This window comes from Crocodylus siamensis, chromosome 6 (genome assembly GCF_052110815.1).
Source record: "Crocodylus siamensis isolate JL-2025a chromosome 6, ASM5211081v1, whole genome shotgun sequence".
Classification (NCBI taxonomy): domain Eukaryota; kingdom Metazoa; phylum Chordata; order Crocodylia; family Crocodylidae; genus Crocodylus; species Crocodylus siamensis.
The window spans coordinates 15125782-15245744 of record NC_143400.1 but is presented as its reverse complement, the minus strand read 5'-3'; the positions used below and the strand labels follow the sequence as shown (position 1 = coordinate 15245744).

Sequence of the window (119963 nt, the reverse complement as noted above, 5' to 3'; positions counted from 1 at the left end):
GGCTGGAGTCATTTAGTCAGGGATGCTCCTGCCTTGAGTAGGGGGCTGGACTAGATGTGGCCCTGTGAGGTCCCTTCCAGCCTAACTTTCCTATGATCCTAGGATTTCTCGCAACCCCTTTTCTGTGATGTCAGTTCAAGGTGCTTGGTTAGGGTATGTGGACAGGATTAGGTTCATGCAGGTGCCAATAAGCTTCATTATCTGCTGGAATCAAGATAACAAGCTTGTATTTCTATATTACAAGGCAGTGCACAAATGTGGAGTGAAGGATTTGAGGCACTGTTGCAGGCTCACAAGTGCAAGAGGTCCATAAAGGCTAGGAACGGGCACTGCATTTGTCCCTGAACACGTTTTGCCCATGTTTTTCTTGGGATTGGTGTGTATACATGTCACCTTTCCCACTGGGATTTAGTGAGCAGCTAAATGTACTGCTGCTTTTCTGCCATTGATTCAATTATATAATCCCAGGCCATCTGTTCAGACGCATTTTGCAATGTCTTGGGATAAACTGTTAGTGTTTCTCATCCCATTGACCTTTTTAGGATTTATCCCAGGACAACAGATGTGGATGTTGCACAATTGTGCTTTGTCCCAAGATAAAATGATTTATCCCTGGAAGAACACAATGTCTGTTTGTAGCCAAAGAAAACCCTACTTTCCAGAACAGGCCGGTAGTGTTGCCAGCTCTGCAGGAGTTTCAGGATGTAACGCTAAAGTTCAGAAGAGATGATCTATTGCAGGGGTTTTGCGATGATCTTTGGCATCGTTCTTAAAGTCTACGCTTTGGGAATGTGAAAAACTTAGGTCTTTTTTTTATCTATAATATTTATATATATATATATATATATATATATATATAAAAGAAAGATAGGTTTTTCACATTCCCGAAGCGTAGACTTTAAGAACGATGCCAAAAATCATGAGAGGTGGCAATAGGGGACATGAGGCAAAGTAGAGGAGCAGAGCAGGAGATCAAGCAGGGGAAGAGGATCCAAGTGACAGGGTGTATGACTTACCTTATGGCAGGCCTGCCATTCAGTTGGCCCCACTGGACTAACTGCTACTTCAGACACAGGAGTCTGCCTATCTCTCTCTTCCCATAACAGGCTAAATTTTCCCAGTGAATTACAGAGCCTTTTACTAAACAAATCGAACATTTACCACCAAAATCTAGGCCTAGTCTACACTGGAAAGGACAGGCCTGTATAGCAAACTGTTCTGATCCAGCTGTGGGTTATTGCTGTAAAAGAATACCGCTTGTACCCATTTGTGGGAGGAAATAAGCCATGCTACCAAGGGGATTTTTTTTTTGAGTGCTCTGTGACTGCATTCTCTCTTGATCTTTGACTAGGTGAATGCAGTGTCTTTCTTTTTGCATTCCTGACAGGGCCTGGCAGGCAAAGCTGTTGGGTGTAGATCAGTGGCTCTCTACCTTTTTAGACTCTACCACCCCGCCTTGGGAAATGCCAGCTTTTTGCTCTCACTCATTTTTGACACCAGAAAAATACTAGAGCAATTCTTCTGGTGCAAAAAGCTCAGAGAGCCCACAGCAGGGCAGAGTATTTGTGACATTAATGGATTTCTATTTGAAATCTCTGGGTGTGTGTTGTGTGCAAATGTTTGTACACCTACCAGGGCTAATACTGCATGGCACCCTTAAAAGGATCTCTCAGCACCCCAGAGTACAGTTGAGAATCACTGGTGTCAATGCATGGAGCAAGCTTCAATGCTTTGGACTGTTGATGAAAGCTGTTGATTTGAAGCTTCAGGTATCGAGCCCAGAAGCGTGTCCTTTGTGACTTTGTTATTGATCTGCCATTCTTTTAGTGATGGTTGCGTTTTGTGCCCCTGTATTCTGTGTGAATGAGTTGAAAATGGCCCTTCTTTTAGCCTTACTTCTTTCCTTATTTTTGAGATTCTCTTCTAAACACAAAAGCATCAGCTTGTGTGATAATAATTCCCTTACAGCAGTGATTCTCAGCCACGGTACTCTGACACCCTAAGGTATCTTGAGGTCATTTCAAGGGGGTTCCAGAGTGCCCCTCAATGTTAGCACTGGTCACTGTGCAAAGGTGATTTGTGAGATTAACCCAGAGATTTCAAAGAGGAATCCATAGCGTCACAAAAGTTCTGCCCTGCTTGCTGTGAACTTACTGCCTTGTAAGTCAAAAAGCAAGTGAAAACTAAGAGCTGACATTTTCCAAGGGGGATCTCAAGTCTATTGAGGGCTGCCTTGACTATAAAAAGGTTGAGAGACACTGCCTTATGGTACTGGAAACATAACCGTGACTGTTTCTGGCTATGTGGGAAACCAGAAAATGAAACTTGATTAGAGAGAGAAAGTGAAACTACTTAAGCTGAAATAAAATATAAAGAACCACAATAAATAACATTAAAAAGTAAATAGAATTTTAAAATGTTTTCACAGTCTGAGGTGTCACTGGCAAGAGAGAGTGAGCTGTATGTGTATATACATACAAGCATTTACCTATATCGATCTATTTTTTCCTATGCAATGTCCTGTATGTTTACAGTTCGGCCCATTTGACACACAGTACGTATGTGTGTGTCTTTTATTTATTAATTAATATTTGTTTGTTTATGTGTGTGTGTGTACATATGTGCACACACTTGTATACATGCATGTAGATACATACAACTTACACATTACATCACATATGTTATGTATCAAATAGGTCTACTTCTAGACACAAGACGGCACGTGAAGAAACAGAACCCACAGCAAGTCACTGAGTACATTGAGATTATACCAGTGTAATGTAAGCTGGGCTTCCCTCCGCCTGCCTACCTGTTGGGCTTTCAGTGACCCTGCATGTTCTTTTCCTACCTTGAAGGGTCTCCTGGCAGGTCCCATCCTCTGCTCCAGGGCACAAAGCTGCTGTTAACCCCGGGTGCTAGGAGCGGGGCAGCAGGTCCGTGGCGTCCCTGGGTGCTGGCCGTGCTTGTTGTCCCAGGCAGTTCATGAATACTTCAGGAACACGCCAGCGTTGGGTTTCCAGTGCTTCCAGTAATGAGAGCAAAATGATCTCGCAGATTCAATTCTAGCCAGGGGCTCTGAGAAAATATTTCCACAAGTGTCTTTCCACAGCCGTCAGGTGGTGAGCTGGCTGGGCCAGCTGCCTCTCAAACTTGGATCACCCTACTTTGGACAGCAGGAGGTGCTGATGTGTCGTTTCCTTCCCCTGCCAAGGGCCGGATCCTGCAGAGACAAACACTCTCACCCAATTACTGGGGCATAAGACTGGACTGCTGTATAGCGCTGCATGCCCTCAGCTCCTACCCATCTGAATGAGAGGTGAAAGTACTCAGCATTTGGCAGGACTAAGCCTTTACTTGGGCACAGTTGGAATTACTGCACAATTTTCTTGCTTGAATCAAGGAAGAGAAATGTACTTCAGAGTATTAAGGGTGAAGAACATCTTTGCATAGAGGAATGGTCCAGAGCCTGGTTCACTGGGTTACCTGTATTGCTATGGTGGCATCTTTCTCTTTCGGTTTTGCTTGGAAAATGCTGGCAGCAACCAGGAAAAAAAGGAACAGTAACAGCAATTGCCATGATAAGTAGCAAGGTGACCATGGCAGCAACTTTCCATCCTTATGCTTCAGGGCATCCTTTGGTCACCAGTGGTGGGGTTAGGAAGGAACATCCCTCCTTCCTCACTCCGTGGTGGTAGGATATAGTTTCTTGACAGGAGCTGTAGGAAAGAGGGGTAAGCACTGTCTTTAGAACAAGCCTCCCATTTTCAAGGGAAAAAAGGCCTTAGGGCTAGTTCTAGTTACCATTTAAGTACCTGAGTATAATCCTAGTTTGCCCCATTCATGGCCCCGGAAGCCAGGTCACATGGAAGGTGTGTGGGTGTTTCTCACTGCTGCTTGTGATTTAGTCTCAAGGCAACAGCATGGTACAGAAGTAGACACATCCACGGTTTTTTAGGGACTTGAGCAGGGTGGAATAGAATCGTACCCAGGAGCTGGAATAGGATTGGACCCAGGGTCTCAGCTCTGTTTTGGGAGGAAGACTGGATTTAGGGTCCTCAGCCTCTTCCATGGGGGATTTGGCCTCGTACTAGACCAGGCTTTATCAAGCCAAGGCCTCTGGGGCAGCAAAGTCCTTGGGGGAATCCAGGTCCAGATGATTACACAAATGCTGCCAGATAAATAGATTAGCTTCCGTATAGCTGGATCAGCAAGAGCAAAGGTCAGTGTGTCAAGAGGGACAGGTGCTCCTGGAAAACCCCAGGGAATTGGCACTTGCTTTGCTGGATGTGGTATGCGAGAGGCAGGGGAGCTCAGCACACTGGTAATTGTGCAGGTGGGAATACACAGGGCCCTCCCCTCCAGCCCTCTCTGGGTTCATTTCAAAGCTACATCAAAAACCACTCAAAAGACAAAGCTTTCTTGCTCCAGGTGCTGTACCTACCCCTCAGGGGAGATGCTTCTGGCATTAAAACTGCTGACAGAGTAGCCAGGAAGGGGAACTGAGGCGGGGCTGTTATGCAAATAGCATAAATACCTGCTTGATGTTAGGTAAATAACATGGAAATAGATTTTTGCCTGTTGCTTTTAATCTTGTGTACTTTCTTGAGTTTTGCATTGCCTTGAGAAACTCCATTTTGTATTGCTCTGTAGCGGGAGGTAAGTGCTTGACCTTTTACTCTTTTGTATGCTGTATGGGTGAGAGTGTGTTTGTGGAAAAGGAAAACATCAGCTGGCGACTGGCTGAAGAACGCAGACAGATAAAAGACTGAACAAGAAGAATCCGTCCCAGAACAGCGAGAGAACAACGACAATTGACCTTCAAGAAAGAACATAGTGATAACCCAGCAAAAGCCCAGGGGACTGGGTGAATTGACAAAGCTATAAATGATGGGGTGAGATGTATCAATTTTGGGTCTTGTCCTGCATGTCATCCCAGAGCATCGGTTCGTCTGACAAGAGGCACCAGCAGGCACCTGGCTCCCACTTGTGATCAACTTTGATGACCACTGAGTTGATCTGAGCACCAATAAGACTGATAATGCATACCAGCGCAGAACAGAAATTGGGGTATGAACGTGGTGTGTGGGTATGTGTCTATAAAGCGCTTAATCAATAAACGTGGCATCTTTCCTTATCCTCCCTCATAAGGTCTTGCTCATGATTTGAGCATTTGGCAATTTGTGTAACGGCGGGGGCAGACGCACACACCTGCTAACTGCTAGTAAGAACAGGCAGGGCAGGAACTCACCAGCGTGTTACAAAGAAGAAGCATTGGTGGATGTGCAGGGACTTGAGCAAAATAGCCTTTAGGTGCCTAAGTCCCTTTAGCCTGGGGGTTGGCAGTGCATCTGTGCTTCAGCATCTGGCAGGATGGAAGCTGGAGCTGTTTGAACGGCTCCTCCCAAACAGAACCAGCTCCTAAGGGAGAGCTCGTGGCCACACGCCCACGGGAGCCACCTTCACTTCCACCCCTGGTCTGTTCCTATGACGTGTTTCCGAGAATGATTTGTAGTGTGCTTATCACCAAGGCAACCAATGATTTATTTACCACATTAAAACCACACCAGGGAGGGCACTCCTCTAAGCCCAGGCAGCATCGTGGCAGCAGCTGCCACCAGCCACATTTGAGAGAACCCCGGAGTAACAGAGGAGAGTCAGTGTGCCAGGTGCTTAAGCAGGCACCTACCCCTAGGCCCTGGGGACACACACTGGGGGCAGTTTCCATGAAGAAGCCCTCTGTTTCCAGCTGCCTATGGGCACTGCCTGGGTGCAGCACAGAGGGTGCCCCGGTAGGAGGGATCTCCAGGGAGCCTGAGGCTGATGGAGGTAGCAGTGCCCCAGCCCTAGGGATGATTTGGTCTCAGGTGAGGGGGAAAGGCATGAGCCCAACTGCATGTATGTGCATGCATGTGTGTGTTCACGTGTGTTTACGTGTGCATATATTTGTGTGTGCATTTGTTTGCTTGTGTGCATGTGCTTGTATGCACGTTTGTATGTGTTTGCATGTATTTGTGCATGCATGCGTTTGTGTGTACGCGTGTGCATGTTCGCATGTGTACAAATGTTTGCATGTATCTGTGTGCACACATATACAAGGAGAATTCAGTCCTTGGGAGAAGGCCCGGAGACTCCCGGTAGAAGCAGCATAAACTCACTTCCTTGGGGGTGAAAGGTCAGTCCCGCATTGGGAGAACCACGTGACCCGCCCCCATTGGGGAAAGACTAAATCCCCAGACTAGTTCTTGGGGAGGAGCGGACAGACTGGCGCCTGCCCCTTTAAGACTCTCCAGCCCCTCCCCGCCGACACCACAGCTCACAACAAACCCGCCCTTTAAATGTGCCCCAGCCGAGCACCACGCCCCCTCGGGCAGGCCGAATGGGTGAGGGAGTGGGGGGAGCAACCAACTCTGCCGCTTGGATTAGCCCCACCCCTTTTCCCCCGTCTGCCCAATGGGGGAGGGTTCGGAGGCGGGTAGGCTCGGTTACGGCGCAGCGCCGAGGGTTTTCCTGCGCCGCCATCTTGGCATTTGCCGCGGGTCCGGGCGGGGCGGAGCGGAGCGGGGCGGGGGGGTCATGGCTGCCGCTGCCGCCAACCCCGGTGAGTGCGGCCAGGGGCGGGAGGCCTGGGGGGGCAGCCTTGGGGGCCTGAGGGGGGTTGGGGGCGGGTTTAGGGAGCAAGTTTGAGGGGGCGAGGGAGGGGCAGGTGTAGGGGGTGAGAGGGGGCTGGTGGGGGAGGGGCAGGTTTAGGGGAGCGGTGGGCAAGTTTGGAGGGGTAGGGCCTGTGGGGGAGGGGCAGGTTTAGTAGGGTCTGTGGGGGCAAGTTTGGTGGGGCGGGGGTTGCGGGGCTGTGGAGGTTCTTGGGGCTGGGTTGATGGGCAGCGGCCTGGTGGGGAAGTCCTGGCTGGGGGGTAACGATGGAGGTGGGGAGTTGGGAGGAGAGGGTGGCGAGTCTCGGGGGCCACTGCCTGGCTGTACCCTCGCCAGTGCTCTCTTCCCCTCCCCAGTCTACCCCTAGGAAGATTCCCACTGTTAGGGAAGTAGTTTTGTCTGCCCCTTGGGGTGGCTCCGCAGTGGGTCCCAGCCTGTTTCTGCTCAGGGTGGCTCTGCGTGTTTTGCTCTGAACTAGCCAGAAGCAAACCTTGGTGGGATTTATAGTGGAGCAGCTGCGAGATGCTCAGTGCATCTCTTCAGACAGAGTTAACGGCGCTTCCCAGACCTGCCTCGCTCCGAACGGCCCCTCTCTGCAGCCCTCCTTGTCCCCCCGGCCGAGATCACTGGGTTCAGCGCAAAGTTGACACCTTCTGCTTCTGACTTTGTTCCACCTCTTTGCTTTGTGGTTCGCTTTTAGCCTCCACATCTCATCCAACCCCAGTCTGTGCCAGGGACTGACTTCCAGTACAGTGACTGAGATCGCAATTTGAGCAGCTGTGTGTTCTGGCTTGTGGTTTTTGTGTGCTTCTTGCTTGTGGCTTGAGGCTCCTGGGTTGGGTGAATTGTTCAGGTTTATCTAAAACAGTTGAGTAAAAGGTTTTGTGTTGGGTGGTTTTTTTTTTTTAAGAGCACCATTTTGCAATAACTTGGTGATAGCAACCCTCTGTGGCTTGAAACCTTCGGAGGAGGCGTGTTGGGTCACTGGGGAATCGGGAAAGGATGCAGCGCTGACGTCTGGACGCGCGTGGCTGCGGTTTCCTGTAACTTCAATTCTCCCCCCAACCCAACTTAGCAATCGCTATACTCAAGTTGCCCTTTCCCTCCAGTGAAAATATATCTGCCATTGATCTAGTGTCTCGTCCTGCAGATAGTGGCACAAAAAGCCAAACTTCTTATTCCTGTGAGTGAAAATTAACGAGGCTCTTCCAAGCAGCCAACATTTAACTGTGCATAAGCATTTCATAGCTGTTAGGGGCTGGAAGGGACCTTGCAGATCATCGGAGCCAGCCCCTGGTTTGTGGGATTAGGGTCTTAATTAGGATACCAGTTTATTCTGGCATTCCCAGCCTCTTGGTGGATTTTTATTCCGTTTCTTTTGCAGTGTAATGAACAGAAGGGGTGCAGGATAACAAGAATGACAGCAGCTTTTGTTTGAGCTAGAAAATGCCTGTGGTAAGCTAAGCTTGTGCCGGAACATTTCAGGGAATTAAAAAAAGGCAGAGGGCATCAGGTATTTGTAACTGGTCACACACTACACAACGTCTGTGTGGCTTCATCTGACTCTTTTTTTTAATAGTACTGGTTTCGTGCGTGGAGAGTAGGTTTTTCCATGACAAGCCGATCAGTGTGAGCTTGATTCTCTAAGCAGGAATGAATGCTTACTCTTTGGTCATCATTTGTCATATACGCAAAGGATGCTTGTAATATGATTTGCCTCTCACAGCAATGACAAAGATTTCTTAGGGTAGTGTCTTTTGTTGGGTCCACAGTGTAGCTGGGTAGTGTTAGATGAACTTTCAGATGCAAACTGTTCTCCACCAGGTCTGACCAGAACAGCCAAGCGCAGCAGAATAAAGGACAGGTTGATGGGTTTTTTGTCACAGGTCTTTCTCCAAACCCCATCAGTATTACAAAGCAAGCTGCACAGTTTCTACAAGCATGGAGCTAAGCCCAGAAATACATCCTGAATGTTTCAGTGCCAAACGGGAGCTAAACAAATTTGAGTTGAAGCTTCCTGTCTTGGTGTCATTCTCTCCCGGGTTCTTGACCCTGCCCAGTGGCCCCTACAACCCTCTGATTCCTGTTGAACGGCTCGGGTCTGTCACCTGGATATTACCAAGGATATTCAGTGCGGGCTTTCATATTAGCCTTGTTAGCGAGTGCTTATAATTCAGAAGGAGAAGCCGTGGTGACCTATGGCTGTGTGGGCTATAGGGAAAGCACCTCTGTGTAATTTAAAAAGAAAAATAATTAAAATTTCTTTTTTGTAAAGCAATATTGCTTTATACCCCATAACCACTTCCTAGTTCATTTATAACTGTCTCATGGTTTGAGGTTTCTTTGCCCTTTTTTGCAAGGGGGGAAGAGCTCTTAAGAAGACCGTCTTGTGAAATATTATTAAAGTTCACTGTGATCACACTGGTTTTTATCCACTGAAGACTTTTGATTGGAGTAGGGAAATAATGTCTTGTGAACAAAAGGAAACACTGAGGGCAAGATAACTGAATTGCAGAGGGAAGACTACAGTAAGATCTGCTTTGCTGAAATTAAGTTAACAAGCTTAATATTTATGTGGATTAAAGGGGCTCTGTTAAGGTTGGCAGGACAAATATTTGACCTACCAGACTTGTTTGAGTCTCCATTCCCTCTTGTGCAAGTCTGCTTTTTAATGTTGGTGATTAAATGAAAGATGCAGTATGTGTGTGCATGCACATGCGTTTATATGCATTATATTATATAGAACAATACATAATACAATGTGCATATATTGTAGTCATATAGTATGAATACACTTACACGATATATTAAAATACGTTGGAGGTGTGTGTGTGTGTATATTTACACTTGGGGGGTGGGGGTGTTGTATATAAAAAAGGTGCACATAAAAACGTGTGTGTGTGTCTGTATATTGGGGGTCATCACTGACCACAAGATGAGCATGAGCCTGCAGTGCGATGCTGCGGCTTCTAAAGTGACCAAAACGCTGGCTTGCATCCATAGATGCTTCTCAAGCAAATCCCTGGATGTCATTCTCCCCTTGTCCTCGGCCTTGGTGAAGCCGCAGCTGGAGTACTGCATCCAGTTTTGGGCTCCACGTTCAAAAAGGATGTGGAGAAGCTTGAGAGAGCCCAGAGAAGAGCCACGCACATGATCAGAGGTCAGGAAAACAGAGCTTATGATGACAGGCTGAGAGCCATGGGGCTCTTAGGCTGAAAAAGCGCAGGCTCAGGGGTGATCTGATGGCCACCTATAAGTTTATCGGAGTGACCACCAGGATCTGGGGGAATGTTTGTTCACCAGAGGGCCCCAAGGGATGACAAGGTTGAACAGTCATAAACTACTACAAGACCATTTCAGGCTGGACATAAGGAAGAATTTCTTTACTGTCCGAGCCCCCAAGGTCTGGAACAGTCTGCCAGCGGAGGTGGTTCAAGCACCTACATTGAACACCTTCAAGAGTAAATTGGATGCTTATCTTGCTGGGATCCTGTGACCCCAGCTGACTTCCTGCCCTTTGGGCGGGGAGCTGGACTCAATGATCTTCCGAGGTCCCTTCCAGCTTAATGTCTATGAAAATAAATATATATATATTTATATATAATATAAAATTTTAATTAGTGTGGGTATGCTTATAATAGTGTATTTTATATATATTTTGTGGTGTGTGTGTGTGTGTGTGTGTGTGTACAGATATATATATAACTCTTTTGCTGTTGATTCCTTGTCATCTTTCTTCCTACAAGCCTTGTAATAGGGTCATGTAGGCTGTGATATATTTATACCAGGGCAGTTCTGGTTGCTTCTGCAGTCTGATGTAAATGACTGTGTTCCTGAGATGTGCAGCTCCTTGTGGTGGGTGTTGAAAGTCCCTTGCCACTAGGTGTCAGGGGAGCATGTAAATAGCCTGTTCTAGCAAAGAGTTACCCCAGGATGGAAGTGAATAGACAATACCTGTCATGGTGTAACTTAACAGAGTGAGTTTTCATAGGGTAATGCTCTTGCATTTGGAGGCCATTGCCCTGGTACTGGGTTTTTGTTGTGTGTCTACTCTTCGTTTGCACTGGTAGAAAGGCAAACTTTCCTGTGTAAACATGTGTGTCCAAGTCCGTTGGGATGGAAACCTGTTTTGTATGGGAAGGCTGTAATGAACCATTTTGTTCTTAAATACCCAAGATGCTTAAGTTGATTGATTTGTGGATCATCAATTCTTAACCACTTACATTCATCAGAATGTGCCCCCCCATACCTGACTGACCTGGAGGTCACCTCAATAGGAGTTTCATGAAATGAAGCACTGATGCAGTTCCATGAAGCTTTTTCTTTTCAGGTTGACACAGGCGTGCATGCCATCTGAAATAAATGCTTGCATGCAAGTAAAACCAAAGGAGGCTGTGAACGAATTCTTCATCCACTAATTAGGTTTGCCTGCTTTCTGGTTGTATGGCATTAAGGTATTTTGTAGTCAGTCCATTGCTGATGAGAAGTTCAAAGTTTTTCTATTTTTGTTGTTCCTGATGTTTAGGGGTTTTTTTTTCTTTTGTGATCTCACTTCTGGGATGTGAATTGGTTTTAAATGTATGTTGAGAATAAGCAGGAAGTGCTTCCAGAAGGCTGGAAAGATTTAGGGTGAGGGCTTAAATTATTATTCTTGTTATGTGGCCTTTTAATGCTGTCTTTTAATTCATAGGGGGATTTAAATTTTTTTGTGGGGTGGAGAAACTTTTTTGAAGAAATGCGAGTACCATATTTTCTTAAACTCGTGCACTTTTTGTTCCCAAAATCAGCTCTTGGAACTCAGCATGCACATGTTGTGTGAGAAATAGGGTGGGAGCAGGTTTTGCCACTTTTGGGGTAAAAGGAAAATCTGCAACCATCCCCAGGGAGCAAGGAGCAGGCTCTATGCCCTTGCTATTTGCCGCAAGACAAGATTTTTTTTTTCCCCCCACCTTCATTTCAAAAACAAGGTGTATATTATATTCTGGGGCATGTAGTGTGCTAAAAAATATGGTATTTCCCGTCACTACTCAAAACTTGGCGATACTGAGTTTGTCTTAAGAAAACAATGTTTTTTTACTGCTGCAGTCCATTTATTCAGTCCAATAAATAGTTAAAGGCATTCAAACAAAATGGTTGTTGCTGTTTCAGTGGCCTGACTCAGACCTGTGAGAGCAGACATTTGGCAATATCTGGGCATCTTTGTGCAATATTGACCTGCAGCTTTTGCACTTACGACCATTTAGGAGAAATGGGTTGGCAAAATGAGCACTGAAAAAGATGACCGTGACCAGCTTTTGGTGGGCTTTCCTCTCTCCTTTTTTAGAGGACAGTAAATCACTTCCCTTTCTGGTCAGAGTTGATGCTATCCAGCAATGTCCTCTCCAAAGCTTCCAGGAACTTTACCCGCCCTCCTTCCCCTCTGAGGTTTTAGCTGCCTCTATGACCTTAATATTTAATAAGTGCAAGAACAGTTCTTCATCACTTCCCTTTTAATTTCAGGGTCATATTTCTGTTTGGTTTCAATAATGCTGGGAAGACCCTACACCAGTGGTTCTCAGCCTCCGTAGACTCCAGGCCCTCCTTGGAAAATGCCAGCTCTCACCTTTCATTTAATTTTTGGCTGTGGACAAATAATAAAGCAATTCTTCTGTTGCAAAGAGCTTGGAAAGCCCACAACTGGGCAGAATGCTTGGGATGCTGTCCATCCCTATTGGAAATCTGTGGGTTTAATTGTGAATTGTTTAGGTGTTTACACACCTAATAGGACTAATATTGTGCCCGTATGAGGATCTCGTGGCACCCCAGGGTGCTAGAACACGCAGGTTGAGAATCACTGCCCTAGAGTCTTAGCATTCAAAGTGGAGGGTAATAGTGATAGAAATATGTCAGCAATAAGACTAAAAACACGGGGCCCATCTTGGGAATTAGGGCAAATGGATTTCCCCCACCTTTTTGCCATCACCCCGTTACCACTTAAATCTAGAGGACTTGCCCTTCTGTAGTACTTTCTACTAAGGATCTCAAGCCAGCCCTGGAGGCTTTAGCTCCTTTGGCTTCCGAGTAGTGTTTCTGCTTGTCCGGATGGGGAAACTGAGGCATGGAGTGAATTGGTTGCCCCCAGGTGTCTCTCTGAAAGCCCTGATCTTCCAGCTCTCAGTCCTGGCAGTGGTCCCTAAGCTGTGCCATAGACAGGCCAAAGGAAGTATCTCAAAAACTTAAAACTCAGTTTTCCCAAAAAACCCCTCTTAAAAATGCCAAATCATTTCCTTCCTCTGCTTTTAACAGGAAATAAACTTAATCAGTTGACATGCATTGTCAGCTGTGAGGCCCCAGAAATGTAAATACTATGGTTTATACAGGATAGCTAAGTCACACATACAAGTCTAGACAAACCCAAACCCATCCTGGAAGACTTTTCTCTTGTGGGCTCCCCTCAAACAAAAGACTTGGGTCTACTGAAGAAATGAAGCAGTGTTAACTCTGGATAACCAGTTGCCCCGGTTTAGATCCCAAGGTATAATAGGAAAAGTTTTGAGATCTTAAAGGCTGAGAATTAAGTTATCTCCATTCTGCAAACCCAAACTTTTAAGCTGCCAAAGGATTTGAGGTTGCCTGTGGCAGAGGTACATAAATGATCTGTGCTGGGCGACAGCCGAGATGTTCTGGATGCTAAACCTAGATGTTGTTAAAAGTCTGTTAGGCCTGAAGGGCAGCCTATATAGGAGCCCACCGGCTTTCTGTGCCTCTGGAAATCTTTTTCATATTAAATTCCTCTGCAGAATGTGCTTTTCATGCTGTCTCAATGTCTCCAAGGCTTTCCACTGCCATTATTTAAAGGCAAAGTACCCCGGTGTCTTCAGTCACCAAGTTGGAGCTGGCTGCAATGAAAATTCCCACGCTATTGGCAGGGCTGAGAATAACAGCTCCATTAATTGTCAGGCGCCAGGCTGAACGATTCTTCCACTGAGCTGGCGTCCTCGGGGAATACTCCAAACTGGCAGGGAGGATTGTTTTTGGCAGCATCACGGGCCAATGTCGGCTGCGGGGGGGATGCAACACAGACAGCAGCATGTGCTAGCAAAGGGTTTGGGAAGAAATGCCTCGCAAACAGGAATGCAGAAATGGAGGCAGCCATTAACATCTGCAATTCCTGCTTTTTAAAAAGGGGAAATGAGCTCTTTACAAAATGACTTGGAAAAAACCCAGCAAACTACTTGGTTTCTGTCACTCACCTCTTGCTTTGAAGCTAGATGTGGCATAACTGATTGTTATCTTAGCAAGATGATTTATGGCAGCGTGCCATCCAAACGGGTGTTTTTTATTCTCTGTTCCATGACGAGCTGTCTTGGTTACTCCACATCTGGCTAGTTAGCTAATGGAATTACTGTAATGAGCTGCAGCAGTATGAAGAAAACTTCTATAGCATATTGCATGCTGTGTCGTGCATACGCAATGGGAGAAGGGAAAACATACTACGTGGGAGTAATGCGAGCTGCCATATTCCTGCTCGGTCGCCCTTGCTGAGAGGAGGTGGTTAGGCCCTCTGCTAACTTGTAAGAAAAGCTGCTTGCTAAAGACAGTGGGAGGGGGGAAATGGAGCTGTGCAGTGACGTGGAAGAGCTGGACATAGATCCTGGGGTGAAATCGGAGCTAGGTTATCACCCTAGCCTGGAGGCCTAAGCCAGACCTTATCTAAGTGATTCTCAGCCAAGGCACTGGGAGATCCTGTTAACAGTGCTGTGGGGTGCAAACTTGTACACAACTCATAAGATAAATCCAGAGACTTCTGAAATTCATGCTGTGGGCTTGCTGAGTTCTTTGCAACAGAAGAATTCCTTTTACTATTTTTCTGTAGTCAAGAAATGAGTAAAAGCAGAGAACTGGCATTTTCCACCCTGGGGCGGTGGGCTAGAGTCTGAAAAGACCAAGAAACTCAAGTAGACCAGGCAGACTACATTGCGTCTTCTTGCCTGCTCCCAGGGGTCTGATAAGGCAAAAGCCTGGAGGGAATATAACTTAAGGTGCACTGCAAGGTTTGTAGCTGGGGGCAGCTGGGAGTCTCTGGACAGTGTAACTTTAATGGTTGCTGACTAATGGATTAGTAGTAGTTGAATGCCCTCCTTTTGTGGGGTTAGTGATCATCATTCATTGCAGAAAACAGGAAGGATGAAGTCTCATGTTAACTTGCGCTGTATTAAATGGTGCTCTGGTTAGTAGGCTGTTTGCATAGCTTCGTTGTAAGCCAGCTTTGGCCTTGCTATAAACAGCATTGCAAAGCGTATTCTAGATTCTGCACCAAATGGGAATATGGAGATGTCCCTTTTAAGGGCCATGGAAGTAGCACTCTACCTCCCTGGGAAATCCTGCATCCAAACCTGTCCTAAGCTTGAGAGGATCTGAACCCTTGGCTCTTATGGCTTCCACGCTAACTGGGAGCTCTTAATGTTTAACAGGCTTGTGCCTAGGACTTGAAAGCATGGGCTTTAATGTTCCTGGCTCAAGAACATTTCTTTCTTTGAGGAAAGACATGTTTTACTTGTGTCATAAATGAATATTCAATTGTGGTGCCTCTGGGGTATAGAAGTTCCCTTCTGTCCTGTTGAGGACCACAGTCTATAGAGACCGCAACCATTTTTTCCATCGCATTTGTCTGCTGTCTTCCAACTGGGGTTGCCTGCTGTGTTCTAACCCAGAGGACCTGCTTTCAGTTTTGATAACATTCAGGAGGGATAGCTTATGCCTTGATTAGCACAATAATTGTTTCTAATTGGGGCTGGAATCATTTGCATCTTCCCTTAAAGATTTTTAGTATTTCATTGCTTTGCTTTATTTTATTTTATTTTTTTAAACACAGTATACAAAACCAGGAGCACTTTTCCATGTTAAATCTCCATCCAGTAAGTACTTAGAAGTACTGAGAAGGGCAACAGGCTGTCTTTGTTCTTTGTAATTGTCGCAATGATTTAAATACTCTTTTTTTAAGTCTCATTGCTGTAAAGTTCCTGCTTTCTCAAAACTGCAAAAGTTTTGATATAACGTTTTTTTTCTTCCCTTCCTCCCCCAAGCTTATTGAAGCCTTATACTTCAGGGATAGCTCAGATGCCATCTCTGTGGTATAAGCGGCATCTTTAATGTGTTAATTTTGGGATGCACCAAATTTCAATTGCAACCGAGCCATGAATGGGTTATTACAGGGTGGGTTGTGTATTGGCGGGGCAGAAACCAACTCATTAAATTTAATGAGCTTCTCAACTCCACAAAATGTGATTGTGCCATTAACTTGGAATACTAACCAGCATCTTTAATCCTGGCTTTTTCCTTTAAGCTTCCACACTGCTCCTGTTTTTTAGCACTTCTAATTCAAGCTGGAGGCTCGCAGCAGAAGCTTACAGCCATGGTTTCTCCCTCATGGAAAGAATTTGCTTATTCCATGTATTTCTCTAGGCTTGACTAGCTTTGTTGCTGACATTGGGATAATCAGTGGTATCCCCTGATGAGATGCTTAAAGTCAGTGAAGGCGTGCAGTTAATATGTTTGGGTTCAGATGGAGTCAGTGTTGCTTGGCTTTGTGCTCTATGAGAAGTTACGTTGGCTTCTCTGAAGCAGGAGGTGCTGTCTTGCTTGTTAACAGATGCAGTCCCTTGATCTGCTCATCAGGTTGTATCTGGTTTATGTTGCTGAGTGGCAGCACCTTTGGTCATTGTGTTGGGTGGCTTGTTCTGGAAGGAAGTAGTTGACAAGAGCTGTGGGCAGTTGTATCGGAGAGTGTCCCAGACTGAATGGACCGAATATGAGATGGAGCCTTTCCCAAGCATGTATATCATCTCTGCTGATTCTCAGATCCCTTCTTGCCTCTCCCTTCTGCATACCAGAGAGGCCCGCTAGCTTCTGAGAGCCAGCCTCTAGTCGAGACTATGCCAAGCTCCTCCTCCGGGTAGAAGGAGCACTCTCTTTTAGCTGAAGCAGTGAAATGCCTGAATTCATGAATACAGCACATGCTTAGAGCTGGAAATGAGCTGTGTGGTGTGCTGGGGATAAGAGCTGTCCATTCAAACAGCAAACATAACTACATGGTGACTGGGTATAACCGGGCCTATTGGAAGGGTAGTACATTGTCGATTCAGAACCTGGGCTGTAGCAGGGCTTGGTGTAACTGAATTTTCTTGCCTAGAAATGACATCAGACGTTCCGTCCTTGAGTGCAGCTGTTGCTTCTGGGAATCCTGGACCGGGCACGCAGGCTGGAGGAACCATTGTTCAGAGACCAAGCAAGAGACACCCAGGGTAAGTCCTAATGAACTCCTTTGCATCATGGTGTTCCAGACATTGCCTATTCCCCCTTACCTGCCTCGGTGGAGAACAATCCATCCTGTAATGAGGAAGCTTGATTGCTGTTGGCTTTGGGTGGCTTTGACTTCTGGTTGCAGGCTGGTAATGAAAGAGGTTAGGAGCTGCAGGATGAAGGAGCAGGACTGGGAATGTCAGCAGGGCAGAGGACAGAAACTGCAGAGCCATTGGGGGACAAGCTCCTGCACCAGTGGTGTTGTCCATGGATGGGATGGCAAGTCCCATCTGTCTGTGGTGTGGTAGCATTGCTGTAGCTGTCTCCTTGACTGCTTTGGTTCTCCCATAGGAGGCTTTGCTGAAAGGTAAAAGCCAACCTTACGTTGCATGCAGCAAGCAGTTGGAAAGAAAGCTCCTCTTTGCAGATTAGCTGAAGGCCTTCCCACAGGCTTGCCTCTGTGACTGGTTCCATGTCTATTATTTAGTGACACACATTGCTGGACTGGGTCAGTATGCCAGCTTCCCCTCTGACATGGCGCACACGCGCAACATGCTAGATATAAGAAGCTTTATCTAACGCAATGTTGCTGGCTAAAAATTAAACAGAATGGACACTTATTTCACTACTTTTTTCTGAACTCCACAGAATTTTTAAAGTTGTAAAAACCAGCCCCTCCACTTGGAGGATATTGCTCATACCAGATCAAGGTGGCACATCCAGCAGTCATTGCATCACTTGCTGTGCTGAGGAATTTCCCTTATGCTTGGAAACAAAGGCGGATAAATAGTAGGCACTGGGGCAAAGGCTGGCTGGGTTCCATGTCAAGGCACACTCAGCTTCAGAGCAGCACAAAAAGAATCATAGAATCATATAGTATATAGAATCATAGATTCATAGAAAATTAGGATTGGAAGAGACCTCGGGAAGTCATCTAGTTCAACCCCCTGCTCACAGCAGTACCACTTCCAACTAGATCATCCTAGCCAAGGCTTTGTCTAGCCTGATCTTAAAAACCTCCAAGGATGGAGAGTTCACAGCCTGTCTGGGTAACCTGTCCCAGTGCTTCACAACTTACTTCTAAAATCCCTGCTACTTCTCAGCATTGGTTGACCCTCAATTCTTAGTTAATCTAGATGCTGAGAGAAATACAGCTATATCTCAAAAACATAAGGCAGAACATAAGGGAAGCTTGAGAGGGGAAAACTGCTTGCTTAACTGTTGCTTTTTGCTTGTGTTTTTCCAGGCTTGATTTTGATGATGATGGAGAAGGGAACAGTAAATTCCTCAGGTGAGTAGGATCTTTCTTTGCACAGACTATGGTGAGAAGGCATGTCCAGCCATTCTTAACTGAGGGAGACTTGCTCTGGACCAAGGTGTATTGGACTGAGTGTGGGCGGTGAAGCTTGAGGTTAGGCTAGCCAAAGCCAGAAGACTCATAAATTATTTCTGTGCATTGAGCACTCCCTTCTCTGCTGGTCTGAGACATTAGAAGCCTTAGAGCAATATCTGCCATGTATATCCCTTATATAGTATAACAATTAAACCAGGGACATGCAAAGCTAACGAAATGAGCTACAGTAACGCATGCACCCATAGGTGAGTGGCACACATGTCCTGGTCAGAATTACAGACTACAGTGCATTAATTAAGTGATAGAGATGAGATGCCCGTGTTGCATTGTTCAGGATGGCAAGAAAGACAGCCCAGTGCATACAGCTCAAACACAACCACAACAGAGACCTTTTCAATGGGTGATTTTTAAACTAGAGAGCCCCTTACAACTTGGGACCTGCAGTCTGAGTCTCACTGATCTGAACTGTGAGGTGTATGAGTCAATGGAGATGACTTCAGCTCTGCTTTGAAATTTGAATTGTGCCCATTCAAACCCTGGGGTGGTATCTAGGTAACTTCCATGCATGACAGACCCAGTATCATTCCATTAAACTGCAGCCCTGTGTTGCAGTGGTTCTGCGTAGTTTAATGTAAACCCTGTGTGGGCCAAACACCCTGGTACTTTTTGGATTGATTGTTGGCTGTTCAGTGCTACAGATGGAGCTGCAGAAGGATGGGAGTAGACAGATATAAGTTAATACCAGAAAATGCTGAGCTACTCTACTATTCATATTCCTTTAAGAGTCCAGGTCTGTCCAAACAGTGTGACAGATCCTCATGCTAACAAGCAAAGTCCCCATTGTTGCTTTAGAAACATACAGATGCTCTAGGCCAGCTGCCAGCAACAGCTTATGACATCGGAGTCTGAGTGGCTACAAACATCCCCATAGATCATTCTTATGGAAGACTGGAAAGTCCTGACCATCTTATGACATAGGTAATAGTCTAGTGCAGCATTTCTCAACCCGTGGGTCATGACCCAAAAGTGGTCACAAACAAACTTTAAAAATGGCTCAACAGACTTTAAAAGTGGGTTCTTTTTAAAGGAGAAAAATGTGGGAGATCATGGCTTTTCCCTTGCAGGCTGACTTGGGGCCCCACTGCCCCATAAACTGGGAGGCTGGGGGCAGGGGGCAGTGAGTCGGGAGTGAGAGGCACTGGGTCGGGACTGGCCATCAATGTTTACAAATGGGTCCTGGTATAAAAAAGGTTGAGAATCACTGGTATAGCGACATGAAGTGTTTCTCTGAGTCAGATCTAATGACATCCAAGGTATTGGTGTGAAATGGTCCTGTTGCAGCTAATCTGTATTTTGGTAGACTGCTGAGAGCTGCTCAGACTGAGATGTCTGTTAAGTTGCTACCTTGGTTTTTATTATTTAATGGAATGTAGATTTATGTGCAGAACCCAAATGTAGGTTTATGTGCATTTGAAAGGATGGATGGCGAGTGCAGGAATAATTGTGTCTTTAAAACATATAATAAACAATCATATTGCTCGAGTTACAAGTACCTGGGTTGGTCTTGGAATAACAGTTTCCTTATTCATTACGCGGGAAAAATGCAGTTAGGCTTTAGGCGCTTAGCCATAGACAAGCTGTGACCTCACTCTGTCAAGGTTCCACAGGGATTTTATGCAAATCTTGTTTGTTTTTTTTCTTTTCCCCAGCAACTGACTCTGTCTTGCAGGCTTTGATAAACCTTATCACTTTACCTTGAAGAAGAATAAACATAAATACTTTTAAACCAATTATTTTCCTCTTCCCCCTTCCCCCCCCCCCAGATGTGATGAAGACCAGATCCCAAATGACAAAGAGAGATTTGCCAGGTAAGAATTGACAGTACTGTGCCTCTTAATCTACAGTCAAACTGCTTATAGATAGGGAGTCTCCCCATACTTGCATACCCTAAAAAGTATCTCTCTTCTGACTTAATGTTCAGATTTTGGGTGGGTTTTCCCCTTGAATGTAAAGTAAGTCTGCAGTTTGCACTGGGAGTGCTAGAAATTTTTGCTCACTTGGTCTGGAGCAGTTCAACACATTAAAGGTAATGAGATCATTCAATGTCACTCTTTAGCAGTGCTTATCTCAGCTTCCAGCTAGGATTCCTCCAGATCTTACTGGAATGCAAGTGTGTGGCACATTTGGCAGGCATGCTAGCCTGTGGCTTCCCAGGGGGATGTTATCAGTACATGGTATGTCTTCTATGGGCTGCCTGTTTGTATTCTGTAAGGGGCTTTTTTTGCAAAAGTGGAGGCCCCAGCAAAGATTAGACCAGACAGCCATGGAAGGCAATCATCCTCAACTACGAGGGATTGTCAAAGAATTTTTTTGCAAAAGCTTTATGGGGAAATGCAGATTTCTTGGAGATGGGAGTGTGCAGTAGGATTACTGTAGAATACTGCTTAATCTCCCTCAGTCTGCTATTGCTGGTCCTGTAGGGTTCTTTCCTGCAGGGTGCCAAGTGTGCCCACCTACATTGAAGTCTGTGAGAGCTGGTGTTACACAGCTTCTTGCAGAAATGATGCTCTTAGCATGTTTACAGTTGGGCATTGACACTGCTTTCCCCAGCTCCCTTGGGCATTGATAAGGGCCTGGCCAGCCTGCCAGGAAGCTCATCAGCTTTTGATCTGAAATGTTTCATGGTTTGTGTGTGTCACGCTAATGTTGCTGAATCTTCAAGTTCTCTGTGTTTGTTCTAGATGCTGTTATTTTCAGTCTGTGTCACCAGTCTGAGGGCGCATTTTGTCTTCTGCTTTTTCTTGCTAAGGGCTTAGCAAAAGTAAGCCACCCTGGAGCACTGGCAGTTGTCCAAAACAAGGCTCTGTGTGTACAACTAAATATTTCAGCCATGTCTGGACTTGGTCTGGCCTTTGGATTCTGTCTCAATGGCCTAAAGGTGGGGTGGATGTTCTGGGTAGCCTCCACTCCTCATACTTGTGCCTAGGCGTGTATGTTGAAGGTCCTAGTGACACCCCCACATGCACACACTGATCCAGACTACTACCATTTAATCAGAAATGGCTCTGATTTGAGTTGGGTGTTAGGATACAACCTCAAGACTTGGGCTCATCTTGGCACATAGCCTTGCTACTGTACTACAGTGCTGAGAGGTCTCTGAATGCTAGCATTGCTCTGGGGACAGCAAGGGAGGTACTTGAATAAAAACTTTCACCCACTACCTTCACTGGCTCAGGGCAATACATTGTGTGGTCAAGTATCTGGGGTAGGGTGGGGTGGGGCTAACAAGGCAACATCTCATGCCTGTTTCTAGATTTTTTATTTTTTTCCCCTTCTCTGCATACCACGGAGGTGTCACCTGGAGCCCGATGCCCAGTTTTAGGCTCCACACTTCAAAAAAGGTGTGGGCAGATGGAAAGAATCTGATGCAGCACAACCAAAGGGATTAGAAGCCTGGAAAATGTAACTGATAAGGAAAGGCTGAAAGAACAACGATTATTTAGTCTGGAGAAGAGAAGACTGGGAGCGGGGTTGATAACAGTCTTCAAATGTCTGAGAAGCAGTTACAGAGGCTGGAGATGGGCTTTTCTTTGTGGACACGGGAATCAGGACTATGAGCAACAGCCTCAAGCTGCAGCAGAGGAAATTGAGGATGGAGATTAAGAGCTTTCTGGTTGCAAGCAGCAGAACAGGCTACTTGGAGAGAGGTAGAATCTCCCTCCTTGGATATGTGTAAGAGCAGGTTGGAGAGACCTTTGACTGTGGCTTGTTTAGTCAGGACTTCAGCTGCCTGTTCAAGGCAGGATTGACTAGACATGACATCTGGAAAACCCTGCCTGCTCTGCTTTCCTGTAAAACTGGCGTGGAGTGACCCTTCCACTGGGAGCTGCTGTAGCTCTAAACCAGAGAACATGGGCCCCTTGAAGGGGGCAAGATCCCAGTGATGGTGGTGGAGTTGGGCGTTAGCAAAACTCCTTTCAGATTGTTTTGATGCACGAAAGTTTCCATGCTGAAATCCTGTGCTGCGGCAGTTTCACAGCTGTGAAGAGTTTTTCAAGGTTTTCAGCCTAATCCCTTGTTTCTATCCCCTTCAGCCACCTGAGCTGCAAGGTCTTGGAAGGCTCCGAGTCCTGTGCATGTATACAGTGTCTTCCCTAGAATTTCTAATCTCAGTGTGATTCTCTTTATTTCTCACTGCAGTCTTGATGTCCATGGCTTCAGCTTAGAACTGAAATACCCTGACTTCTGTTGCACTTGATACCTACTGATGCCTCATGCGGCACCTGTTATTTATAGCATTGTGCATATTATGCCCTAGGAGTGCTTGAACTGGATACACAAATTCAGTCCCTGACTCTTCAGGAGTTATGAGTCCATTAATACATCTGGTTATTCAGTGCTGCATGGGGGTTGGGATGGAAATGCTTTTTCACCCTTTCTAGCTGACCAGCTTATTCAAGCCTAAGATCAGGTTCTCCTGGTTTTGACATGCAGAACTATAAATGTTAGGCAGGAATCTATTATTAGCCAGGATCAAATAAAAAGACTACAGCGTTTGACCTCTACTGTGATGGCAAAACAGGGCACCAAAACACCCAAATCATTGAGGTTTAACAGCAGTTGGTATACATGGTCACTCTGTTCACTAATGGGATTCTTCTGCGTAACACTTATAGCATGCATTCATTTTGGACTTTTACATGCACTCTCCCTTGTGCTTGCTGACCAAAGTGTAATGCACAGGGTGATGGGTTACTTGAAAAGTAGAATAGGTCCCCTAACACCTGGGTGTAACTATCAGGAAGCATATGTGGGAGAAATCTGCCATTGGAAACCTTTTTGGTAACAGTGGAAGGTAGGTGAGAAGAAGGCTTAGCTTATACAAAACTTGGGGAGAACATGCCACACAAAGGATTTCATCCTATGGGTATCATTGCTGCATTCATGGAATTAAAAAACACTTATTTTGCATTTCCTCAATTTCAGTTAACCCATTAATCTTTCTTTCAGGCCTCCATGTATCATCCCAAGTCTCTGATTAGCTTTCACGTAGCCCCGTTTTCCGAAAAAGAACTTTCTTCCCTCCTCTCTGTCTTTACTAAAAGCAGTGCCTGGTAGTGAAACATTAGATATTTGGCATAGTTCTTAAGATGTTTTACGCATATCGCAATCAGGTAGTGATAGCAACACATTTTGCTCTGTGAATCCTGGTTGTGTTTTGGATAGAAGAGCTCTTTTTATGGCTAGGAAGTGAGGATGATTGACATGGAGAAAACTCTGATCTGCAGTGGTAAAGGTGGCTTTTGAATTGCGCTAGCTAAGATGACCTGATCAAAGAATACAGACAAATGGAAAACATATCAGTTACCTTTGAGAAGCAAATGGAGTTGGGAAAACAAAGTGTTATGTGCCTCCATGTTGCTATGAAAGATTTTTGTAGGTACTTTTTGAGATGACTTGCAGAATACTTTTGTATGCTCACATGCCCACACATGAATCATGTAGATGCCTCAGATGTGTACGTGCTCCATCTCGTTACACAGCATTTGTGTATGTTTTAGAGTGCGCTTGTATTTCTACCTGTGACTCTCTTGACATTTGTGGATAGCTGTTGGTCTTCTGTCTAGTTCTTTTGTGTGTTAATGCTGGAAGATAGCATGTGTATTGAGCCTGAAAAAATATCATCTAGCCAGGAAAGCATAGTCTGTGACTAGAAAAAAGATTCCCACCTCTGCTATTATCCCTTTGACCCGAGGCAAAACCCTCCCACAAAAGCCACTTAGTTTCTGTGTCTCGGTTTAATCAGCTGTAAAATTAGCCTTATTTGCCTACCTTTTTGCATCAGTAAAAGTTTTGAAGTGCTCTGAAAACATTTTGGAGACATCGGTGTGTGTGATTCTGCAAAATTTTACCCCCTCTGTAATATTGCCCCTTTATAAAGCTGATGTCTGTTGGCTTGTTTTTCTAGTACATCTACCCTTTTTTTTTATATATATATATTTCTTTTTTAAAATTTTTTTTCTGTTGTAGCTTAGTTCACTGATTTTATTTTTAGGTCTGATGATGAACAGAGTTCAGCGGATAAGGAAAGACTTGCCAGGTAGGAGAAACGGAGATTTTAAGCATGACAAAGCAAGTTTTCCCTCTCCTCCATGTTCTTCCAGGCATCTCCCTTTTTATTTTCTGACCTGCTGCAGTAGAAGCTTTGAAACTAGACAGACTTCGGTGCAAACTGAATTCACAGGGCACCCAGGGGAATGCCTTCAGTGAAATTTTGTTTTACATTCAAGCTCAGACAGCAAGAAGACAGGCCACAGCGCAGCCAGTTCATCACTTGTTATAACTTTGCTAGCCTGCCCTGTGGAAAGTAAAAACACTCTCGTGTCAGACAGAAGTTAGAAGCCAAATATCACCTACTTGTAAGTCCCTGTTATGGTTTTTGCCATGGTGCCTTCACCCACTGCATGAATAGACCTAACAAAAATATTGGCTGGTCTCTTTGCAAACACAGTACAAGGACTGCATGATGCTGCCTTGGTCCGTGGCAAAACTGAATAGGCGCTATGCCGTTTTCTTGAAGTCGTTCCTCTTAAGCAAGATCATACTGGCTTGGGTGTTGGTACCCTGTGATCTTTTTGGTTGGCTTATTACTATGGTCTGTTTGGTTCTTTTTGTGTGGGGTTTTTTTTTTTCTTTTAGAAGGCAGGCATACCTTCTGAAGGGCAGACTTGCATAGCTGAGATACCTGAGGAGATAAGGATGGGGTTTGGTGGGTTTAAAGGAAAACCAGTGAGTGTATCTGTGGTGGGAGAAGAGGGGGTTTTCTACAGAGTAGACAGTAATGTTTTTGAAGAGCTTTCCTTCCTCTGACATTAAACAGTGACCCACCTCCCTTCATCTCTGTTTAATGCCCTCTTGCAAAATCCAGCTTATTGTCAAGAATAGCTTGCAAGAGAGCAGGTAAAGCCCTATTGCTCACTTCCCTATTCCCCTGACTCTATACCCGTATCTGTAACTTGGCAGAGCTGAAGGGGAGGTGAGTGGGGTGCTCCAAGCACTGTTCAGAAGGCCCTTTTCCTCTGCAGCGTGAGATGAAGCCACCACCGCAGAAGCCTAAAAGGTGACAGGCTTCCCACTGGTTTTCCTCTCCTTACCAGTTCTCTCCCAGTATTATTTTCTACCATTCTCCCCCTGCTCTATCATCCATCCACTTTTCATTTTTTCCTTCATGTGCTTCTTTGCATCTGATCCAGCTTTCTTAAAGGAAACTTGGCGTTTTAACCTGGCGACAGATCTACCTTCATCACTCAACTAACATCAATCCAAGTAATAACAGCTACATTGCACTCGGGCCATAAGTAGGATTCCAGTTCTTTCTGCTCCGGCCTGGGGGAGGTGTCATTCGGCTGTTTTCCCCCCCCCATCCCAGAGAAGATGTTTTGTGAGCTGTGTTAAGCCTAGTATCACGAAGAAATCAGGAGCACTCATTCAAATGCATCTCTAGAACTCTTCCTTTGCTGTGGCAGAAATCTGTGCAGATATTTTGTACAGGCTGGTAAGGGAGATGGCTTCATAAAAGCAGTGGGCAAAAACTCCCGTGTGCCTCCTTCGTCTTCAGAACAGAATCCTGGAAACTGCAGGGCCTTACTCTCCTTTACGTGAAGCCCTTTTGAACAGAAGCTGCCATATTTTTCTCTCACATGATGTTCCCTGGAATATAATCTGCACCTTGTTTTTGAAAGGCAGAATGAAAGAAGAAAAGATCTTTCCTTGTAGTAATAGACCTGTGTGAAGTGGCAAGTAATCGCTTTGGATTTGGATTCAGCTGATTTGGAGGACAGTGATTCGATTTAGAGATTCGAATCACTGTCCCGATTCGATTTGGCCAAATTAAATCTCAAAGATTTGGCACCGCTTCGGAGATTCGGCCATAGACTAAACAGAGAACTGACACAGCTGCTTCCAGCTGGTAAATCTGTTGAGGTTGGAGGAGGGAAGGATTTGGGCTGGGACTGCAACAAGCTGCCCAGCGTGTGCAGGATGCAAGCACAACAGTGCTTGGAGCAGGGGCTTTGCCCTGCTGCCACTTGCCCAGCCAGGGTGGGCAGAGGACACAGGCACAGCTTGCTTCAGATGGAAGGGGGCAAGCAGCAGCAGAGCATAGCCCCTGCTCTCAACACTGCTGAACCTGCCCCACTCCATGCTGGCTGGGCATGCAGCAATAGGGCATTGCACCCGCATCCCATACCCCCTGCCCCTCCTGCAACCCCAGCAGACTTACCAGTTGGAGGCAGCTGTGTCAGCTGCCTGTTTTAGTCTTTGGCTGAATCAATTCAGATGCTTCAAATGGATTCAGAGGTTTTAATTGGTCTCCTGATTTGATTCAGATTCAGAGATTCAGTCCCCCGAATTGGGCCAAATCTCTGAATCTAATTGGCTACTGAAGCTTCTCACAGCCCTAATAAGTAACTAGGTAGCTCAGCCTGCTTGTTCTGTTCCACGTGTATTGCTGCAGTATTTACTTCCCATTTCAGCCCCTAAGCAGCAGGGTCTGCTCTTACCCTATTTATCGCATATAATATACACTCCAATTTCCAGCAGGATTTTTTTTTGGGGGGGGGGAGTGTTGTATGTTGAGAAAATAAGGTTTTATCATGTTTCCGTCTCTTCATGCTACCAAAATGGCATAGCTGGCCTGTAGTTTACCAGCACAGAGACCCACCACAGTCACTGTACAAGGCCTGCTGTGGTGGGGCCAACTGCTTGCTGCAGTAGTGCCTTCATACTGTGGTAGGAAGCTTCCTGTACTAAAGTAGCTCACTGTCTTCAGAAAAGCTTGAGGATAGATGTACCTTATAGCAAGAGCCTGTCATACAGGGCAGCCAGTCTCTGACGTGAGCTCCTCTTCCTCAAACTTGTTCCTGTGTCCTCTCCTGCATGCCCAGTATGCCAGGCTATTGCTGCCTTGCTACCTTCTGAAGAACCCAGCACCTTCTTTTCGGTTTTGCCCTCCACAGAGAACCCAGGGAGAGCCACTGTGGCCAAAGAACTGAGCCACTCATTGCCTCTCTGATCTCTTTCCACTCTCCACCCCCAGGGAGAATCACAGTGAGATAGAGCGGCGACGGCGCAACAAAATGACTGCCTACATCACAGAGTTGTCGGACATGGTGCCCACCTGCAGTGCTCTGGCCCGCAAACCGGACAAGCTGACCATCCTGCGTATGGCCGTGTCGCACATGAAATCCCTGCGGGGCACCGGCAACACCTCCACCGATGGCACTTACAAGCCCTCCTTCCTTACGGATCAGGTCTCTGCTTGCTTGCATTGCTAGGAAGCCCAGAGGGGCTTTTGCTGGTTGCCTCTGCCCTGTGTCAGGGTGCTGTTGAGCCTCCCTCAAAGGCATTGGGTGGTGGCTAGAGCCCAGGATGGGGATGAACACTGGAACATCCCAGTCTCCCTGCTGGGACCAACGCTTGGAGGGTCCTGGCAAGAGGCTCTTGTCATTCCGTTCAGTGTCAGACCAATGCCATATTTGGGCTCTGGAAGGACTTGTACCCCCGGCCCGACTGGTATGGGTTTGCTGAGCCGTTGCCTTCCTCTGTAGTGGGTACAGCCTCTGCCTGGGATCTCTTGAGTATATATTAACAACCTTTTATAGAAGCAAGGTGTTGGCCGCTGTGGCCCCCCTGCTTTCCCTGTGGTAGGTTCGGGTGTGATGTCTTGTACCAGGGTTGACAGTAGTTTTACAAAGAGGTTAGATGCTGAATGTGTTTGGGATGGTTTGGACAGGGCTGATTGCATGCAGTGTGACCTCTGGAGGTTCCTTCAGTCTCACTTCTCTGATTTTCTATGTCCAGCTTGCAAAAGTGTGTCTGGGGTGGGGGTGGGAAGAGAGCCCAGGGTCTGGAGGTGGTTGACAGGCAATGAGTGCCATAGTTGCTGGATTAAGAACATCTTTCTGTCCTGTGCATAGGAACTCAAACACTTGATTCTAGAGGCAGCCGATGGCTTTCTATTCATAGTGTCCTGTGAGACGGGAAGGGTGGTCTACGTCTCGGACTCGGTGACTCCTGTCCTAAACCAGCCCCAGTCTGAGTGGTTTGGCAGCACCCTGTACAACCAGGTGCACCCAGACGACGTGGGCAAACTGCGGGAGCAGCTCTCGACATCTGAGAATGCGCTGACGGGTAAGCCAGCCTATGGCGCGAACCCCTGTGCCCGTCTGCCTGCCACGCGCATGCCCTTGCCAGGCCAGGCCTGAATCAGTGGCCTTCTAGACAAAGCAGACCATAGGTAAATTGGGCTGGAAGGGACCTCACAAGGTCCCATCTAGCCCAGCCCCCTGCTCAAGGTAGGATCATCCCTGTCTAAACCATCCCAGCCCAGTGTCTATCCAACCTGCTCTTGAAAACTTCCAAGAGTTTTCAGATGGTGTTGAACAGACTGAGATAAGCCATGATCCCAGTGGGCTGATGTTCCCCCATCCTGGTTAATGGTGCTAAACCTGTTTCCAGAAGGGTTGCTCTATTTACATGCTCCAGCAGTTGTGAATCCCTTTACCCTCCAATGCACAGATCATTCCCCAACCCTGGAGGTCCTCCTCGATGGGAGAAGCCCGGCTAGGCAGATGCTACCTGTGTAACTGAATGCTGGAGGCACCCCTTCGCAATCTCTCTAAATATTCTAGTTAGTTCTGGCATTTGATTTCTTTTCACCTCCTCCCTCTTTGTGCTTACTCTTGATTTTTGGAGACAATATGAGCATCATGCTGTCAGCTACTGGAGTAGGGAACTAGCTTCTGGGAGATACTGTAAACAAGGCATGGCCCATCTGCAGGATGTGTGCTTCAAACTTGTGTGTGGCACAAGACAAATTGGGAAGGGAGCAGAAAGCAGAGCAGCAGCTCAAACGGGGTGTGTGGAGCAGAGCAACGTCTGTCAGGGGATGGAATCAGAGCTGCGCTCAGGTAGGGGATGGGGCTAATTTGTGGCATGGTTGCCCCTGAATTCTCTGGTACCTTTCAGTTCCAGGAAGGGATGGGTCGCAGCTACATCCTATTCTCAAGCTGGTAATATGGAATTTGGCTCTTAAGAAAACAGGGTTGCCCAGTGTATGGGCTGAGGCATCCCAGTGCCATAGTGAAAGCGTCCATAGTTGTCCTGTAGACCATCAGCACATTGCCTTTTCTCTGCATAGGTCGCATCCTTGATCTGAAGACGGGGACAGTTAAGAAGGAAGGCCAGCAGTCCATGAGGATGTCCATGGGCTCCCGTCGGTCCTTCATCTGTCGAATGAGGTACTAGGAAAAGCACAGCCACAACTGTGGCATGTCAAGTCCTCAGCCAAACCCCACTGCCTGCCTGTCTTGTTAGCATTAAAGCGGTGAAGCCTTTGCTTTGCCCTTCCATGCTAGATAAGATCCGAGTCATCTGATTCCCTGCAGGGAATTCCACTCTCAAATGAGCCCATAGTTTTTTTCAGCCCTGTGCTAATAGCCTTCAGGGATGTTTGCCGCAGGTAATTTTATAATGCCGGCGCTGCATTCCCGCCTTCCTCTGCGCTTGCTCTGAGTCGGGGCGTGACTTTTCACATTCTGTGCCCATAAAAGGGGCTATTTATATTTTTAAAGCAGGGGGAGGGAGTGTAAAGGCAGAATTTGTGTTGGTAGTGCTTCATCTTCCAATTCAAGGCTTTGCAGGCTGTATCAATGAGGATTAAAGCTTTCCCTCTTGACCACAACAGGTGCGGCAGCAGCTCGGTGGATACTGTCTCTGTCAACAGGCTTAGTTTCATGAGGAACCGATGCAGGTAAATACATGGGGGGCGCCTGTTGCACTGTGCTGGGAAACTGGATGGTTCCAACATTATGTTGGCGGGCAGTGAGGAAAGGTGCTGTGGTGAAAGCGTGTATACAAGGAGATGTAGCACAGGCTATTTAAGACTCCTGCTGTGTCAGAGGAAAGAGGCCAGGCCTTTTCAGTTTAGAAAAGAGACGCTTGGGGGGATGGGAGAAGGGTTTACAGAATACTAAATGACAAAGTAAATGGGGATCCCTTGTCTCTTCTCTTTCTACAAGAACTAGGGGTCACAAAAATGAAACTACTAGGTTGTAAGACTGTAACACAAGGAAGTTCCTTTTTATACTGTGTGTAATTAAAACATGGGATTCTTTGCCCCCAAGATGTGGTAGAAGCTGCCAGTTTAGCCACATTCCCAAAGGGGTTGGACACATTCTTGGAGGAAAGGGACACCAGCAGCTATTGAGTATGGGAGTGAGGGATACAGCCTCTGAATCAGAGCTTCCTGGACCTTAGATGAGTGAGAGAGGAACAGGGGAAAATACCCTGGTCAGACCCAGTTCACTCCCTTTCAGCATCTGCTCCGTTGCCCCTGTGCGACACCGAAGACTGGGCAACATGGACCCATGGTCTCACCCAGGAAATGGCACTTTTGTACCCTCATCTCTACCTTAACAAGACACCTTTCCACAGGTGCTCTGAATATGCCAATCCTCTTTTTTGCAGCATATAGTTTAAATGTCTAATTAACCTTAATCCAGGCTGAGATTCTGCTGCTCTTTGTTCTTGAAAGTCTCACAGGGGTCTTACCAAGTAGAAAATAAAGCAAGCTCCACTCTCTTGTGTCCCTTGAAATTGCAGCACTTAGAATCGTTCACTGCGCACGCCCTGGACTTTTCAAATAGGTGTAGCTCAATATGTCGTATCTGGAGCGGCATTCCTTGCTTGCAGGGGTTTGGTTGTGCAACAAATTGGAAACAAGTTGGCCCATAAGACATATGGACTAATCTCTCAGTAATTTTTTCTCTGCCCTAGGAATGGATTGGGTGCAGTGAAAGATGGTGAGCCTCATTACGTGGTGGTACACTGCACAGGGTATATCAAAGCCTGGCCTCCAGCAGGTGAGAAATAACGGCATTTATCAGTTGTTCAAGTCAGCAGCAAGTTGGCATCCTAAAGTCAGACTTTAGGATGAAAAGGAATCCCACTTTCTTAAATGCTGGGTCTGGATTCTTGCAGGTTGTGGGCGTTACAGTAGGCATTCCAATACTTGTGCACAGTTAATTGGAGTGTAACCAGACATGGGTTGCATTATCCAATCCTGTGAACTCTGGATTAGAGGTTGAACTGGGAGAGGGTGGGGTGCTTTTAGTTTGAGGTCCTAGGAGAAAGAACTCGGGAACAAATCAGCAAGGAGTTCAATACTTCTAGTCTTGCTTCCCCGTGGTGGAATTAGCGGCCTCTCCTACAGACGCTGCCAGGATTCTTTCAAACATTCCTTTTCCTTTTGGTCCCAGGCATCTCGTTACCAGATGATGACCCAGATGCTGGCCAGGGAAGCAAATTTTGCCTTGTGGCCATTGGCAGATTACAGGTGGGTACAAACTCTTGTGATTCAGCAGATCTTGCAGAACATGGCAGTTGTGAGAATTAAAGCCCCATTCTACATGACGGGGGTTATTTTATTAGCCAACCAATTCTGCTTTTCCTGAAAGATCTTATGCCAGCATATTCTCCATGTGTGATCCTCCTTGTTTCCTTTCAGCAGCAACGTCTTCTCTGGCTCAGGATAAAGCAAATACCATGTCTGCTGTCTGAAAGCTTCCAAAGCTCTGGCTTGCAAAATGTACAAGGAACTGTTTCCCGCAAGCACCAGTCTCCCAGACCAGTGTTATATGGAGCTCTGGCAGCTGTCAGAGAGGCCTTCTGGGAACTGTTGCGCCAGTAGATGTATCAAATGCCCTACTTGGTTTCATGATTCCTCCTCTGTGTCATTCTCACTAAATAGGGATGACAGGAACATGACAGGCCTTTGGAAATGTGTGGAGGGTTGTTTAAATGCTAGTAAATAATTTCACTAGCCTTAGAATTGGTTACATGTTTGCCTGGGCTCAGATGAAGCAGTATCTCACCCCTCTGACATCCCTTGTCAAATTGAGGTTTTATTACCTGCTGCTTGTTCAGGTAGTACATGATACCAGCTCCTGGGCACGGGGCAAGAATGCTATGGTTCTGATCTAGGTCAACGAGTGAGTGAGTGAGAGAAGCAGAGTCAGTTAACATGGGGTCTGTTTCTCCCCAGGTCACTAGCTCACCCAACTGCACAGACATGAGCACTGTTTGTCAGCCAACAGAATTCATCTCCCGACACAACACTGAAGGCATCTTCACCTTCATAGATCACCGCTGCATGGCGACAGTTGGCTACCAACCACAGGTGAGACACTTTCCAAGAGAGTGCAGGGTCAGCTGGTCTTTTCTCCCCACACCTTGTGGCTTTGCTTATCTAAATAAAACTGAGCTGAAACAAAACAGTGAGGGTAGAACCAGACATGGCATTCTCCACTGCCTTGCTTAGAAAAATAGGCAAAAACTTGCTTTGATCTGTACAGGGTAGTGGCTCTGGATTATGTCTAGATCTAATCGAGAGAGTCTTTATCTCCGCATCTGAATTGATTATTCAAAGGGTGAATTTGTACTGCAGTGATTTTCAGCCAAGGGGCCACAAGATCTTTTTACGAGTGTTATGTGATATTAGCATTGGGAGGTTTGCAAACAGCCACGTGGTTTACAAGATGAACCTAGATATTTCCAATAGGTACCCAGACGGTTATAACCCTTCTGTCCTGCTGAGTTCTTTGAATGGAAGAATTGCTGTAGCATTGTGCTGTAGTCAAAAAATAAAAATAAAAACGGCAAGTGAAAGTGAAAAGCTGGCATTTTCCAACGGGGGACCGTAAGTCTACTAAGGCTGAAAACCTCTATTCCATTGTGCTGTTGCTGAAATAAGTTCTTATCTTTGGGCGTAGTGTGGGGAAGAGAAGCATCTCTAGCTGTACTCCACTGCCCAGGGTAGGTAGGAGCCCAGGGAATCATCTTGCCAAATAAAGACTTATTTGAATTCATTTTCTCTCCTCTTTTGAACTAGGAACTTCTGGGGAAGGACATCGTAGATTTCTGCCACCCGGAAGATCAGCAGCTCTTGCGGGACAGTTTCCAGCAGGTTTTTAGCTTTTGCTCCTCTCCTCTGCTTGTGGGTTTGTGGCAAGCCTGCAGCGTGGATGGCTATTTCTGTTAGCCATCAGCCTTGCAATGGTGGGAGGGTAGGGAAGGCAGCTCTGATTCTTATCAGCACAAGAAGTGAATGGAGTTTAACTTTTATATCACTCCATTAATGAGTGGCAAGTGGTCAAATAGATGACTGTTCTTCAAATTTATGGAGAGGCAAGCAAGTCCACTCCTTCCCTCTCAATCACCATGAGAAGTAGTAGCTCCTTGTTCATTTGAACATAGCTAATTGAGTGAGTGCTTTGAGAGTAGCTAACATTTTAATGCATCCCATCATCGCAAAGACATATCACTGAGGGTGTAAAGGAAGTGGTATGTCTGCTCCTATAGCATCCTAAGCCTCATTAGAGGAACAGATGAATGGAGTAGCTAGAATATATCTGGAAGGTGTAATGCAGTAGCATGGCCTAAAGTCATAGGGCACCCCGGCCAGCTGCTGATGGGGTTGGATGCCTTTATGCTTATACTTGAGGTCACTCCATATGTCCATTATCTGGTGCTAGCAATAGCCTTGCTTTTTCTAGGTGGTGAAGTTAAAAGGCCAGGTGCTGTCAGTCATGTTCCGCTTCCGGTCCAAAAACCGCGAGTGGCTCTGGATGCGAACCAGCTCCTTCACCTTCCAGAACCCCTACTCAGATGAGATTGAGTACATCATCTGCACCAACACCAACGTGAAGTACGTACACACAGCTCGCAAGCACTTTGAGTTGTACCACAGGCATCATGTTGGATTCTGCATCTCCCAGGCAGAGAACCTGAGCTCTCAGGGTCCTCGCTAGTCTTCTGCTCAGTTTAGACCCCAGTGAAGTCACTAATTACATAGTTCACTCTGTTCCCTTGACCAGATTTTGCCCAGATATTCTCAAACGGCTATTTTAAAATGCATCAGCTGTTGCTATAAAGTAAATATTGCCATCTCCCTGCAGCAGCATGCCCCAGAACTTGGAGACCTCTCCCCCATTGTGATGTTGCAGTAAGATTGCTTGTCTGCCCCACCTTGCCTGTTCCCTTTGTGCTATCGTAACTGATTCTCCTTGGGAGCAGTCAAGGATACTGTTCTCCTTGGGAGCAGCTCAGGGCGTCATTAGAGGTGCCACATTTGTGCTGTGGAAGGGAAATGCTGCTGAGCAAATGCATCTCATAGTTACATGGCTAATACTAGCCATGAAGGATGCCTGCCCATCCAGACTGTAAACAGAATCAAGGCTGGATGTCCAATTCCCTTCTAGGTCTTTCTCAGTTGCAGAGTACAGGCAGCAACTCGCCCTACCCACTTGCTATCAGGAGGTGCAGGAGCAATATTGCCCTGATTCCTGCTGCTGTGGCTTCCCTTTGTTTCCCTAGAGCAGTGGTTTTCAACCTTTTTTCATTTGCGGACCCCAGAAAATTTTTGAATGGAAATGCGGACCCCTCAGAATTGTAAGTATAGGTATCCACATTCTTTTGATTGATCATAGTCATCTTTTAATGGACCCCTTAGACATAGTCTGCCTAACCCTCAAGGGTCCTTGGACCACAGGTTGAAAACCACTGTCCTAGGAACATGGTCAACATCCAGGAGTCTTGTCTTTATATTATCTCTGTCCTGGCATTAGAAGCATCTCTTTGAACTCCTTCATTCCCCTTAGTCCAGACGCATCGATTCCCATTTCCATGTTTTGACCTAAAAGTATGTCATGCTGTTCCAGCCAAGATGTCATCTGGCTGGAGGGGCTACACTTTTACAGCCTGTGAACTGTAGCTAAATGTGTCTTATTTCTCTGAGACTGAGAACTATCTGTGGCGCAAAAGGAGTTGCATTTAAAAGCCTTGGTGAGGGAACATGGGGAAGGGTTTCTTGCTATGTGGAGAGAAACTGATTAATTTGAGGTACTGGCCATTATACTGTCTTCAGCTCATCAGAAGCAGAACCCAGAGGTGCTTACCAGGGATTTAATGTGAACATCTCTCTGCAGTTAGAAGTCCCTAGCGCTTGTCATATATCTGCTGAGTTGAATGGAGAATCTCAGACCTTGTTTTAGGTATCAGCATGGAGGTGCTTGTGGTTTTGAGAGCTGTATTAGCCTGGCAAGGCTTCTAGCTTGCCCTGCTGAAGAACACCTCTGATGGGTACTGTGCAGAGGCTGTAGTCGTCTTTGGCTCATGGGTCTTATTGTGTTCAACATCTGACCCAAAGGACTTTGAAATAGGAGGGATCTTTCCATTGACTCTGGGCTTGCCACTACAATACATCCTGCTGCGAGTGAAACCCAGCCAGCTTCTCCATGCAGCGACCAGCTCTGAACTCTGCTTGTATCCTTCTTTCCTCAAAGGAACTCAAGCCAGGAGTCACGGCCTGCCCTGTCCAATGCCGTGCCAAGGCCACAGCTGGGGCAGAGTGCCAGCCTTCCCCTGGAGATGGGTGCAGCGCAGCTGGCCTCAAGGTCAGAGGAGAATGCAGTGCTCTTTTAGTCTTCTCTTATGTGGGTTATCTCCTCTTCTCCTGGCCTCCTTGTTTGTATAAACTCTGTCAGGTGTCCTTACATTCGCTGTCCCCAGAGCTGTAATCAATCCTTCCTAGCTAATGCCTTATTAAACACACAAACCTTGTGTCTGCTGCCTTGGTAGTCTGCTGGTCTGTTTAAGCAGCAGGGCTAATTCTGCAACTGGCAATTAAATTTTAACTGAGCGGAAGCAAGGGAGTATCTGCCCAGTTGTAGTTCAGGCAGCTGCACAAGTTTGTAAGGGTGTTGGCTGGCAGACAAGGAGAGCTGTCAACTGCTCTTGTCACTAGGAGCTCCCTTTTGGGGTCTGCCTGTGCCATTTGCAAGGCACTGGTGAGTAGCCTTTGGCTATTTTTGTATTGACCATAGCACTGTCTCTGGGAACACAGGTCTGGGTCCTGCTATAGCAAGAGTGACCAAGATCCAGCCCCAGAGCCTTGTCATGCAGCTCACGCAGCTTTCTGTGGCTTCAGAAATTTGGTGGAAACCTTGTTTCAATTCCCAGAGCCCCAGCACCAAATTTCCAGACCTGTGGGGAACTCTGAGGGGTCGTGTCCTCTGACCCACAGGCTTGCCAGGCACTGCTATGCTACAGCATTCAGAGAGGCTTCTCTTGACATCCACTGGGTCCAGGCCCAGCACTGTGGTTGCATTTAGCCAGACGCTGTTGTCTTCTCACAGTTGTTTCTATTTTAGACAGCAGCAGCCGCCACAGCAGCAGGCAGAGCTGGAAGCAGTTCCAGGGAGAGAGAGCCTGTCTGGGTACGAGCACTCGCAGGTAATTTGGCAGGGAGCGGGAAGGCTTCCAGCAGTGTGTTTGTTGTCCTGGGTGGCATGATTGATCCTAGCCCAAAAACTGGCCCTCATGGGAGTGACCTAGAATGCTCCTGCATGGAAGGCACTGCCTGGGTGGGTACACATGAGGGTCCAGGCTTTGAGCCTCTCAGCTCTTTTTCTTGTTGATCAGGGGTGCTTAACCCCCAGCCCATGGGCCAGATCCAGCCCATGGCTCCATGTTATCCAGTCCACAGAGGTCCCCATGGGTCCAACATTTAGCAGCTGGAGGGCATTGGTACCATCTCTTTCCCCCACTCCCACCATTGCTAAATTGTGCTGGATCAGGCAGCAGTCGGTGCTGGACAGAGGCTGGGCAGAAGCAGCACCATTAGGATGCCATGGCTCAATCCCAGTGCACTGGGGGCTGGGAGGTGGCAGTGTTGGGACCAAATCCCAGCACATAGAGGTGGTGCCAAGCCTGTGGGGACCAATCCTGTGGGGGACAGGGTGATTCCAGGACCTGATCTAGTCATGGACCAGCCCTATGCCAGTCCTGTGGCCCGTTAGGCCAAAGGGTTGAGCTCTGCTGCCATAGATGATATGCTGTTAGCGGGCTTGCTTCGTGTCCTTGGGGAGGTATCCCTGCCTCTGCCTGCTAGTTACCCATGTTTGTGTCTCCAGGTCTCTGTTCAGCCAGTCACGGCAGCCGGCCCGGAACACAGCAAGCCCCTGGAGAAAGCAGAGACCCTGTTTCCGCAGGAGCGCGACCCGAGGTTCAGTGAAATCTACCCTGGCATCAGTACAGGTAGGGGGAGCTGCATACAGCGATGGGGTGGGGATGACTGAGCTCAAATCAATATTGCCATTTGTCCTATTCATTAGGGACATTCTCTAATGGGCACCTGCACACTTGTTTATCCACCCATAACCTTTTGCCCCAGACTGTTGCCCTGACCATGACCCCCCAGTGCCTTCCTGTCTGCAGCCGGGATCCTGGTCATGCTTCTTTGGCTGGGGAGGGGTGGACAACAACTGTTTGCCCTACACCCAGAACCAAGTGCCCCAGGTCTGGAACCTCCAGTGTCACCCCCCGCCCACTTTTGCCTCTTCACAGCTGAGCGCTTTTCTGTTTTCCTATACTCTGAGATCAGATCTCAGCAAACCTCCTACGCTCAAAGGATATTATGCAAAGTTTGATTAGACAATTGAGAGGAAATCGAATTAAACAAGCTGTTACAAAACCATCTGGCGCCTGGATAATAGCATGGCTAAGTGACAAATGAGCTTGTTGTAGCAAGCCAGGGCAGATCATCAGATTGAATGGGAAGTGCTCAGAGGTTCTTGCTCCCTCCCATGGGCATCATTGTCTTCCAGGCCCTAACCTGAATTTGCTTCTTTCTCAGATCAGAGCAAAGCCATTCCTGCCAACACCGTGCCTACCAATCAGCCGCTCTTCCCTCAGGGAAATACTTTCACCCCTACCCGGCCTGCGGAGAACTTCAGGTGAAGCTAGGGCACTGGCTGGGGAGTGGGATAGCTGTGAATTGTACCTCTGTTTGCACTTTGACTGTGGACTCTCCAAAAAAGGAAAGCGCCAAAGGTGTGACTGTGGGGGTATTAACTGATCTAAAGCGATTGAACTGTAATCACCATCCAGGAAGCACCAGCTCTGAACAGCTGGTATGGGAAACAGGCCACTGAAGTGCGCCAGTTCTGACTCAGCTTGTCTCTGGGCAGCCCAACAGAGGAGAGCATCTGTGGCCTATGCATGCAGGTTTTGGAACATACCCATGTGGGGGAGTTATGTACACCATAAGACGCTTGGTCTTCCAAGACCAGCATCACTTTTCATTTGCTTTACTTCAGCATCACTTTTCATTTGCTTTACTACAGCTGTATCTAGGTACTAGCCCAAAAATGAATGCAGCGATGCGGGGTACAAGTGTGGGGGTGTAAACCATTGCTGCAGTTGAGCAGGGCTGATAACCCAAGAAACAGGATTTTTTACTGACAATCTGCAAACTTTTTACTGACAGCCAAAATATTTTTTTACTATGGGTGGTGTTTAACTTTGAACCCCACCCCTGTCAGTGGCTTGGCCAAAGGGTTATAGTTACATTATGTAAAATAAGCGTCAGTACAAAAAAGTTTGGCTGTCAGTAAAAAGTTTGTAGATGGTCAGTAAAAAAAATTAATCTTGGTAAATCTGTTTCTGTGATGCGCTGTTTAATTACTGCTTAACACTTGCTGTCCTCCACTCTAGGGGCAGTAGCATGGTACCACCTGTAAATATTATCCAACATCAGTCTGCCTCCACCGGCCGAATCTTAGCCCAGATTTCTCGTCACTCCAACCCCACTCAGGTCAGCGGAACCAACTGGCCGGCTGGGTCACGGCCCTCGTTCTCAGCACAGGTAATAGCTCCTAGATGTCTGCCATGGGTCTTCTGCCAGTGGCAGGGACTCATGCACATGCACACCATGTAAGCGGCTTTTTTGGGAAATGTTCTTAATCTAGTCGTTCCTTTGAAATAACCAAGAGGGTGGGAGGAATTCCTTAGGGATCATGTGGCTGAGGCAGGTCCAACAGCACCGATGAACCTGGCCTGAAATGAGGTTGTCAAGCCCTGAGCATTGAAGCCCCAAAAGCTGTGGGGGTGAGATGTGGGGAGACAGGGTGTTAATCTTCCATGCTGAATACTGCTGTCACCACCTTAGTCTTGGTCTGCAGGTGAGTGAATCCCGGACTTGAGTGCTCCCATCTCCTGTGTAACTTCTTGCTCTGTCAGTCAGAATGAGGCCCCTCTGTTACATTTTTCCCTAAAGAGCTCTCATCCCCTGAGGGCCTTCTAGGTGCAGCAAAGGGCAGACCAGCAGTGGTAGGGCAGCTTGCCCTGCTTATACTCCATCTCCTTGGTTGATGAAGGATCTCTGTCTCCAGTGCTGGACCACATGATGATGAGGAGCAGAACGTAACCGTGTTCCCTTCCATGTCCCTGCAGCAAGTGGCATCCCAGGCCGCGAAGACCCGTTCCCCCTCATTTGGGATGGGCACCTTCCAAGGCACCCCCTCCTCCTTCAGTCCCATGTCCACATCGGGCTCCACTGTCTCGCCTGGCGGCGCTGCATATCCCAACATCGCCAGGCGTGGCACGGGCTTCAGTAAGTGCTAGTTCTTTTCTGTGAGGACCTGGGAAACAGGGTCTTGAACCAGGAGCCCTAAAGAGTCTCAGCCCAGGGTGGGTGGGGGGTGAAAGGCACCTCTGGAATCCCACAACACTTGCTATCATGATGACTTCTCCAGAAACCCGTTCTGGGTAGTCTTGTCTCCAGCAACAAACCCTTACTACATGGGGCTGTTAATTCTACGCTCTAATTGCCCTCATGGTTAAGTGGCTGACGATGGGAGGCCGTCCTCCACCCCCAGTTACTTCAGTTCCTTGCATACTACACTCACCTTTCCTCTCCCAAAGTTCAGTCCTCCAAAGTTGATAGGGAAGCTAATCTTTATGGCTGGAACAGAAGCATGGAGGCACTGTGCTATAATGGCTTCTGCTTGTCTCTGGGCTGGCAAGCAACTAGGGAAGAATCCAGGTTTTCAGCCCTCTTACAGCCTCTGCCAAGTAGCTTTTGGCTGAGTAGCCTAATTTGGCAGCAGCTGAGAGGGTTAATTCCAGAGCTTTTGCCCTGAAGCAACCAATGAGGTGGCTGAGGGTGAGCCGGTTACTGCCTGCAATTGGCTTTTGGCTGTGACTAGATTCTGCTTTCCAGAAATGAGGTGCATGTCTTACTGTGGGGGGTTGTGGTATGCAGGCAATTACGGTACTGGTCTAGTTGGCTGGGAGCATAAAGTGGTAACATCCAGCTTCCAAATCTTGCCTTTGCCAACCCCTTGATGGCCCTTGGGACCAGCAGCTGTCACTCCCGGTGGTCAGAGAATCTCACATGTATAACTTACTCACCTGTTCCTTGTCAAACAGCCACTGAGACTGGGCAGACGCCAGCCCCGTTTCAGGCACGGACGACAGAAGAAGTAGGCATGTGGCCTCAGTGGCAGGGACAGCACCACGGGCCGGCATCAGGAGAGCAACACGTGCAGCAACCACCCACCCAGTCGGAGGTTTTCCCGGTAAGAGGGCGCCTGTGGCAAGCAGGGCCATGAGTTCAGGCGGGTGAGCAAGCTTTGGGGCCATGGCAGATTTTGCATTTAAGGTGTGATTTGCTGGTTCATCACTTAAGGAGTGACCTGACCCCACATTCAATCGATGAATGGGAAAACTAGGAATAAATCGCAAAGCTGTTGCATGCAATATGCATAATAAGTTACGGCTGGTTCTTACCACACATGGGATGCATGGCCAGTGCTCCCAGTTCCTTCCAGATGCCTGTGTGCTCCAGAGTCTGGGAGCACACGTCAGCTGATGGGGTACTTTGTGCTCCTCTGACTGAGAGCTCTAGGTAGCTGATAATAGCTCCTAGCTACAGAAATGCAGGAAGCCAAACTTGCTGATCCTGGACTCCTCCTGCACCAGGTGCATCATGGCACGATGGGATCTGTGGTAGGGTTTTGTTTTGTTTTGGTTTTTTTTTTAAATAAACAGAAAAGCTCTACTCGGCTCCATCTCCCCTCTGCCCGTTAGAGACTGCCCGGGCTACGGCTTCCTGCCACCTGCTCTGATGAGTGATATGACCCATTAACTGTTAACCCTCCTTCCAGACTGCTCTGTAAGCCTTATCAACTTGCACCCAGCAGGGCATTTGCTGCTGGATAGGGCTGTGCAAAATTTTGGCAGCCATCTTGTTTCAGAAGTGTCTTAGGCCATTTTGGCGCCTGAAACACCAAGTCGAGATTGAAACAGAAGGCTCAGAAACATCTCTGAAATGAAACGAGGCGTCCAAAATGTTTCGGAACACTTTGGAGTTTCGCAGCTGGGCTTACAGGAAAACAGCTATATGTTGCTGCCCTGCCATGCAACTTGGCTCCACAGGGAGCAGAGATCTGTTGCTGGGGTCTCCTCACCCCTGCTGTCCACCCTGCACTGCCCTGGCAGTCCAGAGCTGCATGGGGTGGGCAGCGGCAGCGAGGAGACCCCCAGCACAGATCTCTGGTCCCTGCAGAGCCAAGTCATGTGGCAGAGCAGTGCTGGTCCTTGCTGTGTTACCTGGCCTGGGCTGCACTGGGCAGGCAGCGGCAGGGAAGAGACCCCAGTATGGAACTTCCCTGGCGTGCAACCTGGCGTGATGGGGATCAAATCTGCATGGGGGGTCTCCTCGCCTGCATGGAGGGCAGTAGCCCTCCCCCAGATGAGCCACCCAAGGGCCCGATCCTGCTCCCTGCTGGGGCCTTGCAGTCCCTGGCCCCAGGCACTATCCAGCTGGGTAGAGCTGTGCAAAACTTCCCTTGCAGCCCATTTGAAACAGATTCGGCTGCAGTGAAACAGGACAGTGATCCAAAACAAATTGCTGTCCTCTGAAACAGCTGTTTCGCACAGCCCTACTGCTGGACTTCTTTTGCCTGTCTGTAGCAACCTCTTCCTGCTGTAGCATGGGGGACACAACTCTGTCAATTGTGGGGTGCATTTGGAAGCGTCTGTAGCAGTCTCTTCTTGCTGTGGTGTTTTTACAGATACCCTCTTCCACACAACTAAAGAAAGAGGTTCCTCACCTCTGCCTTAGATTCCAAGATGCAGCAGCTGCCCAGATCCAAAACTAACCACGTCTTTTGTCTTTCCAGGACATGCTGTCCATGTTGGGAGACCAGGGAAGCAACTACAACAATGAAGAATTCCCCGAGTTAAACATGTTTCCCTCCTTCTCGGAATAAAACTCTTGTAAGTAAGGACAGCAGCCACCATCCAGTTCTCGCGTATCTCCGTATAAAGGAAAAGCACCTACAGCTTTCTTCCAAGACTGCTAGACTTTGGAAACACTTCCTTCCTCCCGGTGGCTGGGAACATGCCCCCGAGAGCCCCAAATGGATGATTCGCTCTGGAGGAGGCACCCATGCCTCTGGGGTGCCATAAGCACCGATGGTACTGGTCACCAGAAGATTTCAGGACTGGAGTGCCCCCCTGTGGGGAAGTTCTGGTAACGCTTCCAGCTTGGGCAGCAGGGTGCCCTCAGCACAGAGCTTACACATCTTTTCTTCAGTCCTTTTTAAGCTGTGTATCAGAGCTGTTTTTAGACTTCAGCGGAAGGATTCCCCCGCCACACATACCCTGCCCTGATTGACACCAGGAGGGTAGGAATCCTCCTCATCTTCTCCAGCCCGTCGTGTGGGGTCTGCACATTGCCCAATCAAGGAACTCCTTCTTTGCCATCTCTCCAGGAAGTCAGGAGCAAGCTTGTTACAAGCTCCCCAGCTCGTGAGAGTGGTGCTCCGTTAGACCTCCATGCACACGGCAGCATGGCTGCTTTTCAACCCAACCTCGTCCATAATCTGTGCACTTTGTGTGAGTCTCTTAGCACAACCTATAAATGTGTGGGGGACTTTCATTCATGTACACATGGGATAATGATGAGCCATAACGTAGCTTTTGTGGGGCAGGAGTGAGTGAGTCAGGCCACAGCTGAAGGTGTCAGCACTGCCCTAAACCAGTGTTTAAACAAGTTCTCTGGAAGTCCATCAAGGGGGAAAAATATCCCCATGTCTTTCCATGCAGGTTCAGCTGTCTGCATCTCCTTCCCTCCCTTCTCTTTGGTAAACCAAATCTCAAGCGTATGGATCAAGGATCCAGGTAAAAATAGCCAGGGGCTGGTGCTCACATCCCCGAGGTGTTTCATTCTTGCCTTCAAGGGATCCCGTTAAAGAAGTCCTTCCTGCCTTACCACGATCTCATCCTTGGCCTATGAGATGGAGGATAACAAGAGCGAGAGCATTTGCTGGAATAGTTTTAAGCCTTGTGTTCCCAGTTTGTTGGCATCTTCCCTGAGGGGGGATAAAAACAAGAAGCGTCGGGCCCTTTCTCAGTGGCTCCTGTAGACTCTTGGGCAGGCACCTCCTGGGTCTGGAAGCAGCAGAGCCAGGCGCTCAGGTTTTTCATGTGGGTTTCTGGGTATTTCCAGAGCACTGATGACTCTCTAGCATCAGGATTTTAAGGTCTGCCTTCTCATGCTTTTTTCACTCAGACGGTTCAGAAACTAACAGCACAGGGCAATGCTTTGCAAAGGCCTGAGAAATTGAAGATGGGGGCGGATCCTGGAGACGGAGGTTGGAGATTAACAGGAGATTCTGGCTATGAGGGTGGTCAAGCATTGGAATGGGTGCCTAAAGAGGTGTTGGAGTCTCCTTCCTTGGAAGCTCTCGAGCAGGTTCAACAGATGCTTGGCTGGGATGGTTGAGTCGAGGTTAGTCCTGCATTGAGCAGGGCCTGGACTAGAAGTGACCTTGTGAAGTCCCTTCCAGCCTCACCCCCCCACCCCCCCATCATCCTCAGTGCTGTTTTCAGAAGATTGCTTCAACATTGAGGAGCTTTGCAAAACATCCCCCCCATCTGCATCTGCTCCGTGCTGGGTTGATTATCAGGGTTGCCAACAGCAATAATGATACATGGCTCTTCTCTCCAGCTGGCTTTCCAAATACCTTCTCCAAAGGTCTTGGGCCTGCTGGGCCAGTGCTTTCTCAGGCTGAGAGCAAGTCCCCTATGCATCAAGTGTCCTACAGATCTGGATCCTAGGCACATGTGAACCAGCTGGCAGGGAGTGTTCAACAGCCCAGCAGCTGCATCTGTGTCTTCACTTTACCAAACAAAGTCAAGGGAGACTAGCCTGGGAAGCATGGACTGGCAGCCAGTGCTCTTCCTCTCCACAGCCATTAGGAATGGACCAGCGTTGCTCCCCCAGCCAACATGTACTGTGTGTGCATCTTGTAACAAGGGGCTAAAGTAGAACTTGGCCTCTTTAGTATATGGTGAGCATCAGGCTGAGGCTGTGGCTTCATCGCTCCTCCCAGGGGCAGGAGGCTCGCTTGGTACTGAGCAGGTACTAGCAGCTCAGTGGAGCTATAAGGAAGAACCCTGGGTCTTGCCATGGGGAGCTGCTCTCTCAACTCAGGCTCCAGAGCCCCCAAAACAGACAGCTCCTGCCAAAGAGCCCCATCACTAGCCATTAGCTGGTGGTGGTGGAATCGCTGGGTGCCCAGCAGCAATCTCAAACCCCCAGTGAAAGTACCTGGCCAGGCTCATTAAGCAGCACTAATGCACCTAGGCCTCTTTAAGCTTGTGCACATCCAGGTGCCATGTTAGGAAGCACCAAGATGGGGTTTTGATCCTGTATTTCACACTGCCTGATGGATGCAGGATGAGGCCAGGAGGGTGCTAGCAGCTGGGGAGAACGGAGCTCAGGTCCTTGGTGCTGTTAGGATGTGATAGGCCCTTCAAGATCTGCATATCCAGTCCCTAGGCTCACAGCCTTGGCTGGCAGGTCTCTGGGGAGGGCCCATCTGGTCCAGCCGCCTGCTGGGGCCGGGATCGCCCTGTCTGAACCAGCCCGGACAAGGGTTTATCTGTGTCTGGCAAGTGAAATGCCAGCCAGCAGCAGTAAGAACCCAGCACGAAGCCTTTGTGCAAGAAGAGCCCTGTTCAAACGCAGAGCGCAGGCGAGCCCTATGGGCACATCCACCTGGGCTAGGGAAAGGCTGGGTGGCCCCCTCGGCCTCCTGGTTTTGATAATCTTATTTTTTAAATGTGAGCAGGAATATTTTATTGTACAGTTCGCTTAGGGGGGAGGGGGGAGCTTTAGCTACAGCTCTTTTGGAAGTCTTGTGCCCTGGCAGGGGCTGTGGGGTTGTATGTAGCAGAGATTTTACACCAAGATATTTTTTTTTCCAAGTGGTGTGGCTGTCTGTCATTTGGGAGGGCGGTGGTCTTGCTCACCTCCTGCTGGCCCCAGCCCACAGGGCCCTGAGGCTGCTGTGAAACCCTGAAAATAGTGGATCTCTAGGGGTAGCACCCCCAGGCTAAGGAGAGCCCAGGCAGACCGTGGTTCTCCGTCTGCTTCCACCCCACCCTGTCACCCCCAATCCACAGGCCCTGGTGGCACAGATGGGGCAGGCAGCTGGATACACTATGGGTCTGGTTCTCGGAGGGGCTTTCCCCCATCTGCTGGGAAGCCCAGGGGCCTGGCCTGGGGGAGGCCTTGACATGTGGCTAGAGGGTCTTGGTCTCATGAGCTCTTGCCTGTGCCGTAGCAGCCAGGATGTGCTGCCAGAGGGGCCTTGCCTTGGGCACCCTCAGAGCAGACAGACCATAGGGGCAGGAGCAACCACCACCACCTTATGGACAGGTGAGCAGGGGCTTGCCTGGCCCTGGCTGGCAGGTCTCCTAGGGTGCCCTCTGGACTATTCTTGGCCCTTGGCTTTGCCTGGCTGGGGCTGGTGGTTGCTCCCAAGTCTTTCCATGTCCTGAGCAGCGAGCCTGGCTTCCACCCTGACCCTCCTCCCCGCCCGGCTCCAAGCTGCCCTCTCCCGGCCCCGAGTGCTAATGCAGCCGGTCCGGAAGGCAGCATGTGTTACCGGCCCCTTTCCAGCCTGGGCTTGGGGCGCTTGTCCCTGAGTGTTTGCAGTGGGAAGTCAAAGGGCTGGGACAGGTGGGGGACTCTGCAGAGGCTCTGTGAACTGAACTGTAGCCCAGCCTTGAAACATGCAGAAGTCAGGGCCACAGAGGGTTTGGAAGGGGGAGAAGGATGTGCCCAGCTGGTGGGGGAATCTTGTACTGCTGGAGTTATCCCCACTGGGGGGCTGCTAGCAGCAAGCACCTCCAGGAGTCTCCCATTTCGATCCCTGTGTGTGATACTTGGCCCATTCTCTCTGGCTGTGTAGGCCTGGGGAGGCATGGGGGGTGTCGTCTGGTTGTGTGGGTCCAGCTGGGGCCTGGGGCTGTGTCAGAAGGGCCTCAGAGCTCAGGCTGGCTGTGGAGATTTGATGGGAGGGAAAAGAGGGGGTCGGGGAGGGGAATGCAGCAGTGGGAACGTAACTTGGCACCTCATTCCCCCTGTGAGATGGGGAGAGCAGCGCAAGAAACAGGTGCCCCAGAGGGTGTTGGATGTGGCATCCAGGGATGATAGGGGCAGGCCCGGTAGCTGGGCCTCTTCCGGTTGGTGCTCCAGGGTGCTGTCCTAGTTGCATCCCCTGAGCTGGGTCTTTTGTGGGAGAGCCCAAGCCTGAGGCTGTGCTGGTGCTACCCCCCATCCCCATCGCATTGCTGCTCATGAGCTGGCCAGCAGCAAGGCTCCATTGTGGTCCATCGGCTTTGGCCATGTCACTGGTTCCCCACCACCTCCGCCTGTAGCTTGGGGTAGCTGCTCAAGGAGCAGACACCCACATGGGCACCTGGATCCTGCCCTGGAGTAGACCTACCCGGAGGAAGAAGCAGGCACACGAGCTTTGTGGGTCCAGGCGCTGTGACAGCAGGCTGAGGGCCCTGCCTGAAGCCCCCCCTTCCCCCAGGGTCTGGCTCAGCTGGTAAACACCTCCTGGAGTCAGGGCCCCGTGACTTGCTCATGCGCTCCCCTGGCTCTACCCCACAGGTCCTTCCCCTTGGCTCCAGCTCTGGTAGGGATGAGTCCCAGCCCCGGGGCTGAGTCAGCCTGGCTTCTTACAGGCCACTGCATGTGCCTGCCTCACGCTCAGGAGCAAACAGCCCTGTCCTGCTTGGGGGGGTCCAAGGGGAGAGGTGGAGATTAGGGGTGCCAGGTGCTGCACAGAGCTGGGCGCAGAAATCAGGTCCCCAAATGCTAGGGGATGCACAAAGCTAGAGGCAGGGCAGAGATTGGGTGCTTGTGGCACCAGGGAGCCTGGCCTGCCATGAGCCTGTGCCTGATTGCACCACTCTGGGGGCCCTGGGCAAGGGCCTGGCCTTGAGCTGCTTCCTGGTAGCAAGACCCCTCGCTGCCATGCTGCTCTCTTTCCAGGGCTTTCCGTGCACACGTTGGAGCAGCTGTCAACCAGAGCAGGACCCCCGGGGTAGCACCACCATGATACTGGGTGGGGTGGGGGCATTAGGAGCCCGGCATCTCCTGGTGCTCTACAGGGCAGTGGTCTGGAAGGGTGTTGTTTCCCCCACCCGCCAGGCTGCTGTGCCCTGTGGGCGCCCCGCTGCTGTTCCCAGCTCTGGGTGCATGCGTCAGCGGGAAGCCCCTGTCCCCAGACGAGGAGTCAGACTATCCATCCCGGTCACCCTTTGCGTGCTGGGCAGCAGGGCCCCGGGCCGTGTCGGTGGTGCCCACACCGGGTAACCTTCATTCTGCCCGCACGCAGCAGCCCGTGGGTTGGGCTCAGTCGCCAGTGCCTGGGCAGCTCTGGCTCTGCCCAGGAGCACGGCATAGGCTTTGTTCCCACTGATGAACCCTGGGAAGAGGAGGGGAAGCTGGGGCCAAGGCAGCGTTCTCCCCTAGCTCACCAGCCTGGGGGCTCAGGCTGCAGCCAAGAACCCTGCCATGCTCTGGGAGCCATGGGCCTGCATAGGACAGGGGGGCTCAGGCTGCTGGCAGACACAGACCCTCCCTGCCCCAGGTTCTCCCCTGGGCCAGGACAGCCACCCAGGGCCAGGATCAGACCTGCTCCCTGCGGCAGTGACTCAGGCTGCCATGGATCATGTGAGCCCCAGAGCCGGGGCCAAGCCCCCCCTACACCTCCCCCTCCAGCCACGTGTGAATGTGAGCCACCACCCATGCAGGCGCCAGCCCAGATTTTCCAGCAACTGTCAACTTCCTCTATCCTGGAGACATAAAAGGCTGTGGCCGTGGCTGCTGGAGGAACCACCTCTGCTCTGCATCGACCCAGGACTGACAACAGGTGAGCACAGCCCGGACCCCCTGGTCCTAGCGGGGCGCCAGGCTGCCCCCAGCACCTCTGCCCTGTGCGGGGGGGCTCTGCCCACAGCTGCATCCTAGGGTGCAAGGAAAGGTTGCAGCATCACGGTTTCTGCGGCCTTTTCCTGGCTGACAGGCCATGGGGGACATTGATCCTTCCCCTGCACTAGTCGAAGCAGCACGGGGGCAGCTGGGATCCCGCAGATCCTGGGACCCAGGCTCGCCAGAGCCTGACAGCAGCCCCTGGGGCCTTCTGGGGTCGAAGGGAGGGTTGGCACTTGCCTGGAGGAGCCTAGAAGGGCAGAGGGGAAACTGAGGCACAGACCAAAGGTGCGTCTCATCCAGGGTGACTGTGAGCACCTTGCTGAGCGGAGAGCTCAGGCATCTGGCGCCTTGGAGCTGGCTGAGACCAGCAGGGGTCCCTCTGGCTGGGGTGGGGGGAAGGATGGAGGGGCACTGGCTTTGCCTCTCCCCAATACCATGGGGTGGGGGGCAGCACAGTGCAGGGGCCTGAGGCCTGATTCCTTGGTGCCTTGCTGCATGACCCTGCCCGCTCCATGCCTCAGTTTCTCAATTGTCAGCAGAGGCCCCGGCCAACACAGAGCACCCGCAACCGTGACTCCCAGCTGCCTTGGGTACAGCTCAGGCCCTTCTCCAAAAACCCCAGCCCACATGCACGCAAGGCCTAATGCAAACCAGCTGCTGCATGCACGTGACACCGGCTTCCTCCCCCACCGGCACAGGGCCAGGGCGGGGAGGGCTGGCCCCGGAGGGGCAGGAAGGGGGGTCTGTCACCGCCGGCTCTTCGCCAGAGCTTCAAAGATTCGTAGCTGCCTCTTGGCCTGGCCTGCCTGAGGCCCCACATAGGCAAACTGGGATCACCGGGTTGAGCAAGAAGCAAGAGTCGTGGCCCCTTCATCCCCCATCTCAGACCTGGCAAATGTTGCATTAGTGACCTGCTCCTTCAGCCGGGGGTAATTTAGCCCCTCAGCCTCTGTCTGCAGCCCAGACCTTAGCAGGCAGCAGTCGGAGGCTCTTATCCACTCCTCACCCCAGCCTCTAGCAGCAGCTCGTGGCCCACCCAAGGGTCCTGCAGGCCCAATGCCTGGTGGTAGCTAGAGGATCTCATTGCTCCCCCCACACCTGGCAGGATGTGGTGCATCGGCCTCTTCACTCTGCTGCTCCCAGCCATGGCTGCCCTGCTGCACCCGGACCCGGCACTGGACTCCCAGTGGGAGCTGTGGAAGAAAACCCACAGGAAGCAATATAACAGCAAGGTACCGGGGGCAAGGGGGACAGAGATGGGAGTGCAGGTCCCAGCTGGGGGCTCTGTGGTGGAGCCCCATGGAGAGCAGTGAGGTGGATGCCAGGACAGGCTGCAGGGCCTAGGGCTGGTCGGTCTGGAGGGAAAAGCCCTGGTAGGGGGGCGGTCAAAAGGGACAGATGGGGTTAGGTATCAAGCCAGCTTTTGTGCCATAGGTGCCAAGGGAGTTTGGGTCACCTCCAGTGCCAGGCTGGGCTGGGTGAGCCAGGCTGAGGATGCCAGGATCTCAGTGCAGGGGGGATTTAGGATCCTTCCCAGCCCTGCCTCTCCTGTTGGGGACTGTGGTGGGGGCTCCCAGCCCAGACGGTGACCCTGGGTGCCTGGGCCTGAGCCCTCCTTGCCACCCCACTGCAGCCAGATGAGCTCTCGCGGCGACTGGTGTGGGAGAAGAACCTGCACTACATCGGCACCCACAACCTGGAGGTCTCACTGGGGCTGCACACCTACGAGCTGGCCATGAACCACCTGGGCGACATGGTAGGTGTCCCCCCGACTCGCACCCTTCTGACCCCCGGGACTCAGGGCTGTTTGGGCTGACGTCTGTGCATGTGTCCGTCTGTCCTTCCCCCTCCCCAGACCAGCGAGGAGGTGGTGCAGAAGATGACAGGGCTCAAGGTAGCACCGTCCCGGCCCCGTAGCAACGACACGCTGTACGAGCCCGACTGGACGGAGCGGGTGCCAGACGCCGTGGACTGGCGGAAGAAGGGCTACGTGACGCCCGTGAAGAACCAGGTAGGAGGGCTGCGGGAAGGGGCAGTGTCCAACCAGGATTGACACCCGTTCAAGTCCGGCTCGAGGCCCACCCCCATCTCCGCCCCTTCCCTGGCCCCCGCCTCTGACCCCAGGCTCTGGACAGGGTCAGTGCGGGTCGTGCTGGGCCTTCAGCTCGGTGGGGGCCCTGGAGGGGCAGCTGAAGCGGCGGATGGGGAAGCTGCTGTCGCTGAGCCCCCAGAACCTGGTGGACTGCGTGACCAACAACGACGGCTGTGGTGGTGGCTACATGACCAACGCCTTCGAGTACGTGCGCACGAACCGCGGCATCGACTCCGAGGATGCCTACCCCTACGTGGGCCAGGTGGGTCCTGGGCTCCAGCCACGGGGGATTGCGCCAGGCCCAACCGTGCCCCCCGGCCCAGGGGAGACTCTGGGGCCTGGCAGCTCCTGGCCCCAGGCCCTGACCCTGTAGTGTCCTGGGACCTGCAGGACTCCAGGCCAATCACAGCGCATGGCGTGGCTGGCGGGAGGGGGAGTGGCTAGTGCTGGCTAGTCAGGACACAATTGGTTTCCTCCCAAACTTTCCAGTTCCCAGCAGGTGGTGGAAGGAGGCAAAGCTAGCATTGGCCAATCAGGAGGCAGCTGATGGGAGGGGGTGGAGCCTGCATTGGCCAATCAACATGTAGCTGGCCCCCTCCCAAACTTTTCCCCAAATTCTTTTTTCCCTTGGCGGCTAAAAATTGGGTTTTTCCCTATCAGAACCCCCCCCTCCCCCCCCCCCCCCCCCCCAAAAAAGCCATGAAATGCCCTGAGACTCCCCTCCTTACCAGTGCCGCTGTCGCCCCCGCAGGACGAGAGCTGCATGTACAACCCGACTGGGAAGGCAGCCAAGTGCCGGGGCTACCGGGAGATCCCAGAGGGGAACGAGAATGCACTGAAGCGAGCCGTGGCCCGGGTGGGGCCCGTGTCGGTGGGCATCGACGCCAGCCTGCCCTCCTTCCAGTTCTACAGCAGAGGTAGGGGCCGGGGGATGAAGGGCCCAGCTCCTCCCCCTCCGGGGTTTGCTTAGGGGCAGGAAGGGCCCCAGGGTCATCACTGCTGTCACTCTCTGTGCCCGGCCCTCGCGCCATCTGGCTCGTGGGACCTACAGCATCATCACATCTCTAGGCGCCTTCCCTGTCGCATCGCTCCCACAATGGAGAAACCAAGGCATAGTGGGGGAAGGGGGAACACAGCTGTATCCTGCTCAACCTTGCTGCATCTGTGGTGGCACAGATGTGTCTTAGCCACCTGGTGGGCACTTGCTGGGGCAGGTCATCCCAGCTCTGCCCCTGCTCTGTTTCCTACCCCTTGAAGCCCAGGGCAGTGCCAAGACCCTGGTCTGTGTGGGTCAGGGTTGGACAGAGAGCTGCTGTGCACGAGGCCAAGCAAGTGACGCCCCCATCTTCCCCCTCCTCCCCAGGCGTGTACTATGACGAAAGCTGCAATCCCGAGAACGTCAACCATGCAGTGCTGGCCGTGGGCTACGGGGCGCAGAAGGGCGCCAAGTACTGGATCATCAAGAACAGGTCAGGAGGACAGGGAGGCTGGAGGGGAGGCTGGGGTGAGCCAGGCACCTGGCAAGGGCAGGGTATTACCCCATCATTGCCCTTTTGAACCCTGGAAGCAAACTGGACCCCTGCCCCCGCCACCTTGGGGAAGCTGCGAGCTCACCCCTGCCTTCCCTGTCCCACAGCTGGAGCGAGGAGTGGGGTAACAAGGGCTATGTCCTGATGGCCCGAAACATGGACAACGCCTGCGGCATTGCCAACCTAGCCAGCTTCCCCAAGATGTGAGTGCTGTGCTGGCCACGGCCCCGGCCCCGGGCTCATGTCGCCGGCTTCTGCTCTGCTTCATCCCCATCCTCACCGTACGCTCTGCGCCTCCAGCAACATGAGACTGTGCCTCCCCTCTGGCCCGGGAAGCTGCGCTCTCTGCTCCCCGAGAGGTAGGGTGAAAGGACCGGTGTCTGCAGGGCCAGGAGGTGTGGGCAGACTGAGCATTTCTCCAGGAGCAGGGATTCGGGCCCTGGAGGGATTCGATCCCCTGCCCCTTCTTTGAACCTGCCCTGTGGAGCCAGCACCCTTCATCCCATGCATGCAGCCCGCCGCAGCCACCAGCTGTGCCCATTTCTGAGACCCGTGTGGAGCCGGAGGGCTGGACCCAGGTTCTGAGGCCTCCCCAGGGCCCGGCAGTCAGTGGGAAGAGGTTGCAGGGCACCTGCACCCCGGAGAGCTTCTGTGGGTGGCTTTCTGTTGCCTTGTCCTGTGGGACCTGGGGTGCAGCAGAGCTAGTCTCCTGTGGTCCCGGGCACCCTCTGTATCCCTCCCTCCGCGATGTGGCGGGTTCGGGTGAGACCAACACGACTGTATTGTGAATAAACGCAGTGGGGAGAAGTTGGCATCTGTCCATGTTGTCTCCATGTCCCGTCCTGACTTGCCAAGTGGTGTCATCACAGATTTATCAGCCTTTAGTTTAGAAGGGACCTCAAGAGACCAGCAAGTTCCTCCACGGGGGAAGGAGAGTCCAGACCACCCTAGCCAGCTGGCCCGGGGCTTAGCTAGCCCCTCAGTTGGAAGGTTTTCCCCACATCCAACCAAAATTGTTTCTACCGATTCAGCTGATTTCTTGGGCTCTTCCTCACAGCTGTGGAGGAAAACCTACCAGCACCCTCTTTGCACCAAAACATCTCGGTATGGGGGAGACAGATCTAGTGTCATCCCCCCTTCCCCAGACTCTGCCTTTCCAAACAAAACAAACCCTGTCTTCATCAGCCTCGGCTCCTAAACCCCCTCCTCCTGTCATTCTCCTCTGCAAGGGCTGGAAGGGACCTCGGGAGATCATCGTCACACTAACATGGCTGCCACCTCTCCATTAACATCCAGTGCCTGCCCAGCACTGGACCCAGTGCCCCGGTGCACCACTTGGGGTTGTCTACAAGTCCAGACCTCGCGGCAGGGTGTGGGGTTGGCTGGGACAAGGAGGTACTCGACCCAGCTTGGCCACCAACTGAAATGGTTTCCCCCCACACCAAAAAAGTGTCCAATTTTCATGGAAAACATCGAATTTGGGACATTTAAAAACACAGATTCCTGGAACCTGAAGGTCCATCCTGGCAGGCTGCATCTGGGAGTCCCATCTCCTTTGCTGGTGGGGCTCTCACCTGGACTTTGTTTCCCATGATGCACCACAGCCCAGAAACCATGGTGGATCATGGGACATATAAACCAAGCAGGGGGCAGCCCCATAGAGGCAAGGAGAGGCTGGGGGCTGGGACATGCTGCCCTTCCAGTCTGAGCGGTCCTGAGTAGTTCTCCCCTCTGAAGTATCAGCATTACCAGCATTGGTACTGGGGAAGTCAAAAATTACATACCAGTTTTATATGCACCTAAATCCCCAGGTCCTGGAGTCATGTGCTCCCCAGAGGAGATGCAGCGTAGGCCAAAGTGGGGGTGCTTCCTGCAGGCGCGATTAGCTCTGGATGCATAAGCCACGGCTGCAAGAGCCTTGTGTGGGCAAGGACATTTGAAGGTGCAAACAATTTGTCCTTTAGTCTGAGCTGCAGGGTTGTGCCCACACATTGACCTGGCAGTCTCAGCAATTCATCCTGCAGGGCTAGAGGGCATGTGCTGCCCCACTACCGCCCATCCAACTTCTATCTGCACCGATCCCGGCCCTAAGAGCTCATAGGGCAGCACCAGGCGTGAGGGCCCCAGCTCCAGCCAGCAGCTTTACACTGACTCTGGGGATGCGACTGGTGTGACCATGATGGCACAATGCAGAGATTGGGGTGGGGTATCAGAGAAGGGCATCCAGCTCCTTGCCCCGTGGCCCCTCTTCTCACCTGGTTCTTGGACTTGGGCTGGTGGAAGGAGGAAGGGAAGGAGGAGGCCCTTCCCTTTTTTGGCATCCCAGACCCCTTCCCCCTGCCCCAGCTGAGCCCTGCCTTGTTCCTCTTTCGGGTGGTGGGAACAGCTGGGTCTGGAGAGAAATGGGGATGAAGAATGAGGCTGTGGGAAGGGGGAGATAGGAGAGATTGTGTCCAAAAGCAGAAGTGGATGCCCCCAGCTGCAACCCCAGAAGCCACTGGCGCTGTTCTAGCTGACGGCTGCTTTCCTGGTACAGCTCAGCTGAGCTCAGCTCAGCCTCTGGGTGAAAACACTTAATGGTGAGGTCTACTACAGGTCACCTGACCAAGGGGAAGAGCTAGACCAGGAAATCTTAAGTCAGCTCACGGAGGCAGTTAGGTTTCATAGATTTCATAGACATCAGGGCTGGAAGGGACCTCGGGAGATCATCGAGTCCAGCCCCCTGCCCAAAGGGCAGGAAGTCAGCTGGGGTCATAGGATCCCAGCAAGATAAGCATCCAATTTACTCTTGAAGGTGTTCAATGCAGGTGCTTGAACCACCTCCGCTGGCAGGCTGTTCCAGACCTTCGGGGCTCGGACAGTAAAGAAATTCTTCCTTATGTCCAGCCTGAAACGGGCTTGCAGGAGTTTGTGACCGTTCGACCTCGTCATCCCTTGGGGCGCTCTGGTGAACAGGCGTTCCCCCAGATCCTGGTGTTCACCCCTGATAAACTTATAGGTGGCCATCAGATCACCCCTGAGCCTGCGCCTTTCCAGGCTAAAGAGTCCCGTGGCTCTCAGCCTGTCATCGTAAGATCTGTTTTCCTGACCTCTGATCATGCGCGTGGCTCTCCTCTGGACTCTCTCAAGCTTCTCCACATCCTTTTTGAATTGTGGAGCCCAAAACTGGACACAGTACTCCAGCTGCGGCCTCACCAAGGCCGAGTACAAGGGGAGAATGACATCCCGGGATTTGCTCGAGAAGCATCTACGGATGCACGCCACCATTTTGGTCGCTTTACTAGCCGCAGCATCGCATTGCAGGCTCACGTTCATTTTGTGGTCAATGATGACCCCCAAGTCTCTTTCTTCTGTAGTGCTAACCAACGTAGCACTGCCGAGCCTATAAGGGTGCTGCAGGTTTTTCCTCCCAAGGTGGAGAACCTTGCATTTTTTGGTGTTAAACACCATGAGGTTCTCGTCTGCCCATTTGCTGAGCTTGTCCAGGTCAGCCTGGATCACCCGCCTATCTTCTGGCATGGATGCTTTGCCCCAAAGTTTGGTGTCATCGGCGAACTTGGCCAGTCCACTCCTGACTCCAATGTCCACATCGTTAATGAAGATGTTGAACAGTACGGGTCCCAGGACAGAGCCTTGAGGGACCCCATTGGTCACAGGGCACCATGATGAGTGACTGCCATCAATCACAACCCTCTGGGTCCGATCACGAAGCCAATTTCCCAGCCAGCGGATCGTGGTGGAGCCAAGGCCACAACTGGGCAGTTTGGCCAAGAGGTGATCATGGGATACCTTCAAAAGCTTTTTTGAAGTCAAGATATATGACATCAATCTCTTCTCCCTTGTCCAGGTGATAGGTCACGTGGTCATAGAAGGAAATGAGATTGGTCAAACAAGACCTACCCGCAACAAACCCGTGCTGGCTGTCCCTTAGGATGTTAGCCTGGGCCAGTCCCTCAAGGATGGCCTCCTTAATAAACTTTTCTAGGATCTTCCCCAGGATAGAAGTCAGGCTAATGGGCCTGTAGTTAGCCAGATCCACTCTCCTCCCTTTCTTGAAGATCGGCACCACATTGGCCTTCTTCCAGTCTTCCGGCACTACACCAAAGCGCAAAGGATGTGGTCATCATGGGTGACCTGAACTTCCCGGACATCTGCTGGGAAGAGCAGTCAGCCAGGTCTGATCGCTCACGTAGGTTTCTAGCCAAAATGCAGGACCTCCTTCAAACCCAGAAGGTGCACAGCCCCACCAGGGGAGACACCTTGTTGGACCTAGTGCTGGCCATGGGCGACGACCTGGTGCGGGGGCTGTGGGTACTCGACCACCTGGGTGACAGCGATCATCGCCTGCTGGGATTCACCATCCAGCACAAGGTGGCAAAGGCCTGCAGCAAGGCAGCAGCCCTAGATTTCAAGAGGACAGACTTCAATGAACTAAGGAGAATAGCTGGGGAAGCGCTGAGGTCCCGGAGGGCAGGGGAGCCAGGTGTCCAAGAAGAGTGGTTGCTCCTTAAGGAGACGATCCTCCAAGCCCAAAGGGAGGTAATCCCAACACGGATCAAAGGGGGCAGGAGGGCGCAAAAGCCCCCATGGCTCACCAAAAGCATCCGGGAACGTCTCCTAGCTAAAAGGGAGGTGCACGCCCAATGGCAGGGAGGGGCCATCACCACGGAGGACTATACCTCGGTTGCTCAGGCCTGCAGAGGGCCTGTCAGGAAGGCCAAGGCAGAGATGGGACTGGGACTACCTTCCCGGATCAAGGGCAACAAGAAGTCCTTTTTTAAATACATAGGGGGCAAAAAGAAGGTACCGGGTAACGTGGGGCCCCTGCAAGACATACTAGGAAATTTGGTCGTCACACTAGATGACAAAGATAACCTGTTTAACAACTTCTTTGCCTCCATTTTCCTAAGCAGGGACCAGATCAGCCCCCACTGGGCTCCCCCCAGGCCCCAGGGGAGGCGCACCTAGGCCAGGGGCCAGGGAGGATCTAGTCAGGGAACTTCTGGAGGGACTGGACGTATTTAAATCAACTGGTCCAGGCAATCTCCACCCAGAGTGCTGAGGGAATAGCTGAGGTCATTGCGGGACCCCTGGCATGGCTGTACGAGCACTCGTGGTGCTCTGGTGTGGGGCCAGAGGACTGGAAGAGGGCCAACATGGTTCCCATCTTCACAAAGGGGAGGAAGGAGGACCCAGGAAACTATAGGCCAGTTAGTCTTACCTCAATCCTGGGTAAGCTTTTTGAGAGAGTTATCCTGGTGCATGTCCATGAGGGGCCAGCAGGGAGATCATGCTTAGGGAAACCAACACGGGTTCATTAGAAGCAGGTCCTGTCAGACCAACCTGGTGGCCTTCTACGACCAGCTCACAAAATCCTTAGACGTAGGGGTAGCAGTGGACGTAGTCTTTCTGGACTTTTGGAAGGCCTTTGACACTGTCTCTCACCCCGTTCTCATTAAGAAACTGGGGGGCTGTGGTGTCGACACCCACACAGTCAATTGGGTCGCCAACCGGCTGGAGGGCCGCACCCAGAGAGTGGTGGTGGACGGGTCATTTTTGACCTGGAGGGACGTGGGCAGCGGGGTCCCCCAGGGCTCGGTCCTCGGGCCCGCGCTGTTCAACATCTTCATCAGTGACTTGGACGAGGGGGTAAAAAGCACCCTGTTCAAATTTGCTGATGACACTAAGATGTGGGGGGATGTGGACACGCTAGAAGGGAGGAATAGGCTACAATCGGACCTAGACAGGTTACAGGGGTGGGCGGATGAGAACAGGATGGGATTCAACACCGACAAGTGCAAGGTGCTGCACCTGGGGAGGAAGAACCAGCCCCATACCTACAGGCTGGGGAGCTCCCGTCTCATCAGTGCAGAGGCAAAAAAGGATCCTGGAGTCATCACTGATGCCAAGATGAACATGGGCCGGCAGTGTGGGGACACAGTCAGGAAGGCCAACCGCACCCTGAGATGCATCTTGAGCAGGTCCAAGGAGGTGATCCTCCCCCTCTATGCGGCACTGGTCAGGCCGCAGCTGGAGTACTGTGTCCAGGTCTGGGTGCCGCGCTTCAGGAGGGATGTGGACAACATGGAGAGGGTCCAGAGGAGGCCACACACATGATCAGGGGGCAGCAGGGCAGGCCCTACGAGGAGAGGCTACGGGACCTGAACCTGTTCAGCCTCCATAAGAGAAGGCTGAGGGGGGATCTAGTGACCTGTTACAAACTAGTTAGAGGGGCCAGCAGGCACTGGGGGAGTCACTGTTCCCCTGAGCACCGCCAGGAGTGACTAGAAATAACGGCCATAAGTTGCTAGAAAGCAGGTTCAGACTAGACATGAGGAGGCGCTACTTCACTGTCAGGGCGGCTAGGAGCTGGAACCAACTTCCAAGAGAAGTGGTGCTGGCTCCTACCCTGGGGGTCTTCAAGACAAGGCTAGACAAACACCTTGCTGGGGTCATTTGACCCCAGTACTCTTTCCTGCCATGGCAGGGGGACGTACTCGATGATCTGCTCAGGTCCCTTCTGACCTGACCAACTATGAAACATCCACTCTCTGCCCCAGTGAGAGCCAGGCCTGTTATGCATTGGCAGTGGGGCTGAGGCCTACCAGGAATGACAATGGTTGGAGGGAGGCCAGACAGACCCTTGGGCCATCCCTTCCAGCCTGGGTGGTCCCTGAGCCCGAACACCAGCTGGGCTGAAGGCCCTGCCAGGCTGTGTCGTGCCTGCAGACCCTTCACACTGAGACACTTCATTCCTATCTCGGGGCTGCTGAAGTTGGGCACAGCAAGAGCCACTGTCTGCACTCGGAGAGGAGCAAGATGGATCCTCTTGCCAAGAGGTTGGGGTCCCACTCCCTGCAAACTGGCCAAGGAGCAGGTCTGCAGAAGCGGGGGGCTTGGTTCTACCTCAGCAGATCTGCCCCCTCACCTTGATTGCCGACAGGCCCATGCCAAAGGGATGGTTGTGCCAGGTTGGTCAATGCCAGGAACTCAACTAATGGCCCCAACTAGCTTAGGAACAGGTTTGTGTGATGTGGCTGCCTGCAAGAGCTGGGGTCTGGTGTCATCCACCCTGGAGGCCCCTTCCAGTCTGGGATGCCATGTCCAGAGCTCAAAGCGAGGGGCTTTGCTTTTTGCCCCAGAGAGCCAAGCTCCAAGCTGTCAGTATTGTGTCCTCCGCAGGTTGACTGCTATGTGGGATGTGAGTTTTACTGAATTGACTTTTAACTTAAACACTGGTTCTAAGAGCAATGCCTGGACCAAGCCGCTTTCCCACCAAGCCCATCATACCAGGCTCCTCTGCCCACTTAGAGAGAGCAGGCTCCTCAACTCTCCGATGCTCCACATAAACTCTTACGGGTTGTGTAGCAAAACCTCTGCTGGACTCAATGCACCAAGTGTTATTGGTCCAGTGAGGCTGAGCAGGCCTAGTCCTGGTCAGTGCCTGGAGGGGAGACCACCTTGAAATCCCATGCCCAAGCCAGGGAGCTGAGGCTGGACAGGCATCTGGCTGGGGTCATCTGAGCCCAGCAGTCTTTCCTGCCCAGGGCAGGGGGCTGGACTCGATGATCTGTTGAGGTCCCTTCTGACCTCAGCAATTGTCAGCCAGGATGCTGCACCCTGGGTGCTGTGAGTCCCCTGAAAGGCTGCCATGTGGGTGTTGCACTTCCACATGATTTAGGAGATAAACCCAGAGATTTCCAATAGGAATCTAGAGTCTGGCACATGTTCTTCCCTCTCACGGGCTTGCTGAGTTCTTTGCCACAGAAGAATTGCTGCAGTATTTTTCCATAGTCGAAGAATGAGTGAAAGCCATGGGCTGGCATTTCCCAAGGGAGGGCTGACAGAGAATAAGGTTCAGAATGACTGCCGTCCTGGACGTGAGCCTTCAGAAGCCATCGCGGGGCGCTTGTACACAATTGTTTGGATACACGTTACAAAACAGCACGAAAAATCAGTGAATTGCTCTGTTGTTGCCAGGGAGCTGATGGACAGGAACTATCAAAAATATAGGTGGATGGAAGCCATCCACCTCTCACCCCTTCGCAGGCTACTGGGAGAAGACTCAGCCAGCATTTCCCTGTGGGTGAAGCGACTATTTGCTCCTCAGCCATCTGGAAGGCTGGATCCTGGGAGAAGAGTTGCTTGTGGCGAGTAGATGCAATCCTGACCAGTTCAACTCCTCTGAAAAGTAGCATGTCAGCGGATGTATGCAATATCTGAGGCCTAGCATAAACTCCCCGCTCAGTCATTTAAGAATGACTGCTGATGAATGATCAGCAGCTCGTGCTTCAGTATCTCTGTAATATAGAAACTGAAGTGTGTACCAATCCCGGAAGTGAGGGCCTCTGGGATTTGCCCAGCATCTCAGAGTGGGGCAAGACTGTTGTAAAATTTGCCCTCCAAATATGCATGGTGGGTGGGGAGAGGTTGAAAGTATCACTGAATCATGGAAAATGAAGGTTGGAAGAGGCCCCAGAAGGTCACATGTAGTCCAACTCCCTGCTCAAAGCTCGACCAGTCCCAGCTACATCATCCCACCCAAAGTTTTGTCAAGCCTCGGTCTTAAAAACCTTCAAGGACTGACACTCCACCACCTCTCTGGCTAACCTGGTCCAGTGCTTTACTTCCGTCCGAGTGATACAATTCTTCCTAATATTTAACCTAAACTTCCCTTGCTGCAACTGGAAACGGTTGCTCCTTCTTCAGTATAAATGGATTTGGGTATACTCACATGGGGAGAGGATCAGGAGTGGGTAGAGGCTTTTGGAGGAAAACCTGTTTCAAAAGCACCTGGCTTGGGATTTGGGGGAGAAGGTGCTTTGGTTTTTCTTCCTGAAACAATGGTTTAGAACTTGTTTTTCCCCCCCAAGGGTAAAAAAAAAAAGAGGGTTTTATGTTTTTTTTAAACTGGAAACAAAAGGAAACTTTCTGTTCTGGTGCTTTGTGCGTTCTAGGGCAGCTGGCAAAGCAGTGTTCTTCCGATAGATAGATAGATACCCATGATTATTGAAACCTTTTGAACTTCCAGAGAGACCTATTATCCTATAACACATGCCAAGGCTGATGTTCACCTTGTGGACATTTTTAGTAGGGCTGTGTGAGGCTTTGGACAGAGCTTCGGATCCGGAGAAGCTTCAGACCCTTCGGTGTTTGAAGCAGCATGTCCAGATTGAAGCGCTCGCCTCATCAGGCTTTCTGAAGCGCTTCGGAAAAGCTTCAGAGCCACTTCAGAGATCTGGCCATAGGGTATAATGGGGAATAAATGAAATATTTATAACTTTGTTGTTTTTTTTTTCTCTGATTTGGATGAAATTTGCAAGGCTGGTAGCTTCTGAAGAGGACATGTAACCTACCAAGTTTCAAGAAGATTGGTGCATGGGTTCAGTCAGACCTGCACCCCAAATTCCTGAAAACAAAACTCATATCACGTGTACGTGTTACACCACAGGGGGGTGAAAACTGCAGGAGCGGTAGCCCCTGGTGAGGCCACAAAGCCCGCCAAGTTCCAAGAAGATTGATGCAGGGGTCTGCAGGGGGGAACTGCGTGTAACAGGGCGGGGTCCTAGGGGTGGCCCTAGTGCCCCCTACTGTGCCAAGTCAGTGTCAAAGTGCCCTCACCATCTCGCCCATCATGTCTTTGATGTTAATAATGTTTAAGGGAGGCTGCCCCTAGTCCTCTTTGACACGGTGCCCTGATGTATCCCAGTCTGTATCCCATCTTGGGTGACTCGGTGCACCCCAGCCTTATGGGCTATGCGTGGCTCCAGCCCCGCCTGTACCACGCCCCAAGCCTCGCAGATGTACCGGACTTTGTTGGGTCAGTTTCCCTTTCTGCGCCCCACCGGCGCTCTCTGGCTTGTCTCGCAGCCTGCGCCTTCCACCGGCGCTCTCTGGCTTGTCCCCCCTTTTGGGGCTCCTCACAACTGCCCGCTCTGGAGCTGGGGTCAATACACCCCTGAATGCTGTGCCCTCTCTGGCACCAGGGCCCCCACGCTGCCGTGGAGCCCCTATGTGGCCTCCTCCAGCCCCTATTAGCCTCACCCGGTCTTCCGGTACAACAACAACAACAAACAGTAACACAAGCCCCCGGGCTCTAACATAAAGCTAAACCATCCGGTCAGAACAACATTCAGTCCCTACCGGGAAATACTCCAGCCCATGGCGGCTACCAGGGGATGCTCATGCAGTCAGGCTTCTCCTCTCCCTGCACTGACCAAGCTCCCCCCTCCTCAGCCACCAGAGGGGAACTGCCCTCCTGGCCTCATGCCTGGGCTTAAGAAGGGACCAAGCCCTGCCCCTTCCTGTCAGCTGGTTTCACTGGTTGCCCTAGCAACCAGCACCTGTGCTGCCCAGGTGACTGGCAGCTGAACCTCCCCCTTCTCCCCACTAGGGGTCTCTCCCGAGCCGTTCCTGCTTTCAGGTGCAGGGCATCTGAGTGCTCTGCAACACTGCCCCTCAAGCTGCGGACAAGCAAAACTCATGACATGGGTGACGCTGCATGTGTTAAGGGTGACAGCTGCAGGAGTGGTGGCCCGTGCTGCAGCCACGAAGTCTGCCAGCTATACAGAGATTGGTGCAGGGCTTCTGGGGCCCTGCACTTCTGGCTGCTGACAGGCAAAACTCAAGACATGGGTGCTTGCGCAACTGACTGTGTCTGTCTTGGGGCAGTTGATTGTCTGTATTGATTATTTCCTCTCCTTAGTTTGTGGTTTTGTAGGTGTTAACGAGTTAACTAGCAATGATTAACACCTACAACATCACAAACTAAGGAGAGGAAATAATCAATACAGACAATCAACTGCCCCAAGACAGGGAAGGTTTGGAGTCATGTATACGCCCTTGGCCTCAAGGCAATTAAATGGGCAGCCTCACACCTTGTTAACAATTTCCAATTGGTTTCATCAAAGGCATGGCAGATGAGCCAGGTGGGCAGTTAGCCCAAGACAAGTGGGCAGGCCAACAACTAGACAGGCCCTGGGATACCCACTTGTTACAGGCTTCCTCAGGGTGGATCCGTGACAGGCTCTGATTGCAGGAGGAGGAAGGGGCCCGGCGCAACCTGGGAGCAGAACCTGCGGCTCGTGACGCTGCACAATTTGGAGCACTCGCTGGGAATGCACTCCTATGAGCTGGGCATGAACCACCTGGGGGACATGGTAAGTGCCACGTTCAAGCCATGGCGGGTGCATGGAGTAACCCCATCCTCTGGGGGCCAGTCAGCACAGAGTGTGACTGAGTCAGGGGTGGTGGCATGGACAGGGAACTCTAGTAGGGGCTGGTCCTGATTTGAGCAGGGGGTTGGACTAGATGTGACCTCCTGAGGTCCCTTCCAACCTGCATTTTCTCTGATTCTGTGCTTCTATCTCCACCTCTGTGTCCTGATGGCTCCTGGATTCTGATGTGTCAAAGGCCGTGTTTTCATAGCTAATAAAAATGCAGCTAAAGAAAAGAATGGTTGCACTGTTTCCGAGATCCCATGACTCTGGCAGCTGGGGCTGGGAAGGAGCTGGACCCACAAGGGCAGGTGCCCCTATATGGGTGTGAGGACTCACCCAGGGTCCAGCCTCACTGGGTTTGTACCCACATTCTCCCAATATCCGGTGCCAGTCTGTGCAACAAAGGGCCTGTCAATCTGTAAGGCGGGGTATACATGTGCATGTGTACACATGTGGAAAGGGTGTTCTTGTGTCTATAGGTGTACAAGTCTGTGTCTGTGTTTCTGTGTCCATGTATATGTGGGCATTCACATATATCTGTGTGTGTATGTGGGGGCATCTTCCTGTGCATGTATGTGTGTATGCACATGCATGGAGGGGGTGATCACAAAGGTGTGTTCATGTTGCTGGGTATATTCCCACGTGTGTTCTCTCCCCCAGACCAGCGAGGAGGTGGCTGCTTTGTTGACAGGAGCCAGAGCTCCTCGCCAGCCACACAGGAACTCCACCTACTGCCTGGCACCAGGCAGCCACATGCCAGATGCTGTGGACTGGCAGGATTAAGGCTGCATCACAGATGTGAAGAACCAGGTAAGCGGATCCCGTGTTTCTCTCCTGATGGGGGTTTCAGGTGGCAGAGTCCAGGCCATGGATGATGCTCACAGTGCAGCACTCACACCTGAAACCACACAGCTTGTGCAAAAGCTCCAGTCAGAGGCAGTGGTTGCCCCCCAGTTCTGACTGTTGCACTTGGAGTGCTCCAACCTGAGCACATCTCTTGGGCTGTTCCAGGGGGCCTGCAGCTGCTGCTGGGCCTTCAGTGCTGTTGGGGCCCTGGAAGCCCAAGTGAAGCTGAAGACTGGGAAGCTGGTGACCCTGAGAGCTGAGAGCCTAGTTGACTGCTCCACCATGTATGGGAATTATGGCTGCAGTGGCAGCTACAAAACTAAGGCCTTCCAGTACATTATTGACAACCACAACATAGATTCGGACAGTGCCTACCCTTACACTGCTCAGGTGGGGCCCAGCCCCGTGCCGGCATGGGTGAAGCAGAGACTCGGGACAGAAGTTTCATGGCAGGATGGGACCCCTGCAAACCTCTCCTTGGATCCCCTGCAGGGCAGGGCATGAAGCCCCTCCTAGAAAGGCCGAGGTCCCTTGATCCTTTAATTCCATCAGCACGTGGGGCAAGGGACAAAGTAGCCAGGCAGCATCTCAAATGGTTAGAGCAGAGGAAACCATCGGTCAGGACTCCTGGGTGAATAGGCCTCCCTGCAACTGAGGCTCATGCCCCAAGTCTGCTGTACCCATGGGCCATGGCCTGGATGGCTCCCAGAACGGCTGGTGATAAAGTGGGAGGGGGCAGGAGCAGGGTCCAGCCTGTGCAGAGGGAAGCCCCCAACCCCACATAGGTGCATCCTCCAACAGGCAACACCGCCCCCCAACTGATGATTGTACAGGAGTTAAGAGCCATCGGGGAAAAAAAGCAGGTGCCGGATGTGCTCTGCAATCTCTTGTAGTGGGAGAGGCCCCTGCTCCCTGGTTCCTCTTTCTGGTCACAGCAAGTGACTGGACTGCTCATACAGTCATCCCATGGGACCACCGGTCCCTGCCGTTTTCATCTGTTTCCTCCCTCCCCGCTTTTGTCCGTAGTGCGTTACATTCAATCACTTACATGCCAGAAGATTGAGACCCTAGGCTGTAACTTCTTTGAGAGGCGATGTCTTCTTATGTGTTCGTACAACATCTAGTCCAGGGGACAGTGCTCTTGGCTGAAGCTGTGGGGAGCTGCTGTACTATAAATAAAGAAATAATGTGTCATCTGGAGGTGCATCAGCAGCTCGTGATTCAGTCCCTCGGGAATATAGAAATTGAAGTGTGTGCCAATAGAGCATCCAGTAGAGGTGAGCGGTGAGGGCCTCTGGGATCTGCCCGGAGTCTCAGAGTGGGACAAAACTTTTGGGATGGGAAGTCGTAAATTTGCCCTCCAGATATGCATAAGCGGGGCGGGGCAGGATGGGGGGGAGGGTGAAAGTATCATTGAATCTTAGAAAATGAAGGTTGGAAGAGGCCCCAGGTCACATCTAGTCCAACTCCCTGCTCAAAGCAGGACCGGCCCCAGCTACATCATCCCAGCCAAGGCTTTGTCAAGCTGTGTCTTGAAAACCTTCAAGGTTTGACGCTCCACCACCTCTCTGGCTAACCTGGTCCAGTGCTTTACTTCCCTCCTAGTGATAAAATTATTCCTCGTATTTAATCTAAACTTCCCTTGCTGCAACTGGAGACCATTGCTTCTTATTCAGTATAAATGGATTTGGGTGAGCTCATGTGGGGGAGAATTGGGAGCGGGTAGAGGCTTTTGGAGGAAAACCTGTCTCAAAAGCACCTGGCTTGGGATTTGGGGGAGAAAGTGTTTTGATTTCTCTTCCTGAAACAGTGGTTTAGGACTTGTTTTTTTTCCAAGGGTAAAAAAAAGGGGATTTTTAAAACTGGAAAGAAGAGGAAATATTTAGTTCTGGGGCTGCGTGTTTTCTAGGGCAGCTGGCAAAATAATGTTCTTTCAAGAGAGAAAGAGGGACAGAGAGATCAACTGATATATCTAAATAAAAACACCCATTATTATTGAATACCTCTTGAGCTCCTAGACAGGCCTACTACCCTACAACATATGCTAATGATGATGTTCACCTCCGGGACATTTCTAGCATCTCCCTGTGAGGTCCCACCAAACCTGTGCGTTGGGGAGGGAAGCAAATCATAGAAAGTGAGGGTGGGAAGGGACCTCAGGAGGTCATATCTAATCCAACCCCCTACTCAAAGCAGGACCATCCCTGACTGGATCATCCCAGCCAAGGCTTTGTCTAGCCCAGTCTTGAAACCCTCCAAGGATGGAGACTCCAGCACCTCTCTGAGTAACCTGTTCCACTGTTTTACCACCCTACTCATGAGAAAATTCATCCAAATATCTAACCTCAGCTTCCCTTGCTGCAACTTGAGACTGTTGCTCCTCGTTCTGTGCCCCCACTGAGAACAAGCCAGTTCCATCCTCTTTCGAACCCTCATTCAGGTAGCTGGAGGCTGCTACTAAATCCCCTCTCAGTCTCCCCCTGTCTAGACTAAATAAGCCCAGTTCCCTCAGCCTCTCCTCACAAGTCCTGTCCCCCACCCCACAAACCATTTTTGTCGCCCTCCACAGGACTCTCTAATTTGTCCACATCCCTTCTGTAGTGGGGGGCCCATAACTGGACACAGGACTCCAGATGTGGCCTCCCCAGCGCTGAATAAAGGGGAAGAATCACTTCCTTTGACCTACTGGCAACATTCCTACCAGCACAGCCCAGGATGCCATTGGCCTTCTTGGCAGCAAGGGCACACTGCTGCCTCATATTCAGCTGATTGTCCAATGTCACCCCAGGTCCTTCTCTGCAGACCTGGTGCCCAGCCAGTCAGCCCCCAGCCTGCACTGGTGCATGGGCTTGTTCTGTCCTAAGTGCAGGACTCTGCCCTTGTCCTTGTTGGACCGCATGAGTTTTCTTTTGGCCCAATCCTCCAATTTGTCTAGGTCACTCTGAATCCTAGCCCTACCCTCCAGATGCCAGCAAAGAAAATGTCCTGGGTGCCTCATTTGTACTTCAGCAGCAGTACCGGGGCACTGGTGGTCGGGGCACCTTCGTTTTTCCCTGCCAGCCACTGACTTGCTCTGTCACTTTTGTCTCTCAGCGCCTTTGTTCCCTGCGCTGCGTGCCTCGTTTCTGCAGCTAGGCAGTCTGCATGGCCCACATATAGCACCTTGCGCAGTCAGGCCCAGATTTCAGCTGAGGCTTCTAGGTGTTACCCTCAGCGTGGTGAAAACCCCACACCCAGAGATGGGTGGGGGGAGCACCAGGGACTGTGTTGCACCCATCCCTTCTTTGAACAATATCCTGTCTTTAAATCTCTGGCTGCTTTTAGGCCACAAGAGAGAAAAACCATTTGGGTTTCTAAGCTGGCTGGGCTGTGGGAGCCAGATTGCAGTTGTAATCAAGGCCCCAGATGAGCACAGTCAGAGTGAAAGCAAAATGAAGGCTGTTGTTTCCTCTTTTCTTGTCCCATGTGACTGCCCGGAGCCTTTATCAGAGTACAGCACCGGGCACTGGAGAGGCCATCACACGGTGGGAGACGGCCGTGGGGCATCTGGCTGTGACTTCTGCTCCTGAAGACTCTGCCGTTCCCTGCTAGGACCAGCCCCGGTGCTTGCCCTCAGGTAGGCTGCACCTCTCCTGGCTCTTCACCTCTGTTTGGAAACGTCTCTGTCTCTGGGCTCCCGGGAGCAGGAGGGACAAGGAAGTAGAAGCCTGTCGTGATTTGTCTTATCACCAGCCATGGCCCTGCCTGCTGCCTAGCTGAACCCATCTGGCCTTGCCTGCTCCAGCGATGGGGGAATTTTTTGGCTTGAATAGGGATTTCTGCCAGGATATATGTTGATTTGGTCAGAAGAGAAATTGCTGTGAGCAGGGCAGGCCAGGGCTGGGCTCTCCAGACCAGGAGGGGAGTTCTGGCTGGAGGGAGACACACAAGTGTGCCCTGACTAGCCGGTCGCCCTGGGGTAGGGGCTCCCCCGGGGGTTTGGGGACACAAGTTTGAGTGCTGCTTTGTGTGTTGGTGTCCTCCCGGGGGCCGCCTGGTTGCTCCGTGGCCGGGGGCCGCACCTCTCCTGTTCCACTTGGATGAATAGCTGGAGCAGGCACCAGGTTCCCGTGCCCTGTGGGTACCCCATCCCACAGGTTACCATGGGCAGTGTGCCACTGATGATACCCGCTTTGCAGCACTGTGCCAGGCAACCCTAGGGCACAGGCAAGTTCTCTGTCTTCCGGAGGTCCTGGCTCAGCTAAGGAGAGAACGGGGGCAGGGAGAAGGGGACTAGAGTCACATTCCAGTGTTTTACCACCCTACTCATGAGAAAATTCATCCAAATATCTAACCTCAGCTTCCCTTGCTGCAACTTGAGACTGTTGCTCCTCGTTCTGTGCCCCCACTGAGAACAAGCCAGTTCCATCCTCTTTCGAACCCTCATTCAGGTAGCTGGAGGCTGCTACTAAATCCCCTCTCAGTCTCCCCCTGTCTAGACTAAATAAGCCCAGTTCCCTCAGCCTCTCCTCACAAGTCCTGTCCCCCACCCCACAAACCATTTTTGTCGCCCTCCACAGGACTCTCTAATTTGTCCACATCCCTTCTGTAGTGGGGGGCCCATAACTGGACACAGGACTCCAGATGTGGCCTCCCCAGCGCTGAATAAAGGGGAAGAATCACTTCCTTTGACCTACTGGCAACATTCCTACCAGCACAGCCCAGGATGCCATTGGCCTTCTTGGCAGCAAGGGCACACTGCTGCCTCATATTCAGCTGATTGTCCAATGTCACCCCAGGTCCTTCTCTGCAGACCTGGTGCCCAGCCAGTCAGCCCCCAGCCTGCACTGGTGCATGGGCTTGTTCTGTCCTAAGTGCAGGACTCTGCCCTTGTCCTTGTTGGACCGCATGAGTTTTCTTTTGGCCCAATCCTCCAATTTGTCTAGGTCACTCTGAATCCTAGCCCTACCCTCCAGATGCCAGCAAAGAAAATGTCCTGGGTGCCTCATTTGTACTTCAGCAGCAGTACCGGGGCACTGGTGGTCGGGGCACCTTCGTTTTTCCCTGCCAGCCACTGACTTGCTCTGTCACTTTTGTCTCTCAGCGCCTTTGTTCCCTGCGCTGCGTGCCTCGTTTCTGCAGCTAGGCAGTCTGCATGGCCCACATATAGCACCTTGCGCAGTCAGGCCCAGATTTCAGCTGAGGCTTCTAGGTGTTACCCTCAGCGTGGTGAAAACCCCACACCCAGAGATGGGTGGGGGGAGCACCAGGGACTGTGTTGCACCCATCCCTTCTTTGAACAATATCCTGTCTTTAAATCTCTGGCTGCTTTTAGGCCACAAGAGAGAAAAATCATTTGGGTTTCTAAGCTGGCTGGGCTGTGGGAGCCAGATTGCAGTTGTAATCAAGGCCCCAGATGAGCACAGTCAGAGTGAAAGCAAAATGAAGGCTGTTGTTTCCTCTTTTCTTGTCCCATGTGACTGCCCGGAGCCTTTATCAGAGTACAGCACCGGGCACTGGAGAGGCCATCACACGGTGGGAGACGGCCGTGGGGCATCTGGCTGTGACTTCTGCTCCTGAAGACTCTGCCGTTCCCTGCTAGGACCAGCCCCGGTGCTTGCCCTCAGGTAGGCTGCACCTCTCCTGGCTCTTCACCTCTGTTTGGAAACGTCTCTGTCTCTGGGCTCCCGGGAGCAGGAGGGACAAGGAAGTAGAAGCCTGTCGTGATTTGTCTTATCACCAGCCATGGCCCTGCCTGCTGCCTAGCTGAACCCATCTGGCCTTGCCTGCTCCAGCGATGGGGGAATTTTTTGGCTTGAATAGGGATTTCTGCCAGGATATATGTTGATTTGGTCAGAAGAGAAATTGCTGTGAGCAGGGCAGGCCAGGGCTGGGCTCTCCAGACCAGGAGGGGAGTTCTGGCTGGAGGGAGACACACAAGTGTGCCCTGACTAGCCGGTCGCCCTGGGGTAGGGGCTCCCCCGGGGGTTTGGGGACACAAGTTTGAGTGCTGCTTTGTGTGTTGGTGTCCTCCCGGGGGCCGCCTGGTTGCTCCGTGGCCGGGGGCCGCACCTCTCCTGTTCCACTTGGATGAATAGCTGGAGCAGGCACCAGGTTCCCGTGCCCTGTGGGTACCCCATCCCACAGGTTACCATGGGCAGTGTGCCACTGATGATACCCGCTTTGCAGCACTGTGCCAGGCAACCCTAGGGCACAGGCAAGTTCTCTGTCTTCCGGAGGTCCTGGCTCAGCTAAGGAGAGAACAGGGACAGGGAGAAGGGAGAGATTTTGCAGTTCTCCAATTACCTATTGAGGAAAACCCCTCCTTCCTTTGCCTCCAATTCATCTGGGCAGCAGCATTTTAGACTACAAAGAGGGTTTAGGCATGGAGTGAGAGTGGCTCGACATTGTTTTGGGGCTGGTCCTATGGGTTTATACCCAGCTCAACTCTGAGCTGACCAATTTCATGCTGCTGGCATCACCCCCTACCCCAGCTGTCGACGCTCCTGGCTGTCTCCCTCCTGATCTATAACCTTTGTGTTGCGCATCAGAGCCTTGTGCCCAGGACAATGGAGAAGGGGAACTAGAGCCACACCATAACCTCAACCCCTCTGTTTCCAGTTCCCCTTTGCGACTGGGGTTGGCCTTGCAGATCCCAATCCCTGCTCTTGCCCAGAGGAGCTTGCTGGCTCAGCTTGGCTTGTGCAAGCCACATTTCACAATAGGAGTGAGGAATCTTGGCCGATAAGTGCTGGTTGGGGTGGGAATGGGGTGCAGGTGGGAGCTAGGCAGGCCACTCTCACCTGCACCCTCCTCTGTCCCATGAGTAGGATGCTGCTGCTGCCTTGCCTCTTCCTGGCCTCCATTGTGGTGGCTCAGGGGCACCCGGACCCAACACTGGATGTGCACTGGGAGCTGTGGAAGAAGGCGTACGGCAAGCGGTACCGGCATCAGGTAGGGTGGGGGGACACAGTGTGGCAGATACCGTCTTGCCCCAGGTTGGGGATGGGCACGGGCTGACCCTAAGATGTGACTCTGCTCCCCCCCGCCACACACACACACACACTCTTGCAGCATGTTGGCTTCAGCTGGGTCCTGCCAGAGTTGCTTTGTGGCCTTTAGTGTAATCATACCTCAGCCCCACTGTCCCACAGACCCAGGAACCAGGATTGCCTGTGCTGTGCTGGTTCTCATTAGTGCCACCATCCAGCTGGCCAATTAGCATGGCTAATTAGGGCTCATTCATCCAGCCACAGCAGCCATGGTCCTCCCAGGGAACACGGCTGCCTCCAGAATGGATTCAGCATGCTGAGGGGACCCAGGACTGTCAAGGGCAGTAGCTTTGGGAATATCCCAGTACTCCATGAGTACTGCTTTGGCACAGATCTGCCCTAGAGCTACTAGTTCCTCTCATGTCCCAGGCAGATCAACGCTGGTAACTCCATTCTGTCTCCTGGGAGTTACCCTGTATCAGGGGCTGGTGCACAAAGGGCTCCAAGGCGTTGCCACGTGCTGTTCCACACCTGCAACACACCTTCCGAAGTGCCTGAATTTCAAAGGTGGTGCCTGTATTTCAAGGGTGGTGACAGGCCCTTTGTTAAGGCAGCAATTGATTTCCCGGGAAAACTGGCTTGAGTGAGGCCTGTGAGAGCCAGGCCTCCCAGCTCCTTTTGGGGAGTATTGTTGCCACTGCAGAGCGTGGTTACGGACAGGGCTTCCTCTGGGCGGATGCGTGATGGGCTCTGATTGCAGGAGGAGGAAGTGGCCCGACGCGCAACCTGGGAGCAGAACCTGCGGCTCGTCACACTGCACAATTTGGAGCACTCGCTGGGAATGCACTCCTATGAGCTGGGCATGAACCACCTAGGGGACATGGTAGGTGCCATGTCCAAGCCCCAGGCCTGCAAGGAATAGCCCCCACCCTGTGGGGTCCAGTTGGCCTAGAGTGTGACTGCGTCAGGTAGTGGGTCTCTTGGGTCCAGGCATGGAGAGGGATCTCCACCTCTGTGCCCTGATGGCTCCTGGATTTTGATGGCCAAAGGCCGTATTTTCACGACCAATAAAAATGCATCCAATGGAAGGAATGGCTCCAGTGTTTCTGAGATCCCATGACTCAGGGAGCTGGGACTGGGAGGGAGCTAGACCCACAAGGGCAGGTGCCCCCATAAGGGGGTAAGAACTCATGCTGGGGTCCAGCCTCACTGGGTTTGTACCCAAATTGCTCCAATGTCCAATGCCACTCTGTGCAGCAAAGGGTCTGTCCTTCTGAAGGGTAGGCTATACGTGTGTTCCCAAGTCTGTGTGTGCATGTACATGTGTGCATTTGTGCACGTATGTGGGGTGTTCTTGTATGTACACCTACATGGGTGTACATGTCTGTGTGTGTTTCTGTGTCCACATGTATGCATATATGGGTGGCACTCACATTTATCTGTGTGTGTATGTGGGAGTGTCTTAGTGTGCATGTATGTGGGAGTGTCTATCTATGTATGCACATGCATGGAGGAGGTGATCACATAGGAGTGTTCATGTGGCTGGGTGTATTCCCACATGTGTTCTCTCCCCCAGACCAGCGAGGAGGTGGCTGCTTTGTTGACAGGAGTCAGAATTCCTCGCCAGCTGCACCGGAACTCCACCTACCGCCTGGCACCAGGCAGCCACGTGCCAGATGCCGTGGACTGGCGAGACAAAGGCTGTGTCACAGATGTGAAGAACCAGGTACGCGGCTCCCATGGTTCCCTCCTGATGTTGGCCTGTCATGACCCACAGCTGGAACCACATGGCTTGTACAGAGATGATCCCAGCAGGGCATGTGGCCGCAAAGCAGCCTGCATGGAGACCCCCTTCGTCCCATGGCATGCTTACACTGGGTCGTGAAAGCCCGGCATACCAGATGCAGTGGAATGGGTGGTGGGCAGAACTTCTGGCCAGAATAAGCTAACAACCGTCCAACCAGCCGGGTGCGCTAAACAGCAACTGTGGCTTCCCAAACTGGCTTAGTGGGGCCCACCCAAGGTGTGGGGCCCAGGGGACTTGCCCTGATTCATACCCCACAAGGACAGCCTTGGGTACAAAGGCTCCAGCCAGGGGCAATGGTTGCCCCTTGGTTCTGTCACACTGCAAATGCTCCGGCCTAAGCGCATCTCTCGGGGTTTCCCAGGGGGCCTGTGGTGCCTGCTGGGCCTTCAGTGCTCTTGGGGCCCTGGAAGCCCAAGTGAAGCTGAAGACTGGGAAGCTGGAATCCCTGAGTGCTCAGAACCTGGTCGACTGCTCCACCATGTACGGGAATCATGGCTGCAATGGTGGGCTCATGACTGAGGCCTTCCAGTACATCATCGATAACCACGGCATCGATTCGGACAGCGCCTACCCCTACACTGCTCAGGTGGGGCCTGGCGCGTGCCAGTCAAGCAGAGGCCAGAGCGGAGGTTTCAAGGCAGATGGGACCCCTGCAATCTTCCCCTCTGATCCCCTGAATAACGCAAGGCATGCAGCCCCTCCTAGAAAGACTGATGTCTCTTAGTCCTGTTTATTCCATCAGCATGTAGGGCAAGGGATGAAGTAGCCAGGCAGTGTCTCAAATGGTTAGAGCAGAGGAAACCATCGGTCAGGACTCCTGGGTTCTCACTGCAGCTCTGGGATGGGCGTGTTAAAGCATAAGATCTGGGTTTTAATCACAGCACAGAGCGGAGTGTGGATGGTAGTGGTTGGAGCCACAGGACTGGGAGTCAGGCCTCCTGGGTTCTCATGCCAGCTCTGAGCACTGATTGGACATCAATGATTAGGGCAGAGACTGAGGACTCGGGCACTGCAGAGGAAGAGGCTGGTGAGTAGGGTGGGTGGTTTGGGAGCTCCAAGGTGCCCTCCTTGCATCTGTTCCTTGCTGCTTCAGAATGGGACGTGCCACTATGACCCAGCCAAGAGTGTCACCACCTGCTCCAGATACTATGAGCTCCCATATGGCGATGAAGCAGCCCTGAAGGACGCCGTTGCCAACATTGGACCCATCTCGGTCGCCATAGATGCAACTCTGCTTTCGTTCTTCCTTTACAAATCAGGTGCATTCCCTACCCAAGGCCACAGCATTAAACATTTGGTTTTCTGTGGATTGTGTCCTTTAAACGTAAAGAGGCAGCAGTTGCCATTTCATGCCCAGAGAGGCTAAAGCATGTTGTCAAGGTTGCCCACCCCTTTGCTCTTGCTAGAGAGACATTTCTTCTTTTCTGATCTGTTTTCTGTTTTGGTCTCTGTGAATAACCACAGAGCAAAAACCCTGAGAGTCAGAAAGGGGCAGTTTGCTCTTCCCCAAGGGAAACAATACATGGCCCCTTAGTTTGATGGATACAACCTACTACTGCTGAGAGGTGAAGATGGCTCTGGGAGTCATTTTGGAAGAGATGGCAGCAGATGGCAGCAGATGGCAGCTTACAGCTGGGGTGGGGTGGATCTTACCCAGTTCCATGCCAAGGGAATTTTTTCCCTGAACAGATTATGAGGCTTTTAATTCAGCCACGTGAGCAGCGCACAGCAGAGAGGGGATCCATGCCCCATATTACAGGAGTCAGGATGTTGCAGTGGTACTGGGAGGATGGTGGAGCCTTTTGCTGCTGAGTCTCAGGCTCAGCTTTACTGTTAGGATGTCATTTCTCTCCAACAGCACTTGGGTGGATCAGAAAAAATGAACTGGGTGAGTTTTCTCTGGTGTCCATCCCACCAGCCAAGCTGGCAGCCCCAGCAAGGGCGGCAGGAACTGTCCTGGGGGTTAGACTTGCCTCCGAGACAGCTAGGGACTAGGGCAGAGAATGGTGTTTCCAGTCAGACTGGGTGGGCTGGGTAAGGGAGAAACTACTACTGATTTTTTTCTTCCATAAATTCCCTAACTCCTTATTTGCAGGTGTCTATGATGATCCAAAGTGCACCCAGCATGTGAATCATGGGGTCCTTGTGGTCGGCTATGGCACACTCAATGGACAGGACTACTGGCTCGTGAAGAACAGGTAATGAGAGTCTGTCACTGAACATTTTTTTCCTAATCTCATTAATAATCCATCTCTGGCTCTGGCTGTTCATAAGAGCAGGAGAAGTGCCATACTGGGCAGACCAGTGGTCCATCTACTGTGAAGCCTATTTCTTCAACAGTGATTGCAATGGATGCTATAGGCAACCACCATTTATTGGGTGAGAAGAAACATCTCCAACCATTTTGTTCAACACTCATTGACAAATCTATCATCCAGGAGTTTATCCTGTCCATTGCTGAACCTGGCTGTGCTCTCTGCCTCCACCCCATCCAATGGCAATTAATTCCATTAGTTAACTACACTTTTTATCATAAAGTCAGTTTTGAACCTGTCAACTACTAATTTCAGCAGGTGCCCTCTAGTTTTCTTATTTTTAGGAGGCAACGGTGTCTTTTGGTCCGTGTGGATTATTCATGTCTGTCTTCCAGCATTATCCTCCCACTGTAAAACACATTTGGTGCAGTGGCTGAAAAATAACTGAAAGAGGCCATGGGGGGAACATATTATTGAGAGACAGATCTAGGAATCAGGATGAATCCAGCTTGAACGGATCAGTTGATTTCAGGGTATCTGTGGCTGAAGGACGTTTTCCATGCCGATGAAGAGGAGTGGTGTGTGTGACTGCACCAATGGATGTTCATTCAGCCTCTGTGAAGCACATAAGGAAACGTGTGTTTGGGGAACCATGTTTATAACAAACGGGGTTTATTTTGCTTGTGTCTGATCCTGCTGTTTCTCTTTCCAAAAGCTGGGGTGTCTACTTCGGTGACAAAGGCTACATTCGCATGTCAAGGAACCACGGAAACCACTGTGGCATTGCCAGCTATGGCGTCTATCCCCAGATATAGAAGCGCTGTCTGCTTGGAGATGAACTCTTCAGACTGAACTTGTTTAAATTACACACCTTTAGCTGGAATCTTTAATCTGCTTGCTATAGTGAAGGGCAGTGCTGCTGACTTGAAAGACAAGACTCTCCTGTCACCTCTGCCTGCTGGATCTGGTCTGCACAGGGGAGATAAAGAATAAGTATGTCTGGGTTGGGTTGACTTTGGCAAGATTTAGGCACTTATTGCTTGCTCCCCTCTACAGCTCCAGGGGTTTGGAGGTAGAATTTGTCTGTGTTTGTACTTAGCTTTGAGCCTAGGATGGGCTCGGGACAGAAGCTATTTCAGCCCCATCATGGAACAGGCAGGAGCCACCTCTGACATGGCTGTGCCAGGGAGGGGGCTCTGTGGATGTCCAGCCACTGCTGATCTGCAGTAAAGCTGCCAGTGCAGACACTGGGTCCTTCATCCCAGGTGATCTTTGGATCCAAGTTGTGGGCAGCAGGAATCAGGGTTGAGGTCAGATGATCCCGCTCTGAGAAAACCAGGACCCAAAGGGACCCCCCACCCCAACCAGTGCATCCACCCCCCTGCAGTCATGTCCTCTCCTCCTGCTGGGAGGCTCACGGCCTGCTTTTGCCCCTTTGTTCTTGTGCCAGCCTTGTCCTTGGGTCAACCCAGTATCCCCGCTATGCCTTCAGCAGACACCAATAGGACCCTTTGTACTGTGACCCCTTTGCATGGGAAGAGCAGCATGTACAGGCCTCCTGATCACTGAAACTTGGGCCCCAAGGGTGTTGTACCCACAGGCCATGGCCTGGATGGCTCCCAGAATGGCTGGTGACAGAGTGGGAGGGGGCTGGAGCAGGGCCCAGCCCCACATAGGTGTGTCCCCCTGAGAAGCAACCCCCTCTCCCAGCTGATGACTGTACAGGAGTTAAGAGCCATCTGGGAAGAAAAACAGCTGCTAGATGTGTTCTGCAGTCTCTGGCACCAGTAGAGGCCCCTGCTCTCTGCTTTCTACTTTGTGTTTAGAGGACGTGACTGGTCTGCTCATACAGTGAGCTTGCAGAACCACTGGTCCTTGCTGTTTTCACTTTTTTCCTCCCTCTCCCTTTTGTCCATAGTGCATTATATTCAATCACTTGCATGCAACAAGATTGAGACCCTAGGCTTAGGCTGTAACTTCTAGTCCAGGGGACAATGCTCTTGTGTTGTGGGGAACTGCTAGAATAGAAATAACTAACTAACCTGGAGCTGTGTATTGTATTATGATTCACAATGCAATTTTTCAAATATAAGCCATGCTGTACTTGTTGGATATGGTATAGAAAGAAGTATGCCATGCAGGCTCATCCAAAACAGGTAGAGATCATTTTCTTTAATGAAAATATATTTTCTAAATATTCCTAAATATAGCAACTCAAACAAACTCTTTTTTGCTTATTGTTTCTCTTTGGCAGCTGGAGTAACTAGCTGGGCTGGAGGCAAGAGACAGGCGATCATTGTGGGATAGGGTCAGATCCAGTTATCTCCCAATGCAACAGGTGGACTCTCTCCTGAAAAAAGACAGAAGCGTTAAACTTGATATCTCAGACCCTACTTTCCTCTTCATTTTTCTTGGAAATTAATGTCTCAGTATATAACTCCCAAAGAGCTGTATTGCAGAATGGTTTCCCCAGTTTATTTTTTCAAACATATTGTCACACAGTCCTAAAAGAAATACTTTCTTAAAACTTATTTAAAGGCCTGATTGCCAGACTTTCCACATAAGTCCTAGCTTGTATTGATCAATGTCTAAATAATGTCTACCTAATAAGAGGCTCATGTATTAATGAGAATTAAGTTGATTGCAAGTTATAAGCTGATGCTTTGTCGACATTTTTAAGCTAAATTTAAAAAAAATCAGTAATGATCTTTTGCTAGTCTGTAAATGTTGTAAAATAAATATATTTTGCAATCCAGTTTAGCATAGAAATATGAAAAAGGAATTGGAACACAGCGCTCTCTAGATGCTTTCCAGCTTACGTGACCACTTACATTACGGCAGTGTAAGAGTGACGTTATAGCTGTGATTGTCCAGAAACTATGCAAGAGGCAAGGATTTTTTAGGGCAGTATCTTTTTAGTAGACCAACATTATCCCAAATACACAGTTCAATAAAAGATATCACCTTAAGAAATCCTTGCCTCTTCCATTATGGTATAGTTGTCTCTCTGGGCTCCTGCCAAGTTTCTCCATGCCATTCCCCTCTAAGGCAGTGGTCTCCAAACTTTTTTGACCCCATCAGTAAAAAAATGTTAAGTACACCCCCCCAATATATGTACATTTATTTATTTATAAATTATATACATGTACTACTATACTAATATATTATGTATATTATAAAACATACACAAAAAATAGAAATTAAATCATTGTTTTTACCTTGTAATGGGGCTGATGAAGAGCTCGTACTAGGAGTAGGAGAAGAGTCAGCTCTGCCATCTTCTTGTTGTTCGCTTGTGTTTGCATTATTAGTATTATCTTCAATCCGCGGTTTCTTTGCAGGAATCTTTTTAAGCCACTTGTCCATTTTGTGAGGGTTAGTTTAGTTAAAACTAGATAATATAATCTGTAAATCCACTTAACCGGGCACATGTAAACTGCAATACATCACAATATGCTGAAAGCAAACGAACCCTTCTTCCCTCAGGATACCTCACGTACTGTATGTCCTGAGTGAGGGCGCCAGTGTCAATCTGTATATTAAATATTAGTGAAGCTTAATTTTTCTTATTTTTTTAGATAAAAAATAAATAAAAATGCAAGTTCTAATATTTTCTTCGCGGACCCCCTGGGATCGTCTTGAGCACCCCCTGGGGTGCACGCACCCCACTTTGGAGACCACTGCTCTAAGGGATGAAATACCTGACTTGATCAAATGTTTGATCATCCTCCTATGGTCTACAGCTAGTACAGGGCACAAGCCCTAAAAATATGGGTATGGCGATGGCTCTACATGCTGCACTTGCCCCTGATGTGTGAGGGCTAACGCTTAAAGAGGCAAGTGAAAACTTTTATTTGGCTTGGGAAGCAGTGCTATAATGCTTGAGAGGACAGAAGAAAATCTTTGCACATGGCCCTGGATGAGAGGAGAGGCAATGGGATGAAGCGGGGGAAGTCTGAAGAGCCCAAAGGAGGTATTAGTCGGAGGTAAGGCTGCCAACCCTCCAGATTTGCTCTGGAGTCTCCAGGAATGAGATATACATCTCCAGGTGGCTGCTGGGAGTCACCCCAGAGAGAAATTTAGGGGTGGTGTGTGTGTGGGTGGGGTGTGTGTTGGGGAGCAGGGGCTGCAGGTTGTCATATACACTCAGAAATGACAACCCCTCATGTCAGCCACTGAGCTTACGCTCACGGCTGAATGGGGGGAATTGTCAGAAAAACAATATAACCCGTGACAAGCAGATGACCCCTTGCTGAACAGATGATCTGATACTGAACTTAAAGATAGCCTTTTGCTGACAGTAAGCAAACTTGTTCTGTGTATTTTGTAACTCTGTAACAGCAAGCAAAAAAACAAAACCCCAAAGCTAGTGAAAATTCCCCAAAGATGCACACGCATACATATGCCTTATGCCTATGTATACCTATATTTGCATATGTATGACTTGTTAGTGTAAAAAGTGCTACCAAACTCAGATCCGGGGAACTCTTGGTCTACGAGGCCCTGAGTAACCCCTCTGCAAAGAAATAAATCAACTTGCCGATACCCCCTCGTTCTCTGCCTAATTGGACGGGAGGTGGCCAGTGCTCCTCAGTGTATGAGCACACCCTTCGGTGCATGGGTGCTACACAGTAGCTGGCTAATTTCCTCAGGAATTAGGAAATTAGGTCAGAAATGCAGAGCACTGGCAGCACTGGGAGGCAGGGGGCTGTGGGTCAGGAGGGAGGCAGGGGCTGAGTAGGGAGTAAGGGGTACCACCAGGGGGGCTGTGGATCAGTGAGGGGCACTGGCAGAGTCAGTGGGTCCAGAGCGAGTGGCAGCAGCAAGGCCGGGTGGGAGGTGGCTTGTCAGTGAGGGGCAATAGGGGCAGGGGCAGGGTACCAGCATGTCACTGCCCCACCCCCCATCTAACCCTCCTGCCCCCCACCTCCAGGTGTCCTCTTTTTTGGACCTGGAAATATGGTAACTCTAGCTAGCAATAGGGCATTCATTAAAATAAATATTAAATGTTGAATCCAGTTCGTAACAGTTGCCCAGTGCATTTTTTAAATGCAATAGTCATGTGCATTCACCTTCCCCATGTGAAGCCTGCACGCACAACTCATGTACGCAGGTACGCTGGCTAGCTCCGCAAATAGATTCACACAGAGTTGGCAACCCTAGTCTGGGGGGAGGGGGAAAGCATGAAGGTGCTTTGTCTATGACCCCAGGGAGGAAGGTAGGCAACACCATGGAGGTGCAAGTGGCGCCTGACATCCCGGGGGGCGACAGTGCAAAAAGGGTGTGTGAAATGCCTTGGCAAGTGAGAGAAAATAATGGTGGGATCGGAGAAAATCGCCCAAAAAATCCCCCGTGCCAGCTAAGCTGGGGTGGGAGCTGTCTGCACACGACCCCTCACTGGGGCTCAACAATCAGCGCCCGAGCCTTTGCGCACGACCCCTCTGGGCAGCGTGAGATCAAAAGGCGGGAAAAAGCTCCCGGCTGTAGGCGGCTGGGGGGAGGGATCGCTTTGCGCACTGCCCTGGTGGGCGGGGCCGCAGAAGCTGCCCTGAGGCGACTGGATCCCGTCAGCCTTCCTTTTTCCGCCCAGCGCCGTATTTCCTCCAGACCCTTCAGTCTTCACGTGCCCCTCAGACCCCATTTCTTTGTTCCCTCAAGACACTGACCCCCCCCACAGCATCACACCAACACACTAACGTGTAATGTAGTCCTGTCTCTACCCTCCCCGCCCCCGGGCCCTCATTGAATCTCACTTGGGAAGATGTAAAAGCTTCCTCATTCCACATCGCAGAGAAGGGGCTTGTGCCTGACACAACCAAAGCAAAGGGGAAGCTGTGAGAAAGGTGTTTTGCAGGATCAAAACAGACATAGGCAAATTTATGCACCCAAAAAAGGGATGCAGTTGGTAGGAAAACACATTTGTATAGGTTTTGGTTGGTTGCTTTTTTTAATTCCTCCTTCAAAATCTTTAAAAACAATAGACAACCTGATGGTGCTGCATTACTTCAGCGAGTGGCTCGGTTGGAGACACGCTGAAAGGAGTCTGCTGTTTAGCAGAGCTGGACATTTACTACTTAATACACTCCACTTGATGCATCCCAACCAGTGTTTTTTTTAGGCTGGTTCCTTCTGACCATTTTTTTATAGGCAAAAATATATTTCATAAAGCATTTTAATTTTTTTTTGTGTGTGTCCCAAATGAGGTCCCTCCATAGGCAGGCATGAGGGAGGTGATGGTCCAAATGGGGAGCGATAGAGAACAGCTGTCCCGGTCTCGCATGTGTATCTGCCTCCTGAGTTTTGGCCGCTCTGGAAAAAACCTCCCACAGTTTAATATATTAGCCCTGGAACAAGCTTGTATGTGAGCAGTCCTTGGGCAGCTAATGGCATGGAGATCAATGGGTTTATTTACATTAATAAAGAGTAGTCACATTTACATGGATTAAGGATTACGTACTGTGTTGTCAAAAGTGAATGGATAGGCTCTATATATGGGGCATCAAAGTGCAGTAGGATGTGAACTGACATCAATATTTTATTAACAGATAGAGGTCTGTCAATATGGCAACTGCACAGATGCAGAGAAGCTCTATGGTATGCTATACTTCCATTTATCTGAATGTGTTTTTAAAAGAGTTTCATAGTCGTTAGGGGCTGAAAGGGACCTTACAGATCAAGTCAACCCCACCCTGCATGTGGGCAGGAAAGATGTAGATTATTACTGTTACAAGACCCACATTATTAATTTTACTCCTATTTCATTGTCCCCAAAATGTACCTTTAAACTCTCTACTTGTGAGCAGTTGAGAGTCAAATAATTTATTCTTGTATAAAGAAATACGTTATTCAGGTGTAAAATTTATTTTTAGTCACCTGACATATATTTATCAAGGATCAGATAAACACTAGAAAGAAAGAAACACTGGAGTCAATGAAACTTAGTCAAAATGTACAAAATCAACATCATATTGTAGAACTGTATTGGATCAGGGCCTTTGACATGCTATAAAATAGAGATTATGTTCAAGGAAGTAAGCAGGAGAAGAATGAAGAGTATTCTTTTATGCTTCCTGTTAGTTTCTTTCATGTTTAAAAAAAGTTGGTCAGGGATTATTTGACTAATGAAAGAAAACACATTTGATTGGCTTTCACCATTATGTCTGAAAAGCAAATGAAAAAAAAAAACCAACCCTATATATTAGAAATTAATTCCTGTCTTTCTCTCTAAATTTTAGAATGCAGTAGTATTTCCTAATAAAATATCCACTGAACAGCAGTCTTTGGTATTAGTAAAAAGGCTTTTGGCAGTGGCAGTGTCATGTATCACTTACCTAAGAGGAATCTTTCCCGAATGTGCCTACGGAACAAGATATCTAGATGGTAATACACTGTTTCTAAGAAAGCTGTATTTCACAAGGTCACTGGGGAGTCTTAATGAATTCTTATAAAGTGCTTTCACATCCTTGAATGAAAGTTGCTAGTGGATGTCAGTGTGTATGGAAGGTATTAGTGAGTGCTGCTGGGTGGGTGTACAGTAAGCCCTGGTTAATTCATGTATATAGGATAATTTGGCCTCATCAGCCGTTTTCCTACAGGCAGATAAGACAATCATGGAAGATAATCACCCTCCGCTGCCAGGGATTGCAGAAGGGAAGGAGGAATTTGCCCCCATGTTTTTAATTCAACATTTTTTCCAATTCTCTGCAGTGCCACCCTCCAATTTACTAACTGCTGATTACTGGTCTCTACCAGATAATTCATCATTATTTGCATTCCTCTTGAAGTACACACACACAGTATATGAAAATAAAATAACACTGCACTTCATTTATACACATATGAGATGCATTGACTTAATTGCATCACATGATGCTGGTCCCAATTTTTTGCCTATTAACAAACATCATCTGCATATCGGTTAATTGCATAAACCCCTTAAGTGCATAAGAGCTCTTGCTCCCACTGCCTACTTTGTAATGTAACTGTATCCCATTTAATTGCATAATTGATTAAACTGTCTAGGAGTCATCCATTTCTCAAGGCTTCTAAAAAGTAACCCTGAAATCACTAGGTCTTGTGGATTTCAAGGCCCAAGGTGCTCTGACAGAAAGCAAAGAGCCTTAATGAGGTGAAAAGAGGAAGCTTTTCCTATTATTAAAAAATTTTGTTTTCACAGGGCATGGGTATTTGCATACTTATCAGCTTCATCTCTACAACAGCAGTAATACACATGCCCCACACAGTATACTGTATTTAAACTACAGCTTCAGGATTGAAAAAATATTACGCACTTAAACAGAGCATACTGCTTGTGTCTGTATTTATATAGTGTTGCTTCTGTAGATGAAGCTAATTCAGGTGTTTAACAGCTAAAAATGTCAGTAATGCAAATTCTATTATCTGTGTTTATAACAAAGAATTGAAAGAGCTTATTCTAGCTAACCTGGTTGTTCTGTAGTGTAACAGCATTTTTTCTGAATAAAACATCATTTTTCTTTATTTGAGATCTCTGTGTCAAAATTTTGAGGGAAGACAAAACCTGCCCTGGATCTAGTCAGTTGGTGAAATGGTATGTCCATTACAACATGTATTATATAAGAAAGTTATCACATGTAAAGTCTGAAAGTTGGCTCTCTAGTTTTCTCTGGTTATTAAAAATAGTTTACTAGTAATGAATAATGACTGCTCAGAAAGTGTTTGTAATACTTTGTATTTATTGTTTCCTCATGGACAAATCAGGATTTGTCCATTTCAGTCCCATATAATAGTCTTACCTTGTGTATATCCATTTATGGAAAGGTTTACAGTCTGAGTACAAATTCAGTATGTCTGCAACTAAACATGTGAGTAGTTCCCAGTCAGTGGGCCAACTCACATATTTAAAGTTATGCCAGACCTTAAGCATCCTTTTAAAGCCAGCAAAGACAAGTTCATGCAAACTGACTCTGGTATCAGGTATGTATCTGAACAATCGTTATTGACTTTTCTCATTAATCCTTGAGCGGCCTGCTTCTGTTTTCTTCCACCTTGCCTATTAATTTCTGCAGTACAGGAAAATTGCTGTCCAGGAAGAACGGGGAGTGATGTACATGCACTTTCCCCTGGTGTAAATAACTGCCCAAGGTGCTTGTGAATGGAAAATCCAGCCCTTATTCTTTACTGGTTGTGGCTGAGATATGGTATTTGTATAAACTTTCCATAACTAAACATGTATGTGCACATAATGCAACAAGACTGATTATTACTTTTTTTCCCCTAAAGTGCCATTGGGATATGGCAAATACCAGATACATTGTGGCTCATTGTATATTTTGGTATCTCTTTTTTTTGCCTATTTTCATCACGATGTAAAATACATTTTCAACTTTTAAATAACGAGCTAAAACAATAGTTTTCTTGATTTTTGTCATTAAAAAATGTGGAGACTTAAATGAAATAGACAGTTACACTTATTAAATTACTTATGAACATAAATGTTAGAAAGTGTTGGAAAATTGTAGATGCACAATTTAATTATATTTTTATTCATCCTTTGAAAAGTCTGGCATGTTTGGGGTGTTACAAACATATAATTAATTGTATCTATTACGAGTAATAAGAGGACAAAAATAATGGAATAAACCTTGTTTATTACTTCTGTAATTTAATATTAAAAAGCATTAAATGCAAGAATTTCATCTTGAAGGAATATTTTATTTAATCAGAAGCAAACAAATGATAATTAATAGCAGATAGAAAATATTATTTGATTTTTGCAGGATGTTGGGATGCTATGATGCTTTGCAGAAAAAATATGTAAGTCTTCCCGAATAATTTTGTTATATTTTAATAAACTGAAATATTGCTGATTTGTATAATTCCGATAGCTGACACTGTGGGTATGGGGCTTACTAGTTACAATATAGCAACAATTTAATAAGGTATAACAAATAATGGTGATTTATAATGCTCAGCATCTCACAGGAAATGGCCCATAATTCTTGATGCTAGAGATTTGTGTCCAGTTTATATTAGCTGAGGATCTGGCACCAGAAGATTGGGAAAAAAATTCTGAAATCCTAATGTAGAAAAAGTACTTGAAATCAATTGTACTCACACACGTGCTTAACATTAAGCATATGCATAAATAATTTACTAATTAGAAATGGAAGTAAATACATATTTAAGTGTTTAGCTGAATCAGGGCCCTAAATCCCACCTGTTGTTTTATTTCAGCCTATGATCTACAACAGTTTGTAGATTAAAAAAAAAAAAAAGGTTTTTAAGCAAGATTATCTTGGAGGATATATTTAATTGATTGTTCCTTTCTTAATTATATCTTAAACAGCTACGAATGATTGTCCTAGCAGTAAGTACCTTTATAGTATTTACCCTACCTTTCAAAATAAATGTATTTATATGTATTAATTTGTTGTCTCATATTTATATGATTTATTTTTAAAATCCAGGTTTATACCCATCCAGAAGATCCTCAGGTAAACTTAATATGATATTGATGTTTGACTGATGCTAGTACATTTACAATAAAATGTATGTATAGAAACGTCACAATACTTAACATCTGGTGCATGTTGATGCTGCTATTTGTATAAAGAAACATGGTAATATAGGAATTGTCAGACCTCATCAGAACAGTTAGACCAGTATCTTGCATCCAACAGATGTTGGAGAGGAAGGTGCAAACCCCATAGTGAACGCTTAGGGAGTATGCTGTTGTAAGGGAAATTTCTTCCTAATTGTACAGCAAATTCCATGTATTTTTCCCAGTCAAATGTAATCTTACTTATCTGGCCACTGGGTGTCACCAGAGCTCTGTTTTGATGTGGATGAGCTAGCACTGATACTAGCTAAGGAGGTTATAAAATAAGGAATGCAAAAATCTAGAACTCTTGGTTCAGAGATGATACCTTTTTATTAGACCAACTCAGAAATCTCAAAAAAAAATCTTTTTCTGCAAGCTTTTGGACACACACGCCCTTCATCAGGCCCAGGGAAAACTAAAGATGGTAAGAAGTCCCCATAGGTAGGAAATAAACTTTATTTCTGCACGTATAATGAGTCCTTTTTGTGGGTTTTTTTGTAAAGAAAAACCTTCCACTTCATTTTTGTCATAATGTTTAATAGTCACTTATGTAGAGCTTTGGCTAAAAACATGCACCTAGTCAGACAATAAAATTACAATTTACAGAGTTTGTTAAAATGGTACAATAAAAGTATACAGTCTATTTAATTTTCTTTCTCATCCTTTCTGCAACAATGCAAATACACCTGGTGAATATAGGATAAAAGGTAGGGTAGAAATGCACCTTTTATAGATTAACTAAATAAAACAGAGAATGAACACAAACTTTCATGAACAAGTTCAGTTTATTAGATGCAGTGAAAGGACCTACAGAAAGCAAGAGTGTAAGGAGAGAGGTATTAAAATACAAAAGACAAGAAGGTGGGAGAGAGAGATAGTGGGGAGGGGGCCAGTGCTTGAAGAGGAAAGCAAAGGAGCAGGAAACCCATAGGAACTTCCAAAGGGGTCATGAAAACTACTCCAGGTCATGAGATAAGAATCCCAGTTGATCCTTGTTTCTTATATAGGGCAAGCTGTGACTCATTAGAGAGAAGCCAAACTGTTTTTTCTTAATTGAAACAGAAAGATCCATTCTCCTCTTTCTCTCATAAAAATAAACAATACCATAAATAATAGTTAAATCATATATTTGATTCTTATCTGAATATGGAGTCTGACACCATCTACTCATAACGACTGCAAACCTCATTAAAGTGGAGGACAGTCTAGTATTGGCCTCCTGTTGTTTATCATTTCCTAGAGAAGACAAGTAGATTTCTAAATTACACTTTACTAATCTCAAATAAGAAGTCTGAGAAAATCTTACTGTTACATATCTGTATGCTGGCATCTTTAAATATGAAATTAATAATGTCAGATTGTAAGAAAAGACTATTGACATTGCTTTTGATGGTTAAAAAAGTATATAATAAATTGGGCAGAAAAATATCATAACAGGGTATTATGAAATTAGAAAATTGTAGTCCCTGGAGATCACATTATAATGATGTATCATGACTGTTGTTTGACATGGACATTTCATTTAAAAGGCATGAAAGGTTGGTATACTCCAGACACAGGGAACCAGGAACAATCCTGTAATTTCATGTAGCAATTGGTACTTTATCTCCTGCTTACATAATCATGGTGTTTTATGTTTAGACAGTTACAGAATGTTATCAATTCAAATTCAAGTACACCAACAGTGGGCCAGTCATGGATTTCAGCAGGTACTGTTCTTCTTATTGTTTTGCAGTTTCCAGCGTATTTTTTTAGGAAACTGAGTGAAAAACTTTAGTGCCCTCTGTTATCTGCTGTCTGATTTCTGGAAGCTGAATATTAAGATTTAAGTTTAATAAGGGAACATACTCTCCATACCAGAGAGTTGCAGAACTGTTGAGTGAAGTGAATACCAGTTTTTGCAGTGAGGCAGTTAGCCTTGTTAGTCTGAAGTTAGGTAAAAGGCAAAGTAGAGATGCACCTTATAGATTAACTGAATCAGAAATGCATAAGCTTTCTTGAGCAAAAGCTTATGTCAGCATCTGATGAAGTGAGCTCTTGCTCATGAAACAGTATGCATCTCCAATTTAATTAGTTTATAAGGTGCCTCTCAAACCCTAATTTTTTGCAGCATGTGAGGGTAAGCTCAGGTGCATGTCTCTGCATGTTTGGAAACTTGAAATGTACCAATTTCTCCTTGGGTATTTGGAAGGTAAGGTTTTTCAAGCAGCACGTATATTGCAAAGTACAGGAGTGGGTTTTTTTACTGTCTGAACAATGACAGTATCCTAGTGTTGCTTGTTTCAAGTGTGATCCCAACTTGTTTTGAGAACACTCAATTGTCTTAGAACATACACGTACTCACAGCTTCTTGAAGTCAGACCTGTATAATGATAATGTGATATTTGCTTCCTTGACTTATTTAGAGAAACTTAAATTAACTTTATTAGTGTAACATTAGAAACAATGCAGTCTCCATAGAAGATCTGAATCCTTTGCTCATTCTTAGTAAAAATAGAGGAAATGACTCCAACATCACGTGTGCAGACACCAAGAAAGCAAGCATCCTCCTCATTCGCAAGATTTACGTTCTGATGCAGAACCTGGGGCCATTACCTAGTGATGTCTGCTTGACAATGAAGCTCTTTTATTATGATGAAGGTACTGTGTCTACATAATTTTTGTTTATTTTCTGTATAAACAGTCATTTTCGATGATTGTAATGCTATTGTTTCCATATATCGTTACCAATGTTAAGGCTAAACAGCTGTGAAGGTTTTTTTTCCCCATGTGTCTTTTTGCTTGTGCAGTCTTGAATTTTTTTAAGTTCTAGTGAAAAAATATTGACCGTTTTGAAGTCAAAGGAAGTTTTGCTATTGATTTCAGTGAAACCAGGATTTCACATTTTTATTTATTTTGATGTGCTGCATACATGTCATAACTTAAACACAGCTTGTGATTCAGCTTGGCACATGCAAACGTACTAATCATGCTCAGGAGGGCAGCATTTGGCAGCCAAATAGAATTGCCCAGGTACACGGATGAATCCTGAAAAGTGTTGTCAGGTGGGAGGGAGTAGGATGTCCTTGCCATCTTTTAACCCAATAGTCTGGTGGTTAGAGGACCTCTAGCCTAGACTGAATTGATCTGCTGTTTCCTAGAACATTCTAATATAACAAAAGACTTTGTCTGTCTGTCTGTAATGCTTTATTTGCACTCTGCTTGGTTGTCTTGGTAGCCAATCACAATGCTGACTGAAACGACCAGAGTGCTCCAAGCGTATTCCGGACAAGAGGCAGCAGCATGGCGGATCACCGCCATGATGGTGGGGATGGAGCGGATGGAGTAGGGGGGCGCCAAGGCCAGTGCTGCTGGCCTGGCTCCCACTCTGGCCCTGCTCTCCAGAGGTGTCGGCAGGACGGGGTGCTGGCCAAGGGGGATGGCGGGGCAGGCTTCCCCCCACCTCCTCCTGCTCCTGGGAGGTAGTGTCAGCAGCACAGGGTGGTGGGTGGTGACGCTTCGTCCCTGCCCACCCCCCACCTCATTCCTGATGGGCAATTGGCTAGTTTCCATATAACAGCATATCACATCCATTCTTTTCTACAGTTACACCACCTGATTACCAACCTCCAGGTTTTAAAGAAGGTGATTGTGAAGGAATGATTTTTGAGGGGGAACCCATGTACCTAAATGTGGGTGAGGTGCCAACTCCATTTCACATGCTGAAAGTTAAAGTGACAACTGAGAGGGAACGAATGGAAAATATTGATAAAACCATATTAAAGCAAGGAGACACTAAGGTGCCTCTTCAGGCAATAAGACGGGACAAAGATGGTCCAGGGGAACGGAACAGGCACACAAATGTAAGGGCTCAAACACTAAGTGCAATTGGTAATTAAAATGGTTTAACATCTGAAGCCTATAGAAAAGGGTCACTGATCAGTTATATTGTCCACTGAGTTTTATTTAAAGCATTATGTTGCCAAATGTATCCAGACAAGATTATTTCTATTTATTTACATTTTTTTCTTAACTTTACTGCTCAAACTGGAGGTATCTGTTTTTAAAATACATGAAGCTGTGCGTCAGGATAATGCAGGTGATCTTTGGTATAAAATGCCATGGGACATTTCACAAGACAGAAGGGTAGGGAACAGGTAGTTGTTATGATGTCCTGGATACATTCCAACTTCATTACATTCCAACTTCATTACATTATATCTACCTAAATCTTCCCATTCATTTGAAGTGAATAAATTATTTTTCATTTTATGCCCTAAACTAACACAGTATTTCTAGCACATACACATTTTGTGCTGCTGTGTCCATGTATCCATTTTCTTCTATCCATGATCTTGATTTTTGCCAGCACTCATGCATGAGTCCTGGAACTAGCCACATCAGTAAAATTATCCATATGCATAAGAATTTGTAAGATTGGTGTCTAAATGTTGAGAGATTGTTAGTTCTAATTTTGAACCCAGTCTGAACTACTTATGGTGGAGCAATAATGATGCCACAGTTAAAAATTGTGCCAGAAATTGTATTTGACAGTGACCTTAACAAAAACCCGGACAGATGAACTCCCCAGAGGCATGACGTGTGACAGTCACACACTGCTACCAACAGCTAGATGAGTTTAAGGTTATGATTCTCAACTAGGGTGCCGTGGCACCCTGGAGAGCCTTGAAATCTTTTCAGGTGTTCCGTGGGATGCCACAAAATGTTAGCACTGCTAGGTTTGCAAGCGTGATTCATAAGAATAAATCCAGAGATTTCAAATAAATCCATTTGTGGTCTTCCTCAGTTATACCAGAAAATCTTCTCTCTAGCCCTGTTTCAATTATTTCAATATTTTGGGTGGTTGGGATGTCTCCTGATTACTAAATGAAGTTCCTTCTTATGTTAATAATTACAGTGTCAGAATAAAAGACAAGATTCTTACTCCTAGCAAGGCCAAATCTCATTAGTTAAGTTTAAGATTTTTATTCCACTGAGAATCAATGTACAATTTACAGACTATCTGTTTTCTTTCTCTCTCTTTCTTTCTTTTTTTTTCCTTAGGAAGATTTTGTCACAGACAATAAAGTGGAAGATCAGAAAAAAGCAAATAGATATTTAGAAGTTGAAGGTAATATACATATACCTCAAGTCAGATCATCAGCTCTGGCCTCCCTGTTCCTATTTTATTGAACAAAGAACAAAAGTCTGCAATATATTGCACTACTATCAATATAATATTGCACTGCCTTCTAATGTATAATCTGTGCCTTTATTTTATACTAGCAAATTGCCCTTCAAAAATGATGGGCAGGGTGGGTGGCGGGGACAGAGCCCAGCGTTCGGTCCCGTGCTCCTGTTTTTCCCCCCCATTCTGCTGTGCTAATCCAGCCCTGCGCCCTTCAGGCCCAATCCTGTCTCCCTCCCCCACCCACCCCCAGCAATTTGGGTTTGCAGCCAGGGCCCCTCCCACTCCTTCCCCACCTTCTGCCCTAGGACTGACCCTGGTGCCACCCCCACCACAGCGGCCCTGCCCTTGCTTTAGGACTGGGTCCACTCCCGCCACTGCTTTGGCGGTTTCCCCTCCTCGCCGCTTTGGGCCTGTTCTGTTCCCCCCTCCAGCAGCAGTGGTGGCAAACCCAGGTGCAGGCCTGGCAGCAGCCACAGACACAGATCTGGCAGGGTAGACGCAGGCCCGATGTGGCAGCTGCGGGCCTAGGGTGGCAGCCACAGTGCCATGGCTACCAGCAACCTCCCCCTCCCTTCCCTGCTACCTCTTCTTGGGGCAGGAAGGCGGGGGTGCTCTGGCCCCTGGCTCCAAGGAGCAGATCAGGGGGACAAGGCCAGTGCTGCTGACCTCACCCCTTGGCTCTGTCCCCTCTGTTATGGTGGGGCTCCAGTCCCCGTCAGAGTGGCAATCGGAGGCAGCCAATCAGAGTGCGAATAAAGTGTTATGGACAGACAGACGGACAGACAGACTAAGGCTTTTATAATATGTTTTGTTAAGTTTTGCTTCCTGTTGTTAAATGCACTTTTTCTTTGTCTCCATTCTATGCTATGTTCCATTCATGAGTATTTCAGTGCACTTAAAACTCAATTGAAATAGGTTAAATATTTATAATACAAGATCACTATATATCACTTGAGTTTTATCTAAACACTCCTTCTATCCCCTGAAACAGTACAGAAGAAAAACAAAAGACTACAGTACTTAATACTGTTACCAGAACTCTTAGTCTCTGTCCTCACTCTGACGTAACACTATTTCTCACAGTAACAACTGCTCACATGGAAAAAGGCTTGATCCTGCACACTATCAAGTCTAAGGAAATGAATGTACAATTATTTAATATAAATATGATTTTTCAGGTGTTTCTGTTCTAAGGGATAGCTTGATTCTCGTTTCTACTAAGCCCCTTTACATCAGTCTGTCATTATCATGGGGCTACATCAGGGTAAGCAAACCCTGGCATGGGTACCACAGTGTGGCACGCAAAGGCATTTTGTATGGCATGCATGCCTCAGGGCAAATAGAGAGGAAGGGGTGGGGCTGTGCTGTCACAACAAGGATCGGATCCCTCATGGCTCCCCTGCTGCCTGTCCCAGCAAACCAACATCGGATGAGTGGAGGTTGTGAGTGATTTTGGCACTCTGCCCAGAAACGTTTCCAACCCCTGGGCTACAGCCTAAATAAAAATTGGGCCCAATGTGGTGAAGACCTAAGGCACTGTAATTCCTATTAATAGAGTTGCTTTTGCACAGATGGAAGAATAGAGGCTTTTTAAAGTATCTGTTTCTTGATTTATTTCTCACCTGAACAAAATATACATCACTCATATCTAAGAACCAAAATGTAAAAATGTTTTTAATTCAATGTATAATTTATTTTATTATTCAACAAACCTTTCACAGAACTTAGTTTAACTTGTGAAGAAGATGAAAACATGAAGGCTGGAGAAAGCCAGAGTCCATCCGTTTCCAATTCTCAGGTATTCTCTTCCAATCTCATTTTTTAATATTTTCCCAAAGTTCTGTGCTCTTTTGTTTTCACACTAACATTTTCAGTTTTAAGGCACCTTGAACAATTAATAGGCAATCTCTGCAGAAATGCTTCTTTTTATGTTTCAAGCCATAATCATTAACAATAAAAAAGAAATGCAAAACTCTAGAACTCTTGATTCAGATATGATATCTTTTATTAAACCAGCTAAGACATTGCAAAAAAATTATTTTTTTGCAAGCTTTCAGGCTCACATGCCATTTATCAGGCTCAGGGAAAATTAAAGGTGGTAAAAAGTCCCCACAGGGAGGAAATACATGCATTTATATTCTATCCTTACACTGCATATTTTATAATAAAATATGTCTGATATTTAAAGTTGTAAAAGCACTCAAAGGCATTTCTATAATGGTGCTAAATATTGCAATAGAGCATGTAATATGATTAAAAATAGAAATAGATTTTTTTCACGGTTGCAAAGCATCATCACTGAAGGCTCTCCCTCCTTTTAAAGAAAATACTTATACGTCTTTCTAAAGAAAATATATTGAATCCATTTGCAAGTAAAGAATTTCAGTGGTCAGATCTTTAAATGTATTTATGATTGATTCCAAGTCTGACTTTCTAAGCAAATGCTACAGCTCGGAATCATTCCAAAGATGATAACAAGATTAATTATAAAACCTAAAAACAAATCTGCTGTCGATAGAACATCTTCTAATTTCTTCTAAGAAGATACTGACTTGTATATAAAGGAACATCCAGACAGCAGACTCCCCTCTACAACTACTTGGAACAAACTGACAACATTTGTTTTATTTGGTTCTAATAAAACAATGCAATATTTGTAATATATGGATATTATGTAGGCATTTACAGTGGAAATCGAGGGGGGGGGTTGTTGATGAAACCCTAAGACTGTTACAAAATAATAAAAATACCCAGTGTACTCCCTGAAAACAGCACAGTGCTGTAAAAGTGTAGAAGAGTACTACGTCTAACACACATTGACCCTATGGTAACTGTCAGTGATTGAATGTATAAATATAATTAAAAGTAACTCAGGGGCTAATTAAGCAAATCCTGCACATGCCTGACTTTCAGCATAGCAGTCCCTTTGATTTTGACAGAAGTACTTGTACGTCAAGTTAGGCATGTGTTTTAGTCCTGTTGTAGACTGAGCCAGAGCACTTGATGTCATGCAGGCCCTCTGTCTTGATTTAGTCTTGTAGTTTTAAAGCATATTTTTGATTGCAGTAACATTTTCTTGTCTGGTTTTAGGTTGATCACTTAGTAAATAAGACATCAGAATTAAACATGACTGAGGGCAAAACAAGAAGTGGAAAAATATTTCACAGCAGCACAGTTAGTAGTTTATTTTTAATTCAAAATTCTTTGCATTTACAATGAAAATATGTTCTTCAATACAATTTACAGTATAAGGCTGAAATCCGGTCCCATTGAAGTAATCAGAAAAACGTCCACAGACTGAAGTGGGCAAGGATTTTGCTGCAGATTCTTTTTTGGCTCCTGTTAAGGAATATGAACAACACAGTTCGCATTTGTATTCCTAATGTCAATGCTTATTCCTAAAAATTACATCAGTGTTCAGTCCTAACTGTCCAGCCGAGGGAATTGTTTGTATTTTCGTAGAATAAACTTGGCCAAAGTCTCTGTTGGCCTAATTCCATCAGCTACAACAGTGCTATGCCAGTAGAAAATTTAGCTAGTGCATTGCTTTACGTGTCGTGTAAATGATTTTATTTATAAAGCATTGAGCCAGGACTCTTGTGCACAGAAGCTTGATTTATACAAAATCCTGAAAAGTCTATATTGCTTTCTTATTCCAGGTTCAGTGTGGCCCCAGAATTTTTTAAACTCACTCCACCTACAGAAAATGTATTTGGGCTCCATACAGCTGGGACCAGTGGTGCCTGGGGGAAGGGACTTGACTCAGGCTGCAGAGCTCCTGTGTCACCCAAGTCTGCCCCTCACCCTTCAGTGGCTATTACTCCAGTCTGCGATAACCTAGAATTGTATTCTGCACCTCTATGCATCAGTTTGTTAGGCTCATGATCTACCTAAACACCAGTTCTATGGCCCCACTGCAGATTTCTGCTATGTGGGGCTGGTACAGAAACGCTTTCCACACTGCATCAAGGGGAGCAAAATTATACCCATGTGGCTACTTCGTCCATGATTCTTCCTGCACAACAACCCTTATTTGGGAATGTTAAGCACTACAGGTGCTTTTCCCTCAGAAAGAGTTATGGGCAAAATGCTACTACTCTCAGTAAATAAAGAACACTCTTCATCATTTATAGTTGAGAGAGGAAATTACATGTCATGGCAAAGGAAAATCATACCCTCCCTGTCGCCACTGAAAAGCTCTTCATTAATTTTTAACACAAGTTAGGGAACAGCAGTAGCTTAAGGATCCACAGTGGGTTCCTAAATAGCTGTCTGCAGTCATCTTCTAAAACTAATAGTTACTTTGTTTCTCCAAAGGTTGGTGAAAATCAAGCCAGGGAACATTACAAAACCCATTCTGCAGCAGCTAAGTGTAAAAAAGAAATCCAGAAGAGAAATCCGTCTGAGTCAGAAAAACTTGTAAGTTTGTTTGTTTGTTTGTTTGTTTAAAGCTGTATTAAGAAAGCAAAGGAGGCTTTTTGTATGTTGTGCATATATGCTGACAAGAACTTCACATTTGTGTATGGAAAATAAAATGCAGAATGTAAAGCAAGATGAGGGGATTCTGCAAAATGCTAAGTTTCACCTTAGCCATCTACAATGAACATGGTCTCATGCTGTGCAAACTAAATGAAAAATTAAGATATTTCACATATTTTCATAGACAAAGGCAGAGGCAAAAACTAAAGCTTTCATTATTGCTATGTCAGACTACAGATAAACAAGTCTTAGTACTTCATACAGGCCTGAGCATAAAAGATTGACAAATAAATTTTGTTTTTATTTAAATCTCTGTAAATCAAAAGCACCTTCATTAAGGTCAATGCAGTTAAACTGATGTAAAACCAAGTGTTCTGACAGTGTGCATCACCTAGTTAACATTAGATATTAAAGCTGGACTCCTAAGAAACATCACTTTCTCTTGATGCCGTGGCACAAAGGAGCCTTAACTCTGAGTTTATAAATAACTTTTAACTCCCTTTCAGTATGTGCATGAGAGTCTTTGTGTTTGTATTTATGTTCGAGTAATGTCACTGGAGGCCTGGATATGCTGAGCATAGCTCCTTGTATAGCATGCAGTTGATTCCTATTATGAGATTCTTTTCTATCTTCGTACCTTTTTTCACACCTAACACGAGTGAGAGCGCCATGGTTTATTCAGTGCATGACCTGTAATGCAATCTGTATTTTCTCTTGGCAGGTTCATCAGTTTGAACTCTCATCTAGCCAAGATGCGCTGCCAAAAAGGAGAAAATTTAGTGAGCCAAAGGAGCAGTTTTAGATATCCATCTTTCTGCTCTTCATTTGTAGAATTCTTCTTAATATGCTTATCCTTTTGTGTGTAATATGAATATTGTTAATGTTTCAAATCATTTAGTTTTTTATTTTAAATTTTATTTGCGTAGATAATGCAGAGTGTACTTTATAGCCAAGAAAAGCCTCCATCAAGAGAGGCTTCAATTTTACATATTGTTTGTAATTTTTAAAGAAGGTTGTGTTCCAGTCTGGAGAGAGAGGAGATGTAACCATTAATCAGATCTGAGGAAAAAAAAGCTTCCTTTACAAAGATTTCTAGGAAAGTTTTCTACGAATGTCCTTCCTAAGAATTTTGCTGAAATCCCATTGATGGTATATGCTGTTCACCCTTGGAACTGAAACAGTGAGCTGCTACCCCTCATCCTTTCTTGGGCTATTTTTAAAAATATTAATTTTATTTTTTTTATCCAAGATATACCCAACATAAAAACTAAAATCACCTCTGGTATTTGGGGTTTATAGCAGGAAATCAGGCTAAGAGAGCTGGTGTGGCCATTCTGCAACAAGACTATAGCTTCCCCTTTTTATTACACCGAAACAGCAGTAGCCTGAAACTTTATGGGACCTAATCAATTTCCCCAATAGTACCATACCCAAAGTAAAAAACAAACAAACAGGATTCATCTCTTTTTAGTTTCTAATCTTACAGTGAAATGCAGGAATTCATGCGCTACGCTGTTGAGCTGTATATAAAGTTAAGTATTAATCATTATTATATGTGGCATGCAGCCATGCAGAGTACAGTATTACAGACTATAATAATGAACTACAGCCAAACCAGAAAAGCAGACCACTCGGCTTTTACATATGCAAAGTGATGAGTTGCAGCTATTAGATAGTGTCATTTAACTGTTTTTACAAAATTTAATTTTGTTTGCTTTTCATAAACTTTGTGTTCACTGAAATAATGCTCCTTATAAACAACAGGTAGCAACTACTGCTATAGTTCAACTACATGCACGTAGCTCAGTATTTCTGCCCTTGGTTTTAATTTTTACACTAAGAATATCTTGTTATACTTCCTAATTAGGACTGTGTTATTTACTAATTTGTTAGTATGCAATTCTTGAAATATGAGTCATAAAGTTTGACTTAAAGATGCTATTGATTTTAATGAAATGTCTTGGGACTTGATTTCAATGTGCTTTGCTTATTTTAAAGTGCCATTTTACAGTTTTGTTCCATTTTAGATGAAAAATAAAACTATAGAATCTGAATGTTTGGGATTAATTGACTGGATAACATATCCATTCAAACACTGCTTGAAGAGTGCACAATATTACAGGATGATGCAGTATGATGTAGTCTGAAAGAAACAGGAAAAAGCCAGGGGCATCCCAGCCTCCTCCCTTAAATTAGATCAGCAGGTTCTAGCTTTTCCTGTTTCACCTGGGGTCGGTGCTCCAGTATTAGAGCCCCTGTCTTCCCATGTCTGATTTGTACCGTGCTGTCCAACTCAGACCTCTGCTTTAGGATTAAAGGAGTTTACATGTTAATACTTGTATCTTTCAGCCAGAACTTTTATACTTTAGACTTTTAAACACAGATGAACGCAGCACACTCAGAATATTCAGAGGGTATCAGGAGGTGAAGCATAGCTATTTAGGGCTGCCATCAAGTTCATTAACACAAAATGGCATTTGGGGTGGGGGGCATAAGGAAGTGCCTGACTGGGGGAGGTGGAAGCATGAATGACTTGTGCCCCAGTGGCTGGGGGAGCATGGCTGTGGCAGTGGTGCGAGCGTGGCAGCAGTAAACAGGGAGGTCCCACAGACGCTGCCAATGTTGTTGGCAATGTGGGGGGTGGTGGTGAGCGCCAGCCAAGGGTCGGCGACCACTCGCTGCCGCCACTGGCAGCAGCCATCAAGGATTGCGGACTGCCTGCAGATGCCACTGGCCGCAGGTGGTAAGCAGTGACCACCTGCAGTTGCTACTGAAACCTTTTTGTTGGGGGTGGACTGCCACACTCAGGGGGTGCACATGCACCTGTGTGCACCCCCTATGCATCGCCCCTGGATGGAAGTGATAGGCACTGTGCCTGTGAAGACCTGGACCTCCTTTCTAGCTGCTGCTGGACAGATATGTACTGATTTCTCCTCTAATTCTCAGTGCTTCCATTGTGCAACAGGCACAGGTCTAGATATCCTGCCAGACACAGGCCTTCTGGACCATTTGGTGCTGCTGGTTCAAAACTAGTCCCTGTGACGAAGTAACAGACACAGAGGTACAGAAGTGCTCTGTATCATCTACCATCCTGGGGCAGCCACCCTGGAGCAGTCCAAATCTGGCTCTCTCATTGGGAGCTCAGTCTTCACGAGCCTACTTCAGGGGGAACAGGAACTGCTTTGTCTAATACTTCAACATCCTCAGCTTGAATCCTCAGGAGGAACAAAGACTCTTTTATGAAGGTTGTAGTGCTGACCAAGGATACAGAGTTCAAACTTCACAAGTATCAAATTAATCCCCCTGCCACATACAAAACCAATTAAGCAAAGTAACACTGAACAAGGGAATAACTTAACTGGAAAATCTGACTGTAATTTTTCCTAAGGCACAGCGGAACCACCGTTAGAATTGTTTAATACAAAAATATATCGGCAGGAAGGAAACCTACGGTATCATTCAATTTGTTTAATTCTGAAATGTTGCAGGGATCTGAATAGATCTGCTCAGTTCTGTTTCCAATGGAGACAATGACCTGACCTGCTGAATTTGGAACCTGCTTTGCTTCCCAGTGCAGCTGGACATGTTCCTTCAGGCAGACATTATACAGCTGGCATTACAACAGCACCTGTGCATCGCAACCAAGGGTAGGATCTTGCTCTGCCCAACATTGGGCAAGCGCAGAACCCGAGGCAAACAATTTACAATCCAAACAGACAAGGCAGACCTAAAATTGGGGAATGGGGGTTCTGTAGTGCAGGGGGAGTGAACAATGTCATGTTCCAAATATAATTTTTTGGTTAGCTTTTCATTTTGGGGGGTGGGAATTGTTGTTAAAGGTGCTTATGGGGGGAGAGGAGGAGGACAGGGAGTGAGGAAATGGCAAGATGGAGGAGGTAGATGAAAGTAGTGGCACAGGCTGTAAAGGGGAATAGAAGCCTGTTCAGTCTCCTGCACCTGGGCTGCAGCAGCTGCTCTCTGCTCTTACCTATCTGGCTTCTTTTTATATCCAAGCTCACGTGCTTGGGGTGGCCTGAAGAGTACATCCCTGGTGCCCCCAGAAGGGTGCTCCTTTGCAGAGTCCTGTACCCTGGGGCAGAGGAGTAAAGTCAGATTTCAGTCCCACCCTGTCCCCTGCAGCACACCGGGGTTAACAGACCTAGTATCACAACTGTTGTATATTCAGGCATGAAAAGACCCAAAGCCAAGGCAGTGCATATTCACTCTTAATTCCCTCTCTCATACTGTTGCAGCTCATCACACACGTGCTACCTCTCCACTTCCCTCTATATAATCGTACCATTGCAACCACTCCTGGAAAAAGACCGTTAACAGAAACCAGAACACTAAGGACATTTCCTGCTGCCATCACCGTGTCGTCCCAGGGCCTTCCACCCCAAACCCACAGCAATGCAAAGCTTTCAACTTTTGTTTTCCCCCTAAAAATTCCCAGAGAGGATGCTTTTCTTTCTTGCCACCTCATTAAGCTATTGAACAAAGGAGGACACACATTTTCAAAACATTCATGCTTTTGTGAAGAAAACTCATACCTAGAAAAACATCTAGTTTTCCTATACAAAAGAAAACATAGTTTCACAGGAAGTGTTCAGGAGCATGTTGCTATTTCATAGTTAGGTTCAACTTGAATATGAACTATACCAATATTTGTCCCCATTACAATGGCTATTGATTGGGTCCGAAAGTGAAGGTTGGAAGGGACTCAGGTGCCACAGACTGTGCGTTCAAGTGTTCTCCATGCTTCAAGGTAGCAGCGTGCCGGAGGGGTGGCAGGGTTGATCCTAGGAGATCCTGGGCTCAAACAGTGCAAAAAAAAAGCAGGGTGGTGCATGCAGAGGCAGTGTGCACCACCCAAAACTGGAGCCTGGCCAGCTGGAGCCACACTCCGGCTGCCAGCCAGGTTCCACATGATTGTTGTGGTTGTAGCCCTGGTAAGCTTCCCTCCACCCCCGCCAAGTAAGGCTGGTAATGTGCTGTGTGCCAGAGGGCACATGGCCCAGGCGTTCCTTGGAGACAAGCAGCAGTGGCACAAGGTGTGCCACTGCTTCTTGTCCCTAGGGAAACAAACATCCATGCTTGTGTGAACAAGGCCATCTAGTCCAGCCCCCTGCTGAAAGCAGGACCAGCCCCAGCCACATCATCAAACCAAGGCTTTGTCAGCCGGGTCTTAAATACCTCCCAGGATGGAGGCTTCACCACGTCTCTGGGGAACCTGTTCCAGTGCTTTACTGCCCTCCTAGTGAGAAAGTTTTCCCTAATATCCCTGTCTGAAACTGGAGCCCATTGCTCCTTGTCCTCGCATCTGCCACCACTGAGAACAGCCCAGCTCCATCCTACGGTCGCTGAACCTGCAATAAACTGGAAGAGCTCAGAGGAGCAGGGTGGTCTGGTAGGACACTGCATGACTGCTTACCCGTTGGCATCAGACTGTGGACTACTGGGTAGCTTTGCAACACGCGGGACGATATACAACACTGCCTGGCTGCAGGCTCCACGCCTGTGGCATGACACCATACCACCCATGCGCCACAACAATGCTTTATTTATTGCATGACAGTGTGAGATACATATATGGGGGGGGGTGGCCTTGCATAAGGCCACCCCCACAATATATGCAAGGCTACACACACAAACCCCCAGTATATGTTAACACCAACCCCCCGTATATGCAAACCCAAACACACCCCAATATATGCAAGGAAAGGCCACACACATACACAAATAACCCCCCAAGATATGTAAGGCCACTCCCCATATTATGTAAAGCCACACACACACGACCCCCGCTCAGTATATAACGCCCCCCCCCACAACCCCCCATACATGCAACCTGGCTGGGGAAGATGTGCCTAGACCTCACTGCCGCGCAGCACAACTAAAGCCCTGTGATAACTGCCTGGCTGACTACACGCCCCAAGAAGCTGCAGAGCTGCTCGGCCTCAGATCCAGCACTGCACCACCGCGTACCCCCCTCCCGCCAGCGCAGGTGCAAAAAAAAAAAGCACGCAACCTTCCCCGCAAAGTAAAGCGCCCTCCACCCCGCCACTTCCCCAAGGCTCCCACAGGCCACTGAGCTCCATGGCGCGACACCAACCCCCTCTGCTCCAGCTGCTTTCTTCGTCAGTTAACAAGAAGTAATTGCACTTTTTTTTTTTTTTTGCAGGAAAAAGAGGATCCCACCCCTCTGCAGGTCTATTGGAGGAGCCCTGCCAGCCCAGCCTCTGATTTGTCCATTATCAAGCACCAGGATTGGTTACTCGGGGATACCAGGAAGCTGATGTGGTTCCCTTCTTCCTTCTCCAGCTCAACCAGGAAGTAAAGTTTCTCGTTCGGTCTGGCTCCAAGTTTAGCACCGGGCAGAGCAGGAGAGAGGCTTGCACAGGGAGCCTGGAGCAGAGGAGAAGTCTCAGGTACTGTGGGGCTGGGGCTGGGGGAATCTCCCTCCAGGCTGGATTTCTTTAGCATTAATCATTAACATAAGTAGGAACAGCTGGGCAAGTTTCCCATGTCCTCTGGGGTGGTGGGCTTCCATTCTACCCAGGAGAGTACACAATTCATCAGCAGCCTCTCTCTCTGCCTGAGGAAGGGTGCTTGTACCTGAATGCTTACAGAGAACATTTTTTCCAACTACTTAGTTGGTCTAATAAAAGATATTGCATCTACCCAAGAACCTGGGTACATGCACAGTTCCTCTGGAGGGGTGGATTTTTGCTTCTTCACTCTTCTTCCTTTCCCCCTGCTGGGATCTGTGGTAGGAAATGAAGGATTAGATATGTCCCCAGCAGGGCACAGAGACGACTTGCAGGAAGTAGCTTTTGTCCCTTTTGTCTCTGTTCTGTGCTTGCAGCTACTTTGCTTCTTCTAGCTTCATTCCTAGCCTCTGGTGTGGCACAGCCTGTGCTGGGTGACCCTCACCTCTTCTCTAAGCTGGAGGGGAAGTTAAATTCCCTTCCATACATGGAAAGAAAGCAAGAGGAATATTGCTTTCCTGGCTTTAGGAGTTGCAAAGCTGAGGGCTAGGGTTTGGGAGGGACTGCAGGTTAGGAAGGATTTGGCTATTCCCCCCCACCCATGGCTCTTGAAATGCATTCCCTTTCCTAAGGTGTAGGATTGTCCACCAGCTAAGCCACAAGGCACAGACCCGTGAGGCCAGGAAGGATGGAAAAGACCTATGGGTCCCCTGTGGGTTTGTCCTACTGGGTGCATTCCAAGCTTTGTGCAGGTGCCAGGACATCAGTGGGTGGAGAAATCTGAGCCGGGCCTCTTCCCTGACTGGGTGAGGTAAGACTTACTTGTCCCCTCAATGCAACGAGGTAGCAGTAACCTAGCTCACAGAGTTTCTGCTTCTGTCTCAGACATCACCTGGCTGAGCTGGTCTTCTGAACTCCCAGCGTGGGGGTCCTACAGCTCTTCCAGAGCTGTGTATGCTGCTTACTTACTGTGTTAAGGAGGTGGGGGGCGCTGCCTTGATCCTGCCAGGCTTCTTGCCTGCAATTCCCTGGAGCTTAGGCTTTCAACCCTGAAATCTTGTGATCTGTGTCTCCAGCAGTCCTGTGAAAACTTGTGCTCCTAGCTGAAGGAAGATGACGACATTAACTCACAGGGGCCGGCGGGCTGACGCAGGCAAAAATGCTGACAAGCGGCCTGATGGTGAGGAAGACTCATCTAAAGACTTGGGTGAGGAGGACTCTGACGACTCCAAAGACATCCGCCTCACCCTCATGGAGGAGGTGCTGCTCCTGGGGCTGAAGGATAAGGAGGTAACGTGTCCTGTTGTTAGAAGCACTGCTGTTACCTTTGCTCTTCTGGATGTGAGCCCCCGTGGAGGCTTCTACCTAACACCTCTGGTTCAGTAACTTGGGGAAGCAAATCCTGCTGGTTTCTTTGCAGAGCTGAAGGGTTCATCTTGCCGTGGATCTGTGCATGCCTCTGGGCAAAGGGAGCATGGGAGCACAAGGCTGAGCTGTGCCTGAAGGAGAAAAGAGCAGGATGCTTGGGTCACCCCATTACCTTTCCTCCTTGCTCAGATGCTGGCTGCATTGCCCTCCTCTGGGCAGCTCCACAGGTGTTGTGCTTGCTTTGTAATGGGAGGATCTTGTAGCATTTGGGGGGTGGGGAGGGGTCTGGCTTAGACTCCAGGAGTCTCTTACCTTCTCCCTATCTTAACTCTACTGGGGCCTGATGGTAGACCAGCCCTTGGTTAAAAAGCAGAGCTACAGGTCAGATGTTGATATCCTCCCTGGACAAAGCCTCTTATTCTGGAATCCTACAGAGGTCCTAGCCCATTGTCTCGCTCTAAATGCCCATGAAGTACTGAGAGAACACTTTTTCTTGGGGCTAGTTCAAGTTAATTGCCATTTGAGCTGCCAGTGTAAACCATTGTTTTCCCACCCACCCCCCTTTCTCCACCTGTAGCCTGAGTGGATCAGACCTGGGATAAACCCAATTTCTGTTTTTACCTGAAATACAGCATAAAATAAGGCCTTATAAAAGGGCTTTTGGCTAAGACCCCTGCCTGGCCTTTGGAAGAGGCATGCCCCTGCTCCCATCTGGGGCCTGACCTTTCCTTGTAGAGAAGGGAGGAGATGCCATTTACCTCTTGTTCATTTAGTAGCCAAGGGTTACCTCTGTCCTGAATTGCTCCTTGATGGGGCAGGCTATAGATCCAGTAGCCACACCCCACCCTTTGCTTGGGGCTGTTGTAAAAGAAGGACTGGGCTATTTTGGGGCTAGACAGGTTTATACTAGGGCTGTTCAGTGCCTTTGGGAGCACAAAAAGAAACCCAAGGCACCCAGAAATTTTTGCTTCTTGGTGGCTTAGCTCATCTACTTGATCAGTGCTTATAATTTCTCTCTTGCACTTCAAAATAGTATCAGGACTCCATCACCTGGATACCAATAGGATAGCAACAGCTGTTTAAAACCCCAGAATATTTGTAAAGAACTGACGCAACCATCAATTGCAAAAAATAAAATCCAGTTGAGTCAGTGCTGTGGGCGAATGCCCCTCTGCACAAGGTTATCTGGAAGTTTTCTTGAGCTTGGAGGGGAACATTATCATTTGGCACCCAAGTCATCTTAAATACATGAGAGAGAAATGGAGCAGAGTCCTATCTTGGTGGAAGAAAGTCTGCAAGATCCTAAATCCAGATTAAAAGATGTATCTGTGAGAAATAGATCTATTCCCATTGGGTGATTGAAAGCCATCTCCAGGCTGGAGCACATCACCTGTCCAGCTGCACGCAGCTGCCCCCCTTCTCCCATTAGGATAAAAAGTTCAGATTGAATTTCTAGGTGATGGACTTAGGTTGTGTTGCTTTGTTGCTGTGGAACTGGGTTATTGCCAGATGAAAGTTGCCTTCCTCAGTCTGGTGCCAGAGGGGTTTCTTTCTTTGCAGAACTGTATCAAAGTCAGAAAGGAGGGTTTGTTTCTTGGTTTAAAGGCTGGCCTGAGACTCCAGGGTCCAGTTTCTGGTGCTGACACAGGCTGTGTACGATCCCAGGCAAATTACTTTGTCTTTCTCTTTGCCTCAGTTTCTCAGCTGTTTTAAAAAAAAAAAAAAAAGAGGGGCAGTGAGGGGGGGGATAAAACTTCCTTTGTCTGGGTGCCATCACAATGCGACTAACTCAGTATTTCATTGCAAGTTATTTGAAAGGTAGGAACTGTCTCTCATGAGGCATCTTGGCAGCATCCATCACAAGGATACCCTGATCTGAGTAGGAACCTGGAGATAATACCATCTCATTAGTGTTAACGATGTGCTCAGCTAGCCGTTCCAGACAGATCCCTCTCCACGGCAGTGTGTATTGGTCATGGTGACATTGGTGCCTTACTGAGCTTGTATAGAGGATCATACATGGTGCTCCAGGATCATAGCACAAAGTGTGCAGTACTTCCTAGGCTCTCACAAGGACAACAGTTCTCTCCTTCTGTGAAATCGCTAAACCGCACTCTGTGTGCTCTGTAACCTGGTCCCATGAACCCCGGCAGAGAGGAGTGGCTCCTGTCTACAGATTTTAGGTGGCACTGTCTTTTGGAAATGGATATTTCGGGACCTTTGATTATGAGAAAAGCTATCTCTGAGTTTTTGCTGGCAGCTTGGGCCCTGGGTATCTGAAATCTGCCATGCCAGAGTGGTTGTCGGTTGGGCTTTGTTAGCACTCAGAGGCCATGCAGTGCATGTAATGGTTAGGATAGTTTGTTTCCAGCTTTGCTAGTCGAAACAAGAGCCCTGTTGTGCTGGGCATCACGCCCAACCTGTTTCCTGCCTTGCAGAATTTTGCAGATCTGGATCTTGTGGACTGTAATGTTTATGCATGCATTTGTGCACATGGCATGGTCCCACTGACTACAGTTGGACAAAATGTGCCTCTGGGTGTGTGCTGGGGGGTGGGGAGAGGGAGTACATATTGCCAGCCTCAGGTGCTCAGAGACTATGATTATGATTATGTCCCTGAAACAGACTGGATTAAAATAAAACCTATTTAAAGGAACTGGAGTGTGGTTTTTGTTTTGTTTTTTTTAAGAAAAAGCACTGACTGCATTAAGAGACTCCTGGTCATATTGGAGTGATGTAGCTATGATGGCCCAGGAATTCTGCAAGAAGCAAAAATTTTTGTAGGTGATATTTCTTACTGGGCCAGCTGTATGGCTGGGATAAAGTCAGGCAGAAGGCAGGGTAGATGCACACCTTATTACTAGAAACAGTGGCCATAAACCGAAGGAGAGTAGACTTATATTGGACATTAGGGAGAAGTTATTTACGGTGAGGGTTGCCAAAATATGGAATGGGCTTCCAAGGCAGGTGGCGCTTTCCTCTACCTTGGAGGTGTTCAAAAGAAGATTAGGCAAGCACCTGGCTGGCATTACTTGACCCCAGTGCTCTTTCCTGCCCTTAGACTCGATAATCTAATAGTTCCCTTCTGACCCTAGAAATCTATGAAATCTTATTGACTAACTAAGAGAAAGCAGGAGCTTTTGTGAACTGGAGTTGACCTCATCAGATGCTGTGAAAGGCAGTGCAGAGCAGTGTATGAAGTGGAGTGAGTGCTTTGAATAAAAGAGAAGTTGGGGGGGGGGGAAGGGGAATAGTGCTTGAAGTAAAGAACCCATAGGAGCATTGGGGTCACCAAAGACGATCCAGATTGTGGGATGAGAACCTGTAATCCTTGCTTAAAACATACTTCATCCAGTCCAGTCTGCAGTTTGACTTTATCCTGGTTTGAAAGAGAGACAAGCATTGGATTGTAAGGCATTCTTCATCAGGTCCAAAAGACTCGTGCCATCCTCAGAGATGGCAACTCTGTGCCAGGTACATGAGCCCATGCAAGGTATTGAGGTGGCTGACCAGAACACTGCTTCTTGTGAAAACAGGGGGTAAAACCTGAGGAGGATTCTTTAGGGAAATGGTGTTTTCCTTTGGTTGCCCCAAAGTCCTGGTTAGAAGCTGGAGGGGCTGTGACAACCTCATGGGATGAAACTCCAAGGTAAAAACCAGCCCTAATTATGTTGTCAAGATATATGAAGTGCTCCCCTCCTGTGCAGTGGCAAATGTCCCCTTCCTGTCTGAGACCAACAGAAGACATAACCTCAGGTGTTCTCATGTTTCGCTTGGGTCTAGCTAAGAATCAGCGAGGGAGGAACAGGGGAAGGACAGGAGCTGGGTTCAGAGAATGCAGCTGGACCAGAAATATTGTGCAGCTGCGAGGAAGTAGGAATGATCAAAATAGCTGGACAGGATGAAGTGGTTTCTCTGCTTTCAAGTTGCTCCAGTGAGAAAAGAGGGCTGCTTATGTGACCAGAGACCTCTTGGAAGGCAGAGCAAACCCCACCAGCAGGCCTGGATTTCTCTCGTCAGCCGCATGGGTCTCTGTTCCCAGCGCCCGTGGGCAGCTAGCTGCCTTGCGGACAGACATTCTGTCTGATTGAGCAGCTCAGGTCTGGAAGGGGCTTTCTGGAAAATTGCAGTGGCTGGGAGCTGATCTTGGGCACCACGTCACAGAGCCCCATTGTAAACTGCTTGCACAGGTTTTGTGTTTGTTGTTGGGCTGTAGTTTAGCAGGAATGTGTTGTTCCCATTGTCTTGGGCTGGCAAGGTATGAAGCCAGATCGAGGGCTCTGGGCTGGTTTGGCAGCAGCACAAATGCACTGGCCATGCATCCTGATGCATGTTGGGGGAGAATACAGAATTCTGTTTGGCTTCTCACTGGAATAGCTCAGTAGGTCACCAGCTGTTTATGATATGGTAAAACCCATCCTTCAGAACCTGACTGAGACTGGCACAGCTGGATTCCAGCTAGTAACAAGCTTTGTAATTGGCTCCAGCTTGGCTTGTCCTATTGTGCATAGCTGGCCTACAAGTAAAAGGCTCCATACCCTAGTATGGAGCTGCCCAGTGAAAGTATCTGTATGGGTGGAGTTGCCTGGTTGCTCTAACCTCTACTTCTTGTTACACCTTTAGTACTTACCTGCCCCTGAGCACCTCCCAGCTACCCCTGCTGTAAGACGAGGCTCCTATCCCCATTGTACAGATGGCATCACTGAGGCACAGAGAGGCTAAGTGAGTATGCCTAAAGTTACAGCAGGCAGGCAGTGGCAGAGGAGGAACTTGAATTCAGGTCTCCTGAGTTCCAGGCTGGTGCCCTAACCATTGGGTCAGCCTCCAAACCAGAAAAGAGCATTCGTTCAGCACTTGCTGTGGTTAGCAGGGAAGCAGCAGGTGTCGAGTGTTACACAACACACTGACACATTACCCTGGGTTGAAAACTGAACCCCTGAGGAGCCTGGGAAGGGCTGGGTCTCAGAGGTGCCAAGTGCCTGCAGCTTTCAGTAGGCAACCTCCCAGTTGCCGGCAATTCACTGACATGGGTGGAACTGCCTTGTGGTCACCTCCAGCAAGAGGTGCCAGTACATGCAGCTGTTGGCTGAACCCAAGATAAGATCTTGGCAACATTGAAGTAACAGGAGATTGGGGAACAACCTGGGATGCTAAATATTTGAGCCACTCAGGTGTGTAGGGAGAACAAAGCTGCATGCTTCTGTTCCCTTTAACTTCTTTGGTGCCCTTCCCAACCCCCTTGGCTTTGTACAGACATAGCTGATGTTGCTTTAAAACAGGGGGATCTTGGGCATTTGGATGGTTGTATAGATCCCACCAAAGAGTAGGTACCTTCCCTGATGGTGCTGGAGATGGAAGTTTTGTTGGTCAGTGTAATCAAGGTCTTAGTGCGATGACCCTCTGTTCCCCTGGGGAATTTGTTGAGCTGTGAGCATTAGCTGTTCAAACCATCATGGTCACAGTGAGCACATCTACATGTTCGTTAATGCACCTTAGTTACTGTGCATTTAGTTTAGTACTTGCTTAATAAAGTACTAACTAAAATTACTGTGCAGTAGCTTCAGTACACAGGTTGGTTGTTTTTGGGTTGGTTTTTTGTTTTTTGTTTTTTTTGTGATGCTTACTGCACGTTGGCCTAATAAGTACCACTGCACAGTAGGCTATTAGCATGGTTTCTAACCGCCACACTACGGCGCAGTGTTATGAGGCTAATGCACAGTAAGCATCTCATTTAGATGCGCCCAGTGAGGACCCAGCAACCTTTTGGAAGCACAGGACTCTTTCACGTCCGCTCAAAAGGGATCCGTTGCAGTAGGGGGCATGTGACAGCCATACAGAAATGTCCCGCACACCTTCCAGTGCAGCTGTGGAACTAGGATGCTCAGCTCCCACTGTGAGTGACAGGCTAATGGTCTTCTGGGTAAATTGAGAGGGAAACTGAGGCAGGGGGCAGTCACAGAGTGGAGAATGGACTCGTGCTCCATCCCTTTCTGCTAGGCCTCTACACCCCTCCATGCACTGGGAGCAGAACTCTGTTCTATTCTCACAAGCAGGTTGTGCTGTGTCCTGACCTGTTAGATCGGAGTCAGTGGTTTAGAGTTGGCACAATGCTTATCCCCCCTCTAAAGACACCGCCCATTGGTTAGGGTGGGGCTGTTCCTGATGGCACAGATGGCAGGACTGTTGTGGTCACTGACCAGGGAGGGAGGGAACAGTCAGTAGAAAGCACCAGCAGCCTCCCTGCTGAGCAACTCTTTGGCTCCTTCAGACAGGTTCTCCCACCACCTGTAGGGGTGTAGCATTGTCTCCTGAGTTAATGTTTGATATAATGAGGGCAGTAAAAGAATTGGAGAGGGGACAAGCCAGGCCAAGAACAGTGCCTGTAGGGAAGAATGCCCTGATTAGCTTGTGAAACTTTTTTTCCTCCTCACCTCTAGCTCCTTTTACCTGCCCATCTTACCTGGCAGAGGCTGCTTAAACTGGGTGCCCATTGGGAGAGAGCCGTAGTTTGGACTATGATGCTATGGCTGCCTGTGGCATCCAAGCTTCAGGGCTTTCATCTGTTCCCTAAAACAACAGATGCTCCACCAGACACTTGGGCCGACCATGACCTTTTTTCATACCTCAGTTTCCTGTTCTGATTCTTCTTCCGATGGTAAATGAGAGTCCTTGCCTGGAATAGCTTAATGAACCCATGCGGTACCTGATGTAAAAGGACTTTGTTCTTAGTTGTAATCTCAAGGTGCTGTTGTGGTGCTGAGCCCTTGAGGGTTCAGGTGCATAGCACTTCTCAGGATCAGGTAGATGTGAGGGGGGTGGGTGGAGGATGAGGAAGGAAGATCCTGATTCAGCACTGTCCTGGCACAGAACTATTGGCATTGCACAAGTGCTCAGACTCTAGTAGGCTCACAGGGAATATGTGCTGATGACGGATGAATCTCACGCAGCCAAAATGATTGTATGTCCATGCTGTATGACATTCATTGGAGTGCCCAGAGGTAATACCTCCCATCCTAGAACAAGTGGATAAAGTATTGCATCTTCTTGCATACCAAACACACCCTTCCCCACCCCCCCACCCCTCCAAAATGACTATGAGGAAAGATCTCCGCCCTCTCCACCTTCATTTAGCCTTTCAAATTGAGGTGTGTGTCTTATTTTGGGGGCATTGTAGGCAAGAAAGTATGGTAATACTTAGCCTGAGCTCTGTAGCCCATAGAAATTACTGTAGATCTGAGCTAGAGTCGCAGACCGTGCCCCACCCACAGCTGAAATGCGGCACCTTCTGGTGTGGAAGCTGGCAGCTCTTTAACAGCACGCTTAAGTGCTTCTCTTCCCAAGCAGGCAATTATACCCTATCTTGCTCAAAGTTACAAGGTGGATTTAAGTGGGCAGGCTGTAATTAGCCCAACTGGAATCTAGAAAGGACGCTGGGGATAGTTCTCTTATCTAAGCCTTAATGGGAGTTCCACCTGCCTCTTCAAGAGGCTGCGCATTGGGCTTAAAGATAAAGCTGTGGACGGCAAGGAGGACTCTTATTACAGGACTTAGAAGCAATTAGCCGCAGTAAGAAATTGTTCTCCAGGCAGGTCTGAAGGTGTCAGGGGCTTTACGAGTTTCTTAAGCGGACTCATGTATTCATAAGCCTGGGGAAAGCTGCTCTCAGGGAAAACAATTACTGCTCGGATGATGCCTGCGCCAGCTGCTGACCCAGTTTGAAAGTCATCGCACAAGCAGGTGGCGGGTAACTTTCTGGCCTGTCTTCATGGAGCTTTAATGCTGAAGGGGAAGAATTGGTCCCTTGCTGACCAGGCAACTGAGAGGTCGGGGGGAGAACTTAATTCTGTCTCTTATTCATGAAACCTCTTTCTCACCTCCTAGCCCTGCTACATCAGGGAACCAGGACATATCTGCTCTCTGCCAGAGAGACGGGACAGGAGACTGGGCAAGATTACACCTGTGGTCTGACCCAGTAAATAGCAGTTCTCATGGTAGCAGTCAGGTGTTATACTCGCTTTTCCCTTGTGAGGGGAAATTCACCTCCCAGGAGGTTCTGTAGAAATCACTCTTTAAAATCTATAGAGAATGGAGATTTGTCCGAAGCCGTGTTTCCCTCTGATATTTTCCCCCTCTCCCATACTTCTGTTTGAAACAAGTGCTGGGTATTTCTGTAGCTGCAGCCTCTCTAATCTCCCAGCAGCCACCCTAAGAAGGAAGGTCATGCTGTACCAGCAACACTCATGGTAAGAGACCCTCTCTGAAGACATCTGTAGGGGATGGGAAAAGGTAACCCAACTTGCTGAAGCCAGTTGGGGTAATGGCACCTGCCCTGCAGCCCCTCAGGCCAGTGTGGGCTGGCCATGGTCAGCTTGGTTTTCAGAGCTCTTGTTCAAGGCGAAGTAAGACTTCAGAGGCCTGGGGTGGGGCAAAGATCCTTTCTGCCCTACAGATGCTCTCCCTTGATACCTGGAGAGCCATGATGTTCACAGGGGCATGTTCAGGTGAGCAGGAAACTGGTTATATTGTAACCAGTGCCAACCAGCTCCCTGACTTGCATGTGTCCTGTTGCTCAGTGTTTACCCAGGAAGGATTGGCCAGCAACAGTATACCAACCAACCCTGTAACTCTCTCCCACTGGGTGGCTGTTTGTGTTACACCTGCAAGAAGAGCTCAAGGTCATAATGTTTGGAGCCAAAGCTGCACCTGGGAGTGGTTCTTTTATTGCTGTAACTGTCAGGGCTGTTAGGTTATAAAGAAAATCCATTCTCAGCAGTGCTGGGTGTTGGCTGCAGCCCAGGCAGGGGGTAGTGACTGGACTATGCCAGTGCTCCTGCTGGGAATCAGACCTGGAAGGTCCTGGCTAGAGGGTCTTGCCCCTCTACTCTTGGTCAGACCAACACTGCATTGGGGATCAAGGAGGAATTTTTCCCTTAGTCAAATTGGAGCAGACTGGTGGGGTGGTTTGCCTTCCTCTGTAGCAGAAGGCACAGCCTCTGACTGGGATCTCTCAAGTACATTTAATACTCCCTCTCAAGTGGCAAAATTTGATGTCTTCCATGTTTTGGCAGTGTTGGTTATAGCTGTGTTGTTCTAAGGACGCAGGCAGACAAGGTTCTTTGGGTAAATGTGATATCTTTTATTTCCAACTATTTAGTCAGTCTAATAAAAGATACCACATTTACCCAAAGGACCTTGGCTGCCTTATGCCCTCTTGTAGTGGTAGGATGCTGGCAGCCTTCATCCCCCTGCTTTACCTGGAGCAGGTCTGGGAGTTGTTGGTGTCTTGGGGCAATGGGCCTTGCAGTGTGACAGGGCTGCATGGGTAGTTTTTTGGAACAGGTCAGACCAGGATGTGTCTGGGATGGTTTAGATGGGGCTGATCCTGCCTCAGGCAGGGGGTTGGGCTAGATGTGACTTCCACAGGGCCCTGCCAGGTTAACTGCATTATGATTTTGTTGTAAGAGCTGGCAGTTGATTCAAGGGCTGCGGGGCTTTCCCTACAAGGAAATGGAGATGGCTGCATGTCCTGTGCTGGTCTTCTGGTCCTAGCCCTCTTACTGAGATGGCAATTGGACCCCTGAGTGCAAGGTCACTATGAAACCTCTCCAAAGACCCCCTTTTTTCTGCAGGCCCCTCACTGAGGCTGTCTTCCTCTGCTGTGAACGTATATTAGAATCTGCCTCCCTCCCTCTAGCTGGGTCATGTCTATAAACCCCTTGGGGCAAAGATTTGGGGCCAGTTCTTCCCCTGGAGGTGCAGACCACCCACTGTGATCCCAAGAATCAAGGGTGTCCTGCCATAAAGCTATAAAAACCCCAGTGGCTTTTGGGCAGTGCCCTGTTCCATCAGTGCCATGGACCAGCTGGGGTTGCCAAGAGATCCCCTTAGAACTGTTCTCTCTTCTCTCTGCTTTTCCCTTGGACTGGGAACAGGGGGGCTTTTGGGTTCTGCTCCTAGCTCTGCTGCTGGCCTGTTGCGTGAGCCCGGACAGCTTGTAGCCTTGTGCTGTTCCCAAAGCAAGTGGCATCCCCTCTGGGCACCTGGGAGCAGTTTCTGGTCTGGTCGTGACCCTGCAGGCAGCATCAGGTTTGGAACTCGGGTGCCCTGCTCCGAGGCAGGCCCCTGCCACGCAACGGTAGGGGTCTGATCCACCCTCTGTTAGTTGCTCAGCAGGGAGGCATCACCAGCTCTCCTCATTCCCCAGCGAGTTTCCCTTCTAATGCCAGTCATGCTTCCCCTCCCAGGGCTACACGTCCTTCTGGAATGATTGCATCTCCTCAGGCCTGCGTGGTGGCATCCTCATCGAACTGGCAATGCGTGGTCGGATCCATCTGGAGCCTCCCACCATGAGGAAGAGGAGGCTGCTGGACAGGAAGGTGAGCTGCCCCTGGGGTGGGGGGACCCAGCCTTTCCTCTGGACCACCAGGATCTGGGGGAACATTTGTTCAGTGGGGCTGGCTGCCTTTGTGGATAGAAGGTGCCTGGCCCTCTTCTGCCCTGCAGTGAAGGTCAGGAGGTTGAAATGGTGATCTCAGAGGAACTGGGACACATGGGTAGTCATTGCACTTTTTCTAGTGTACAAAAATTGAGGATAGATGACGCATACCAAAATCAGGGGTAATCTCCTCCAAAACAGCTGAGCTTTATTCCTGATGGGATTCGAGTAAAACTCTCCCAGCTTAAGTTATACCAGTGCAGCTGTCATCTGTCCAGATTTATCTTGGGGTAGCGGCTTGCAAATGGCCAGCCAGCTGTTACCTGATTCCCTGCCATCTAGTAGTGGGGTGCAGCAGTAACCCTTTGGTACCCAGAATGAGCTGCATTTTTGGTCTGTTCCCGGTATGCATTGGCATACAAGTTGCTTAAGGGGTATACACCTGTGTCCTTGCCCTAAAAGTGTCTGTAACCCCTCTGCAGTTCATGAAGGATGCGGCGCATACTCGCTGGTGGGGATCTGGTCTGTATTCAAGGGTGGCTCTGGTTATGGGGACCCCTTTTGTGAGGGTGTTCCCTGAATCATTGAATCCTAGAGAGGTAGGGCTGGAAGGGACCTACAGAGGTCGCATCTAGTCCAACCCCCTGCTTGAGGCAGGATCAGCCTTGTCCAAACCATCCCAGATGCATCCATCATCTAAACACTTCATAAGTTAACAATCAACCCTGACCCAGCAGAGACATCACACCCGAACCTGCCACAGGGAAAGCGGGGGGTGGGGTGCTACTGCAGCCAGTGTCGTGCTGCTGTTAGAGGTTGTTAATACACTCAAGAGATTCCAGGTAGAGGCTGTGCCCCTGCTATAGAAAAAGGCAAACTACCCTCTTCCCCTCCAATTCCATACCAATCTGATCAGGGGGTAAAATTTCTCCATGACCTCAAATGGGCATCAGTCTGACCGTGAGTGGAGGGGCAAGACCCTCTAGTCAAGACCTTCCAGTTTTGGTCCCAGAAGAAGCACTGGCACAGCCCAGTCCCTGTCCGCAGCCTGGGCTGTAGCCAATACCCAGTGTCTTTTGATGAAGGCTTAAACCCCCCTGACACATTGCTACTACTAACAAGACTCTGTCAGAGCTGTATCCTTGGTGGGAGATGTCCCAAGGAGGCGGGGAGATGCCTGCATGCCCTGGAATTCTATTGACCTGTGTGTGTGTGGTGTCCCCCCCTCCCCACTGGGCCTGTCCCAATGACCCCAGTTTTGGGCTCCCCGGTTCAGATCCCAGACTGCAGGATTGGACTATGCAGAGGTAGCAGTCATGATGCTCCAGCTGTGGGGAGAGGGGCTGGTGACTGCCTGGGACCTGGTCTCACTCCAGCTGTCTCCTTTTGTCCTTGCAGGTACTCTTGAAGTCAGATACCCCAACTGGCGACATCCTGCTAGACGAGACTCTCAAACACATCAAAGCCACAGAGCCTGCAGAGACGGTGCAGACCTGGATAGAGCTTCTCACAGGTATGTGTGCTTGGGGCGTGCCCTACACTGCTTTGTGCCCTGGGGCTCCTCCCTCCCCTGGGACTGCGGGCTGAACAGGTTGGGACCTGGTGGCTGGCTCCATCTGAGCATGGAATGGAGCCAGGCAGGTGGCTGTGGGAGGAAGTGGTGTTTCCTTATCCTTTTGTTTGCATTGGAGGGTCTGGGATGGTGCTTGCACGTAGGGCTTGTGTACACTACGTCAGCACAGGTCCTGGAGAGGGCAGGGCTGAGCTTGCCTCTCCCATGCCTAGTTTGACTGATCTGGGAGTTGGCCCTGGAGCCTGTGGGTTTTTTTTTTTTTTTTTGGTTTTTTCCAGCAGTCCCTGTTGAGCACCACTTTCAGCCCTAGAGAGCATGGGCAGACTGGGGGGCCCAGAGGCTGAGGGACTGTGTTACCATAGTGCAGGATTGCACTGGGGCAAATCCCAGGCTGGAATGGTTGGGGGCTAGGCAGGGGTGCATTAACAGAGCTCTCGATGGAGGGTGGTGGTCAATTTGGGGCATGGGGAAGGTGTGGGAGGCGGGCTTGGTCTCTGCAGCTGGCTGATGCCTCAGTGTGGAAGGAAAGAGTCTCCCCTTCTCCCCCACACACACACCCCTGGCTGCCTTTCCCACAGGCGAGACCTGGAACCCCTTCAAGCTGCAGTACCAGCTGCGCAATGTGCGTGAGCGCATCGCCAAGAACCTGGTGGAGAAGGGCATCCTCACCACAGAGAAGCAAAACTTCCTGCTCTTTGACATGACCACGCACCCTGTGACCAACACCACCGAGAAGCAGCGCCTCGTCAAGAAGCTGCAGGAGAGTGTCCTGGACCGCTGGGTGAACGACCCGCACCGCATGGATAGGCGGACGTTGGCCCTGCTGGTGCTGGCCCACTCCTCAGACGTGCTGGAGAATGTCTTCTCCACGCTGGCTGATGACAAGTATGAGGTGGCCATGAGCCGCTCAAAGGACCTGCTGGAGATGGACCCCGAGGTGGAGGGTGGCAAGGCACAAGCCGTGGAGATGATCTGGGCTGTCCTTGCAGCCTTCAATAAATCCTAAGCACCCTGGCTGGCCACGGCACGGAATGTGGCCCTCTGGATGTAGGATAGGACCCAGGCATACAGAACTACCCTCCATGGAGGGTGGGTTTGCACAGGTTGGCATGGGGTGGGCTTGGCAGATTTTCCCCTTGCCCCCTTCATGGCCTGAAGTGGCTGTGCTGGAAGGGGTGTGTGTGCGTGTGTGTGTGTGTGTGCGGTCAAATTGTCTGTCCTCTGTGAACTCTTAGCTACACACAGGTCTGGGTCTCTGGGCTGCTTGGCCCCATTTTTGACCCCCCAGGCAGAGACTGTCCAGGGGGGCTGCGTGCTGCTCTCTCACTTCGGAGTGAAGGGTGCCTGGTACTTGGCATGTGACTAGAGTGGGGCAATGCCCCCTTCCTGCCCCCCACAACTGAAGGATGCATGGCCCTTGGTAAGAGGTGAAGCTGCCCTGAAGCTTCTTGCCTGCATGCCCTTGCTCCTGGGACATGGAGAATATGCCTTGGGCACTGTAGCTTGGATGGGACCCATACATCGGGGGGTGCAAGTCCATGCCCCAGCTCCTTGCCATGAAGGGCAGGAGAGGCCTGGGGGGGTCTGAGTGTGGTGCCCTTGGTGGATGCTAGCATGGGGGTCACAGCCTCCAAGGCCAGTGGGGCACAATCCTTCCCCCCTCCACCCCCACCAGCTCCTCTGTTTCCTTCCCTGGTGCCCAGCTGTCTCTTACGGGCACCTCTTGGCATTTATTTCTCTGGTCTCACACGGGCACTTCTTGGATCAGCATGAAGCTGAAGCAGTGGATGAACTGGGCTGCTGGTGACCAGGGCAAAGTGACCTTCAGGTGCTAGTCAGTGCTTTGTGTGGAAGGAAGAAGGGGTGTGTGGCCATGCTGGGTCTGCCCCCCTGCATGACAGACTGACAGTGTGAGATTTGCACTTGGCAGAGGTACAGGTGCAACAGCTAAGCTGAGCTGCTCCTGTCTGCCTGTTCCTTGCAGATGAGCACTGAAACCTGCAGGCACAGCTCTGCTGAGCTACCCACTCACAGCAGCTGGGGATGTGGGTCTTAGTTTTGCCAGTATCACTGTAGTGACTTGCAACTTGCCCTGGGATGAGAGCAGAATCAGGCCTTGGCTTTTAGAGCCATGAAGTTGTGAGCTTCCTCAGGGGGACAGAGGCCTTTTAGGAGCAGCCCCATCCTGTTCCCAGGCTGGTGGATGCAGCCAGGGGTTGTGTGGGAGGCTGACATCTCACAAGGAGAGATTGTTATAATTGGGCGTGTAGGGCGGCTGCATTCATAGCCTGCAACCGTCTCTGGTGCCTCTTGCAGGTGATCTCCATCATGATCCGCTCCAGCTGCTAGCTCCCAGACTGAAGCACTGGGGCTGTAGCAGCTTGGACAGTGGCAGGAAGGGCTGAGTGGGCTGGGTGCTGGCTGTTTGCAGCTGTGCTTTGTAGGGAGAACAGATCAAGGGCTGAGGCTGTTCCTTTGCCTTTTTAAAGCGGCCCCTGCTATCTTGTCTTCTCGGGGGCATTTTCGACTAACCTTTCCCTGTGCCTCCACCTGGCCTCTCTGGTCTTGTGCACTGCGCTCCATTCAGCGCCTTATTAATTGCTCCCTTTACCCCCCAGGGTGGCATCCCTTGTCCTATGTATCACCCCTGGGAGGAGAGAGCAGTTGGAGCCCCCTTGTTAACAGGGCTCCTGGAGTGGGGAGAACAAGGAGTTTCCTTCTCAGCTGCCTCATTGACAGCAGGAAAGGGCAGGAGCTGGTTACAAGGCTCTGCCTGCTCTGTGTTCACTGCCCGCGTGCCTACTCTTGCCCTGGGAAGTGGAGCAAACTGCTCCCCTCATTCACTGGAGAGGCAGGGTGTGCAGACTGGCCATTAGCACAGTGCAGCTGGAAATCATTCATTTATTTGCCCACACCCCTGGCCACTGTCCTATGCATCAAACAGACCTGTGGTCCCTGCTGCCCGCAGCCACTCGGTCTACAAGTGAGCTTTGCAAGAGCTCTGGACTGGGTTTGGGGACAAGGGTGAACAAGCTGGATTCATGGCTGTTCTCTGAAATCTGCCTGCCACCCTCTGTTGCCTCTACCCTCAGCTGCAACAGCCTGGGCCCAAATGTTGCCTGCAGCTGAAGGGCCCTAGTCCTGGACCAGGGCAGAAATGGGGTGGGGGGCCTGTTTCCTTCCATCCAGTCCATAGCTGACTTGCTCTGGTGGGGGTCACTTGCAGAGGAGCCTCCATGCCATCTTGTTCCCCTCTGTGACGTGGCCACGGGTCTCTGCCCAGCACGGGGCCCCACGGCTCTAAGGGGAATGGCTGTTGATTTTTTTTTTTTTTATTTTTTTTTAAACTGCCCTTTCTAATAAAACCCCCTTCAGGTGCTGTCTTGTGCTCCTTGTCGCGCTCGTCTCCCCCGATAGAGCTGGGGCAACGTTGCTTTGGCACCGGGTCCTTCTTATGAATCTGTTTTAGTCTCGCCCCTATCTCTTCTATCAAGCTGAGCAGCCACAAGGAAGCACATTCCCCTCCCCCCCCCGGGGGTCCTGGGCAGGGCTCTGCATCATCAGCTGTGATGCACAGGTGGGGAAACTGAGGCACAGAGCCAGGCAGCAACCTGCACGGTGGCACCAAAGCAGGGGGCATAGCACCCAGGCATCCTGAGGCCTGGTCCACTTGCCTCTGCCACCAGAAGGACCCAGTGGCCTGTCACATGGGGACCTGCTGGGCAAGGGACCCTCCCTAACATGGGTCAAGGGCAGGGGAGTGACAGAGACAGCCAGGTGGGCCATATTGCATGCATTCCTTTGTCCTCATCACTAATTAATACTGCTAATTAGGGGCCTGGCTCCAGGCAGCCACTTGTTCACCCACAGAGCTCCAAGTGCTTGGGTCCTGGCATCTCTTCCTCTTGCTGGAAAGAGGAAGGGTCGTGCAGTGATGATGGCACCAGCCTGGACCATGGGCTTGTACCCCCTTTGCCACAGCCCCTTTGTGCAGCCTTGGGCAAGTCTCTTGTCCTGCTGCAGTTCCTTCCTCCATAGCAGCATGTGGGTCACCATGCTGTCCTGTCTCCCCAGGGCACTGCAAGATGAATGCACCCAGCCAGGGTCCTGTGGTGTGGTTGTTACAGTGTCACTTTACTTTATTGTGGGGTAAAAGTGGAGGGGAGGAATCATGCACTGCTTCACCCTGCTCTGAGCTGCCCCCCTCCCAGGAAAGCTACTGTATCTTCTAATGCACACAACACCCTCCCTTTACATTTTAGCTGCAGCAATTGGGGTGTGAAGTGTGGAAATAGGGTATTAGCAGTATCTCCCTCTGTGGGGGTGAAGATACAGCGTGCTACATGGGGCACCCTAGTACTTGCCTTTCCCCTCCCCTCTTCTCTTTGGCCCCTCAGCAGGGACTCCTGCTACGCCATCACTGAAAGCAACTGAGGAACCATCTTTTCTCCTGTCTGTCGAAAACAAGGTGCAGCTTGTATCTGGCAGTGTGTTGTATGTAAGAAAATACTTATCCCCCTCCCCCTGCCAGCCCTTTGCTCCCTGCCAGGGGCTCTGCTGCCTCCTAGTGGCCAGGTGCTGTAACAGCACTTGCTGCCCTAACATATGCATGCATCTCCACCTTACACCAGTGTGAAACCTGGGGTCACCCCCTATGGGGCTCG

The 119963-nt window shown here is 49.0% G+C and overlaps 5 protein-coding genes and 2 long non-coding RNA genes across 16 annotated transcripts; 6 read left to right on the top strand and 1 right to left on the bottom strand.

The window, feature by feature from the left end:
* Positions 1 to 6476: 6476 nt before the first annotated feature.
* ARNT (aryl hydrocarbon receptor nuclear translocator) lies at positions 6477 to 44045 on the top strand. 3 transcript variants are annotated; one of them, XM_090050605.1, is made up of 22 exons: positions 6477 to 6598; positions 16820 to 16931; positions 18176 to 18220; positions 20107 to 20151; positions 24339 to 24383; positions 27381 to 27594; positions 28261 to 28474; positions 29484 to 29583; positions 30030 to 30095; positions 31121 to 31206; positions 31603 to 31679; positions 32388 to 32522; positions 33234 to 33308; positions 33898 to 34049; positions 35686 to 35796; positions 36553 to 36634; positions 37315 to 37438; positions 38037 to 38136; positions 38897 to 39047; positions 39635 to 39794; positions 40613 to 40761; positions 42367 to 44045. In XM_090050605.1, exons 1-22 carry the CDS (start codon positions 6574 to 6576, stop codon positions 42454 to 42456), a joined length of 2358 nt encoding a protein of 785 aa, XP_089906731.1. In that variant the 5' UTR covers positions 6477 to 6573; the 3' UTR covers positions 42457 to 44045. The 3 variants fall into 3 exon arrangements, with proteins under 3 accessions (XP_089906731.1, XP_089906733.1, XP_089906732.1); XM_090050606.1 differs by lacking the exon at positions 6477 to 6598 and adding an exon at positions 16700 to 16721; XM_090050607.1 differs by lacking the exon at positions 24339 to 24383.
* A 4225-nt stretch (positions 44046 to 48270) lies between these two features.
* On the top strand, positions 48271 to 52918 carry CTSK (cathepsin K). Of its 2 annotated transcripts, none has more exons than XM_090050608.1 (8): positions 48271 to 48423; positions 49591 to 49717; positions 50119 to 50241; positions 50341 to 50496; positions 50621 to 50839; positions 51329 to 51494; positions 51941 to 52046; positions 52214 to 52918. In XM_090050608.1, the coding sequence occupies exons 2-8, from the start codon at positions 49592 to 49594 to the stop codon at positions 52311 to 52313; spliced, it is 996 nt and encodes a 331-aa protein (XP_089906734.1). In that variant the 5' UTR covers positions 48271 to 48423; position 49591; the 3' UTR covers positions 52314 to 52918. The 2 variants fall into 2 exon arrangements, with proteins under 2 accessions (XP_089906734.1, XP_089906735.1); XM_090050609.1 differs by lacking the exon at positions 48271 to 48423 and adding an exon at positions 49202 to 49414.
* Positions 52919 to 62949: 10031 nt separating this feature from the next.
* Positions 62950 to 68447, top strand: LOC149861228 (uncharacterized). The gene is made up of 3 exons (XR_016443015.1): positions 62950 to 63265; positions 63986 to 64135; positions 67651 to 68447. It is a non-coding gene; the product is annotated as an uncharacterized LOC149861228 (long non-coding RNA).
* Positions 68448 to 69622: 1175 nt separating this feature from the next.
* On the top strand, positions 69623 to 78774 carry CTSS (cathepsin S). 5 transcript variants are annotated; one of them, XM_090053220.1, is made up of 8 exons: positions 69623 to 69777; positions 70981 to 71104; positions 71903 to 72025; positions 72719 to 72868; positions 73311 to 73535; positions 74043 to 74208; positions 75045 to 75147; positions 75920 to 78773. In XM_090053220.1, the coding sequence occupies exons 2-8, from the start codon at positions 70982 to 70984 to the stop codon at positions 76017 to 76019; spliced, it is 990 nt and encodes a 329-aa protein (XP_089909346.1). In that variant the 5' UTR covers positions 69623 to 69777; position 70981; the 3' UTR covers positions 76020 to 78773. The 5 variants fall into 5 exon arrangements, 3 of the variants coding, with proteins under 3 accessions (XP_089909346.1, XP_089909347.1, XP_089909344.1); XM_090053221.1 differs by having other exon boundaries at positions 69633 to 69777; positions 70978 to 71104; positions 75920 to 78774; XR_016443120.1 differs by lacking the exon at positions 69623 to 69777 and having other exon boundaries at positions 70973 to 71104; positions 75920 to 76197; positions 77459 to 78774.
* A 2991-nt stretch (positions 78775 to 81765) lies between these two features.
* On the top strand, positions 81766 to 99429 carry HORMAD1 (HORMA domain containing 1). 2 transcript variants are annotated; one of them, XM_090054217.1, is made up of 13 exons: positions 81766 to 81798; positions 82440 to 82584; positions 83710 to 83773; positions 84963 to 84999; positions 85532 to 85552; positions 85653 to 85679; positions 87428 to 87495; positions 88275 to 88426; positions 89372 to 89628; positions 90830 to 90896; positions 92678 to 92754; positions 94047 to 94130; positions 96166 to 99429. In XM_090054217.1, the coding sequence occupies exons 1-13, from the start codon at positions 81766 to 81768 to the stop codon at positions 96235 to 96237; spliced, it is 1104 nt and encodes a 367-aa protein (XP_089910343.1). In that variant the 3' UTR covers positions 96238 to 99429. The 2 variants fall into 2 exon arrangements, with proteins under 2 accessions (XP_089910343.1, XP_089910342.1); XM_090054216.1 differs by having other exon boundaries at positions 96157 to 99429.
* Positions 94128 to 99561, bottom strand: LOC149861225 (uncharacterized). The gene is made up of 2 exons (XR_016443204.1): positions 99424 to 99561; positions 94128 to 94295 (listed from the first exon to the last, which is right to left on the bottom strand). It is a non-coding gene; the product is annotated as an uncharacterized LOC149861225 (long non-coding RNA).
* A 2182-nt stretch (positions 99562 to 101743) lies between these two features.
* GOLPH3L (golgi phosphoprotein 3 like) lies at positions 101744 to 116313 on the top strand. 2 transcript variants are annotated; one of them, XM_090054400.1, is made up of 5 exons: positions 101744 to 101863; positions 103000 to 103213; positions 113536 to 113667; positions 115125 to 115239; positions 115878 to 116313. In XM_090054400.1, the coding sequence occupies exons 2-5, from the start codon at positions 103037 to 103039 to the stop codon at positions 116303 to 116305; spliced, it is 852 nt and encodes a 283-aa protein (XP_089910526.1). In that variant the 5' UTR covers positions 101744 to 101863; positions 103000 to 103036; the 3' UTR covers positions 116306 to 116313. The 2 variants fall into 2 exon arrangements, with proteins under 2 accessions (XP_089910526.1, XP_089910527.1); XM_090054401.1 differs by having other exon boundaries at positions 101753 to 101863; positions 103003 to 103213.
* The last annotated feature ends 3650 nt before the right edge of the window (positions 116314 to 119963 follow it).

Bases quoted from the DNA above. Each gene is read 5' to 3' on its own strand.
- ARNT (XM_090050605.1), top strand. From the start codon at position 6,574: ATGGCTGCCGCTGCCGCCAACCCCG. The intron at 16,932-18,175 runs GTAAGTCCTAAT...GTGTTTTTCCAG, and splicing joins CCAAGCAAGAGACACCCAGG to GCTTGATTTTGATGATGATG. The intron at 27,595-28,260 runs GTCTCTGCTTGC...TCCTGTGCATAG, and splicing joins CCTCCTTCCTTACGGATCAG to GAACTCAAACACTTGATTCT.
- GOLPH3L (XM_090054400.1), top strand. From the start codon at position 103,037: ATGACGACATTAACTCACAGGGGCCGGCGGGCTGACGCAGGCAAAAAT. The intron at 103,214-113,535 runs GTAACGTGTCCT...TTCCCCTCCCAG, and splicing joins TGGGGCTGAAGGATAAGGAG to GGCTACACGTCCTTCTGGAA. The intron at 115,240-115,877 runs GTATGTGTGCTT...CCTTTCCCACAG, and splicing joins CTGGATAGAGCTTCTCACAG to GCGAGACCTGGAACCCCTTC.
- HORMAD1 (XM_090054216.1), top strand. From the start codon at position 81,766: ATGGCAACTGCACAGATGCAGAGAAGCTCTATG. The intron at 82,585-83,709 runs GTAATACACTGT...TCTTTATTTGAG, and splicing joins CGGAACAAGATATCTAGATG to ATCTCTGTGTCAAAATTTTG. The intron at 90,897-92,677 runs GTAATATACATA...AACCTTTCACAG, and splicing joins TAGATATTTAGAAGTTGAAG to AACTTAGTTTAACTTGTGAA.
- CTSS (XM_090053218.1), top strand. From the start codon at position 70,973: ATGAGTAGGATGCTGCTGCTGCCTTGCCTCTTCCTGGCCTCCATTGTG. The intron at 71,105-71,902 runs GTAGGGTGGGGG...CTCTGATTGCAG, and splicing joins GCAAGCGGTACCGGCATCAG to GAGGAGGAAGTGGCCCGACG. The intron at 75,148-75,919 runs GTAATGAGAGTC...TCTTTCCAAAAG, and splicing joins TACTGGCTCGTGAAGAACAG to CTGGGGTGTCTACTTCGGTG.
- CTSK (XM_090050608.1), top strand. From the start codon at position 49,592: ATGTGGTGCATCGGCCTCTTCACTCTGCTGCTCCCAGCCATGGCTGCC. The intron at 50,840-51,328 runs GTGGGTCCTGGG...TCGCCCCCGCAG, and splicing joins CCTACCCCTACGTGGGCCAG to GACGAGAGCTGCATGTACAA. The intron at 51,495-51,940 runs GTAGGGGCCGGG...CCTCCTCCCCAG, and splicing joins CTTCCAGTTCTACAGCAGAG to GCGTGTACTATGACGAAAGC.